Source organism: Phalacrocorax carbo, chromosome 1, assembly GCF_963921805.1.
Source record: "Phalacrocorax carbo chromosome 1, bPhaCar2.1, whole genome shotgun sequence".
NCBI classification, from domain to species: domain Eukaryota; kingdom Metazoa; phylum Chordata; class Aves; order Suliformes; family Phalacrocoracidae; genus Phalacrocorax; species Phalacrocorax carbo.
Genome location: NC_087513.1, coordinates 198,973,505 through 199,095,400, shown reverse-complemented (window position 1 = coordinate 199,095,400; position 121,896 = coordinate 198,973,505). Strand labels below are relative to the sequence as shown.

Below are 121,896 nucleotides of genomic sequence, written 5' to 3'. Positions count from 1 at the left end.
GAGGATCTGAAACTCCATTACTGGCCAGTATTAACTGGAGTGGGGGAGGGCTTTCGAAAATGGAAAGCTAATGAATTAATCCATGCAAATTCAGAAGCACTGTACGCATGCACACATACCCAGATGTGTTTAGTTTAGCCCTGCCATTCCTTCTTGCTTTCTCTATAACTCTGCTAATGTTAAAGAATAAATTTTGCTCTCATCCAGTGTCTCGCTCCTCTTTCTCTTACTCCCAACCGTAATATCTGTTACGCAAAAAGATGTCTCTGTACCTCCATATTGTTAACTGTGTCCCATTAGCTGAAAACACCCTCATTTGTCTAGACGAAGAGCAAAAGGGTAGGAATTCTTGACTGAATATTACTAAAATTTTCAAAAGTTAACAGTTAATTTAAAAAAATTAACAGATGATGACATGCAGTATGAATGATGCCACCCAAAGAGGAGGAAAAATGCTACAGTCCTTCCTCACGCAAGATTTGCAGTGGCATCACTAGGACTTTTGCTTCAGCAATAGCTTGTAGAGATTACACCTAAAAAAATTACACAGAATATAAATTGAATTTATGGCATAACAAATAATATTTAATATATAGCATTGAATGCATACACATCAATACCAGTGCTGTAACAACAAATCAGAACTCGTAGAATTAGCAGCAGTTTTTTGCAAGTACAAAAATACACATTTTTTTCAGAACATATATAATAGCAAAATTTATCAGGATATATTATACAAACTCAAAGCATTTAGATAATGCATTACTTTTAATATATTATATGATGTTTTAGATGCTGCATAATAATATTACATGTGTTCTGCTTGCAATAATACATAATGCCATTTACAGCAATGTTAAGAAACTATTCACAACTTAAACATGAACAGAACAGCCAACAAAGCACAATAAATGAAACACAGAGTTGCGAGGTGTTAGTTACAAGCTTCAGCATTTCTCTTTATATCTTTTTGAGCTTATTTTTTTTTCTTTCTTTTGCAGTGTGAAAGAAATAACTACACCTATTGAACATACCTTATAAACACACAGAAAACAATACACTTATTCCTTGGAGGACAATGAAAGTAATACCTATCAGTTTCAGAACAGTAGTATAATACCACAGTTATGGAATCTATGCTGACTTTGCACATACATCAAAACCACAAAGGACTGGGACTCACATCCACAAGGCTCAACACACGAGTGGTGAAGTGGAGAGGCCCAGCAGGCACCCTGCTGCCCCGGCAGGCTCAGAGAACAGGGCGCTTCTCTTAGTTAACTGCTGAGACCCTTCAGATTTCTGTTTGCTTGCTTTTTAGCAGTTTTTATTATTCTTACAATGTTCTTGCAAAGCTTTATGTGGGAACATTACTCAGACCGTTTCCTAAAAAAAGAAAACCTGTGAATCTCGGGACTGCTCAATTAAATTTGAACAGCCTCAATATTAAACTTAAAATGAACACACATTAACACCAAAGGCATTTTCTTTACGGTGTTTATTTTAAGCATTAAGATTCCTCCGCAAAAAAGCGTTGGTCAGTCTCTTCAAACCTTGGAATGCTGTAATGCTCTTCTAGACCTCCTCTTTGATCTTGGATCATGAAGTCTGTCTCTTCCTGTGACTTTCAGAGGTAATGGCTGAATGTCAGGCTTAACCAAATAGCCGTCGACTTCATCAGTAGGTTTCAGGGGCGCTGGCCTGCTGTTGGGCTCCACCATGCCCTCCTCAGCCAAAGCATCGGTAGGTTGTGAAGATGGTGGCACCCTGGCAGGTGTAACCAAATAGTCATCAGCCGCTTCAGCGGCAGTGTCTTCATGTTTCTTTAGTGACTGAAAAGTGCTATCAAAAGGGGAGGAGGTTTCAGTTGGGGTAAACACAGATTGGTCTGAAAACTGAGAGAAAGCACTGTCCAGAGAGCTCATCGATGACACAGATGGAGACGTCCCGGGAGAAGACAGGCTAGAAGAGCTAAATCCTGAGCAAATATTTAATCCCTCTGGTGTTGGAGGCAGCAAGCAATGGGACAAGTCTTTCTTTTCCACATTTTGGTTTGTGTTGTCACTTTTACCAACATTAATCCCTATAATCAAACTCTGATTGATAAGCTTTTGCCCCTCCATCTGCAATGACCGAAGCTGATGGAGATAGTCTTCATCTTCGTGAGACAGGACAACATCACAGCTGGCTTTGCGTGTTGCCTTCTCGTGACCATCGCCAGCGTGGGTGAAGCTGGGGGCGAGGAGGCCAATTGCCGGCTCTGAAGAGCGCCTGTGTCTTCTCAAGGTTTTGAGAGTGCCTGAGGTAGTGGCTGAAGAGAAGCCCAGTGCATTGGAGCAGAGAGACTCGTTCTCCGAGTTTTCTTGCGATGAAAATTTATGGTGTACATCAACAGAAATTGTCAATTGTTTTGTTTTGGTTTTACTCTGGATTTCATCCACCTCCGTCTGCTCCGAATCACCATCGCTGAGAGTGAAGACAGACTCTCTGCTCCTATTATCCTGATCTCGGTTCTTAATCCAGTCACTGGAAGAGGAGTCAGCTTCATCGTTTGCCTCATTTTCCAGGCTGTCGTAGGAAGAGTCATTCAGATGGAGAGAAGCAACATCTGCAAGGACAAACCAAGTGTTAACACATCAGTGACTGAAACAGCCTGCTGACAAGCAGCTGCATTATTTTTTTTTGCAAGTACCCTTTACTTTCAGGAGCATTCGCCCTTTAAAGATTCTTCAAGCAGAAACGCTAATAATTTCAGGAAAAAATTACTGTCTAATTTTGAAATGGCAAAATGAAATGAGTGCTAAGTTGCAGTTCAGTCAAGAAATATAGGATAATGGCACAAATAAGGGTTAGGTTTTTTGTGTTGGTTTTTTTTTAGTGGGGAAATTTAGTGGTAGGTAATCTAGCCATAAACAATAATTTACATACAGTATATTAAAACAGTAATTTATTGAATTTTTATTTTTGCTATTGAATATTGAAAGCAACATTTAACATTTCCTTCCTTCTTAGGCAAGTGAAGAAAAGAGGGCATACTTTGTACTTTTATGGTCTTCCCGAAAATACAGTATTTCTAAGAGCAACACTATGAAGAAAGTTCTAGTCTCAGTTTGAACAGTCACCTCATTTCCACTGAGCAGTGCACACCTGGGCCCCATTCCTTATATACAATAATTGGAATTACATGAAATCTCTTTTGCTCTGGGCTACACTAGGCTGACTTATCTCACATTTGCATCAGAGTTCATGCATGGCCAGTAACTGTGCCTCAGTGTGTGCCTGAAAACTTGTTCAGCTGCTGTAACCTATCGCGGGTTGGAGCTCTCAGTCCCAGAGCATCCCAGCACAGCAGATCCCATGTGCTTCCACTCTTGGGGAGGGGGCAGGCCACATTTCACTGGATTTCACCAAATTTCACTGGAGGTAGAGAGTGAGGAGTTTGGGACAGCCACACTAAGTCAGTCTGCACGGTGGAGCAAGTGCCATTACTACTTTTAGTATAGGCCACCTGTGCCAAATTTTATTTTACAGAAATGCTGCTTCAGAAATATTTTAAGGGAGACCCAAAACTCCAATCAAAATTGATACCATCACAGAGCTGGAGAGAAAAAAAGAACATTTATGATATTCTGAAATGCTCTACCAACTAGTCTGTTAGACATTTTCAGTCACCAGTTCCATCATTTTTCTGTGCTCGCAGCACAATCTGGATGTCCCACTGAAACTCTGGAGATACCTCTCTTTTGAGAATGAAGAATAGATGCTTTCAACCCTAATATAATGGTGTGACAGCCGTATTATAACCTTTTTTGATCACTAACTTCCTGATATTATGGGAAAACATAGGCTGGGGCAAAATTCTAGACTTGAGATGAAACCTTCTCCAGATTTTTTTCTTTCCTTTTGTTTGTTTCCCCTCCCCACTTTTTTAACATAGTGGCTCAGATGACTGAAATAGGAGCAAGGGATTCTTCAGGAGAGCATTTTGTGATACAGTCCAGGTCTATGATAAGTTAAATCAGTGATTATCACCAATAATTTCAGCAAAGGAAATAGAACAGCAGTACCAGGGAACACCACATGAAGGGGGAACAGCGTTCTTCCATGCAATATACTGATCTTTTGTCTGGCTGAGTTTAGCTGTCTAACAGGGTCAAAACATCATCTGTATTACCTGAGCCATTCTCTCTCTTGCATGTCATCAGTATTTCTCCAAAGAGGGTGGTAATTTCCTCTCCAAAAATCCTGCAACAATTCTCAGTGAGGAACTGTACCAGACTAGAAATCTGCAACAAAACAATAGGAGAGAGATATCTTGTCAGATCTTCCATTATTCCACTCAGGGCGAGCTCACCATACAGATGAGGAACAGCAGCAAACTGCAGATCTGTGATGTGCCCCCTGACAGACAGGAACTTCTCTCCTGACCTCCTGGGCCTGAGGAAAAAAAACAGGCCCAGCTAACATGTCCCAGTATACATTCTTTTATATATCCTTTCCATTACTACTCTGTCCTGTTCCAGAGTCACCACAATCAGAGATCTTTTTGATGAGAGAAGCACTTTGCTAATACACTGGGTATTGCTTTATGATCTCCCTCCCCTTCTTCCAGGCAGATTATGAGAATGTACTATGAACATTTCTAGAACCCTGATAAGAGGACAAATCCTGATCTGAAGAGGTACTGACTGTTTTCACATTTGTAACCAACAGTCTGGTTGAGCAGGATGAAGGTTGGTTTCATTTTTTACTACATTGCAGTGTCTCTTACCTTTTTTGTAAATTCATTTTCTATATCAGGAGTGGAGGAAACAGGAGGCCAGAGCAGGCTAGGTGCAATGCAGATAGCCAGATTAAATGCATTCATCTGGTTCTCTTCAGATCGCATTTCTATACCATGTAATACTCCAAAGATGTAACGTAAGAGAACAACATTAGCTCTGGGGAGCTGCTCTATTAACCTGAAAACATATACAAATGTAATTCTTCAAATTATTGACTGGACAAAATGAAACCATTTTTTTTTCCATAGATACACACAAGTCAAGATCATGAAAATACAGAAACAGGGTAATTAACAGGGTAAATGTCCACTAATTAAACCAGGGAATGTGTCAAAGAGGTGTTCTTGCTCAGCTGCTTTCCCTCACTGACACATCTCTGAACAGTTTTCTGGGAGGACAGAAAACACCCTAACACAGAATGAAAATTACACACTGTCAAACTAATGAACCAAGTACAATGTACGACATGAAAGTGTATTTCACCTAAATTGCCTGATAATTCAGTACTCAATCAAACAGTTCAGTTGTCTCTCCTTGCCATCTAGTTGCCATAAGTATATATGTATGTAAGTAAGCGTGAGGTCAGCTAGTGTACAAAGCTTTGTTCCCCATGGCATAATCTTTGCCCACTTTCTGTTTTATATCTTCTGTAAGGCTGGAGGCTTCCCTTATCACTAAGCGCCAGTATTTCCATCACAATTCCATTCTGACTTCAAAATGGTCACTAAAATTTGTGATGAATGAGGGGGAATATATGAGGAACTGATTTCAGCTACCCTTTCACCCAGGACCCCAAAGTTGCCTGCAGATGATTTTGGGTTTGGTATCAAAGAAAAATCCAGGTCTTGGACAGTGTATTTATAAATACTATACTTTTTTTTTTAATGAAAGGATATTTCATTTATTTACTGGTATCCGCAAAAGGCAGAAAAGCAGGACACAAGAAAATCAGAAAACTGTCCCATACAGGCAATTGCTTAAGTATATATGTTAGCTTGAATGCTCTGTCATATACAAAGATATTTTTAGCATCTATTTAAAAAAAATGTAATTGTAAATTGAATATTTGGGATTCTTCATTCTGGGATATAAATTTATAGGAAAAGAATGCAGAGAATATAAGTAACTCTACCTTTGGATGCTTTTTATCTTCTCTTCATTATTTCCTTGATCCATCACAGAGACCCACTTATCACAGAGCTGGGATGACAAAATGCTGCCTGGGATGTTGCGAAGAAAATCCTTATCAAAAGAAAAGAACAAAACACATGAATATCTGTTCTGGAGCATGGGAGGGAGTAGGAATAAGATATGCAGATACAAGAGGATGTATCAGTGGGACAGCACTAGCTGACAAACATCTTGTTCCACACAGCAACCAAAACCAGCAGAAAATAATCTGAGATAAAGAAGTACTTTGGATTATGCTTAAAGTGATTATTTTCCTACCCTTTCCTCACCCTTTCCTGCCAAAATAGAGGTATTTGGATGCTTCATCTGCTATTACTGCACTAAAAAATCTGCAGTGGGACCAGTTATTTTGATGCTGCATAATGTCTCTCTTTATATCACTTAACTTCACCTGTAGTCCTCATTTCTTCTCCTTAGCTGACAAGCTCCAACACCACCAGACCATAAGCACTCCAAGGCACCCCTGCCTTCCTTCTCCTAATCAATCCCTTTTGGTAATGGAGTACTTATGCTAGTCATGGATAGTCTTGCTGTTCCTGTTTCCTAATACCACTGATGGGCAAACTGTTGCAGCCTGGGAGGAAGTCCAAATCCTAGATCTCTGAACAAGCTAGGGTAAGGGAAGCCATGATGCACACGAATAACACATTTGCTCTTATGTGGTAACTCTTCACTGTTATAAATGCTAAGCAGTTGCCCCTCAGTGAAACTGTTACCATGGGATGAGTATTGCACACCAGCGCTTTGCATGGTGCAGCTATCCTGCCCTAAATGCATGTCCTAAATCCACCAGTAGAAAAGTAATTGTGTAAGTCTCACCCATGAAAACCCCTCACGTGATTGCAAGAGGAAAGGCTTTCTGCAATAAAATTATTCCACTGAATCTGTGCTTGCTTGAGAATGGAGATTACTATTTCTTTTAAGCAAAAACTACATGTAAGCAGATGCACTGTAGTAAAATGTGAAAAGAAATATGCTGATCCTCCTTATAGCTGAAATTTTACTGAAGGCTTGGGATGCTTTTTGCCCAAGGAACATTGTTTTTAATGTACAAGTCTGTAAGAAAAGATAATGCATGGGAAAATTAATCAAAATATTTTGGGCAACACTATACACTCACTAGAGTCCGTCCTACAGGGTTTTACTGACAAGTAGGGAAACAGGCCTGCAAACCTGCCTTTCTAGTAATTAATTGACTTTAAGCAGAGATAAAGAGAGTGACAGGACAAGGTTGTAGCTGAGACCTCAGGAAAGCTGGCAGCAAAACAAGCTGGCTAGTCCTCTTCCCCATCCTAATTCAGTGTTCGCCTCCTTTGGAAATCCTCGCAATGTTAATGTGCCAGCCCATTCTTCTTAATTCAGCCCACCAAGTCCTCTTTCAGCCTGTCCCTGGGGAAAAGTCCTACTTGTTTGTGCCCGGTATCTGCACTACTCTCAACCAAAAAGGGGGAAAGGAACATTCTTCACATACCTTAAACAAAGATGCTGTCACAAATATGGATTCACAGGCTAGGTCCACTTCAGCACCTGAATCAAGTTTCTCCTTGAGCTCTTTGCAGGTTTTTGCACTTCCAGAGCGTCTGAAAATACCCTCAGTGGAAGGGCCCTCTTGGTAAAGGAGTGAAAGCATGTCCTAAACAAAATTAAAAGGCAGAGAGGCTTTCTCAGAAATATATTTTATTGCCTAGTGCCATTAAAATGTAGTTTTGCCACTTTTGCCACAGACGAAAACCTCTGAGTCCTACAAAAGCTCACAAACACAAGTCAAGGCTCACCCTCCAAGCCACATCAAACACAAACTGCATAGCAAAGCTGCGGTCTGGGGTACTGACGTCGAAAAACACCCTCTCAGAAATACTGTGCTGCCACTGCTGAGCACTAACCTCCTGCATAATCTTCCAGGATCTCTGCAAGTTTTAGCCAAGTCATTTAAATATATAAACACCGTGGTATTAGAAAAGGAGAGAGGTCTACCTAATCCAAAGCTCTGCATCTGACAGTGGCCTCAGCCAGACACCACTTTGCAGGAAGATATGAGTGTGTTCAATATTATCACTGACCAGAGCCTGATGTCTGACAAAAATGAGATTTTATCTAAGGTTCAAAGTGCTTTGTTTGTTAATATCTACCTGCACTTCTACAGCAGATCAGTCAGATTTTTAGCCCCTTTGCTTCGTGTGAGTGGTATCATACTCTGCAAGCAGCTCAGGGCTGTTAGTGGGACCACCTCTGGGGCAAGGTGCTCCCACCTGGAAGGTCACCCAGAGGGGACTAAAGCTAGGCTTACGGCTCCTCTGAAGCCAATGAGGCAGCAAAGGAGTAAAGACGTAGGCAGCTCACTAAATGAGTTATTTAAAAGGAAAGGGAAAACGAACAGATTCCTGCCTAGCTTTTAGAATAACAGGAGGGCCTGATTTCTTCTGCTAAATAAGAGAAGAAAAAGAACAGAAAAGGAAACCTGAAATCAGAGACCTCTCCTGAGGTAATATGTACATGATATTTTCCAGCTGCTTAATTCTCTGCAGTCTCCTGTGGGTCATCTCTCAGACATGCTGGTCACCTCTCCCCAGGCCTGCTCCAAGCGATGTGGAATTTGTCATGTTTGTCTCTTCTGAGGGGCAAACGCGTGCAGACAGTCTCTAGGATTATGTGCATGCACACAGTGGTCTGAGGACCGAGTTGTCACAAGAAAGGGCAAGAAAATGGACACTGGGGGAGAGTCTGTCATCATTAAACCAAGTTACTGTAACAGTAATGGCTACGCAGTGGCTTTTGGTGACTTTCCTAGTCTGGGCTGTAAGATAGGTCTTCCTGACACACAGCAATGCAAATAAGTCTATTGGAAACCATTATTTTTACTTTTTTTCTTTAACATTTCTTTCTCACTCTTGCAGAAGTCGAAAGCCAAGCATTCATGTACATGCAGACACTTTGGAGGAGCACCTTTCGTGGCAGCAGGACTCGTGTCAGCATTTCTATTTTCTTTGTAGGGATTTAGAGCTCTGCTGTCAAAACAGGCTGAGTCCCACAGTGCAGGATCTTAGTGCATAAAGAAATGCTTTGAAAATATATTTTGAGTAAAATACCCACAAGATAAAACTGGAAAGCCCCTCTTAGAGTAGTAAACCCTGAACAAAATTACATGAACAGAGCTAATGGTGTAAGAAAATTCAGTGTGGCAATGACTAAAAGAGAGCCCGTCAGCTGTGAAAGCAAGCTTGAAGCTCTGAAGCAGAGATATCAGACATGCTTGCAGCATTCATCCCTGATATTTTCCTTCTCTTGCAGGTAAATCCCACATAGTCCCTCAGATACAGAATTCCATTCTCCAGCGATGCTGCATGAAATCAAGAACAAGTTATATTTTGTGGCATAAACACAGTGTTTAAGATTCAAAGCATAAAGTCTACCAAGCTGTGATTCTATGCTTAGTAACTTTGGGATTTTTTAAGATAAAAATTTACTAATATTTATGTTTTGGAGAAATTTCTGAAATGCAGCATTGGCTCAGACAGAGAGAATGAGAGACCAGGTTCTTACAGAGTCCATCTCTGGAGGGTTTATTTAAATAACCTAAATTATAAAAATGCACATTTCCCCCTCAAAAGCAAATAACAAACCCACACTAATAAGACCTGAAAAGTCCTGGTATGATTCACTATTCAGTCAGTGATAAAGCAGCACATCAAGCACAAATTTAGGAGACATATCATCTCTTCCTGTAAACTGGTGTAACCCCACTGATTTCAGTGAGGTTCTGGCAAGTTGTTCCAGCCGAAAGTCGGGCTGTTAAGATCAGGGGCCCAATCCTGCGGGGCTCACTCGCACTCTGTAAACATTTCAATGCTGTATCAACAACAGGGCAGACTTTAGTCCTGACCAAAAATGCCACACATCTGCCTTAATTATGCCTAGGAACAGGCTCTAGTACATGTTCCTGGACTGGTTTTGAGAGTACCCACAGCACTAGTACTCCTTCAAGACAGGATGAAAAGATGCTCCTGCAGCCTCCACCTTCCCTCCTATTTTTGCAGTGGTGCTGTCAGATCAAAAATGAGGACCCAGAGTGCTTGCCTGCCCTGAGATGCCTTCAAGAAAGGCTCTGAAACTGTCTCCTTAAGGGCAGGTTGCATTTGTATGCACGTGTGGGTTCTCTATATGGGACAGTAGATGCCACATTTACGGAGTTGGGGATTTTACAGAGGTATTGGGAGTGGTTTAAAAAGTATGTGTGAATGTGGCATTTATTTACGCTGCGTAAGTGAAGGATTAGGGAACCAGCCTTATAGTGTGGGCTATAAAGAATAATTAGCCCAGAGCAGCAGACTGATCACATACATTTCTCAAGCTGTTTGTTATTAACCAGGCCTGACCACAGCATATGTTAAAACCCAAACTTCTTGCTGAGAACCACAAAGGAGGTTTCTTTCTGGTTTCTCTGCTTGGGTAATTTCAGTGTCCCATTTACAAAGTGTCTCCATGTTCTCATTCACTACACAAAGAAATTCCACCACTGTAAGAGCCAGCCCTGAGCCTAGGACTCACCAAGAGGGGTTTGGGCAGGTTGTCATCCTCACAGATGGCTGTTAGCAAGAGGCCAAAGAGCTTCCCAGGAGCAGCAGATGTTGAGGAGAGAGGTGCATTGTCCAAGTGAGTGCCTGGGCCACGCCAAAAAGCCCAATTTATGATAGATCTTTTCCTTTTAAATGACTTTTGGCTTAGGTCTGGGAAAAGAGAAAGGTGTTTATTAGAAGGAATGCATTTCTATTCTAATTCCAGTATTTGTTTTGTGGTGGTTGCTATGGTTTCAAAGGAAAAAATGTAATGAACTCAACCAACTCCTTGGCATCCGGCTCAGCCTAATCCACCATGCACATACCTGTGCGTGTGTGTATGGAGAATGTGCTGCCTTACCCATGCTCTTAAGAGGATCACCAGGATCTGCACTGCACTGCTAGACCACAGCGTCATCAATTACCGCTAAGTGTGGGATGGCAAACCTCAGCCCACTGACTTCACATGGAGCTGGACTGTACTATGTAACTAATTTCCCATCCACAGGTGCAAAACCACAGACCTTCTTTGGATAAAAATAATACATAAACACCACTGCCCTCACCTTCACTTGCTGTCCTGAGGCATCCTAGTTTCCCTGGCAATGTGGGTGAGCACCTGCTCTCCCCACAAGTAACATCAGAGAATCAACTAATCAGGTGAGACATTTTCAGACCAGGAAAAGTCACTGCCTTTGCTCTCTTCTCCACAAAGCAAGCGTATCATTAGTGCCCTCGCTCCAAGCATTTGCTGACCATGGCCCAGGGACAGTGCCTGCCCTTTAATCAATGCCTTCCAGATGGCATTTCAGCACGCTGCCAACACACTGATGGGCTCTGCTTGTCTTCATCCATTTTAATGTATTTCATGAGGTATCTAAAGAGCATCGTTAATTGAAGCTCTTATCTGCAGTGCATAGAGAAGTAAATACTGGTAATTGGGATGCAAAAAGAGGTTTTTTCATATGACCTTTCTCAACATCAGCCAGTGTAAATGCTTCTTAACAGCTCGGGCTACTGTTAAGGGTGGGTTGAGACTGTTTATGATGAAAGTACTAACAAGAAAAAACTTATTCTGATATATTTTTCCTTTTCTAGATGCTTTCAAAGCCAGTCAGCTTTGATTTAGTAGCTTACCTATCCTGTGCACCTTTCTGTTAGCTGGCTCTTCCACCTGGTCAAACATTTTACTCTCTGCTGTTGTGGAGGGCAAAGCGTAGAAGCAAGGGCTTGCAGAAGTTAAGGACTGTGGTATAATACCAGATTTTTTTTTCTCTCCTATACTTTACTACACTTGTTTTTTAGCCCAAATAGTGATTTTCATTATACGTCATTCCATTCTAGATCATGCTCCCTTTGGGAATGGGTGGAAGTCTTTTCATTAGAGGCTTACAGGATGAAAAGTTAGTGTTTAACTCAAAATGTGAACATATGAATGTGAAAGCCTGATGAAAAATTCTTTTAATGAAAAATAATAACAAGGATATACACTTTAAGCAGTCCAAAGCTTCATGAAATATAAGCTTGGCAGTATCTAAGGCTTTATTTGACACATCATGTTTTGGGGGAACATAACTAACCTATAAATTTCAAAATTGCAATTTTTCTTTCACATGAGCTGGATATTAGCATGTGAATATGATTTGCTTCACTTGGAGTTCTATTCACACAATGGCAAATACATATTGGAGTTTTTTCTGGCAACCTTGTAGATCTCAGTGGAAGTAAAAATTAAGAAGAAACACTATTTTGGAGAACAAGGAATAGCAGAAGTGGAAGAAATGGGTCTTGAAATTAGGAACTTTTCTTAGTCTGTCACTGTTTGTTCCACTCTTAAAAGCCATGGCCCAAGCTGACAATGAGAGCAAGGTGTAATTGTGATCGACTGCAGCTCTCTCCTGGGACAGGAAGGAGATCTCAATCACTGTTCAACATACCAGGGCAGAAAACAACTAGTAATGCACGGCAACGAAATGCTATGCCACTTACAAAACTATCATTCACTGAACAACAGAAAAACTCATCCTTTTCATATCCCCTTTTCTAAGGGGGCTGAAAAGTTGCCTGGCGAAGAGGAGACTGAGGGCAGACCTCATTGCCGTCTACAGCTTCCTCACAAGGGGAGGAGGAGGGGCAGGTGCTGATCTCTTCTCTCTGGTGACCGATGACAGGACCCGAGGGAATGGCAGGAAGGTGTGCCAGGGGAGGTTTAGGTTGGATATTAGGAAAAGGTTCTTCACCCAGAGGGTGGTGGAGCTCTGGAACAGGCTCCCCAGGGAGGCAGGCACGGCACCGAGCCTGACGCTGTTCAAGAAGCAGTTGGACAACGCCCTCAGAGACATGGTGTGAATTTTGGGGTTGTCCTGTGCAGGGACAGGAGTTGGACTCGATGATCCTGGTGGGTCCCTTCCAACTCAGGACATTCTATGATTCTATGTTTCTAAGTCTTAAGGTAAAGAGCAGATGAGAAGGGGAGGATGTACATTTTCTTTTATTGAACCTGTGCAAAGTCACATCACTAGAACCCCAGACTCCTGTCAGCCAAGACAGATGCCAATTATTGCTCTGCAGAAGTACTTCCATACAAAAACATCAGGGCCTTGCTCTGGCCAGAACTGGAAAAAACCCAATACTCCTTTGGTTGCAGATCTTGCTCTGAGATCATAGTAGCCATCTATTCTGCTTGTATTTTACATGCAGGGAATTTCTATTCATAGGTAGTGTCCCAGCCCTGCAAGTGACATTTCCTCTTCTTGCAAACTAATCAGAAACTTCTAAATAAAACCTCAGATCTATTTAACAATGTAGCATCCTTTCTGGTCCACCCCCTAACTATCAAACTGTTTTCAAAGACCTCCTTTCTATATTGAGACCAACTTGTTGAAATTTTGCTTTCTCTTTAACAGACAATTAAATAATAGTTTGGATTACAGACTAGCCACTGACAGCAGTCGGTTCTTTCAAGTTAAACTTTACACAAAGCGGTATTTACAATAGGTTTTAGACATGTGTTCATGAGCATTACTTAATGGTTATGTTTAACTGGTAGATGACCATTCCTGTTACATGCTGAAAGGCTGCAGGAGAGGCAGAAACACTACAGTTCTTCTACACAGTAAATTCTTCTATACTTCTTTAAGCATCCTGTCAGGAGAGCTGATGCAACTACACCACCACAGTTGGTGTCGACACAGCTACTTATTTGACATGAGAGCCAGCTGTCAGTCATGTCTGCCTGTCAACACCTACAACCCTGCCTTACCACAGTGCATGCTGGTACAACTGGGCAGCTACCCCTTGCTGCCTCCAGAAGGGACAGCATGTCCAGCACAGCAGTATCGGTTCAGGGAAGTTGAGGGAGGGACAATAGCACAGCATGTGTAGCAGTGAAGTGTGGGGTTACAGACTCTGCTCCCTGTAAATTTGCCCTGAATGTTGTGGTGTACCTAGTGGTTACCTGACAACACCACAGATTTTGGTTTGCTGATCTGAAGATGAGCCCAAAAACAGTTCATAGCTTTGGCTTGCACACAGGTACCCTTCACCATTTTCCAAAACTGATGCAGGTGAGAAGGAGTTAGGAAGAGCACAACGGACAGCACTGTATGCAAGATAATCTGCTTTGCAAGCAGCCAGACCTATAAATCACTTCAAAAGGTTTTGTCTGATGAAAGTAGGAAAGGTGAATGGACTAAAAGCCTCTTTCTCCCACGTAGAACAGTCCCTGTGCATGACTTGCAGGCTGCCCCAGGCTTCAGCTGTCCCAAAGCCAGCCTTGCCTCCCCTCCTGCGGCTTGCACAGCACCGCTGACAACACATCTGCATTAGAACTTTACAGGCCTGATTTGCATTTCTATTTTCTCTTGCCAGTCAACGTCAGCTGCCAAGTGGGGCCTGTAAACCTAATTACACCCCTTTGCTAGATTGCCTCATTCTTAAAATATGCCATGAAGTAATATATGATAAAAATTGCTCGGGAAGGGGGGATGAAGGAGTGTGGAAAGGAAATTAGTTTATATAAAATGCAATCAATTTCCGGAATAATTTGTAATAGACAATGGTATAGCCTCACTAGATTTAATTTCTAAAAACATTAGAAATGTATTCTATTCCTATATTATGGGAGATCTTAGCTATTGGGGAGTGCACAGGATAACAGTTTGCATGTTATTTTTATTATTATACAGTCATTAATGGTGAAGTAGGGCAGAGTTTCTATTTGAACTGGGTATGCCAGTGTGCTAAGCGTAATAAAAACATGCCATGGGGTGCATCCTTGCCCTACAGAGTTTTCAGTCTGATGCCCCAATCCTGTAAAGATCTCCTCATTTTTTTACTCACGAGCAGTCATTGCATTATTGACAACAGAGTACAAAACAGAAAGCAGGTGCTCATATTTCTCCAGCATCAAGGCCAAAGGCAGAAGAAAATATTGCTGTCTTCATTTTATGCAAAGAGAACTGAAATAAAGATGTTTTATTTGCTGACTTCATCTAGGTACTCAAGCATCTGCCTAGGCTTTGCCTCGTGAAGGTCCCAGTGAGGCAGGTGTGTAGTCCTAAGTACCTTGTTAAGATAAAGGATGCTGACAAATGCTGCATGGGAATTCTGTGCTGAAGTCAAGCCTTGACTCCTGAACCATAAAACTACCCTGCCTTGTTACAGAGCATGGCAAGGGCTGCAGAGAGAAGCTCAGCTAATAGACTTACAAAAAATTGCAGGGGAGAGATCTTGCCTTTCTTTCACTGGTTTTAGAACAACCATTTGACAGGCAGCTTGTCAAAACATAACTTACAAAGATGACACACATACAGCAGCAGACTCAAACCAGGGAGAGCTACACTGCAAAATTCCCTGGGCAGCTGGAAGGTACATCTGTGTGCTCCTCTTCCCTTTCTACCACCCCATCTCGGCAGGTTTCCTTTCTGTAGCAGAGCCAGGCAGGTAGCCAGGCTGTGGGTGAACGATGCTGGGGCAAGCGGGGCGACGTACCGTTCAGCTGCTGGCACACAGCCAGGCGGCTTGGCTTCAGCACGAACTGGCACTGCAGCTCCTGGGGCAGCTGCTCTGTCAAGAAGGACCCCTGAAGCTGCCTGGGGCAGGCACAGTGCTTTGATCCATGGGGCATAGCGTCACGAATGTGGCTCATTTTAATTCCAAAGGGATATTCATGTCCTGTTCAAAGAGAAATCATAATAATCTGTGTTGGATTGACTGGAGGCTTGCAAAATCCCATCTGCCTTGGAGGAAAAGCAAATTTTGCGTGCTGGCCTGCAGCACTTTCTCTCTAAGTAATCTCAAAATTGATGCTTTTCTGCATATTTCCACTGGCATAAATCATACGTTGGCAGATACAGAGTTACTGTGTTCAGTGTAGTTAAATGGACCTATTACAGCTGTATAACACAAAAGCCATCAGAAAAAATACAAGTGACTATTTCTGAATTCAGCATTTATTCTTTCTACTGCTTTACTTGTGACACTGAAAGTTTAGGTACTGGTTGCTCATATGGTTCTGGCAAGAAATGAGATTTTGGGAGCAGTCATCTATCAAATTTTTGCTGAGCATTCAAAACCAAAAAATCCAGCGTGAAAGTGATTTTCCCTCCCTTTCCATGCAACAGCCATCAACTCAGTCAAACGAGACACAATTACAGTTCCTGTCTGAGGCTGAAACAGGAAGGAAACGTTAATCACAGGGCTAATGCAAATGAGCTATGCTCAGCACTAATCAGCATCTTTGGGGACTACACAGGCAATTTGTTTCAGAAGGAGCTTTCAAAAATGCCACCAGGATATGTTTTGGACTTGTCTAAGGACCTGGCAATATATTAAATATGGGCACAATGTTAAGCTGTTTTATCTAACTTGCACTTAGACTTGAACACTGATAGTAGAGGAGACATTGTTTGAAATTACAGGTAGTGTGAAGCTGAAGCACAGTCAAACTCACTTCTGATGTCTACCTATGATAAAAGCTGGCCTTATCTAATAAACCTTTGCATAAATATCAAGAACAGCATCAGTTTTATATCATATGGCTGTGATTTTATCTGAAGAAGCTATAGAAAGACAAAGTCTGGTATGTTTCAAAGACAAAACAGTTTGCACTGTTTATGAGGTGCACAAGTTAGACATTGTATAAATATTAATGTTGTCTGAATCCAGCCAAGCATTTGTAGCTAAGGCTGTTTTAAGAAGGAATGCTAAGATTTACTGGGTTTAGATTTGTAGGAGGAAAACAGAAAATCGACAAATTTTTCTTATTCTAATCATCTGTGAACTCATATAGCACAAGTAATGCTGGGCTTCTACAGGGAAATGTTCTTAATAACAGGAAGGGATTTGCTCTCAGTGAATCATGGGCCAAAATCAAATCACTCCATCCAATCATTTCTGAGTTTTGGGTTGATTCCTGGGGAGGAAATGTTTCAAAAAGCATTTTAGAAAGTGAATAAGCAATAATTTGCTCCTAATCAGAGCGGAGCTGTCAGCCAGTAAAAGAAATGCAGGATTGGAAAGGACCTCTTGAATCAGTTAACTTGAATTGTGGAAGAACAGAACATTTCTCAAAACTCTGCTGAGTTTTACTGAGGAGGGGAGTAAACAATGTTATGGAAGTGTAGGAAGAAATATGGTAAAGCTGGACTGGCTCCAGGAGAGGAGGTGAGTGAGTGGAGGGGCTGACCCTGTAGAAAGACTGAGGCTCATGCCGCAAAACTGGGGCAGAAATAAATGAACTCTTCAACCTCTTAGTGACACAAGCAGACAATTGCTCTTCAAAACAAAGGATCAGCATCTGACTAGCTCCCCAAATAACCAAACTTGCGTGACAGGGAAGCAAGAGAAAAAAATGGGAAAAACAAACAAAACAAAAGAGGAAACTGCATTTCAGTTTTCTCTGTATTTCTTGCTTCCTTCAGCACTAAAAACTGAGTGAATGTTGAAACACAAAACCATCTTGAGAACTTACCAATAAGAGGGTAAGGAGCATCTTCTCTTCCTGAAATCACCCACAGCTTGTAGTCTTTTTCAGAGCCCTTTAAAAGCAAAATTAAGAATAAGTTTGACTGCCATTAAGAACAGGTTCACATTAGGTTTTTCACAATACAAGGATAACCTGCACCTTGCCAGTGGGGTCAAAGGAACCCCCTTTACTTCTGCAGTGCCCAGATTTGTGACCTTCTGAATTGTGGCTGTCATAGAATCAATCATAGAATCATAGAATCATTTAGGTTAGAAAAGACCCTTTAGATCATCGAGTCCAACTTCTAATGTAGCACTGCCATGTCTACCACTAAACCATGTCCCTAATCACCACATCTACAGGTCTTTTGAATACCTCCAGGGATGGTGACTCACACAGTCCCCTGGACAGTCTCTTCCAATGCCCAAAAACCCTTTCAGTGAAGAAATTTTTCCTAACATCCAATCTAAACCTCTCCTGGTGCAACCTGAGGCCATTTCCTCTTATCCTAATGCGTGTTACTTGGGAGAAGGGATCAACACCCACCTCACTACAACCTCCTTTCAGGTAATTGTAGAGTGATAAGGTCTCCCCTCATCCTTTTCTCCTCCAGACTAAACAACCCCAGTTCCCTCAGCCGCTCCTCATAAGACTTGTGCTCCAGACCCTTCACCAGCTTTGCTGCCCTTGTCTGGACATGCTGCAGCACCTCAATGTCCCTCTTGTAGTGAGGGACCCAAAAATGAGCACAGTATTGGAGGTGTGGCTGAGTACAGAGGGACAATCACTTCCCTGCTCCTGCTGACCACACTACCCCTGATACAAGTCAGGATGCTGTTGGCCTTCTTGGCCACCTGGGCACACTGCTGGCTCGTACTCAGCTGGCTGTTGACCAACACCCCCAGGTCCTTTTCTGCCAGGCAGCTCTCCAGCCACTCTTCCCCAAGCCTGTAGCGTTGCATGGGGTTGTTTTGACCCAAGTGCAGGACCTGACACTTAACCTACCTGACACTTAACCTTGTTGAACCGCATACAGTTGGCCTTGGTCTATTGATCCAGCCTGTTCAGATCCCTCTGTAGAGCCTTCCTACTCTGAAGCAGATCAACACTCTTGTGCAACTTGGTGTGTTCTGCAAGCTTCCAGAGGGTGCACTTGATCCTTTTGTCCAGATCATTGATAAAGATATTAAACAGAACTGACTCCAATACTGAGCCACAGGGAACACCACTGGTGACCAGCCATCAACTGGATTTAATTCCATTCACCACACCTCTTTGGGGCTGGTCATCCAGACAGTTTTTCACTCAGCAAAGAGTACACCCATCCAAGCCATGAGCAGCCAGGAGAATGCTGTGGGAAATGGTGTCAAAGGCTTTGCTAAAATCCAGGTAGACAACATCCACAGCCTTTCCATCATCCACTAGGCAGGTCACTTTGTCATAGAAGGAGATCAGGTTAGTCAAGCAGGACCTGCCTTTCATAAACCCATGGTGACTGGGCCTGATCACCTGGTTGTCCTGTATGTGCCATGTGATGGCACTCGAGCTGCTCCATAACCTTCCCTGGCAGTGAGGTCAGGCTGACAGGCCTGTAGTTCTGCAGATCCTCCTTCCAGCCCTTCTTGTAGATGGGCATCACATTTGCTAACCTCCAGTCAACTGGGACCTGCCTGGTTAGCCAGGACTGCCAATAAAAGATGGGAAGTGGCTTGGTGAGCACTTCCACCAGCTCCCTCAGTACCCTTGGGTGGATCCCATCCAGCCCCACAGACTTGTGTGCGTCTAAGTGGTGTAACAGGTCGCTAACCATTTCCCCTTGGATTATGGGGGCTTCATTCTGCTCCCTGTCCCTGTTTTCCAGCTCAGGGGGCGGCGTACCCTTAGAACAACTGGTCTTATTATTAAAGACTGAGGCAAAGAAGGCATTAAGGACCTCAGCCTTTTCCTCATCCTTTGTCACTATGTTTCCCCCCACATCCAATAAAAGATGGTGATGCCATGTGCAATGTGATTTATGTGACCAGGGTTCAGCTCTGAGCAGTGAGAGGGGTTGGAGCCCATCATTTCTGAAGGAAAAGGGGGAGATTTGCCTCAGTTCTTTCACTGCTCCTGGAAGCACAGGGATGGAGGTCACAGCCTGCTGGGACTCAGGATTGCTTTTGAAGCCAGACCAAGACATTGGCCATGCCAGACCACTCTGCCACGTGGCTGAGTCAGTCCATGGCCTGTGTGCCTCCCCACTCTCAAGAGGCTGGAAATGAGGCAGCCCCCAGCACAGAGGGGAACTCTGGCCCTGGGTGCTGCTCCTGGCCCCTAGTGCCTCTGTGTCCCACTTCTTGCCGCTGGTGCTGAGCAGTACCCAGCCCCAAGCAAAGACAGGTCTGATCCCTCAGAGGGATTACAGATAAGCAGCATGAAGCGGAGGTCCACTGCAGACAGTGGGCAGTTAGTGTGAGCTAAGGTGACCCTTCAGCTCCGTCCTGAGTACCAGAGTAATCGCTTCCTCCAGGATGTGCTCTGGCATGCAGGCACCCCAGCCTCACACCTGAGACCTCTGCTCACCATCTCCTCAGCTCTTCTATGGAGCTCAGGCTCACCAGCCGACAGCATCCTGTGCCGGCCACTGGACAGCAGGGCAGGAGCACCTTCACCCGAGACCTGAGCCCACACTGATGATGCCAAGGTGAGGATGGCACCCAAGGGGCTGCTGGTGCTCAACACTGCTTCAAAATCTGCTCACAGGGCTGCTTCAAAATCTCCTCAGCCCTTTTGTGCAGCCCTTTTGTGTGGAAGGGCTTGGGAGCACTGGAGGGTGCTTTAAGACTGCTGAGCTCTCTTTTAAAATTTATGGTGGAGAGGATAAATTTACATCAAAGGAGACAATTTCCAGAGGACTGGAGAACGTGAACATCTTTGGGAAAGCTGTGTAAAACTACTGATTTGAAAGCAAATTCTTAATATTGCCTTTAGCATAAATACACAAGTCAATGTTGCAGTTTAACTGAAGAAGAGTACATTATTTCAGATATGACGGTGAGACAATAGAGATAAAAAGAATGACATTTAATATAAACCACTCTCAGTACAAAAGGTAATTGCAAGTGCATGTATACACTGTATGAAAAGTGTTCTATTATCCTTTAAATCCCTTTCAGTGACACTGCTAAATCAGGATAATTAAAGTCTAAAAGTTTTCTGTCTACAAAAGGTGACAAATACTTCATGATAGTATTTATTTAGCTCTAAAATTAAATCCTACCTCATTTTAAACAGATTTGCCTACTATCCTGCATTGTCTGGACCTCCATCCAGTGTTCCCAAAGCTCTTGAGACTACTTGCTGCACGCACCTGGTGTAATGCTGATACACCCAATAAAGCCTTCGCAGTTCACTCTCTGACTGACAGAGCTTTCTGGCCCATGTTAGCACTGCTGTTAAGTTAGCTAGCAGGGGGCAGAAGGAAAATAAATAGGCTTTGGAGACATCTCTGATGCCTCAGGGCAAGCAGCCAGGAGCAAATAAATACAGCTGAGGAGCTCAAGAAAGGGTATTTACTTTTCTTTTTAAATATATATATGAAAGGGTCCATTGCTGTGAAGGGGAAGCAGGGGAAAGGGAAGATATAGTAAGCACAGTTTCAGGAGGCAGACTGCTGATCTCTCTATTGCAAATGTTGTCCTTTATGGGCTTTATGAGGCCATTTGTCAGTATAAATGTGACTGTCCCTAAAAAATCAGCAAGTGTACTTACGGAGCTGGGAAACCTAAGGCCCTTCTTTCTGCCCCGCTTGGTAATGTGGAACAGATGATCAATGCCATTTTGCACGAACTAGTTGTCATTTTACCAGACAAACCACGAAGGGAAAAACCCTGATATGTTAAACCAGAATGAACTCAGCCAAAGTAATAGCCTCATTAATCACACAACATGTGAAATGTAGTTTTTATAATTGCCGTTGAAAAGTCATAGTGCTCTTTCAAGTGGTTCTCTCCGGACATAAATAAAAAACCTTGAGACAGCGCATAAGGAAAAGCTTCCTTGCAGTCAGAACAATCCTATGAGGGGGTTGGGTTTTTGACTGATATACAGGCTACAGCTTAATTTATTTAGCTTGTTTGATTTTATTGCTAATCTTATTATATGCCTCTAATGAAAAAGGCTTTTTGCGAAGAAGATGCAGTGAAAAAATGTGGTATGTTATCTGGGAAAATAATTCTGCAGGCAAGATTTTATATCTTTCAGATGGCTTTCATTCTTTTTCCGCTCAAAATAAAGATATAAAGAGGAGGAAAATGGTTGATTGTGATACATATAAAAGAACACAAGGCTGAAACCTAACTAGCTCCACCTCCTGCTCAGCTCAGACAAACTATTCGCTTCCAATACTACCATTTTCCTGGTTTTTTCTGTACACAAAATGAAGAAGTGCAATTTACACCCATAAAATGGATAAAAATTAAACACATCACAGTAAAGACATGCAGTCTCTTGATTTTTGGTGCAGACTGGAGTAGACAATGGGACGGATTTTAACTCACATCCTATCTTCTTCACCTTGCAGTCCCTCTATCAATTCCAGAGCTACCTTAATTGGATAGACCGCTGGATCCTGAGCTCAGGCCAGAGCCACAGCCCTGGTGTAAATGAGATGTCTGAGCCACAACAAGACAGATAGACAGAAATTGCTGTACCTAGGAAATACCAAGCTAATGGAATAGGGCCCTGAATGCATTAAAAGCTTGTTTAAATTAGGGATAATGAAATCTAGGGAAGGAAAATTCTGAGGTTACTCCAACTTTTGCCGGGGGTGTTCAGAAGCTGTGGAGAAGCACAAGAGTGGCATTTGGTCATATTTGACTCTTTACTCTCAGGGCTGTGGTAGAGAAAGACTTGTCAGATTCCATGCAATGAGATCAATGCATACATCAAGACTAAGACTTTTTAAAAAATCTTGTTACACACGCAGCAGACTGACAGGCCAGTTAAAAAGCTGTCATCCAGGGGCTTCTATGACCATCGGTTTTGGTTGGAACCACATTGTGAAACAATGACAGTAGCAGAATAAGGGAGTGAGAATTCTTCTCCATGGCACTAATTCATTACTACACCTGATTACTGATTCATTAGAGCAAAGGGAGCCCGTTGAGGCAGCACTTGATCTACTAGGAATCACTGCATCTACTTGGTGCACTATCCTGCATTATCCTAAGCCCTGTAAAAGGCTTTCTGCAAAACAGTTTCAGGCCATTGCTTAAATTGGGTGCATTCAGATTCTGTGCAATCGCTCAGTTACATTCATATCTCACATGACACTAAAAGTCCATGGATATTTAGAATGTCTGATTTGGACACTTGAGAGCAGTGCTTGTACTTGTAATCTGGGGACAGCTGATCATGCATGTTTGCACATTTTGAAACCAACTAACAAGCAGGTCAGTGGGTTCCCTGTTCACACTGAAGTGTGTAAAAGATGCTGTATGAAACTCTCACTTCTTGTGGCAAGATATCTCCTCTTAGGCATCCGCAAAACAGATTTAGAAGAAGCTTCAAACATGACAGATCCCTTACAGGGATGAGAGACTTATTCAAAACTTTTAAGGCACTTGATGATCTCTGGAGGACTATATATTAGCTAGGCACTTTTGCTTCATTTCAACAACAATGAATTGGCATGATAAAGGATTTAATTAATGTTCATATCCTAAAAATTGGAAAAATTGCAAGAGAGGATTTTATTATTAAAATTACTACAAAAAGACTCATTAAAACTGGTGCAAGGACTTACGTTAATTCCCAGCTGCTGCAGGGCCATGAGAATTACATCATTTGCTGTATCAACATTGGTTACACTTAGGGTTTTTGACTGTGAACAGAAAAAGGAGAAGGGGAAAGTGGCATTAAAAATTTGGATTTGCAAAGAGTATCTGAAGTGCAATAGCTCTGCATTGTTGAAAAATGGAGAGTATCCTGTTAAAATTTTACTTAATAAATAAGTTATACTACATTAATAGAGAGCCAGCTGCCTGAGACTGAGGTTTGGTTCTTCTGCTTTGTCACATACTTTCTGTATTTGCTCCCCACTTCCTCAACAGCTCCGTTAGATGAAAGAGTACCATGATTACTGGGGACAAGACCTCCATATTAAAATATGCAAAAAGACACATCCACTAACTGCACTTTAGACACTGCATGGGAAACTTAATGGTGTGATTAATTTAAAAGCATACAAGTTTCCTTTGAAAAAGAAGTTTTTCAGTGAAATAAGAGGCTCTTGTATCAATTGTTAATAATTTATGTCCTTTTCTATTGAAGGTCTCCCTGGTAAGAAAACACTGCACACAGGCTGTTCATCTCTATATCCTTTGCCTCTTTCTATATAGACTTCTCACAGCTAGATTTGGCTTAATACCAGAAACACTTCCTGTTGGTAATCTTTCATCCAGTTAAAATGCTACCTCGCTGGCATCCTCCAGAATCTGCAGATTGGCAGTATGGAAAAGCATGGATCTGCAGAAACACCACTTTCTAAACAGCTATGGCAACCAGCATGAAGTGCTGAGCTTTGTGTTGGAGGAAGTGTCACTTTCCACAAGGCAGTCTTTCCAGAGTGAGATATCAGCACCTGCTGCCTGGCAGCAGTATTACTCCCATACAGCTGGGCAATGCTCTGTACCTCCATACCATAGGTTGCTCTTATGCAGGACAGTGCATTTCAAACACACCAGGATTAACAACTCCATCCTCAACCCCGCTGGGATGGGGCAGCAATGCTGCCATCACCTTGCAGAGGCAAAAACAAGCGGGGAGAGTGTGTCCAGACTGGTTTTTGCTTGTATCATCACACCAACACTGGCCTCACTTCCAAGCTGACAGGCAGCTCCTACACACCAAGCACAAGTTACAAAGCCCTCTTTAGAGGCATGCTAGTTTGGCTCTGCTAACAAGACTACACAGCTTTTGGATTGCAGCTGGTTCATGGCCAGCCTAAAGCCCTGGCAGGACAAATGCATGCCCACTGCAACAAACTGCCTAGGCATACCCAATGGTCCAAAGAAGGAAAGGTGGCACAGCTGGTATGTAAATGTTCCCTGCCAGTCCCAAGACAGTTTGCTATACCCTGCTCCCCTGTTAGCATGTCAATTTTATACTGGCCATAGGATGTTCAGGTGAAACAAACCCTGACATTTTGCATTTAGAAAATATCTGAGCTGTGCATTTGTATAAGTCTCTCACGGTTGCAAGCTGCCATGGCAATCAAAGGAAAGTAGTGAGAATACTGTATATCTTGCTTCAGGACATGTCTGAATGCTCATACCATAAAAAATTTAACATTCGCCTGAAGCAATGGCATCTGGCTCTCAGGAGTAGGTCAGACATTTGCATAAGTTTTGCTCCTGGCTAGAATATAATAAAATGGTTTGTGTCTTGTGTTCAGCCTTCCCTACCCTCCAAAAATGAAATAATTCTTGGGCATATCCAGCTGCTGTAGCACAGGGACCACAGTGCCATAAGAACTATTTGCATCACAAAATTTCCATCTGCTCCTCCACTGTTTTATTACTGATAATAGCTAAACTACAGCGTGTCATTTCTAGGACTGCCAGGATCAGGAAACCATATTTGGTTCATGAGCTAATTATAGCTAAGGAGAAAAGACGTTTTAAAAAAAACCCAAACAAACCCTGGTACAAGAATGCAACACCTAAGTGCATGTATAATTTGTAGACATTTACACCTGAGCACACCTTAATCAGCAGTCCTGCATTTGAACTATTTTAATTATTGTCATTGCTTATTAACATTTGTCTTAACAACCTGGTGTCATGGTTTTAGCTGGGATCGAGTTAATTTTCTTCACTCTAGCTGGCATAGTGGTGTGCTTTGAACTTCGCATGAAAACAATGTTGAGGTAACACACCAATGTTTTGGCTGTTGCTGGGTAGTGCTTGTACTAGTCAAGGACTTTTCTAGCTTCCCATGCTCTGCTGGGTGCACAAGAAGCCAGGAGGGGACTCCTTTATGCTTACATCTACGCAAATACAGAATTCTAAGTGGAGATTCACTGTTTGGCAGAGACTCCAATGAAGTCTAACTTCTGTAAAAATTTCTTGTGTCCTTGCAAATGCTCTTTAGGCTTCTGAGCATGAAATGCAGATCTTAAAAGCACAGTTAGAAAGAAAGGACAAATGTGTAAGAACCAGAGGAAGAATGGATGGATTGTCACTGAATGTTAGGGTGTCCCTAGGGAACGGGCCACATACATACAAGAATTTAGTTTAAATTGGTTAAAAATTATTTAGTAAAAAAAGGTGCAAATCACCCTGTGGTTGACCTTTCTTTACTAATTTACCTTGTGCCTATGAATTTACCAACATCAGCTGATGAAAAACATGCTTAAGGCAACTTCAGGGTGTTCATATGCACAGCTTTACTGACTTATGATCATTATAAACAATAAAACACATTGCAACTTTGCAGAATTGAATGAAGGCAGCTGTGGGTTTAGATCAGTTTTACAAGTTAAAAAAGGGTACATTGTACTGGCATTTCTGAAGATGCTTATGCATAAGTTCCACTAGAGATGTTTTCCTGGGACTTCACACTGTATAATCTTTAGTTTGTGTGCCAGAACCAGAATTTCTTACCAAGCAGACTGTCTTCAAAAAGGAACTAATGTATTAAACACAAGAAAAAAACATTTTAAGGCTCCATATGCTGAGTCTTTTAAAGGGGCTGAATCCTTAAAGGAGGTAGCAACCCAAAGGAACCCTCTTAATATCAAAAGGATTTACAGGTGACTAGCACTCATAGGTGATGTGGATTTAGACCCCTGTTTATCTCAAGAGCACTTACATATGCACAAGTTCCCACGTCCTTCGCAATTATCTTCAGAGGAATGCTTTTAGGATAGTCTTTTTCCTTCTCTTCTCTTATTCGACTGACAAAACAAGTACAAAACAAATAAATTTTAAAAATTATAAACATAAATAGCAAGATGGAGATTTAAATGGCAATCAAGCGATAACTGGGTAAGAAGCAGATTGTTTGCAGATGTACTGCAGTAGAGAGACCTCTGAGGACAAGAAAGCATCCAGCAGTATCTGGAAGGGATGCTGACTGTCGCCCCCAGTAATGCCCTGTTGTGTTAAAGTTCATTGTAGAAATCAGTGTAAGCAGCAGAGCAACTGGATTTAAAAAATCAACCTAAAACTACCCATCATTGTGATGCCCCAGTCTGCAGTACAGGCTCCTGGTGGAATCAGTTACATCCCATTGTATGGAACAGTTCAAAGGACTGAACAGGAGAAGAGTGAATTAGAAATCATCCCCAGCAAGGATGATTTAAACAACCCCAGGAAGTCTGAAGAATCAGATAAAGACACAGAACTCAACCAGCAGAACTAGGTGACCAGAAAACAAAATCACCACTAGCAGTTTTCTGTCCAAACACTGACGAAAATAAGACAGCTCTATTTACACAAACCCTCCCACCATACCATCCGGTTTGGGGTCCATTTCGTAAGACCAAAATACAGCCAGCCATGAGCAGCAGATAGGTTAGAGCAGAGGTTACTGAGCTGGACTTGCTTAGAAGCCATCACCATGGAAAAAGCCCCAGGCTCAGCTAGAGCAATTGTGGCAGAGGCTCTTATAACTGCATAGGGAAGGGATCATGTGTGATAGGAATCGCTCCAGTTTTGTGCTGAGCCGTGTACAGGCACAGGGAAGCATTCCTCTCCTTGTGTAGTGATCATTGCATGAACGGCACATACCATCTTCTACAGGGAGAAGACGTGTTTTTTTCCCTTAATATGTCTTTGAAAGAGCTTATCTATCATGACGGCATAGGTACCACAGCTTGGGAATCACTGGTCTAGATGACTGGGACTCTTTCCAGTGTCTTTAAAGACCATATAATAAAGTACCTTTGCAAAAAAGACAGCCATGTTTCCTTTTGTTCTGCAGACCTGCAAGAATTATAGAAAAACAGGGACAAATCAGCCATCATTCTAATACTAAAATAGCCCTTGTACAGACCACAGTGGAATGGACTGCTTCTTGGTTGCAATTTCCATAAATACCTAAAAAACCTAAAAGGTTTTTCCAGATTTGAATGAAAAATCTGTTTCCCTGCAAAATCAACTGAGAAGCCTGCTACAGAGATCAAAAGCCTCCGTTACCAGTTTTTACCACAGAAGTTAAAGCTTTATCAGTGAATTCAGTAGGAAATGGGTTGAGTTCTTAAACTCATCTCCAAATAGAAGAGAGTTCTTTAAAATAAGAACTTCATTCAGAAGTTTAAAGGTATTTCCTCAGGTATATAGACTTCTTTCCACTTCACTATTCTAATTTTCTTATTTATTATTTGGTTTACCACCACATTACAAAGGACACGTAAGCCACAATCAAAAAGGTCCCATTGTATTTAATAGGGTTTATCTTTGGACATTTTAAGGCTTATCTCATTTATCTTCATCTCATTTATCCACTTTCAATGATACAGACTGTCGGGTTAAACATAGCTAATAATAGGATAGTGCAAGGAATCTAACCTAATTTTACTTTAACTTTATTGATTTAAGTCCTGCCCCAGATGGAGTAACTGTTATTCCCACTGCTGCTTCTGCAAATTAAGTTCTTCAGATTTTCAGAGCAGGCATTTAGGGAACTACAAACCTACTGATTGATGCACTTCATAAACATTAAAAATGTGATTCTGCTTTGGCTGTTTCAGTTCTGTCAGATATGCACCTGACTTATGCATGGCATTTTAGATTTTTCTGTGTACCTCCAGACATAAAATAATTTCACTTCTATAAAATCTCTGACTCTCGATTGAAGCTATTGCTTTCCTATGCAACTACTTTCTGATAGCTGTAAAGGCTCACACACTGTCTCGAGATCGAAGCACATGTTTATTGGCAAGAGTTCAATTGAAAATCAATAGAAGATTTCAGCTTTGTTTCAGGACTATTAAGTGAAGAAAAACATAAACAGCACAACCAGCTCAATAAAGAGCATTTTGTGCACAGCATTCTCTTTGGATACGTACAATGTGACATACAAATTAAGCTGCATGCGTCAGCTTTTGCTCTCTGTTGGTAAAGAGGAAAATGCATTTTCCAAGACCCAGACAAATTACTGTGGCTAGGCAGCTGGGATTTCAGGGGGATGGTGCCCTCCCTCATCCAAAGTGATGACCGAGCCCTCCTGCTGAGACTAAAATTAGCCTAATCACTGAAATTACCTCTACAGCCCTTATGTGTCCTACAGTCAATGCTGCAAAGACAGACCAAAAATCTTTCTGCCTATTAAGATTCAGAGATGCTACTTTAAGAGGAATTTTGACAATTTCTCTGGCACAATTAAATTAAAAAGAGAAATAGGACAAGGTCACTATTTCACCATACGTTTCCTGCTACTTCAAATATAAGTTCTTCTGTTTAAGGGTGTCCTATGAGGGTCTCTGATCCTTTCATTAGCTTGGCTGTTTACTATTTGTAGTTCATCTTATTAATTAGCCAAGGTGTTTGTCAAATTATACCCCCAAAAAAGAGAATTTCCACTGAGCAATTTTACAGCACAGAGTTCTTTGCCAGATCATGTAGTTTCTCAAATTTTTAAGTCATAAGTGACTATCGCTGCCACATTTGCAAAGAGACAGAAGATGAGGGATGGAGGGTGACTTGCTCACAGCAGTAGAAGGAATTGGTTTAAGGACCAGTAAGTTCCTGCTTCCCACCTTCACTGGCGCTGAAATGAGTCCGTGATACTCTTGTTACCTGTCAGCCTAAAAACATTTAAGTAACTTGGTAAATAAAACATATCTCAGTTCTTACCTGAAATTTGCCACACAGTTTGTGGTGGGCCAGCCCAAAACAAAGGACCTCTCTGGGTCTGTGCTGCTTTCACAGACTTCTTCTGTACAAAATGCTGTCCACATCTCACAGAGACGTGCTTGGCACTTTAGTTTGAAATGAGAGTGCGACCTGCCAGCAGAAATTCACAGTTTTGTTACACACATGAAAACATAGCAAGGCAGGTTAAACAACTCACAGTTTCTTCTTCCTTCAGGCACACATGAAGCTTACATTGGAGCTGATGGAAGAAGCGCTTCTGCTTTAGTTAAAGAAAAAAAAAGTTTTATTTGGGTTACATATAAAAATATATCAATTTCTGATCTAAATGGGATCAACAGATATCCTATATGTGGGATAAGTAGGTTGTTTGTGGCATCCCTGGACAGCCCCCTTCTTGGGGGGAAAACTTTTACCCATGTCTAGAGGCCCCCTTCAAATCTTGCCATAAGGCAAAGATTGCCACTTGCATTTGACTCTCCTTCCAATGACTTTAATGCCATTGGGAAGTTTACAGTATAGTTGGATTGCTTAGCCCCAGGGTCAACAACCATGGTGAGTTTAAGTAGTGACAACTAGGCAATCCTGAAGAAAGAATAAGCAGAAAACTGCCATTTGTGTTAACTACAGCACAGGTCACATACAGCTTCCATTAACTAGCTGCATGCAGCCACTTGGAAAATGAGCCAGGACTTCATGCATTCTCAAAATATCTAGTCATCTATACAAGGAAGATACATTAAATTCCCCCTTTTTTTTTTTTTTTAACTTGGCCCTTCCTGTATTTTATCCTACTGAACTTTAGAGTACAGTAAAGGTAAAATTTACTGAATTTTGCTTTTTTATTTCAACTCCTTTCTTCCACTTTATTTCTTATAAGTCTCCTTTCTTTGTAGGATTTGTGGGCATCAGTGCTATGTGAGAAACAAATAAAATCTCACAAAGTCAGTCCAGCTTTGTAGCAATGCAACAGCCACTCACTTTAAGACAGGTTTGCACTAGAGGCCTTGCAGCCTGAATTACCTAAGCTACGGTTCTCCTGGGCCAGCAGGGAAAGGCTGGACAAAAAGTGTCCCCTCCCTGAAAATGTTTTGCCCTTCTAATTCAAAGACTGCAAGCAAAAGCATGTCAGCTCAACACTGTGTTGCAAATGTGGGTGGAGACAGTGCCAGGCACCACGGTGATTAGTGCTCTATAAATAAATATGCCAGGTAAGCAGTTTCTTAGAGCTTTGATAGACATGGACTACCTTCTCTGAGATTAGTCTCATTTACAGGTATTTGATTTAGGACCAAATGAACTAATACAGTCTGAAACATGAAAGCACTTGAACCTTGTGGCTTTGAAGAGAACATAGATAAACTTGCAGTACCCTGCCTGGTCTGAGGTTTCCAGCTGGCACTATGCTAACAGGGGTAGAACAAGTCTAATAACCCAGCAGCCTTTACAGTGGTGGGCAAGAAAGGACCATCAGTGCATATCATACCTGGCAAAAAGGTGCACTTCAGTTAGATCGCCACAAAATACTGTAAAACACCATCTCAAGTTCATGTATTTTTTAAACTATACCATGGAGTTTCCTGGTCAGCTGTACATTTCACCTCTCTTTATTACATTTTGTTTATTAAGAGAAACTTAAAGTACAGGAGAACACTTCAACACACTTGTCAACAAACTAGTTTGTGATGTAACAAGTAAGATCTGTCAAGAATACAGAAAAGACTGTAACCGACCACAGAATGAACTGTGAAAATGTACAAAAATATACAGCCGTGAATTCTAATGTAGATGTTAATAAATGGATGCCTGGTCTGGCTCCACCAAATCAATCTGTTGTCCCTCCCTTTCTCCTCAATTTCTTTTTCCCATTACCTAGTACAGTGAACTCTCTACATGCTGGTTCACTTTTTTAGCATTTACAGTTCATAAAGACAGACCCCTACAGTGCCAGTAGCAGGTGTCAGCAGGGTGCTGGCAGAAGGACAAAGATGTTCTCCAGTCACACTTGATGTATATTCTTACCCTGTTTGCCATGCCTAGTCACAGCTCTCAGCTATTATCAGTATTCAAGTGGCCTGGTTTCCAGAGGCGCTGAAACAGTAGCCTCCATTAACATCTAAAGAGCCTGAAGTATAATTTTATCTCCATCTGCCATGTCCTTTATGCAATCCATGGGTTCTCAGCGTTTGTGAAATGTGGGTCTTCTATTTAAGTGCCAAAGCACTACCTCTAAAAATTAATATATCATTGCTGACTAAGGAAGCAGCATGCCTGAACATCTGAAAAACGGAAAGAGTAACAACCTAACAAAGTTTTTATTTTTTTTTAAGTAGGTAAGTCCCCTTGCAAGTGTTACACTTGCAGCCAGATAAATACAGGCAGATCCCAGAGTCCACTGAAATCAACAGAAAAATCATGAACATAAATGGCGTAGGTATTGACACACCACAAATTGTGCCACCTCTGCAGAGTAAATTCAGTTCCTTTTGCTTTCTGTAAGTGGCAATTGGATACTTTGCGGCTGTTAACAGATGGAAGATTAACTTCTCACTAGATTTACTAATCCTCTTAATAGGACCCTCTGACAACAGCATTAATGGATCTACTGTGAGATTGCTAATGCAATTCCATGTATGTGTTCAACCATCAATTTCTATGTCCAGCCACATTGGGAAAATAACCTTAAAATGCATGTGTATATAGGCATGAATGTAATACAAAGGAGAAAGAGGAAGCCATGTCTCTGTGCCTCCCACGCAAAAACTTACATAAGAAACCTTGATTATTGAACTGACAGATCCTTGAAATATTTACTCTGCCAAAATAAAACACACGCTTTCTGTAAGAGATTTAATCAATATACAGAAAACAGTATAACATTTTACATACTTAACAGTGGTTTAGTGAGAAAAACCCTTTCAATCAATTCCTGACTTATTCCTCGCATGAGGGCAGTAAAAGGTGGGGCAGCAGAGAGAGAAGCACAGCATGTGAGTATTATTTTTTATAAGCTGGGCTAATGCATGATCTGAAAAGACAACAGTCTACATTTCAAAAATTATTACAAAGTATCAGAAAATGAACCTACAGGCACCTTGTCCAAAGTCATACTCAGACCAGTTGTAGAGAGGTCTCTTACCCCCCACCAAGTTTCCATGGAAGCAATACCAATTCACTGCCGTTAAGCAGCAGCTCAGTGCTGTATAGGATTTTACTCAGCAAGCTCAGAGGACACAAGATACATGTTGCTCTCTTTAGGAAAAACTTGTACTCATTTGCCGATCATATGAAGTCCAATTATACATGAGCTCCCTTCGTACAGCGACGGGCTATCTGCAGCTGAGCTGACACCAGTACAGTGCCCAGCTGTACCTAAAATATCTTAGGTGTTCATATGCCCCAGGCTGAAAACCCACTTGACACAAAAGAGTATTAAAAAATTTTAGCACCTTCACAAGGAATAATTCTGAAATTAAGTCAGATTCAACTGTATAATTAATTCTGTCCTGGTGACCTGCTGTCTTGGCTCCGCATCACTAGTCACAATAGTCACAGCTGCATAGTAATACACACCACTCAGGTTTCCCTCTAGGAATCAACAACGGTATTTTAGTGTGAGATATCTTTAAAAATGCTGATTTTAAGTAGGATTCATTAGTGACAGCTCTGATGCTTTAATTGCTGACAGGGCAGCTGTAGAGAAAACATCCCAATTAGTTCTTTAAAATATATGAAGCAGTATCACTCAAAATACTATTTTTACCATTTCTAGCAAAGACTTGATCCCCCTCCCCCTTTTTCACATGCAGAAGCACCTTTTGTTCTGTTCCACCTTCTTCAAACATTGCAGACTCTTCACCATACTAAATCAAATGCTGTAAGAGCCACTGCTACTCCCTGGGGACCAGATTTTGGAGTGGTTGCAGGGAGTAGTGCTTTACTATGCAAATAGTCCCACTGGGACCTAGCCAAACTTGCAGTAATGTGCAGCTCAGCCCAGGTGTAACATTGCTTCTGCTCAGCATGCTGACCAGGGAGGGAAGGATTCATCTCACCTGACTTTAGCCTTCTACAATTTACAAGCTTAGACCTAAATTCGTGAGACTATGCCCATTGAATAGCCAGTGGACAGAGCGAGAGACCCTTAAGAGCATGAGTCCCCTCAGCCACAGTCAGCACCCTTTCAGGATCAGATGAGTTTGCTGCAGGAAGGTGCTGGTTTTCCCTTGGTGACTATAAAAGGAGCCTAGAAGCCTAGGTAAGTTGCAACTATTTAACGTTTGAAAGCTTAAATTACATGACACAAACATACATAAATACAGCGCCAATGCTATTACTGGTACTGTTGGTAGAATAGCAAGATTTCCCCTAAATATCTTTATGTTTACCACCCACCCGTAGTGGAACATGTTTTGGGTAAAATATCCTCTGTGTTGTCACACTACATCAAGTGAAGGAGTTTCACTGGGGGGGTTACATTTACTACGTGTGATTCAAACAGACACAGCTCAGATTTCTACAGAAAACACAGATTTGTTCTGGCTTTTCCCAGCAGCCTCTGAAACAATTGCTTAAGCGAAAAGACACATTGCAAAAGCCCAGCATTCACACTGAGATTACCCACCCTGTGAAACTACAAACACAGTGCCTAACAGAGAATTTATCTGTATCACAATTTTTTATTATTATTTTTTCATAACTGATAACAACAAGTGAAAGCACCCTCTAAAATTGCCTTAAACCACAAATGCTGCATGAAGCTGGCATGCTAGACACAGCATGTAAATCTGTTTTAATTGTGAACGGTAGAGTGAATAATCAGAGCTCAGCAGCAAGCCTGATTACACATGAACACTACCCAGACTGCTCAGCATTGCTTCCTTTCTCCTTCCCCTTCCCCACACTCCTCCTGGCTCAGCAAAACTAACAGAGATGGACACTGTGATGCCACCTGCAATCTCTATTTTTATACAGATGCTCATCACTGGTGTGTCTCAATGCAGCCTCCAGGTAAGCATTAAGACCTGTAGCCCCTCTGCAACCCAGCCACTGGCATTACGCACACCCCATAGGACTGAAGATAACCTGTCTAAAACACAACAGTCAGTTGAAGGCAGCGCAACGGACACAGTTGAGCACCAATGAGTCTTTTCTATGATGCTGTGCTCCCAAAGCAGGAAAGATGATACAATACAAGCAATATATTCAAGAACATCTGATACTTCTTTAAAGTGTTGCGTCCTGGAATTACTCTATGGCTATGGGTTTTTCAAAGGTGCTTGAAGAGGTCAGGCACCTAACTTCCAGTGACCATATAAAAAGCTTCCTTATGATTTAGGGAAGATTTGCTACTAAAAAAAGCATTATGGAAATCTATGTTGCGCTCTGCTGAGAAGAAGGGCTGCTCTGTACGAACAGTGCCTGAGGTGCCATACTCACTTGGACTTGGCAACAACCAGAAGGTCTGTGAAGAGGAAAAGGTGGCGCTCTTGGGTTTGCAGACCCGTCTTCAGCTGCACATGGCCATCCAGGATGAATGTTCGGTTGTGGCACATGAAAGACTGCACAAGGGGACATGCCTCCGGGCTGATGGGGGAGAAGCAGCCTTCCCTGTAAAAGGAAATAAAGGGAATAAAGGTAAGTGAATGAACTGATTGCCTGTGAGAGAGAACCAGGCAGCAAATTCCTGCTCCTGCTGCCAAAAAGCGATTTATTTTTCCACATTTCAGTGAAAGGTGAGAGGGACAATGAAGATAATCCAGCAATCTGATTCTGAGACAAAATCTATTAGGGATTGGCCTTACTGAATCTTTTATAGCCCAAGCACATGGATAGCATTTAGCAAAATTTAAATACAGCCATCTCCATTTTGTCTATTTCTATTCATCTCCCTTTGTATTAAAGTCCTAGAGAAAATACCGCACCTTCTGTAGCCTCTCCATAAATAGATTGGAGACATATGCATGACAAAGGGATAACAGCACACCCACCTTGGTCAGGAGGAGACTCATACTTGGGCTCAAGAGCAATTTACAGAAATTATTCAGAACCAAGGGCAAACATAAGGTACAACTGAACCTGGCTATAGACAGACCATGTACGAGATGCAACATGAGAAGAAGCAGCTCAGCCTCTCCCCAGCACATGACCCACATGGAAGTAAGCTCCCATCGCAGGGTTTATTTATGTGACTGGAGCATGGCTCTGCTGGTCTGTGGCTGTGGTGTGTAGAGGCTGCTGGATAATCCCAACCCGGGTCTATGGTGGGCAGATCAGGCTACCTCCTGGAAGACATCTTTCTAAGGAGGTATCAGGTAGGTTGCAGTCAAAGATTACTGATGGTGGAGACATGATTCCCTCAACCCCTCCTGATCTAACTGTTCTGCATGACAAAGTAGTTGAATAGTTACTGAAGCAGAAATAAGAGTTTCTCTAGCACGATGGTCAGCTCACTCACCCAGAGAGGACACCCCTAGTTTCTGAGCCTTGCCCTAACAAATGTCTAGTTATACATTGCTGAACTGAATGAATGTGAGGGTCTGAGGGGAGGACACTCCTCCTCTAGGGCTCTCTAAAAGCTGGTTGCAGGTCAGGGTCTCCCTTGGAAAGCCACAGATATGGCTTTAAATTTTCCCAGGCAGGTGAGAGAACTGAACCTGGGTCTCCTACACCCTGGTGTACCTTAAAAAATTAATTTCTGGATTAAAACCAGGACCTATCAGCATCTTCGCTCATGATTTTTAAATGCAACTTTTCAATTACTTACTTTGCCTATTGGAGCCTCCAAATGAACCACTTGCCTTTTTCCCTTGGTTGGATGAATGAGTTCAATTTTTATATTTTTATTCAAAAGCATTTACTTATTTTTTCTTCTTAAATAAAAGCTAAAACTTGGAAGGATCATCTTGGCAAGGAAAGGCTGAAGTGAGCAGCTTTGTGATGATGCTTTATTCCTGGTCCCACTGGAATTGATGACAAACACCTAATGACTTTTCTGGGAGAAGAAATGGACCTTATATAGTGAAAGTCCCAGAACAAATGGGAGAGATATGATAGAAAACAAGCATGAGTATAGACAACCTTCAAGAAAGGTCATAAACCTTCTTGTACCTCTCAGAGTCTGGATGAATCCCAACCCTCCTCTCCTTGATGCCTTCGGCTGGATTACTCAGGAAATTATTTAGGAAATCCTGACAGCTGGGAGGGAAAGGATAAGCTCTGAGATTGGCCTACATTAGCAGGACACACTTTCACTGATCTGTAAGGAGCTGGTGAGGATCTCTACCTGCTGAGGAGAGCCCTGTTTGGCTTTGGTTTTCCCTTTCTGGCTAGAAGCCTGAGTTTTTGAAAGAATTCCTCAACTTAATTTGTCTTAAACTGTGTATTAATCTTGTCTTTCACTACCTACATCTTCAGGGAAGAGAGAAAGAAGAGGAATAACTGTCAGAATGAATAACGCAAACCTGAAGTTATCTGATCATTCCTCAGCAGAAGAGGCGGCCAGGAGTGTGGAGGTTAAAGCAGAGAGAGGAGTTTTGCTCCAGCATAACAGTGACACATGCTGTGTGGCCAGCAACAGGAGTCAGGGGAACACAAGTATCTCTCCTACCCTGCCACTTCTGCGGGACTGTGAATTCATAAATTCACCGGTTCATCAGTGCCTGATAGGTTACTGGGACTCAATTTCATAAACTCCCTAGCAGCACTTGGCACAGAAACTTAAGCAGAAATCAGGAATGTTGACTGGTCCACCTGTGTGAAAGCCATGCATGGCCTTTACCTCAAAGGTTAAGCCAGAGAAATACTCACTTATATTTGAACCCAGTAACAACAATAGTTAGAAAAAAACCTTTCATGTTACACTAAAGTAACCAAATCAGCAGAAACATTCAGAAAATCATACTGAAGTGCCTGCCCCTACTGTCTTTCCTGTAGGTTCAGGCTCCCGTGTCTCCTTATAGGCAACTCTATTTGATTATTCCCATTTGTACATTTTCTACATTCCGACTTGTAAGCCTGGGAAACTCCCAAGTTAAATTAAGCAAAATCTTTGTCATGCAGGTGAGCAAAGGAAGGTGCAATAGGTTTATTAATGCTAGCAGGGGTCAAGTAAATTGAACTTGGTTTTAGAACAGGAAAATACAATAACATAAACCAGTAATTTTAATGAAAGCTGCCTTTTGACCCAATGCCTTTCAAGCTTCTCTATCATCCGAACTCTCACAAGCACTCTCACGTGCTTTAATAGAGTTTACCTGATAAGCCTTATTAAAAAAAAAAAAAAAAAGTGAAAATATTTTCTTCCTTTGAAACAAAGTGGAAAAAAATCAAAGCCATTAATTCAACCAGAACCTTCTAAAGCCCCAGGACAAAGGAACATGGAAGAAATTCACCAGCCAGCAGTGACAAAAAATGTCTTTGGAAAGCACGCTTTTGATCTTCTCAATTAATGTTCCATTGTTACAAGACATGAATGAAACCCAAGTTTTGTTACATTGAAGAAAATGCAGATCAGCTATACCCTCAAGCATAGGGTTTATACAAAAGAGGTATTTTTGGAGTTCAGTTTTTAATGGCTCACTGATTTTTCTGGTCATTAAATGAGTCTAATTTTGAAAAAGTGCTAAGCACTCAAATACTGACTCTTTGAAAATTCCTTTTAATAGAATTATGCAAAAATCAGTACTTACATCAATGTGATTCCTGATGTAATTTAAAAAGTAAAACTGATATAGGGCCTTCTTAGTGTTCCCTTAAAGGTCATTCTATTACTAACACATGTAAAAACCACAAAAAGTAACATCTTTCCCGTTTGGCAGAAAAAAAGCCATCATCTGAATTTGTTAAGAAGGAACTGTGAACTGATTTCCACCAGATGGGGATATCCTGCAGAGTCAGCAATCAGCCATGTTGCACTGAGTAGAAGCAAGGCTGATACTGATGTTTAGATGGCATTGTCGTTGTAACTCTTAAGTGGGCATCTCTTCCCAAAAGTACCATTTTGGGGGTCTGAAAATTCCATGCGTGGTTTTAACCAAGGAGTAAATTCTGTAATTCGAGGATAACAACACAGATATTCTTGAGTTATTCAGGAAAAGACTAAAATCACAGTACTGGCTGAAATTATTATAAAGATAATTGAAGATTTTTCTCCTGTTGTTTCCAGAGCCTAAATTTTTAAGATACAATGATTTAAAAGAACTCTTCAATTTTGTAGGTGTAATATATGAAGTTGAAATCCAAAGTAGCCAGCCAAACACTGAAAAATACATCCCTGTTGCATTCAGTGTGAAAGCAAACACATCACTGCTCACTTCATCAATCCCGTATTTACCAGAAACCACAAAAGCACAAGAAATACTTCTTCTTCCCCCTGCAGAACTTCCTTGGGGCTTCTCAGTAAAACTGATACCTGAATGGCATGACCCCCAAAATGTTTATTCCTGGTATAATGAAGATGTCAGCTTTATTCTGTATTTGTAGTGAAAATGATGAAAGAAATTATACTTTCCAAAGGAGAGTTTAACAGCCCATGTTAAGTGGTTACTAAATCCATTATTCAAACGACATTCATGCAATGGGAAATTTTCCCTTGATTTCAGTCAGTGATGACTTCAGCCTATCTATGATTTAGATTAAGCTACAAGATGCCTCAGGGGAACCATCTGTTCCAAGGTACCTAAGCTGGAATGAGCTAGGTATCTCAGCTATACGACCTCCCTCCCACAGACTGCTCATGCTCCACCCTAAATCCCACTCTGTTCTTTTGGTTATAATTCTCTGCCAGAACTTCTCTCCACTGATGATATCCCTGCAGCCGCAGAGTTCATTTCCTCTAATAGTGTAGCACCAAGTCGCTCTCCGCACGACTGATACCTATCGGAATAAAATATCACTTTGCTCTTTAACCTCTGAGGGTGAGAAATGCATCTTTTAATGAGCAGAGTAGTAAAATGGCAGCTATTCAATAGGCTGAAATCTGAGTCAGCCCAGCCACGTAAGACGCTGCATGCGGTCTGTCCAATTCTTGCACATACATAATACCTTTCCAAATTCCTCTCACAGTGAACAACTTAGCCTACATTCATTTCACACAGAGGTACCATAAGCAGAAATACTGCATCCTTGTGCCAGTGCTGAAGCCCAGGTAAGGACCAGAAGCTCTTCTCAGTTTTGTGCCTATACATGTAGAGCTTGCAGCTTACAGCACAAACCTAACCTGGTTTTGGCTACAGGTAGAAAGCCCACCAAGCAGAGCACCTGCCAACATTCCTTGTGGTGTTCAGACAGGACAGACTTCTTTTGTGTGTCTCAAAAGCCAGTTTTGGGTGGCTCTAAGGAACCAGAAATTTATCTTTTAGGAAAAATAAAGCCAGTGAGTTTTCAACCTCAGTGTCTCTCAGTAAACCATTTACTTTATCATCACTGAGTCACAGCACTGAGCTAGAGCAATCCACTGAAAGAAGCAGAAGCTATTCACACCCTTTCAAGGCTAGTGAAAACAGCAGCTATCTGCACAGTAAGAAACGTCTACAGCCCAGCCCACATTACGGATTTTTGCCAAAATGGATATATAAGTCAGAGATCACATGTGATTTGTGACCAGCAGAGATACCCCAAAAAAGCAAACCTGATATACAAGTCAAGTTCCTTCATTTTCTTCATAGAGCTTATACTGGAAATCAGGTAACAATATTTGCACTTTTCTCTGTGCCTCCTGCTCAGACCCTTAAGCTCCTAAAAATTCCTGTGAGAAGGAACTTCAATAGTAGCTTAATAGATGCTTGCTTCCTATTTTTGTTAATGAGGCAGGCCCTAACTGAGCTTGGAAGCTGAGATGGTTTACTGCTGGAAAACCTTTAGCACATAAGGCATATTACCCATATTGTGTGGCTAGATGGTATTTTGCATTCAAGGTAATTAACTTAATAAGGTATTGAGAACAATTCTTTAACCAACCAAAAGAAAAGAGCTCCAATTTGGTGTGCAAGCCCTATCTCCCTTGAGATAAGTTGAAAAAAAAACCCCAAACTTGTACCACAGCAGTGAGTGCTGATCTGCATCACAGGGTGCCTGCAGTGCACTCAAGTGCAATATTAACACTTCAGGACTTCAACACATCTAATTTAATCATAAATGATAGTTTGGACATGACTTGTACTGTATCCTGGCCAATCCGACAATCCCATGATAATGGATCATCACATTCTGTGTGAGAAAAGAGAAAAGTGAAAAGCTAAGGGAAAGACAAACAATTTTTGACACTGAAACCAAAAATCCATGCTTGGAACTGAATGCAAGACAATGGAGATGGTCCTGCTTATGGTCCTGATGAATTTAGCCTCTATCATACTGCCAGTTCCTTAAAGCACATGGTCTGAAAAGAGCTGCTTGGCCCAGCCTGCCCCGTCCACACTACCTGTTTGGCACGGCCATGCAAAGACCTGCTGGCTCCAGGGGCGAGCACTTGCAGCTCGTCTCACCATGAGCAAGGCTCCACACAGATATGGATCACCCACAAGGATCCATCTGCAGCTCAGAGCTCTATTTAGACAGGCAGATTATATATATATATATATAAAAGAAACCCTTTCAATTTTTAAAGGTGGTAACCATTCACTCCTCTCACTCCCTTCCAGCCATGACCAGTGCCCTCAGGGAGTCACCCACATGCTCAGGATCTTTCGTGCATCTTCCCACTTTGATTCCTCATGATTTGGAATATGCTTTTCATCTAAATTTATGCAGCACTTTATTCTAATAAATAATAATTATACCTGGGGGGTGAAAGTAAGCACAAAAAATACCAGCCTGGAGAGCAGGAGTGTTTTCCAGGAAGGGAGTAGGTAAGATATGCAACAACACAAAGTTAGTATGCTGTTGTAATTTTACACTGAGTATTTATAGAAGGGACTTGGAGAGACAAGCATAAAACTTCTTAATCACATGGGCTGCCAACCCATTTCTGAAAATCTGCTGTCAGCTTGATCCCTGCTATGCTAAGGGAGCTTCTCTCTGAGAATGGTGGGCATGTTTGCCTCCTGTTATCTATGGTAAATCTTATACAGTTGAAGCAGCACTTTGTGAAAACAGTGCAGCATTCCAGAAATTGCAAGTCTATTTTCTGCAGCACTCTGTTAAAGTCTCCTAGGCCATCACCATCGCATACAGTAGCTTTTGTACAACGAAACAAGTGAGATGTGCTCAGTTTTTCAAAGAGTATTTATTATTTTCTACATATTAAAATGCCTGCTCCTACTTGATAAGCATGCTTTACTGGTTGCAACTTCTTTTCCACAAATAATGTATTTGAACAAATCCGAGGCAGACACCTCTCACCCCTGCATTTTCCCTCATGGATTGTGCCTGTGGATCTCACAGAAAGCCCTCTGCCACAGGCACGCATTGGCCCCAGTTCACAGCCTCTAGCACAGGACTATCCTCACTCTACCTGTGCAAGCGGCTGGACCTCAGCAAGCTGCAGTGAAAACACTGCACCCAAGATAAAGCAGTGAGTGCCAACAGGGTCACAGAGCCTTTGGATCAAAATACACTGCAAACCCCTCTCCAGCACAGGCAGGGCAAGCACAAGCCCGGACAATGGAAGGAAGGTGAATATTAATAGAGATTGGGAGCAAGTTTTGCTCTGATAAATAGATAAACTTACATTTTAGGGCAGAAATCAGGGCTACCACTTACACTTAAGAAATCAGGTACCACTCCTCTGCTTCTAAAACTCAGTGTACACATTTTAATTCAAAATATGAGAAAATAGTCCAACTTACATTAGTCTAGGATTCTAAAAGTTGTTTTGTAAGTATCTGAAATAATCTTTGCAAGATGTCAAAATCTTATTAAAAGTAATAAAAATTATTATGATGAAAAACATGGTTTACACTAAATGTTCAGGGTGTTGAGGTACATAACTATTATTTTTCTGTGGTCTTCCAAAAATCAGTAAATTATTAAGACTTGCAGTAAAATATCACATAGCTGTAGGGAAAAATGCTTCATTAAAAGAAAAAATCCTCACACATTTCAGGATGGAAGCTTGGCAGCTTAACTGAAAACAAGCTGCACTTAAGTAATTTCTACATAGCCAAAAGGACAATATTCTCTGCAGAGCAAATATGTACTACAGTGTGGTGGCTGGAGACAGGAAACACGCTTGTGGTTTGGTTTACTTCCAAGGTTTTTTGTTCTATTTTAACAAACAGCTGCAAGGTGTTTACTCTGAAAATTTAGCACAAGGGCAAAATTCTCTATTGGTATAAGTTAGCACCACACGTTTCAGCCATATTTTGCCTATTTCCACCAGAAAAAAAATTTAGTGCAAGTTATTTAAATCCTATTGAAAAGCTCTTGCAGTGTGGGTGTCCTCCAGTCCTGCTATACAGCTCTGCTAGCAATCAACAAGTCCAAGGGGTTTTGGTCCAAGTCTCCCTAAGCAGGAGAGAAGTTTTGGGGAGGACATATTCACATGTAGAAGTCTATAAAACCTTTTTTGGCCTTTGGAAGAATCAATCCTCTGTTCCCCACTGCAGTTCCCACTCATTTTTACTGAGTGACATAGCACCACCACCTTGAGTTACTCTCCCATTCCAGTTGCACTATGGAAGTGGCTTTCCAGGCATTGTCTACCCAAAGATTTCATTGTTCAGATAAAAAAAAAAAAAAGTCAGGAAAAAAATAACCTTTGGGGGGGGGAAAAAAGAGGGGAAAAAAAATAGGATGAACAGAGGGCAAAGAAAAGGCAGGAACTTACCACCCCCACACTGCAGTTCTGACCATGGTTGTCTGGGCTTTTTGGAGCTTCTCACGGCCCATGAGAAGTCTAGAGGCACAGGCCACCTTTGCCACTTCCACCATGGCTCCTTCCTACCCATTCCAAAGAGGTGTACAGGGGAGCACTCTGGGATCTCAGTTTCACCCATGTCCCTCTATGAGGATCCAGTATTATTTTAGTAGCCTGAAGGTATAAGGCTTCTGTCCTACCTTAATTTTTTGGGGAAGCAACAATCATAACTGGGACATTTAAAAGCCTAGCTCAACTCTGTTGATTTTGAATTACCTTATGGATTAAACTAACCTTTCTTTCAAAAGGGTGTTTCAAATATCTTCTTGCAAACTGTATTACAAGAGTTCAGCACAGGTCATACAATATCCAGAAATTCTGGGCTACCAAAAATAGCCAGGACATGCTGCAGACCTCTGCAGAAACAGGTCATTTCAAGTTGAGGTACACATGAGGTGAAAAGACTGTTGTGGGCATCTTTAGAAAACACTTCTGGACCATCATAAATGGCTGTCCATGAGCCTGTGTTTATCTGTCTACCCTATTGTCTGCAGCTTCATGTTACACAGCTGTAGATGGACAAGAATAAGGCACTTGTGACCATGTACTTTTAACAGGGAAACAGCATTTTCTGGATGACTGCCTAGGTTTATTGCCTGTCAGCCACCTCAGTCAATTATCAGGTAATACCAGGGGGCCTCCTCACAGTCTCTCAAAGCCTCATTGCTCAACAGTCATTCCCCTTTAGCCTTTGATTTTCCCATTCTTCAAGAACTAATTCAGCTAGGCTCTTCCCCTCCTCGGCTCATGCCACCTGGGTAGAGTCTGCAGTTTAGGCAACGAGTTTTAAGAAAAACACATGCATTCAAAACAGTGCAAGACTTCAAATATGTGGTCAGGTAAAGCAAACCTGGAATCCATCAGCTGCTGCTCCTCAATTGCCCTTTTTCAGGAGGAAACTTGCTGATTATAAACAAAGTAATCACATACAAAGTGACCTATAAATAGCTGCAACTACTGCCTTTAAAAGATAAGCCCCTTCACCACACTTTATCCTCCCACACGCTGCAGCTCTCATTGAAGCCACTGCTGCTTGGCCTTGCCTGTATCCCCACAACTGTGGGACACTGTGGGGTGAACTCCACAAAGCTCCACCGCAGATGTGAAGGGAGGATCTGCCCAGCCCTTGTATTGACTTAAATGTTTAAGGACTGCTTCCCTGCGAGGGATGACCAATACAGGTGCTGCATGGAAGGTGGGATTGTCATTTCACTGCACCTGTCCCAGCTGTAACAGGAACAAATCTGCCTTTGGTTTGCCTCAAGGGCTTTAAACCATATTTTGACACTAGTGCTACAGCACAAGAATTATCCTATTACAGTGAAGAGATTACTTGATATGCCTGCTGCTGCCAGCTATTGCAAGTGTAATGACCCAGATTCCTTATGAACAGCCAGCAGACAAATTATTTGCAGCCACATGCACTGGTTTGCTCTCCTATAACTAACTGCCTCCATATTCAATGAGGGTTTTTGCATAGCTACTCAGGCAGGTTAGTCAGAGGTTTCTGTTCCACCAGTGATATGAGCTGGAGAAAAAAAGCTGTTAGAGAATTCCCCACATCCCTGCACCTGATGATAATTACTTGACCTAAGGGAGAAATCTGCAAAGAGCCATAGCCTGGAGAAGGGTGAAGCACAAGACCCTTTCCCATGATGGCTTTTTCCCATGTTTATTTGAGCCTTTGATACAGCAGCAGAGCTTGCCTGTGTCTGATTCGTGACCTCCTTGCAGAAATGAATGTCGCACTTGGCGCACCACCCACCAGGAACACGTCCTGCTCTTGGAGAGCAAAACTGAGGGGAATGAATGTGAGGTTGCTTAGTCGGAGGAACTTAGCAACTGAATGTGTTTCCAGGGGAGCTCTGATAAAATGAGATGCCTTGCAAAACATTGGATATGGTTTTACTACCAGAACAAAATGCAGAGGGAAGAGAGGGAAGAAAGGTGGATGCAAACACCTCAGCTCTGCTTATTCATTCAGATGAAGGTCTTCACCATTCTCTTCTGCATTTTCTGAATAATCCTGCCATGAAGACCAAGGATGCACCTAGATGTACTGGATACCTACTCCCACCGAATGCAGTCTGTGTTCAGTGCACAGGCTCCCTGTAGAGTACACAAGGATCCAGACCAAAACATTCATCTTAGTACTTTTTCAGGTAGGGGACAGGACAAGCTGAAAAATGGATGTGTCAGTGGGTGATATGCACAAATAATCCTGGGAACAGGCACAGGCCTTTCCCCTCCCAGGTAAGTGCTTTTACCATTCATCTACAGAGCCAAGCTTGCTCCTGTGAACATAAGATTTTTGGTCCCAGAAACATTGCATATCCTTCTGCACAGTGGCCCAGCTTCAACTGTGGGAAGGAGAAGGAAAGTCTCCACTCCAACTACCCTCTGCTTTAGTAGTTACATGACTCTTCTGGGAAGAAGAAGATGAATTGCCTAAGGAGGTAGAGAGCTGAACCTGGGCAATCCATCACAAGCACATCAACTTCAAGGCCAGCAGTTTCACAAAGAGCAGTGGTGGTCTCTGGGGAACTGCCTACGGAGCAGGCTAGAAGCACCTAGCATAGCTTACCCCAGGCTTGCTAGCTGGCACAAACCTTGGTTGCAACATAGACCATGGTCTCTCCCTGCCAAAATACCCACTTCAGCCCTGATATTGCATGTTCAGAAACAGCTACCCTAAACAATTATTAAAAAACACTCCAGAAAAGTGGACTCAGCCAGAGGTTTGAAAGACAACATTTGCAACTGCTTTTGTGAGGGCCTTGTTCTTGCCCAGGCAGGTTAAATGGGGTCTGTGGACTACTGGATGGAGCTTCTCAGGAGCCTCAACATGAAGCAATGTTTAGTTCTTTGACACAGACCTGTTCATGCTGCCAACAGTCATGCCATACTGGGACATGCAAAAGCACGACTCCAGGTGTTTGGGTAGCTCTTTGGTCAGTAGGAGAGTGCCTAAAGAACAGAGGCACGTGGGAGGTCAGGAAGCCACTGAGATGATGTTTTTAAAGTCACGATTTTAGATTCAGGTACCTAAATTATTCCCATGTCTTGCCCTTGAGGCTTGTTAACCTTTATTGGATATAGCCCCTGGTACTCAAACACTTAAGATATGGGCACAGAAGAAATCTAAAGACAGACTGTTAATCCCGTGATGTGATTAAAAACTCCTCACCAGCAGTTTTGTGCATGGTGAGGAAGGAATTGGAACAGGAGAAGAGATGCCATATCAGTCAGGAGAAGCATTCAATGCGTATTTAATGCTAGCCCTTGTCAGAGATGAGAGCACCAGAGGCTGCACATCAACCTGCACATCATTAGAGGATTTCTGCTTGTTTACACAAGATAAACGATCACAAAGCAGTCTGAGTGAGTTGGTCTGTGATCTCCTCAGGTATGCCGCTGCCCAAACTGCTTGACCAGACTGTCATTTGGCAGAGATTTTATTGTCTAAAATCAGGGATACACAATGGCTGGACAACAGCTGCATTTTGCCAGACCTCAAGGCCTAATCCAAAAAGCCCCCAAAATGGGCTGCAGCCAAAAGCACATGTGGACAGTGAGACATCTGGGCAAGCAGAGCCCTATGCTCATCCCAATGAGCAGTGCCCCTTGCTGTCTTGTCTTAAAGCTATCACAACTCTATCCAAAGGGGAATTGGCTTAAACCACCAGTGTTAAACTATTAGTCATTTATTGTAAAATTAATCCCTCATTTAAACTCCAATCCTTCCAAAACCCTGCTTCCAAGCCTTCCTTTTTCTTACCTCTAGTCCTTTTCTTTTAATGAAAAAGGCAGCATATCTCTGAGCCACAGCTCATTTCTATCTCCAGATGTACAAACATCGCTATAAGCCAGTTTGTACATCATAAATGAAGAACTGATGGGTTTTATCAAAAACAAACATATGCACACATACACACACATGCTTACACTCAAAACAAAACAAAACAGAAAAAAACACAGTGGGGGGACAGGAATGCCAATCTCTGAGTTAAAAGGCCATTTGAGGCCTCAGAAGGTTCACTTTGTTCCTTGTTAACAGTTAGTAAAATTTTATTCCCAGCTATTACTATATAAAATAGTTCAAGCACATGGTTTAAGGAAACAATACTCCAGTGTCATAATTAGCTTAAATCAAGCATGAATCAGAAATACTGTAAAAATGACAACTTGTACAATATCATCACAAGTTATTTTGATTATGTGCAATTCCACTAAAAAGGAAGAGCAATTTGATACAAAATAGTGATGTTTTTAAAAACAAAATAACTATTTTTCTACAATTTCAGGTATTCTTACCTTACAAAGGGAAACATGACATACTGAGTGGAGAAATCTGGGAAAGTTCTCATACAGAGGTTTCTGCACATTCAGATTAAGCAAAAAAATGTTAAAACATAAAAACTTTTAATGAAATGGAAAATCTCAGAAAAAATCCTGATAAGAATGTTTGAGGCTGAATTAAATCTAAATATTAAACACAGAAGCAAAGAACTTTTCATTTGCTTTGTTGACTGAGTCTTTAGGAACAGGATTTTTCCTCCATCTTGATGACTAGAAACTTGATTTCTAATGGAACTGATTTTTATAACCACCTGGCTCCTGGAGCTGAAGCTTTATGGAAAAAGCTATGAAATATCACTAGTCAAGATAAAATGAGCAGTGTCTGTACTTAATCCCTTTCATCGGAAAACTCTGTTTTGTGGGATTTTGCCCTTTTTCTTCCTTTCTTTCATGAAATGGCTCTTCTGTATTCTTGAGTGTATTGGAGTGTCTCAGACAAAGGACTATAAGATGAGGAGTGCAGGATACAGGGCTGGCCCTGGGGTGCTGCCACTTTGATTTTCACCTGGGGGAGCCATTCTGGCAATAGTGACAGCCCTCATGCTTCCCAAAAAACCACAAGCCTTGTAGCTTCAGAAAGACTACCTTGCAAGAGCTGCCCTTCACGACATGCCTCTTCCTAAGGCTGAATGAAGGAGTTTAGGAGCCTTCATCCCTGTGACCATGCCATCTGGATGGCCAAGGGGACGGGGTGGGGTCTTTAGAGATGTTTCATTTGTGCCTGTGCATGCCTAGCATTAGCTACCTGCCCCGCCACCACCAAGTCGGCCTCTCACAAGCCATGGGGCGGCGGGTGAGGGCCACAACGGGGAGCAACCTCCAGGCAGGGCCTTGGCTTGCCAGACAGCCATTTCTTCCTCAAACACTGTAAATCTTCCCCTACTGCCTACAGCACCTGTTTCAAAGTGACTTGTTACCCTGTTACACCTCACCTCACCTCCATTTTGCAGCCCTCATGAGACACCCCTGCCAGCCACCACCACCAAACTGTGACACCTGCATTTGAAATTAATCATAGAATCACAGAATGTCCTGAGTTGGAAGGGACCCACAAGGATCATCGAGTCCAACTCCTGTCCCTGCACAGAACAACCCCAAAATTCACACCATGTCTCTGAGGGCGTTGTCCAAGCGCTTCTTGAACAGTGTCAGGCTTGGTGCCATGACTACCTCCCTGGGGAGCCTGTTCCAGTGCTCCACCACCCTCTGGGTGAAGAACCTTTTCCTAATATCCAACCTAAACCTCCCCTGGCACACCTTCCTGCCATTCCCTCGGGTCCTATCATTGGTCACCAGAGAGAAGAGATCAGCACCTGCCCCTCCTCCTCCCCTTGTGAGGAAGCTGTAGACCGCGATGAGGTCTGCCCTCAGTCTCCTCTTCTCCAGGCTGAACAAACCAAGTGACTTTAGCCATGCCTTGTACAGTTACTCCTCTAAACTTTTCACCAACTTTGTGGCCCTTCTCTGGACACTCTCTAGTAGCTTTGTATCCTTAATGTACTGTGGGACCCAAAACTGCACACAGCACTCGAGGTGAGGCTGCACCAGCGCAGAGCAGAGTGGGACAATCCCCTCCCTTGACTGGCTGCAATGCAGTGCTTGATGCACCCCAGGGCACAGCTGGCCCTCTTGGCCGCCAGGGCACTCTGTTGGCTCATGTTCACTTGCCATGGACCAGAACCCCCAGGTCCGTCTCTGCAGAGCTGCTCTCCAGCCTCTTGTTCCCCAGTCTGTATGTACATCCAGGGTTGCCGTGCCCCAGGTGTAAAATCTGACACTTGCCCTTGTTAAACCTCATACGGTTGGTGATTGCCCAGCTCTCCAGCATGTATAGATCCCTCTGCAGGGCACCTCTGCCCTTGGAGTGTCAGCAGCTCCTCCCAATTTTGTGTCATCAGCAAACTTAATTAGTGTTCTTTCAAGTCTTGCATCCAAGTAATTAACAAAGAGATTAAAGAGTAATGGCCCCAAGATAGATCCCTGCTTAACCCCACTGGTGTCCAGCCGCCAGCCTGATGTAACCCCATTTACTCTAACCCTTTGAGCCTGACTCATCAGCCAATTGCTCATGCATTGCATTATGTGTTTATCCAGCTGTATGCTGGACATTTTGTCCAGCAGGAACAGGATGGAAGGAGGCTGGGACAGTATCTGGCCACACTACCTCCTGTCCTGGTTTTGAGCCCATCTCTCCCATCACCGCTGGTGGTGTGTGACGCCTTTGGAGGCAAAACCCCACACTGATCATACATATGACACCCATAGATACACACAGAAATGTGCATACATACAGTATGGCAGCCTTTGTCTCACAAAGCCCCTTAGGTTTAGCTGCCAAGTGCCATTTGTCTCACACCACACCAAGGCTGTGCCCTCCAGCAGAGTGGCCCCAAGGTCATGCCCTGCATGCTGCCAGCAGCAGCACTATTGATGGCCCGGTCACGGTGGCCACGGCCAAAGGTCCTGTTCCTCCACTTGACAGGTTTTGCTGCAGTGACGGATGGGGAGAGGCACCTCGGCGTTAGGGTGGCCTCAGCTGGGTGAGTGCTGTCCCCACTTCACACCCCAACAAGTGCTGTCATGGTGCCCAGGGGGCTGTGTAAGAGCAACACCCGCCTCTGCCACGACGTCTGAGGGGACAGCGGCTGCTTAGCGCGTACCTGCCTGCAAAGGCCTCGTCCTGCAACAGCCAGTAAATAAAATGGCTGTGGGGAGTGACAGGGAGGCAGGCGCTCCTGCTCGATGCTCCCATACTGTACCGAGGTGCTGAGCCTCACCAACCAAATGTGCCTCATGGAGACTACTTTGCTAGGCGATATTATTTGCTATCATGGAAATGAGTGAAGAATAAGCAAAATGATTACAACCAGAATACCTACTTAACAAGTTAGTTACTTGCAATGAACTTTTATTCCCTTCCTCCCTGCAATCAGATTTGACTGAAACACCAAATACTCAACTCCCCAGTGAAAAAGAGAGAGTTAAGGCCTTCTGGCAATTTACATTTATTAAAAGTCTCTATTTTTGTCTTCATCTAGTCACATAGCTTGGATCATCCACATATCTTCTGACTAAAACCCTGAAAACACAATGTCCAAGACACTGGGAACACTCTGTATTTGACTAGCGCCAAGTGGAATGTATTACTAGATTACACATATGATCTCTGTTATCTGGGATATTTAGCATTTGGCATGGGACCCCTGGAAGATAACATGCCAGAATCACTTACTGTGTGTTGGGAGAAGGAAGAGCAGCCTCCCCATGAATGGCACAATACTGCTTCCAGGTACAGAAGGGGAAAAAACACCTTGGAAACCTGTGAAATCCTCAGTTTTTACCTTTAACGTCTTCGACCATAAAATCCAGATGATAAAATCAGGTGGGGGTGAGTTTTTAGAGCCTTCCTTCTCAGGTTCTTTAAAGATTTGTTCATAAAACCTTTTAAAAATTTTGCTTAATTTTTTAAAAAACAACCCCTGCTTCTAGCTTACACCAAAATAACATCATAAACGTACTTCACACTGTAATAAAGAGTAGTTTCATTACCAATATTTTAACACCTTTAGTGTGTAGAGACAAATATCTATAAATGGACATGCAGACTCAGAAATTGTGAAATTATATTAATAAGTTTCAGCATGTAAAAATATCACTTGCAAAAATCTGGTGAGGCATGCATTAGGAAAGGGGAAGCTGCCAGCAACTGCAAAACAGGGTTTGGCTGTGCCTGTGAAGTATCCTAGATGCAAGCAGAAGTCCGCCAACGCAGAGCAGAAACTTCGTAGCTTGGGCTTCATCACATACGAAAATTGTTTTGAGGGACAGCAGAACAAAGGCTGAAAATTTGGCTTGAAACAAGTCTCTATTATTCTATATCAATTATTTTGAAATTACAAGACTTCATGCTTAAACCCAGGCCTCAGACGTTTCTGTTTCACGCCCGTGATTTGTGTTGCACTGAAGTATGTCATTAAGTTGTGCAGTTTTCATTAAAGGACACCAAGAAAAAGTGAGAGGAAAATTACAACTGCAGAACAGGTCCAGGGCCAAATATAACTAAGCTGAATCCGTTGCTGATTTCATACACATTAATAGAGTTAACAATCAAACTTATTTTTCCTGCATCTGAGTATCAGCCAAGAAAAATATCTAAAGCTTACTTTTCCAATGTATTTCTAGAATAACGTTGCTCAAAGTACTTCCAAGGAGGACATCTGATGATGTGAAACAGCCCTTACATGCCTATTCATTACTATTTTGCAAGGAAAGAGGAACTGTATAGAAAAAAGTACGAAAAGCAAAAACAGGAGGCAATGAATAATCTGCATATTTTCGTCTCTTGGAAGTAAGGGCCTAAATTCCACTATAATATCTGTACTGTTTACTATGTTCCTCTGCTGCCTGCAGTTACAGTCGAGTGAGGCAGGGATTACAGCATGGTTGCACATCTGTGCGCCACTGTGCCATACAGCCATCCCAGAAGTCTTCTGTAGGCCAAATATCTTGTAAACTTTTTAATATGACTGGCATGGCAAGGGAAGATTTGTAAGAAAGGCTTAACTTTCACTAAACCAAATGATATAGCTGGAGAAAAAGACAAGCTTTTAAGCACACAAGACTTCTAGATTTGCCTCTCTTTCAGGACTGAAGAAGAGAACAAAAGCATAAACAAGTATCTGCTTTTCCAGCTAGATTGTCTTGCCTCACATCCTTGTACCATCACAGCTACAACAGCACTACCATTAAAAAAACCTTAATCCTCTGAATGCTCAATAGCCATCTCCAGATGTCACAATGGTTTCTTTGAATAAATACCATTAATAAACTTTTAAATGCCCAGAGTAACTCTGTCCAAAGTGGGTGCCACCATGTATTATGAAAGTGCCCTATATATAAACCAAGGACACCTGATATATAAAGTGGTATAAAATACAAACTGACTTGTGCTTCTAAGTATTTCCTGCCCTTTTAAACTTTGCACTTGTTCATTAATTTCAACAAATATTGAGGTGAGCCAGCTGCTGAGGTGAGAGGATTCATATAAATCCCTCACAGATGTTTGCTAACTTCAGATAGGAGCTTTATTATCTACAAGTCATTAATCAACCATTAACAAGTGTTACAGAGTCCCAGTATTAAGGTTCACTGCCAGAAGAGAATAATGGATTTTGCAGGCTGGCTGTGTCTACAAGAAAGGGAACTAAGAGCTGAAAGAGGTCTGAGATAAAACATTTGGAGGAGATTAGAAAACATGAGAAGTCATTTTGTTGCTCTTCAGCTTGCCTTAAGAGAAAGCACTTCACAAGAGTTAAGCATTTACACAACAGAGTGGAAAGTTCAAACTCATCCATCAGTTTGGTGATGAAGAGGAATGTGTTTTGCACAGCCAAACAAGGAAGTCAGGCACAGGTGAGAATTACTGGTCCTGTGAACAATAATAAACACCATCCAAAGTGTTACCCTCTAACTGATAGACTTTGAAACTATGAAATCACCTGCTCTGGCTCCAGGGTCCTCGGACTTCACCCAATACCTCTCACCACAGCCACAGACTTCAGTCCAAAACAACATGAGCAGCTAAATTGTTGCATGCCACAGGCAGAGGACAGACATGAGGCAGCATCCATTAGCTGTGAAAACAGCAGGGTCCGTCAGCTAGGTAAAGCTTTGCCCTTACTGCAGAGCAAGGCAACATTTTCCCTTCTTCCGTCCTCTCCACCACAAAGTTTCTGTCAACTGGCCTTAGAAAAAAATCCTTCCACACACCAGATCTGGAGAATATTCTGATCCAGACTATACAGGCAACACATATTTACACATAGGAAAGAGCAAAATTCTTAGGTGAAAATATTATCCCACTCAGTGTCTCTTCATCTATGTCCAATTTCTGATACTTATGGAGCAGGCAATAAAACAAACAAAAAAATAAAAGTGGAATTGAAGAAAAAGGTTCATGTCTGAATACCAGCAGCCAAATGACAGAAGATTGAAATATAAGCATTAAATATAGTTCATTTTCCTACTGTGGAGGAGAAAGTCTTAAGACGGCTTGAAGGGAAGACATTATGGAACTGCAGGAAACCCTGAAGTCCAAGGGCAGAGAGATCCCATCTCTTGTGCCCTGTACTCTGCAGTTATTGCTACTCCCCATAGTAATCATCTGTCTCCAATTTCACAACCTCAGTTATGAATGTGTCATCTATGCCCAGAAGATGGTATCACAATTATGAACATAGCTACAAATACAATGAAGAAATAATAGTAAATGAAGAATAAATATGGCAGTACAGACAATCTAAACAATTTCAGTATTCTCGTGAAGGGGTTACAAAATACCCATTCATCTTATTTTAAAGACCTGGAAACAAAGCCAGACAGAACCAGAACACATGTTGCTGGCTCTCAGTCCTAGGCTCAGGCCACTAGACTACACAAAAAGGTGCAAACGCCTTTAGGAATTCATTTCTAAGTTTCCTCTTTTATGTCATAGCCAGCAAAAAGACCTGCAAGTAGTTTCAACTCATTTTCCTTTCCTATTTTGCAACTTTGATGTTTTCACAGAATACTTTCACAGGTTTCTGAAATACCGTGGAATTCTCCACAATGACAAATATGAAACCAGGTATTAGTTAGATCAAACACAAAAAACTTTCCAAAGCTCACACACTGATTACTTAACACACCACAGAGTACGAAAAAATATTCCTTACAAAGCCATACTTTAATTTCCCTCAATAACGTTTTCTTCATAAAGACCTCTACACAGCTGGAAGCATTAACAGCCTACCAGATGGTTCTCTTCTCAATAAACACTTATGTTTTGTAAGTTTAAAGTCTAATGAACTATAGTGCAAGAAGACAAAAGTTATGTATGTAGGATGGGTCAAATGGCAGGTCAGGGCTGGGGCTGGACAGTGGACTACCTCCATAGAAACTCCCATTTCTATGCTATGGTAGCTTTATGTTGGCGTAGGGAGGGAAGAGGAATGGCTGATCCTGGCAGAAAATGAAGACAAAAAATGCTGAATGCTCCACACCTGCATTCACCCACATACACAGAACAGGAGAAGGCTGTGACCACCAGATCCCGGCATCCTAAACCAGCAGGTGCTTCCAGAGCTTGGGAGAGCCTGTACCATGCAGCAGCCCAGGACAGAAACTTAGCTCAAATTCTATTGTACAATCCTGCAATAACCACTCCTGAGTTATGCCTGGCACTGCATAAGTGTACAAGGCAGAAAGCAGGAAACATCAATCTTCTTATAAACTTATAAACTTATAAATATCCAAAGGGTGGGTGTCAGGAGGGTGGGACTGGACTCTTTTCAGTGGTGCCCAAGGACAGGACAAGGGGCAATGGGCACAAGTTGGAACACAGGAAGTTCCACCTCAATATGAGAAAAAACTTCTTTCCTGTGAGGGTGCCAGAGCAGTGGAACAGACTGCCCAGGGAGGCTGTGGAGTCTCCTTCCCTGGAGACATTCAAACCCCACCTGGATGCGGCCCTGTGCCCCCTGCTCTAGGTGTCGCTGCTCAAGCAGGGGGTTGGACAAGATGATCTCCAGAGGTCCCTGCCAACCCTTACTTTTCTGTGATTCTGCGATTCTTCTGCCCATGACATCTCCCCAGCAGGCAATCATAGTCAACCACAAATTAATTAGAACTGAGCAGCCCAAATGTTTCATGCCCTGTTCCAAACTGGGGAGCTGCTCTGTGTGGCAGCAGTGGTGAAATGCCCTCTAGGAGATCAGCTGGTGCCTGGGCTGGGTCTGCCACGTCTCTCAGTGGGCTTTATAGCTGTGCAGCTACTGAGCAGACTGAATTGTGGTTGACAACCTGGTGTGGACAATCGCTCAAAACTATTTTGAGTTTTGGGCTGATAAACTGCAAAACAGTATAGCCGGCAAAACTCCCTGACTCACCTTGAGACCGACCGAGATCTGTTAAGTGCTTTGACGAAGATCAAAGATGGTGCAGACTGGCGTCTTTGGGCCAAACTCTTCATTTTCTGGTTTGAAAGAGAAACAAAATGAAATCATAAGTGAAATTCAGAACAGTAACTGCATGCATACAGAGTTGTTGCAGCCAGACTCCAATTTTGGACCATGGGAAAAAGGCTGAGTTATTGTCATCAGCAACCCCAGAGGGGGAGAATGGTTGTAAAATATTACCACATATTGAGAAAAACAGGAGCATGACCAGAAAGGAAATGATAAAGAAAAGCTGACAATGAGTGTCTATACACAGATACCTGAGGTACACTGCACAAATGAAGTAAACACCTAGAGCTGGTCCTCAACCACTTTTTGTCCCTTAATAATCTATCGTACTTTACATTTATCAAATATCCAGTTGGTGGTTCAAATTTCAAATGCTTGGTACATTTCTGTGTCGGGTCTGATGTTTACCATAAATTATGGTTTGGATTCTGCCCTCTTAATCTTACATGCTACATAGGGCTACTTTTTTTCTCCAAATCTTTAGAGATGAGGACATTTTCCTTCCCTACTAATCTAGCTGGAGCATTACATCTTGTCTCTCAGTAGTCAGTAATGACATTTTTTTCATGCCTGATCATGTACGGGACAAAATAGGAAAGTGAGAGGCAGGGCAGTTCTTAGCACAGAACTAGGAAGGGAATGAGCAAAAGGAGACACAGACAGAGAATGCAACAGGAAAAAAAAAAAAGACAAAGCATAGAGAAGAGATGAAAATGTCAGCAGCTATCAAGGGAGCATGGGTTCCCATTGAGTGAGGTTGAATACTACAATAAAAATACTGAGCAAATAAACAACACCGTTTCCCCAGAGGTAGAAATTTTCAAAAGCACCCACAGGAGACAAAAACATACATTTCCCTGAACACAAATGTATTCACCACTGTATCCTCTCCCTCCTGCAGCCAGAAGCAGGGCTAAGGAGTCCTGGCCCTCACTTTGGAGCTGCTCTCTAGAACTGGTTGTGCAACCTGCTGCTAAAGTGCATGACCTCTCCTCTCACTGACCCTCCACCAGAAGGGCAGTTGTTACCTTATTTAGCTCAAATATTTTTCAGAATAAGCTGGTAAACAAAAGGACGGGGGCTGAACTCCTGAGACCCCAACAGGAGAGTTTCCAGTGCTGGAGTGGTCCCTTACACCAGCCTGGTAACTGCTGAGAGCTGATCAAAGAGGTGAACATTTGACAGTCATGAAGTCTCTGTTCTCAGCTAATCGCAAAGCCAGACTTTCTTCCTCTATACTAAAAATAACCACTGACTACCAGGAACAGGTATGTTAGGGAACAACTGATTTTTCTGCCAATGTGTGTGCTGGATGTGGCACACATTTCGTTTGGGCAGGTGCTCAGCATACTCCCCTCGGAGAAATGAAACTCTGCAGTACTACGTGCTTTACTTGCTTTTGAGTTTCTTTTAGTCATTGCGGTGCATTTGTTATTGTGTTATTTTATTTTGTTCTCCCTTTATTTATGTAGAGCACACTTGTTTGTTTTGTCACTCAGTTACAGCTATTCTGCAGCAATTGTTATAAATTCAACCATGTAATTTCAATTCACCTTTAAAAATTATCCCCTCCTCCCTGTTCCTTTTATCAAAAAATAATTTTCTCACGACTGATAAATTAAGCCTGCTGTCATGGTTTTAGCTGGGAACATTTAGCTGTCTTTGATTGGATTATAACTGGATAATAACTTAATAGACTACTAACAAAACAGATGCCAATTTTTGATAGTTTTGAGAAAAAAAAGAAATACTTTGCTAAATTTTTCTAGTGAATTAAATCAGTTTGTCTTACTGCTAGCAAATCTGAAAAGCTGTTAGCCATTTAAAAATTAGCATATCTGCAAATCTGAAGGCAACAACGCAGTATAACCTATAGAAGACAAGCCACAAATTTTATGCAATCAACAGATTTTAAGGTTGATATAAAGCATCAACTCCCAATTGGAAATTTACTGCAAGTCTCGTTATTGGGCAGGTGGCTTTCAGAGGGTGGTTAAAATTAGAGCACCTCATCTCTTGCAAATGCAGCAGAGGTTTGGTTATGTTTTCAAAGTGATCTTAATTCATTTGACTTCTCAGGTCTGAAAAGGTAGCCACTGAAAAAATGCAGTATTTTTAAATCTATGACAATTATGGCAATTTTTTTCAAGCTTGGGTTAGCAATGCTGAAAAGTGCCTGTGGCAGTGAGATTCTAGTCTTGACTTAAATATCTGAGGACCAAGGTAAAGATCAGAATTACAGCAAGTTTCATAAGAGCTCAGATAACTAGCAGAGAGTCACAGAATAATTCAGGTTGGAGGGGATCCCAGGAGGTCTGTGGTCCAGGAGTGCAGGACCCATTCGAGCAGGCTGCTCCAGGCCACCTCCAGTCCAGGTCTGTGTTATCTCTGAGAATGAGATTCCACAGCCTCTCTGGGCAACCTCCTAATACAACTATTAAGCAAAGCTTAACAAAAAAGAGCTTCAAAACATAAAAAGATTACTGATGAGATTTGGAAAAGGGAAAATTTCACAGCGGGAGTGAAGTGAGTCAGGTCAGCTGTATGCAAATAAAAACATTACACAGAGACATTGACTACAGACAGAAAGGCTTTTTTGGTTTTTATTCTGTTGGGAAGAGAAAATAAGTGACCATCATGACAACTTGAATAGATTTACTTTGAGAAGCAGGAGCACAAATTCATTTTTGGCTAAGGTGGACCCAGATGCCTGCTCTTCTCAGTTTCATAGTGCAAAGATGTCACCCTGGCAATGCAGAGAACAGTTGATGCATCCTGGACAGCTGTAGTGAAAGCAGATGTTTGGGAGCAAAAGGAGATGCAATGACCAATTATCTAAGCATGGGACACAGAGAAGCATTTCTCAACATGTGTCCCACATCATAACCTCCCATTCTTTCATGTAAATATTAGAAAAGTCAACACAGAGAGAAATCTTCATACTTCCTGGCTGAGTCACACCCATGTGAAATGTATCATAAAATCAGTATCCATAATGAATGTTTACAGTGTGCCAGATGCAAAGATTATAATCTTGTATCAGTCAGGACAAACTAGAGTTATTTTTGCCTTCTTCACGTTCAAAAGGTTGAGTTCCCACTCCCCCCCAATTCAGGTTTAACTTCATACCTTCTGCATTTCTGGTGGCGGTTGTCTCGACTGCTTTTTAACAGAAATGAGAAGTTTTGCTTTTTCAATTATTGGACTGGTGGTATGTGTTAGTATTTGGCTAGTTTCTCATCTGGTATAAATAGACATAGGGCTATAGATTTCAAAAGAATTAATTTATAGCAGATAATGATCAGACATACACCCTGAGACACTATTTTGTAAACTGTGATGGTTGGTGGTTTATGAGCAGATCAGCCCACCATGCTGAGGAAGGTAACCTTGCAAGCCATCACCAGAAATATACTGTCTCTCCTCAGGAATCAGAACCCCTATGGATTACAGGATTACAGTAAAACTTTCACAAGTATCTCACAAGTTATTGGCTGGAGGAAAAATCTCTTCCTGACTGCCAGTATTCAATTAATTTTGCCTCTCAGTTGAAGTGGATATGGTATTATATAGAATTTATGTAAACTAATGTATTGCCAAGTTATGATATTAATTCCCATTCTGTGAAAAAGGTAACATACAGCAGCATCTGCATGATGTCCTCAAATAAAATTGGAGCTGAAGATAAAGCACTTTCTTGTACTTTGCGTATATCACTTAGCTATATCAAGCTTAGAAAGAGAATGGCAGAGCATGAATATTAAATAAAGAATGCAGGAAAAAATTCATGGTACTTACTCTTTATTTTGTGATGACAAATAACTTAAGTAACACAACTTAAGTAATACAATGTTTAGAATATTTTACAAGTATCTAGAGAATTGAAAATCTGTGCAATAAGTGGATACCCTGCTGCAGCTACTGCAAAGGTGTAGGAGGTCAGAGCAGGCGGGCTAATGCAGAGGCTGTGTGCTCTGAGCACACTGCCCGCGTTGCCCGGTTATGGTGCCTCACCAATACCATGGTCAGACACATGCAGGAGGATTCCTCTCACCCACCCTCAGACTTGCACACCTGAGCTATTCACTCTGTTCTCCTTTTGTAGGCAACAGAGAAAAGGACACATGTAGTACACAGTCCATCTTGTCCTGGCAGTGCTGTTTTCTTCCACTGACTGAAAGAAAACTAAGGACCAAGAAAATTATCAGCTCAATCCTCTCCTTTCTATCTAAGCAAAGGACAGGGAACATATAAATTTGTGAGGTCAGTAACATCAGGAACAACTGATGTCTCAGAGAGTGGTTGAGCTTAGGATGAGAAAATGGTTACCTGATGTCTGTTTAAGAGATTCCTATACAAAATAGTTGAAAAATGTATTCTTTTCCTGACTGACAGGTGAACACGGCAGAAATGCCTCTTCAGCAATGTGCAGACACCCTTGTAAAAGCCTCCCCAGACATGAAAGGATTTCAGGCTCCTGATTTACAGGCTGCTCCAGAAGTGGGTCAAGGCTGGGACAAGTGCCTGGGTCATTTAACTGGGTGACAAGGACAACACTCAGATGTGCCAGTACCTTGAGCTGAGGATTGCACTCCAGTGGCTAAGCTCTCCCTCTCACTCTTTTATTTTTCTAACAAAAGGAAGTCTGATTTTAACAAAGCCTTCTCTTCAAAAGTATCTAAGTTAATAACCATGAGGGATTTAACCCATGCAAACTCTGTTCTTGTCTGAGCAACAAAACTATCTGTGGCATACACTTCTGGTTTGAACCAAAGACATGAACCAAAGCACAGAACACAAACCTTTACCAGAAACTGTAAGGCAAAGTTCACGTAACAGCCTGACAATCAAAAAATCAAAACAATCCTCAGCGCCTAGCAGTGAATTTTCCAGGACAACTGGGCATCCCTCTTTCCCCTGTATCACTGGGCTACTTAGGAGAGGCAATAAATCAGTTTTCACTAAGTGCCATAATCCAGACTTACAGCATATGGTTGTCTAAAAATTCCAGCAATAACAAGAATCTCTGATACTTTTGTAAAGCAAGCAATGGCCCTATACTGCTATAACATTCCTGAGCCCTTAGAAGCAGGGTGAGAAGATGACTGCATTTGAACTGCTGGCTCAGGCAGCAGAGATGTCTAGGTCCCACGGAGAGCCCATTTACCATAAAGGCAGAGCAGGTGACAAAACTATGTGCTTTTGTTTATGCTGGCAGAATACTTTTACTTACAAGGACCTTCCTAAAAAGAAAGCCATTTTTGGATGGACAACTGAGGAGAAAACAATTTCAGGGGCACAAGAGGAAAGAGCTATCAATACAGTGGAAGTAAAAGCACATCATAATGGAACTGCAGCTGCTAGAGAGCACAGCAAAGACAGAGACTAAAGGCTATCTCAGGCTAGAAAGAAAAATGGATGAAAGAAACTAGGAGCAAAAGATGTTCTACCAACTACCTCTCAAAGGATATGAATCTTTGGAAGCACTGATACAGATGTGTTCAAAAGATCTCACACATGTACGTCAAAAGCTGGAGGTGTGGAAGGTCACTAAAAATATGGAGGACAGGAGCACTGACCCTATGGGTCCTGCTGTCAGCTGCATTGGGCCCACAGTGCTCAGACCAGCAACCCTCATTGTGGTGGTTTTGATGAAACCTGAAGTTTCCTTTCAAGCCTGACACAAAGCTGGAAGGTTAACACATGGACATGACTTTGCCCTGGTTTCTGTACAGCAAGGCTTTCTCAGGAGCAGTTTACAGATGACAGAGGGAGGTCGTTCCCCCCACTCCACATGGATACTTCAAGCAGCATTAAGTAAACAGGCAATAATTTGATATATGCAGTGTTGGGGTTTTAGATTCCACATGACCTGCCAAGTCCCTCTCTTTCCTATGGCTATGAGGAGGGACAAAATAAACCAAAACCTAAGACTAGGAAACTCAAGAACTAGAACACATTGTTTCATGCATAATTTTCAAATTCTCTTATGGACAGACAGAAGAAGGACTGCTAATGCTAGTTTGTAATTAAAGCAGCATCAGGAGGCACATCACTACAGTAAGCTATTGTAAACCAGCACAGCCTGTCAAGGTGATTTCAACCTAAGGACCAACTATGTGGATGACTTCATAAAAATAGGGGCTTTTTCAGTCCCCTTCAGGATAAAATTGGTACGGGATATGTCTGCAGGATGACAGAAATTATCCGTCACTTCCCTAAACAGTGCCAGAAGTGTTCCTGGACAGCTGAGATTCCCAGCACTACCAGGTGTGATTTTGGAAGCAACAACCAGACCCTCAGCCAGGATCATAGTAAACAGGACAGAGACTTGCAGGAGCCCCTGCTTAAGGGGCTCCATGTTAAAAACCATATATATAAGGGCATGAGATCAAGGTATCATGAAATATAATGGCAAATACATACTTGACTCATCTTTGCAAAGTAAGAAAAGTAAAGGGATGAAGACAATGTATGACTACCTTTATTCTCCCAATGCCATTAATTTGCTTGTATTTTATCCATTTAGTGCACTGTTGGGGAACACTATAACCCTCCTTTCCCTGCCAGTAAGCTGTTGCTGTATTTGTAATCAGAACCACAAAGAAAACCATGTTAATGGTGATGGGATACCATATTTCAAATCTCAAACTATAAATACTCTTTTGCTTGGTGTGCAAAATGGTTAATTTTTTGCACACATTGTATGAGTAAATATTAAAAATTGCTGAGCCTCCAAAGCATTATAAGTAGTTACTTGAAACCTTCAAGGAGGCAGCAAAAAATCCTAAGAGTGACTCCTTGTGTTACCAAATATTGTCTTGTGTAAAATATTCAGGGTTGGTTGGAATCTAGCCCCTCTAAGAGAGAAGTGAAACACCAGGAACTTATAAATATGGTTAAATGACCACAGCTGCTACTGCTGACACAGTTACATTGGCATAAAAGACGTCTCTGCTGCATAGTTTGTTTTGATAAATTTGTAGAAATAAGCTCTATCAGTATAATCACTCTTACTCATGTTACTTCATCCACTTCAGAGTTGCATCAATTTACTGGGGTTGGTTACTAAACAGTCAGTACAAAACTTCTCTTTAGGTCAACCACACATAGTCCAGTGACTCCAGTACAACTAGTAAGGAGGGAATCTGGTCCAGAATTTTCCCAAAGCATTAACTATAGCACTGCACTTCAATGTCACCTTTTAGCAGGGTGTCTTGAATGCCTGGTAAGCATTTAACAGAGAGAACCTCCCAGTGTCTGTGAGGTAGGTTAGCAGTTCGAATCACTTTGCATGTCAAGAAAAGGAAAGGAAATGTTTCCAGGAAAATAGTTTAAACCATCACACAAAATACATTAAAAAAAGTCCTAGACAATTTCCATCTCTTTTCCTATGATGTGATGACACATGTGATCCTTCAGCCAAGCGGAAGATGAAGTAGGAGTTCAGACAACCACAGAACAATGTAGCAAATCTCAGCTAAATAAATTTAATTTGAGAAAGGTGTAGTCAAGATAATAAAAAGGGAGACAGGTTCAGCGGTCACTTAGCATCCTATATGTGGAGGTATTTGTGCCAGGAAGTAAAATAGTTGGTGTTAAATACATATTTGCAACAAAATTGTTCAACTTGACATTCTGTGTCACCAGTATCAGAAGTGATTTCTTGCCAAGACAATCTTCCATTTAACTGTATGTAACCAATACAAACAGTGTAATCTCCCTGGTAGTAAGACTTCTGTATTGTAGAAAAAATAAAATGCTTTGGCACTGAGTGGAACACAAAACAGAGGTGTATATAGAGTCCATAGGACCCAAGTAGTAAAACAAATATTCACACTGTCCCTGAGATCCAGCTTCAAGCAAAATTAGGACTAGCCCACTGCTGCACAAGCGTAAAAGTAGGAATCTTCCTCCCCAGACAGACAAGAAGAGATGGCGTGCTAGTAGTCTCAGGGGAGCACCACGACCGTGGACGAGCAGCTGAGCGGTTGGCTGGATGTTGGTGTCTGCCTGTGTTGGCTGTGCGCGGTGTGCAAAGCTGCCATATGCTGCATGGCCCAGCCAGGGTCTCAAGCTGCTTCTCCACAGGAGGATTTCCATCTCTATCCCCGCCGCGTGTGCCTCTACACTGAGGAATTCCAAAAGGGCTGCCAAGATCCGTAAAAAGTAATATCCCCGCTCCCTTGTCAGCACTGGCAAAAACAAGGTCTGCGTTTCTTCGACTGAGGGCTCTTTGGAGCAGGAATAGGAAACACAAGTACTACAATTAATATTTGTCCTCAGAATGCTGAATCATGAAGCAGAACTTGTAAGAAAAAAATGTTAATCTTCACAGTTCTTGAGCATCCCTTCTCCTTTAAGACAGGTTGGAAGGTACATAATACTTTGTCTTCAGCAAAAATGAAAGAAATTATAGAAGAAAAATCAAAGCTGAACATTTAGCTGTCTCATATTACATTGCAATGCTCAGAGAGAGTATCTACTCCATCCCTTTGTCCAGCTAGGCAGCAGAGGGTATGCCACCGCTTTGTGCAGGTGTATCACGCTCCCTCTTCAGAAACCAATCAGGTATTAACTTCAGCGAAGTGTGATAGAAATCTTGGCCAAATGCTCTCCAGGCAATCATTTCGCTATTGGCAGCAGCTGCCATGAGAAGAGGTCCCCAGGGCTGCGGTCAGGCAGAGCACTATGTGCCTTGGTGGGACATGGCACACAGGGACACATCCCGTGGAGAGGCACAGTATCACTTCCCAGCCCGAAGAGACATTCCAGCAGAAGGAGAGGGACCAGGACTCCTCTCCACACCGCTGTGCCACCACCAGCAAAGCCTCAGCCACTGCTCAGCAGCACAAATGGACACAAGCTCAGCCTCTACTACCAGGCATCCTGAATTCATGTCACCGGGTAGACAGATTTAGTAAAGGACACTAACCTGGGCAGTCATTCCAATCCTGCCAGCGTATTTAGCAGTCAGTAGTATTGTACACCTCTAATAACAAGGCAGTGCATTGATTTAAATGCCCTTGTGAGGCAAAATTGGTAAGGCAGGAAGGTACCAGCTCTACTTTGAGTAGAAAAACACTACAGCACTTGCTAAGGCAAGGAGAAAAAAAGAGTTCCTGTCTTACACGGTGGGAAGAATGTGTTTATTACAGCTCGCTTGTTACAGCAAAGTATAAGGCAGAAACAAGTACTTGGCTGTACGCAGAAACGAGCATTTCGCACTTGATCATGTCAGATGCTGAAAAGCAATTCGAGACATCAAACAGATTTTACAACCAGTTTTGAAGATGGGATGACGCTCCTTTGCTATCAATTGTGATATACTTACAGAGCGCAAGGCACTGCTTTGGGAAGCTGCTCTTACATTTCTCTTGTACAAAGCATGTGCGAGAGCAGCCAGCAAACCCCCTCAGCTCTAGCAAACCCTTCCCTCGCTCCCCCCAGATACACATGCAGCATATCCTTCCTTGCTCCCCTGGATAATCATTCTGCAAACCTCCCCCAGCTCCCTCTGATACCCACCCAGCCAAACCTCCAGACATCCATCCAGCAAAGCCTCCCCTTTAGTCTCCCCAGCACATCCATGCAGCATCCCCCCCACAGCTCACCGGGAAACCCACGCAGAAAAGCCCCTTGGCTCCACCGCACGCCACCCAGCAAACCCTTCCCTAGCTCCCCGGGACACCTATGCAGCAGCGCTCCTCGCCTACCCCGGACGTCCCGGTTGCAGCCTCCCTTTGCTCCCGGGACATCCGTGCAGCAACCCCCCGGAGGTCCCCGGGCTTATCCGCCCGGCAGAGTCCCCTGAGCCCCGCCGCGCACCGCCGCACCCCACTCTCCAGGGCGCCCTTCACGCGGAGACCCCGGGCCCCAGCTGTCCCGACGGCTCCCCGGGGCGCCGGTCCCGATGGCGGCGTGCCGCCCAGCCCGCTGCCCTGGCTGCGGCGGAGCAGGGCCCGGGGCGGCGGGGCCACGGGGTGTCCCGTGGGGACGCGCTGGCCGGCGGTGGCCCGCGGGGGACTGCGGGGCCGGGGCGGGGGCCATGGGGCGCTTTCCCGTGGGCGGCCTCACCTTCTTGCTGTCGGCGGCGGCGAAGACCCTGGTCTCGCCGCTCACCGAGGACGAGCGGCTCGGGCCGAGGTGCTCCTGTTGCGGGGACATCACGTCCATGCAGCCCCGCGCCGCCGCCCTCCCGCCGCGGGGACACCCGCACCGCCGCCCGCACCATGGACAGGGCGCGCCGCGCCGCGCCACGCCCCCCGCGGACACGCCTCCGCCCGCGGGACACGCCCCGGCGGGACACGCCCCTCACAAGGCCACGCCCCCTGGTTCGCGCCCCGCTCCGTGGGGACGGGTGTGGAGGCAGCCGGGGGAGGCAGGCGACGCGCATGCGCCGTCGCCAGGAGCCGGGGGGAGTGAGGGGAGTGAGCTCGTGCCGGGGAGGGGGCGCGCGCCCTCCCGTGCGCCTGCGCGCGCTGTGGGGGTTGGGAGGAGCGCGCCCCGGGACCCACCGAGGGGAGGGGGAGTAGTGAGGCGTCGCGGTGCCAGCGCGGAGCTGCTGGGCCACAGGGGCGTTGCATGGTCCCAGGATTGGGGTGGGTGTTGTGTGGTCTCGGGACTGGGGAGCTGTTGCACGGCCCCAGGGTTGTGGTGGGTGTTGCACTGCCCCAGAGTTATCCTCCCTCACCGCCTCCCTGCAGAAGGCAGGTCAGCGCAAGACATGGTCTTTTCCAGAGCCCTCTTGATGGATGGTCCCCATTTGAGGAGCAAGCAGCGGGTTGGGTGCAGGTGTGGGTGTGGGTGCACGTACAGGTACAGATGTGGGGGTCCCTGTCATGAGAGGTAGCCAGCTACTAGGAAGAAAACTAACTCTATCCCAGCCAAAATCAGGACAGGGTATAAATAGGCTATAAATAAATCTTGGCTGGAGGTGGGAAGAAAGCGTAGTGATCATACCGATCGTAAGAAGAGGAGGTTGGGAGGAGCCCTGCCAGCCCAGAGCAAAAGGTGTATCTCTGGCAGTGGTTTGATATGGCTGTCGTGTTTGTACATTATTCTATACCGTCATTAAATACAGTGTTGTTAACAGCAAGGGGCTACTCCTGATCACCCAAGAGATTCTTTCTAATCCTGTCTTTCTACACTCTGTGAGGGATATTTTTATCTCCAGCCTTTCCAGCTGTCACAGGCTCTACAGGCATTTTCTCCTGTGTTGATCACAAAGAAAGCAGAAAAAGAGAGATCCTGCCATCTCATGTGCAGCTTTTCATATCTACTGCTTTTCTTCTGCCAGAAGAAGAGTTTCTACATCCCTGTGATGAACTGGATTGGGAATTGATTCAGCTTTTATAAGGTTACTTTTCATCTGGGGAACCCAGGTTCTCCTCCTGGATGCAGAAATGCACATGCTGTTTTCATGACTTGGTGGCAGCTGCTCTTGCCAGGTATGACTGAAATAGCAGTAAATGATGATATTTGATTCCATACTATGTGGCCACCTTCACAGGTTATTTAGGCCCAGCATGTCCATAGTGCTTCAGTGATCTCTTTGTTGAGATTGATGTAGCCACCTGCCCTCTCCTTGCACCCTCTTTTCTGCAAGTCAGTGGAATCAGATAAGTGTAAGTAAAAGAAAGATTAAATATGAAAGCCTGGGATGCAGTATGAGTGCTTCTGCCTCCTCATGCAGAAGCACTGGCTTTTCCTGGATCCAACTACTAACTTTTCCTGTTTTCCTCTTAAATTTTCATCTATGACCGTTAGGCCACCTGGAGAGAGATCTTGGATAACACCGTGCCTGTGTGTCTGATCTCAGAAGGCCCACCAGGCTGCCCCTGATATCTTTCAGGAAGAGAAATGGATGGTTAGGACAGGGGTTTGTATGCATCATGTATGTTAACATGTCATGAGTTGCACCATTTCCTCTTCATTGAATTTGTACGGTCTTTTAGCTGAAGTGTAAAAACCTTAAACTGATGGATTCTTTGTATCTGCAGTAATTTACAGACAGATGGCTGTACATCACTAAAGCAAACCAGCGTATTAAAAAAACTTTTGAATTTTTAAAGCATGAGCCTCCAAAAGCCACGATGTCAGCTAATTTTTGTGCCTGGGGATCTTGGCACGAGCTATGTGTCAGGCCGGGCAGCAGGCAGCCGTCCCTGAGCTCCATGCAGACCTTGTCCTACTGCTCTCGCAGGTTTTCCCATCCCTCCATTCCCATCCCCTTTGTCATGTCCCTGTTTCCCCTCCTTCCACCATGGTGCTGGTCCTGCGGGTGGTTAGCAGCAGGTGGAAAAAAAGCAGAGCCGTAGGCTTTCCCTGGCACGGCACCCACATCTATAAAATCAGGAGGCAAGTCTCCAATTACTACTGCACAGCACCCAACCCAGTGGGATGCCATCCCCAGGCAGGTCTCCGAGCTTCTGTGAGAGGACTAAGAAAAGATTTATCAGGGTAGAAAGGAAATGGTACAAAATGTCTATTTGAAGTCCAGAATATATTTAGCAATTTGGCAACCTCCTCCCCAGAAACATTTGCAAGTGATGATATTCTTGGTGATATTTTGGAAATGGGGCTGTAAGTATGTGTTTATTTTGCAAAGGAAATGTTACATAAGCTCTCCGAAATGCTCGCACATGCTTAGAGGTGTTCTATTATCTACTACCATGAGCACATTTCCTGCACTCTTCATTGAATACTGGCTCTTTCACCTACTCACCAAGATAAATAGATTAAAATATTGCCATTTGGTAAGCAAGATTGGAGAACATGCTTTCTTCTCTGCACAGTACAAATATGTTTGTGTGCATATGTGAACATACAGCCATGAGGTTTTTGTTAGCTGCAGTACTTCCCTGGTGCTAACTTTCCCATACCTTCCATTAGGGTAGAAAAAGCAGACGGGAAGTTTAGTGCCAGAGACATGAGCTGGCAGGAGTGACGCAGAGGGAGCAGGGCTTTACAAGCCTGGCTTCCCCTTACTGCGGCAAAAACAGCACAGTGGCAAGATGATGGGGGCAGGGAGGGGCCACATGGGGTACAGCAGCATTGCACAGGCAGCCTGGAGCACTCTGCCTGTAAAAAGACCACTGGGGTGGAGCTGGCAGCAAGTGGGTCCTGTGCCTTGCAGGGATTAATCTCAAAGGGTAAAAATAAATAAACATACCCTCTAAGAACTGCCAAAACTGTGAAACAGGAAAAATAAGTTTTTCCAAAGAACTGTTCAGAGCTTAACTAACAGTTTCTGTCAGATCAGGACATTGTTTATTGATTTTAGTTTGAATTTTGAAGGACCCTTGAAAATTGGTGTCGTGATAGAGGCCAGGGACAGGATGTAATCACAGCCCATGCAGCATCCCCAGAGCTGCCTCTGCCCAACTGTTACCCACCTCTGTGTGTAGATTCCCAATGGGAAAACCACTGGATGCAGAAAATCCCGTGTGGGCTGGTGTGGAGCCAGCCATGGGCATGGGGCTGCTGCTGCCCAGACCACCCCAGTCCCTGCCGCCCTGCAGTGCACGCTGTGACATCGGCCAGCCCACAGGCGTCTGCTGGGGGTCTCTTCACTTCCTTTCACAATGCTGACGCTATTTGGGTTTTGACATCAGCTTGGGTATTTCTGACCCGTGTTGGGCTGAACAATGAAAAGCTGTGTAATTGCACCAAACCACCCTTAAACTGCACCAGCTATCATCTCCACCAGCTAAAATCCTGCTTGAGCCCTGCCCTAAAAAAAAGATGTACAAGGCTTAGAAAATAACATGCATGTTCATAGAAAGATTTTCTTTCTGTTGCCTTGGCCACAGTGTTGTGTGAAGAAAAATACTGGGGAGACAGAGGGGGGGATTGGGACAGAAATATATGGGTGTTATAGGAAAATCACGTTTGTGCACAAGACACAGGAGAATTATTCACAAGCAAACCTATCCAGATGGAAATATGACCCCTGTAAATCTGCCACATTAGGGAAACCCACAGTGAACTGTTAGCAAATGCTAGATACACAGGCTGCGGCTACCTCCAGATTTTATGAGCTTTCCAAACACGTTAGCACTAGCAGACATTCCCTTCCAAGAAAATCACGATATCTGAGGAACTATGTGAGACTAGAAATGAGTGAGCTGTACTTAACTTGCACTGAATAAATGTGATTCCATCAAATCTGCTCCAAGAGGATACATTTACCTGAACACTCTTTTTATAAACCTCACAAGTGCTCCATACAATTAAAAGCACACAGTAGATCTGAATTGGAAGCTCCAGAGACAGTTGTATTTCAATGAGATCTGATGCAACAACTTTGTTTTAATATCCCAATACCTGGAATCTCATGTTGTTCATACATTATGAGCAGCTAAAATTAGGGCCATATCCTGGACATTTTGGAGCTACTCAGGTGGAGAAAAGCTGAGTTGAAAGGAAAGGTTGGGGAAGGAGAACAAGATGGATGACTTAACAGCTCCACATCACCCTCACCTTGCAGTTACCTGGCTGGTTCCTAGCGTAAATTAGAGCATCCCTCAGGAATGCTGACTAGAAGGTGTCCTCTTTTTTTGTGGAATTCAGCTGAGGAGCTTTAGCAGCAGGTGTTTATCCTACAGTGTGAATCCTTCATTGCTTATCTTCACAGCATTTGCTGCTGCTCCATGCAAAAAAGGTTGTGGTAAGCTGAGAGCATCTTCCATGCTCTGTGGTCCCAGAGGGTCTGGACAGAAGAAGGGCCAGGTACTAAGCCCTGCCCTTCTGTTTTTGATAGCAGCTTGCTAACATAATCATTAAGTACTGTGTGAGTAATTGCTAAGAGGAATTCACAAACATCCCAGGGATTCAGGCCACAGAAGTTAATGCTTTGTGCAGATAGGTTCATATTAACAGGAAATACCCCATTCTGTCCTTTCCCATGCTCTAAATTTTGCAGGGCCTTTAGTGCCAGATGATCTGCCTCAGAGACTCCTTAAGCGCTGAGAAACACCTCACGTGGGTAGTTCTGCCAAAGCTCGTCAAATAGCCAAAGATCTACCTGCTTTCTCTACGTGCAAAATACAAGGAGGCCCCCTGTGAATGTGGAGTCTGACCATGTGGCATGTTTGCAGCTGTAGGGATGAGGGTGCACATTGAATGAGGACCCCAGGTGACAGCTCTGCTGTAGAAACGGGGCCAGCACAAGTACTGGGAGAGTCTGAGCATTGTGTGCGCCACACGGTATCACTGCTATGGCCAGCTAGAGCTGTCCTCCCATGGCCACAGCTGCAGCCCAGATATGAGAAAAGACTGTCACGACCCAGTCCTACAGAGGAACCTACCAATGATCCTACCAATTCTTAATATCCCTTTCAGCCTTATTACATATGCTGTGTGAAATTCAGTCCAGCGGATCAAAGGGAAGTTTGCCTTTGAAGGGCTGCATGGTTTCTGCATGCAAACGTTGCTCTGATTTAATTAAGCTTGATTTTATAATTGGTGTAGTTAAACCAGTACGATGCTTGTGAGCAAATACAGCAGGTGTAAGCACCTCAGTGTGCATATGGCCTGTTATCAACACTGCCCATTAGCAAGTGGCATTTGGATTTTCCAGCCATTCACATTTTCCCTATTTTTCCTACACCTTACTTCTGATTTTTATGCATTATTTCCTTTGTTCACATTAGTACACTCATAAGGTTGTTTATTTTTAGTTTCTCTGCACTGAAGATTTTCTGACAGTCATTGTCCAGAGTTCAACCTTTCAACTGCAAATTGCGAGGCAAATTTAAACGCCAGTGACTGGATATTCATCCATGAGAGACCTTGCATAGGAGCTAAGTATTAGACATGAAAGGATAGCATTTCATCTAAGATTAGGCTTAATCTCTTCCCCTTGTAGGCAACATTTCTGAACTAAATCTGAGCACTTGCACATGGAGCTGTTTAACTTTGCTCTCAGGTAGGTGGGTAGTGATGGAAATACATAGAACTGAATCCGCAGCATAATCGTGAGTACAAAAGGCAGGTGCTATTAAGAGAAGGAGTTGACTTTAGAAAACGCCTCCTAAGTGTTCAGGTATGTACAGGACACACATCTCTTCAGTACATGCTTGAACTTCCTTGGATCTCATTGTACCCATCGCACTACTTGACTCCTGGAAAACCCACAGTCCACAGCAGTCACAGTGATACTCAGCACTGGGGTTGGTTTCTATTCATCAACATATTCTTGAGAAAAGACATCCTATCACCCAAAATTTGATGGGGGGGTGTTTTTGGATGCTTGTCCCAAAATTACAGTTGAGAAGCATGGTTATCAGCATACAGATCAATAACCTGTACTATTTTTTGTGTTATAGCCAGGTGTTGCTGACAGACTCCCTGGAGCGCCACAAAGCATTGGCCATGTAGACAGCCAAATTCCTCTTTCAGTAGGTTGAGGCACAGAGCAATAAATTAGGGAACATGAGTCAGGTTGGCATATATGTGCCCAGTGAGAATTATACATTCATAAGAGGAATGTTATAGTAACTAGAATGGGAAGTTATTGGGGTTGCATTAAGAATAGAGCATCTTTGTTTTATGGCTGATGGGACTTAGATTTATTGCAAGCAGAAAGTGGACTGTTGACATTGGCTCTTTAGGAAAGATGAAGGAAGCTCCCATGAACAGGGGACCCTTTCGAGTGTAACATGCACTCATCCATAAAAGTTATCACATTATCATCCTTGCTCTGGATTCATTTCAGGCATCACTTTCTCTCTCTCTAATTCACAACCTAGACAGTTTTTACTGCAAGTGTGTTTAAGAACCCAGAGGGCCATATTTTTTGTCAGTTTGTGTTTTTAACACACTGATGGATTGTATTGCACTTCTGAAACCTCCCTGGATTTACTGTTTTCCATTCGCCATAGAGAACTCCCTTTTCCTAACAACCTGTGGGACTGTCCAGCTGTGAATGATAGACATTAAAAAAATGATGGGCAAGATTTTTAGTTGTCCTTTCATAACACGCTGCAGAATTTTTCACTGCAAGAGTGGGATGCTTTCAAAACTGACTCAGATGAATAAAAAATGAGCTAGACATCCTCCTGCTGACTGGGCCTCTGAGAGGAAACAGCTCTATTTTTCTTGTACACAGTGTTGAATTACTCAGTATAACCTGATGTACATATCTTCAGCTTCTGTAAACCAAGGTGGAAGCCCAGGCTTTACTGCACTCCATCGAGCGAGGATTTGGCTCTGCTGCCTGTCTCAGCCTCTAATCACACTGCTAGCATTTTATAGCTTAAATGGTCCATGATATGAGGGCTGAAATTCCTGGATCTTCTGGATGATGTGGACAATAAGGACTGTTGACCTCAAATGGAGTTTGGCTTTGCTGCAAGGCAAGAGAATTTAATTGCCAGAAAGGGGCGGCCAGTGGGACCAGGGCAGGGGAGTGCCTGTAGTCCCTGCCAGGCTCCCACCACCGCCCCTGCACCTCTCAGGTGCTACTTCCAGCATCCTAATATTTTAATGGAAAAAGCAATGGTTTCAGAGTGTATCCAAGCTGTTCCTGACTCCAACACAGTAATTGTAAGAAGCAGATTTAGGAAGGACCTCAGAAGATCACCTAGCCTCATCATCGAGTAGTTTTACCTAGGTCTTTCCTAAAGGCTTCCTGGATAACTTAATATTATTATAATTATATCATAATGCTAATTATAGTCACTAGATAAATTTCCACTGAAACTGCCTCCTCTTCAGTTAAGCCTATGACAACTTGTCCTAAGCCCAGGGGATATAGAGTTTATTCTTTCCTCCTGAGTGCTACCTTCTACATATTTGGACACTACGTCCCCACAATCATCTTCTCTAGACTAAACAATACCAAATCCTTCAGCTTTTCCTTGCAGCTGATGATTCCTGGTCCTCCGATCAATTTGTTTTCTGAATTCTTTCCATTTGGTACATTTCCTTACTAAATCATCATTTCCAAAGGGGGATATGTTTTGTTTGTAAGGATGCCATGCACATGTTTCTCTTCCTTTCACACCCCACCTCCAAAACAAAAGTTGCTCTGCTTTTTTATTAACTGAGGAAAGGTGTAGCCGTGGGGAGGGGTATGGGGAGGTTGGCAGTCCATCCTTAATATTTTACAAAAACATTTATTATTCCCCATGATGCAGAAAGCCATTTAGCAACGAAAAGTGTATTAGTTTCACATTTCATAAGTGTCATTACAACTGTTGAAGCCAGAAAATATACGTAAAGCTATTAGAGTATTTGGATAGTGTAAGTTTAGATAAGATTCCAGCAGATATTCCTATCACGCTTATTTCTCAATATGAAAGCTGTGACCCAGCATTTCTCCTGAATCAGCAGGACGTGGGCCCTGGTTATCAAGCAAAGCTAAATGGTTATTGCTTTTAAATTAACAGAAAGGTGATTGCTACTGAAGTACATACATATGGATGGAAACCTAAGCTGTAGGATAATTGTGGGCTTGAAATATTTTAGGAATCAAGCTTGAGGAAAAAAAGGGTTTGTTACTGTAATAACTCCCAGACCCTTCAAAACAAAAACTGTTTTGTAAACTTTGTTAAAAATTAAACTTTTATAGATTGCAAAGTAGGGAAAAAATAATCTGAAAAAAAGTGGTTAACCTATTTTGGAAAAAAAATTCCTTCAGGATGCTGGGAGAATGAAAAAGTTCATTGCCATGAGTGCTCAGGAATTTGGGCAGAGGAACAGCAGGAGAGGAGCTGAATGGGAGGGAAGGAGATGCGGGGGCAGAGGAGACACAGAGCTGGCAGCCCGGTGCTGCCAAGTCAAGAAACACTACGTACAGCAAGAGGGGACGAGGAGGCAGCAGGGGCATCGCGGGAACAGCATGAGTGTCTGCTCATCCAGCATAGGCTTGGCTGGGCTGCTGACATGGAGACTGTTGTGGGTGCACAGCGGGTCGGTGACCTGGATGGGGAGGATGGGATACCTCCAGACCATTTTGCCTGGCCTCCCTGGTGAGCAGGGAGAATGTCAGTTTGGCAAAGGGACAACTGGATCTTCCCTCAACCTAAAAATGGCGACATAAATATTGTGTACGCATTAATTATAACTCTTGCAAGGGTAGAGTGTGGAAAAAAGCTAATTAATATGAGGCATGTTTAAATGACTTCACTGAAAGTCATGCTTTTTTCTTAAAGGAGCATGTTGGGTTTTTTTCCCAGATACTTTTAAATATTGCACTTAGACAATCTAGTTGTCACGAGGGCTTTCTCTCTGGAGGACCCTCAGGCATGAGGTCAGATAGCTGGTCACCATAAAGTATACCGTCAGCAATATAGCATTACCACACATTACAATACTTTGCACACAACTTGAATACAAGAATGCCTTACAATTATTTTAATGTAATTGGGATATAACCTAATGGCAGGCCTGAGGAGAAACAAAACAATCACTATTAGATGCCCTGGGACAACACACAAGCCTGCCAGCTTCACGTCTTATGTATTTGCAGTTGTCAAAACATCGTTGGCTGTTGGCTGTGTAGTTGGCCACAAAAATAAAGAAACAGGCTAAAATTAGTGTCAGAAAGATTGTTGTGCATTTAGGAACAAGAAACCTGAAATAGCGATCACAGGACTATCATGTTGATTCTGCTGTTGTTCAAGATTCACAGCTTAATTCTGCACTAAAGAGGTTTGCTGTTGGCTCAGAGACTTACAGGTCAGGGGAAACTGTTGATCCTGAGAGGTCTGTCAAGAAAAATGAGTGAATTATAGGTTTTGACCAAGTCATGTGCTTACCAGGCCAATTTCGGTAACCAAGGCAGCAAAAAATCCATTTCAATGAACTGAAATTAAAATGCATATAAATGTACAGTCTAGGTTTTGCAGGATTTTTAATGCTTTGCAGTATGACATAATGGCACATATTTTTATGTCCTCAGAACATTTCTGCTAGTTTCAAAAGGTTGAACTGACACTGATGTCACATTATCCACTTATTCTACAATATATTTTAGCCTTCTGCTTTATTTAATGCTTTGCAGTGTTATTTGGATGCCATAATTTTACAGTTACCTCACTGAATGGATGAGGAAAAGTAAAAAGCTGCCAGAAGAAGGTTATTTCTCACATGAAGTTGTCAGCAACCCAGGCCTTTCCTAGCTTACCTTTCCTTCTTCTTCACCTGAACGCAAACTCATTAAAAATGGTCCAGAAAACCTCTACCTCTGCATTCACACTGAAGATGCTCATAAATCATATTTCTTTAAGAGAGGTTTATAATCTGATGTTAATGAAGACTCTAGGGTAACACCATGTTTGAGAAGGAACCGGCGCCAGAAGCACAGTTGATGTATGGTCACATACCTCCAGTGTTAACAGTGGAAACCCTCTGAATTACATCAGTGCAAGAGCTTTCCCGTTCTCTTTAGTTCAAAAGTTTCTATTGGCAGGATAATAAAAATCCCCCATCGCATCTCGTGAATAGTTTACACTGCAAATTCCAGAGCCCTGGCTGCTTGACCGCACAGGTCCCAAAACACTGCAGCCGTGCGGCTTCCCATCTGTTGCCAGGCCCTTTAGACCACTCCAGCAACATGAAAGGCTCCTTACATCACATGAAAGATGCCTTTCATTTAAGACCCCTTTTCAGTGCTGGGTGAGTGGGTGGAGGCTGAGTGCAAAGCTGTGCACTGCTGTCCTACAGCCTTGCAGGCCTTTGCAGGGAAATTTGGTGGGTGCTTTGCTAGGTGATGTGGTGGTTTGCAGGGCACGGGAGCTTCTCCTGATGCCTTGTAAGTCTTGATTTGAAGGATTAATGTCAGCTCTTTAAGTTGTAACATAAAGCCCATCTCTTAAACCCCAGTTCCTCACACCATCCAGCAGATCAAGGTCACCTGCAGACTCATTAATCTGCTGAATAACCAAGATATGCCGGAATATTGCAGCCCCTGCCTGTCCCTCCCCACTTGCAAACCCCCTGACGACAGAGAGCTGCCGGTGGTGCCTCACCCCACCAGCTACCCCTGGCCACCCCATGATACCAGCATGCTCCATCCCCACCTCCCCTTCTGTCCATCCCCTCTAATTTAGGGTGGCCACCCTGCATTTCAGATCAGTGGCTGCTCACTATAGAGCAAACAGCGCTTAGCAAGGGGGACAAGTATTTCCAGCTATGTCTTTATATGCTGCCGAACCCAACCCAAAACAGTATTTCTTTAAGCTCCGTGTCTTAGAGACTGTGGGAACTAAGGTGAGCTTGACTTGCCAGCCTGTGACTTTAGTTGCTTTATTGCTTAATCGGCATATGTGGATTGATGTGTAATTGGCATATGCGTGTTAGCTAATGAATTATGTGCATGGCAATGGGGATAGCAATGATTTACTCTTCCAGAGAGTTGCACCAAAAACCTAGCAATCAGAGCAGGCTGATTACTGAAAGTTCCTTCTTTTACTCAGAGTTTTGAATACTATAAAGTATACCGGTAAAATAAATGCCATGTTACAGAATAATAGTATCCTGCTGCTAAATTAATACCTAAATGATATCATGGAAGGGTTTCCATTATACAACTGATTTTCTTTCTGGTCTATATATTGATTGAAGTGGAGCAGGTATCATTTTGTCTACCAGTTGTTGCTGTTGTGAAGTGGGAATGATCCCACCCAGAAGCCTTCTTGGCTCAAATGCCACTCAGCTCCCTGCATAAGGCATTACAAATTTACAGGCCCCAGACTGTAGCATTATATCAGCCACGGTGCGTATTTCTATATTGACCTGTAAAATTGCAATGTTCATTTCTGAGTGGTACCAAAGAGTTACTGGAGTAAAAGCTCATATTCTGACAATACTTTAGAAAATTTCACAGGACGGTGATAAATATAAATATAAAATGAAGTGCAGCTCAGCAGAATAATTTTGACTGATATAAAGTCATTGGGTCTTAGCTGCCCTGCATGAGGGATGACAGGGTTGGTGATATAAAAAGAGCTGTGAGAACTTTGCTTTTGCTTGATTTCAAAGTCAAAGTTTTCTTTCTGCATAATCACTTCTTCCTCTTTGCTTTCTACAGTTACCTTCACCAAGGAATATTTTCCCAGGCCTAAAAAAATGTATTTTCCCTTGTTTCATCCCAATTTATTATTTGTTCATCTTTCTGAATGTCTGCTATTATTAGTCATTTGTTCTCAGTGGTGCTCACATCCTGGCAGTGCCTGGGGGACTTTGAGGATAGCTGGCAGCAGAAAGCAGGCTGTAGGCTAGACACTTCTTTCTGGGCATATATTGCCCCGATCTGCAGGTTGGCTACCCCTGGTCTTGGCTGTTAGACCCAGTTTTTCTGTAAGAATGAATCAAAGGCCAATCTCTCTGGTCCCTCGTGAGAGTTCTCTACTACATGTTTTGTTATGCTTCATAGCACTTTGTTTGTAGCTCTCCAGCCAGTTTTCAATCCATGTGACAATGTTCATTTCCAGGCCAATTTTGATTATTATTCTTTGGTGTGAGATACCCTATCATTTGCTCTACTAAAATCCCAGAATATTTCCTTTACTTCATTGCCTTTGTCTAGTAATGGTAAAACTGCATCATAAAATGTAATCACGACTGTCTGGCAAGGTCTTTTATTTAGAAACAGATGTGGCTTATTGCACATAATTCCGCTGCCCTCTTGGTGTTTCATGATTATATTTTCAATCTTGAAATTATATTAATGTGGAGGGAAAGGGGAGACACACACATTTGTTTCATACCTGACCAATCATTTTTTATGCATTTACACATGTCCTATAATGCAGAGCACATATGAAAGGGAGCTATGTTATTTTTCCATGTGGTTTAGGCTGTTTGTTTATTTTATCATTAATTCTCAGTGAGAAGGTCATCCTTTCCCCCAGATGTTTATTACTTTTGCAAACCAAAAAAGATTTCTCTCATATCTTGCATCACAGATCTAATACTTGTAAAATGCACGAGCGATGCCAACGCAGTAATGGTTTCAAGAGCTTTCTATACACAGAGCTGTGGTTTACCACCATGCCACGACTTACCACAGTTTAGCAGAGAGCCATAGCTTTTAATCAGTAAACCAAGTCCTGTCCAATTTGAAAACACAGTGCTTGGAAGGGGGAAAGATTTGGGAAAGATTTTCTGCACTGGTTTCTTTCAGCTTTTCTATTTACTTCCATTTTTAAAAATTGTTATCACAGATTCCCAGCAAGGAGAGAAAGTGTAACAATCAGGAAACATTGGGTTGTTGACAAACTGGAAAAGACTAGTCCAAATTTGTCAATTATATTTTCAACCTTAACCTTTATTCCCCTCTGGTCGTTTTTAAGGTGTATATACATTTCTGAAAATGCAAAGTGCATAAGCATGGAGGTTTCTGAGGCTTAAATATATTATCTCCACTCAAGAATTTTCCCTCTGCAGAGTTTTTGATCACTTTGAGAGTACTCAGCTACTTCTGCATGGTTTACTACTGACTGCAAGGGAGCAGGCTTGGAGATAAACTCATATACACATAACAGAGAACTGACAGGGGCAACTAAATACCTTATAGTTTCATATGTCTATGAGCCGGGGGAAGGGTGTATATATGTATATATGTTTTCTTCTTGGAAATTTTACAAACGTGTTTGAGGAGATGAAAGATGTATATTCAGTGTATAACATAAAAATGAACTGGTTGTTTGGAATGGAGTGGCTCATATTTCTGATATGTCTGAAGTTGACTTTCTTCAAATAGAGTCTCTATTTTTGCCTTGATAACATGAAAATGCTGGTGGGACTTTCTAGAGAGATTTATTTTCCTAGCTGAAAGCTGAGTAGACATCTCTGAGCAGCTGGTGGTAAGGACAGCAGATAGGTTGAATTAAATCACCATAATGAACAGTGTCTGATTTAGAGAAAGAAATTTTTTTAATGACATGAAATTCCACTTGTGACTTCTTCCTCAGCAGAAACAAACTGTAACTACTTTATGTTGAGCAAGATATAAATCTTTTTATCTGGTACTATAATAGCCAGGATGTCAAATATAATATTACTTGATTTAGAGTTTGTGGCATCCACTTGACAAGGAGAGGCGAAAGCCACTGCTGTACGGCACTGCAGCAATAATCACACCAAACATCGGGACAGAAACAGTTTATTTCTTTTCCTCCTTGTGGGTTTTTTACTACATACAAGTCTGTGCTAAAACAATACTTTACGTAGTCATCCTGTGGGCAAGGACAGCAGCTGTCTGAAATTCAGTGCTTTTGTGAGTTTGGCCCAGGAATGTTTTCAACCAAGCTTGCAGCTCTTGCAGAGACACAGAATTTCACACGAGTCACCATCCCACGTGCCCGGATGGGCAGACTTTGGGCTTCACTGAGGCATGAAGTGAGTCACCTGTGAGAGGATTGTGACTTTTCAATACCTGAGGCATGAGGAATTCGGATCCTGTCTCTAAATTATGTTATGCTGGGAAAACTGCTGAGTCAGGTACTAAATTATATCAAAACTGTTTTCTGTTCTGAAATCAGAACACTAAGATAAATGAGTTCAGCTCACAGACATACAGTCAGAAGCAGCAGAATGGGGAACAGTGGTACCCAGCTGAAAATGAAGGGGCGATGTCCAGGGGATGGGAAGTAATTGGGGAGAATCAGGCTCAAGTCTGAGGGAGATCTGACTCACTAAGCCCATTATTTAAAAAAAAAAAAAAAAAGCAGCCCGAGCAGGTTAAATTGCTTTGAATTCTGAAGATCACTTTAGTTAAGAAACTTGATAAAATACCGTTTAATCCATAAAATTCACCTATGTAGGTAGAAGTTGCAAAAATCTGTGCAGCTTCTGATGGCTTGCCTTGCCTAATCTTCAGAAAGAGCCCAAACATCAAGTATTCTGGTAAAGTATGGCACAAGCATTGCGGCAGACAGGAGTCTTGATTTTTTGCACCCTTCCCAGCAACACTGCGGTCACCATCCCCAGAGTCCTGCAGAACAGCCCAGGCAAGGGATGCTGTGGGTCAGCACCTTCCCATCTCAGTGATGGCTGTTGGGGGAAATGATCTCAACAGGGAACAAACAAAACCTATTTATATAAAAATGATTTCTATAAGCTTGCTCTTACTAGTCAAGACTCTCTCAAATAAAAAAGTAAATTCAAACCCTTTCCACAGCTTTCTGCTGCTTAAATTTACTTTGAAAAGGTGATTCTATCTAGCTTCTTGCATTAACCCCAAGAATTTTGGCAGTGGGGCCTAATATTTGGGGGTGGTGGTGGTACCTTTCCTATATGTTGAATGAAAGGCCATGGGATGAATATGCAAATACAGAAAAGAAAATAGACAATATTTGTGTGCAAGACTAGAGAAATACATATTTTCCAGTTGTTTATGGTTGCTGTTATCTATGGGCAGGCTAACTGCAAATGGCATCTCTGCATGAGCTCGTCCATAGTGAGCTTCCCACTTCCCACCATGAGAAAAGACGGACCCCTTCCCTTGTCCTTTCTAGGTGCGACTGCCTCTTAGCATGGTGTGTTCATGTATTTCTCATCTTGCCTCTCCATCTGTCAAAACTCAGTATCACACTATACCAGCTCAGACTTTCTGGATCATTATAGTGGCAGATCAACAATTTTTTACCTTGATCGCCATAAAACAGCAACAACATGCTGCTTTTCCCCGTGACATAATGGGAAACTCTAAGATAAATCAAAGGCACAAAATCTCTTCTGCATGTCCTGGAGCGTTTGCTTGTATGCATTTCTGGCTCTACATCTTCCTCAGCCCCTCGTGTGCACAGACACCCACCCCGACAGTTTCATTACTTTCCTGCCCACTGTCAGCTCCGGTCTCCTCAGGCAGTTTTGAGCCAAGGACTCTGGCCGCCCATGAGGGCAGCACAGCCCTGTGAATGAGCTCCCAACCCACTCTCCCTGAAAGTCCTTTCATGTTCATCCTGCCTGACCGTGCCACAGGCAGCTGCAACAGGAGCCAAACAGGTGGTCTCCACTTCCAGCTGGGAAGAGAGTGTGCATCAAGCCCTCCTGCAACTCATAGAGACCGAAATATCTGTAGTCATAAAATCCAAACAGTGTGATCTTCATAAACCCACAAAACTTTCTCTTTGCAGATTTGAATCCAGCACACAAGTTGGTGCAAGCAGGAGAGCAGCTTGGCTGGGAAACAGCTACTACAGTCCCTGGGTAAGGATGGGCATCTTAAAAACTAAACCTCCGAAGCTGTGCTTTGCAAGCTGGACTTGTGGGCTGGAGGGATGTTGTTATTTACTGCATCAATCATGGCCAGAGAGGATCCGTGGCAGTAATGACAGTGACCTCTGCTTTGAAACTGCGTAATTGCCATGTGCTCACAGCACACATGGTGTTGTTGTACTGCAGTTGTAGCAACTCCAGTGAAGCAGCAAGTCCGCATCGCTTTCCAAGAAATCATTTCAGTCCTGCTGCCCAGAACTTGGCTTTGCACAGCCCATCCATGCAGCTGGTTTGCATGAAGACCCTGTCAGCTGGGGGTGTGTTGAAATCCCTTGAATGCCTGTCCCTGAGCTCAGAGGAGATCTGGGAGGAGACCTCTGCCTCTTGCTGCATCTTTGCTGGTCATGGCAGTAGCAGAGGACCAGCCACTGGTTCCTGGCTCTGCTGCATGCCAGGCCACAGCTGGCACGTGATTTCATGTCTCGGCCTCTGAATTCAAGGTTTATCTGGAGATATTTCTGATTTAAGCAGAGGAGTTGGAAGCTATAAACTACCGAGAGTGAAGACACTCGCAAAAGGAGGCCAGATGAGGCAAACTGGTCCTTTTCCTTATCTTCACTAACATGAATCCCCGTGTTGGCACGTCAAGCAGAGATGAACATTTCCTCTTTAAGTAAGAAATCATATGCTGATCTGGCTAACAAATTACCAGAGTCATTCCATGAAATGCCTCAGACTCTAGATCTGATATCTGTTCCTTTTTCTCACCCTAAATCCTGATTTATTGACAACGATGGTTAATCATTCCTACCTTTCACACCATGTGCCATGACATGAGCCACACCTCAGGAGCATAACAAGGTTGTTCCTCACCAATTCCATTCCATTGGGCCTCTCTTAGTAACTACCTCTGGGAAAGGTTAGTCAAGCACTGGTACTTTTATGTCCCTGCAAACATACCCCATATTTCTTGATGAAGCCATCTGCTGACTCGAAAGGCCATCACTTATTGCACGCAGCTACTTCTCCATGCAAAGGGCCCAGTTCCTCTGTTGTGCAATCCGTCCATCTGACCTTCCAATGGCACAAAAAGAGACATTTGCTATTTCCTCAGCACGCAGGAGGCAATCAGCTCTTTTATGGTGCAATGACTTTACAGCAGTAAGGTACAGTCCTCTCCTATTCTTAGAATGAAACAGCAATGTGTAACTCCACTCTGAAAATATTAAAAATTGTCACTGCACTGTCTGCACATGTACTCCCAACAGCCTTTAAAGATGCCTACAGTTATAAAAAAGGTGGGAATTATGGCTTCACTCTGGAATTGTGCTGCTGGGCATCAGTTAATTATAATAAATCAGAGCAGCTACCTGCATGCCAGATTACACATGAGTGTGTAAAGTTAGGCACCTGGTTTGAAACTGTTCGTCACAGTTACTTCCAGCTAGAGTCATCTACTCTGCCGTTTCCTTACAGCTCAAGTTATAGATACTTTGCCCCTTAAAGTGGCTGCCAATGCTGCCTTTCCAGTTTGTCCTGCCAGGCTTGTCTGGCTCCCAGTGATGGAGGGCCTGGAGGTGAAGGGCCACCGATGCAGCGTCACCAGGGCTCACACGCTCCATCCTGTGGGCTTCATGTCCTCAGTCAGATCCAGCACTACAGGGCATGAGATTCAGTGCCCCCGCTCTGCGGTCCAGCCAGCCTGCGTAGTGTCTCCCAGGCAGCCCTTTCATGCTTTCTTCCCCAGTACTTTTCCACTTGCTCGTTGATGTATCTAACCTTATTTTTGAGGTCTGCTAAATATACAGCCAGCCATAGGCTTCAGCAAGCAAACCGCAGAACCCAAACAAAAGAAAACTCATTCCTCATTTCCCTGATTAGACCAAAACAACATCTATAACACTTCCCCAATTTAAACACGTGAGATTTTCCTGCCAGCCCCTGCACAAAACTTCAAACTATCCTCTCTGGCAAACAACCGCGATGTAGCACTGCACATTAGACAGGGTGCTGGACCATCTTGTCTAGACTCTGCTCTTCCTAGAAAGGTTGAACTAGATGATCTCTGAGGTCCCTTCCAACCTGTGATTCTGTTATGTCTCTGCACTGTGTGCCCCCGCTACGTCTCTTGGGCTCCCAGGCCTCCCTTGGTTAACCAAGAGTTTGCTGCTAAAATCTTCTTTAACTGCTGGATGTGTTTTTTAGTGCTGTGCTCTGGATTCACTGCTGATGTGAGGGCAGAGCTATTTCTGGTGTAGCATCTTTTTGATGCTCTCCACATGAACGGCACCCACTGCCCTGGTGCACCACAGGCCCTGGGCACCATCCACTGGAGAGCCCTTGTCATTTGGGCTCAAAATAATAAACCCACTGTATCCTTTTATTACCTTTGAAGAGTAAATTTTCTTGCTTTTAGGTAGCATTTTTGTTTTAATGTGATATTCTGCAAACAGATTTGCTACACACAAAAAGAAAAGCCTTGGACCAGCAACCGCAGCCAACAGATTATGAAAGTGAAGTGGCTCTAAATGATCTCTGTGCACGAATTCACTTTTAAAAACAGCTCTTAGACATCTGTGGAAATCCACTTCTTTCATGCAATTTCCTTTTTTCTGCAGCCCTCAGGATAAGACAGAGCAACAAACCATAAGCTGTTTCTATTCCAGGGTAGCCTGTAAGAAATAACTGTGAGGTCCAGCAAAACAACAACAGCCTTTGGAAAGAGAGAGCAGACTTGTTCCCTGTCAGCAGCGCCTCTCTCCTGTTCCCTTTGCCCTTTCTGTAGACACTCTGCCCCACAGAAGCTGCCGGCTTCTCTTCCTTTCCATGCAAAACCTCTTTCTTCCTTCTTTCTTCACCCTCACACATTTATTGTTCCCCTCCCTGTTTTCCTGCATCCTGAGGTGCTTTTGCACGGGGGTACCTGACCAGCCTGCCCTGTTTTACTCTCCCATCCTCCCATCAGGATGCTGCTAATGGCTGAGCATTGCTGGCTGTCCTGGAAAGCTGCTCCTTTCTTATCCATCCCCCTCATCACCAGAGCGGGTGTTGCACTCTGCCGCTTGCCTTGGAAAGCACTTGCATCCCACCCAGATGCTGAGGGTCCCTCAGCCATATTCCACCATATGGCACCACGTCCCTCCACTTTATCGCATGGAAAATATCAAGATAATCAGACCTGCCTCTCTGTGATTCATGTAACCATCTGTCTGGGCTTCCCACTATTCGAGTGCTGTAATACCCAGCCTGCTAGCCAGAATATAAGCGGGCTTTTACTGTCCAAATTTTTTAATCTAAACAAACATGAAAGGCCAAATTCTGCTCTGGGCTACATTTGCAGAAATCCCATTTGTGACATTAAATGAAGCTGTTTGAATCAGTCTGATCGTGGAGTTTGGCCCAGGGTTTTCCAACTGATTTATGGTGTCCATCTGGCTGCTGTTAATCAAGGAGAGCCTGGCTCGAGCGCAGTTTTTAAACAATGCCGGTATATGCAAAACTTAGTTACAGCCTCAGCCGTGTTTGGTACCAGGGCTGATAACACAGCTCTGTCCCTCTTGCATCACTTTTACACAGCTCTTGAGCTTTCAGACACTGCCTGTTTGGTCAAGCGGGACTCTGCCTTAAGTAAACCCTCTGAAATGGGGATGATAAACTTTTAATGAAAGTTTGGCTATGGACAATTTAACGGCTACCGGCACCGCTTCTGTAAATCGCTCTTGACCATGGGCTAATGCATGTGTTTTCAGCTACAGGGAAAAATTTGGGAGGTAAACCAGTTGGCTCCCACTTCTACTTTAATACCTGAGATACTGGCTGCAGTTAGTAGGATCCTGGGCAGACCTGGTCTCCAGAAATGTACACTGAAGCACCAGTGCTCCTGAAATCCCTTTCCCCGAAGGCAACATCCATGCAGTCTCAGTCCGCTGCCCTAGGAACCAGTGCTGTTATAGGAGTCCAGCTCCCACTCTGTAGCTCTGCTGGCATGATGTGTGTCAGGTCATCTTCCTCAGGGAGCCCAGCTCTCCCTGGGGTCCACCTCCTGGCCCCATCTGGGAGCAGCTGAGAGAGACCAGCCCAAGCGGGGAGTGCTGGTGGAAGACATGGACAGGGATGGAGGTGGCAAAATCCTTTGAGTACCTAAAGGTCTGTTGTAAAGAAATGGGGCACCTTCTCGATGTATATGACAAGCAGTGATGGGCATACATACCTGAATCAGAGAAAGGCAATAAGACCCTTTCCAGTCACTTCAGGAGGCTGTGAAATCAAGATTTTAAATCCTCCAGTATGCAGCCCTTAAAAAATCGTGTTGTGTGGCCTGTTTTTCCTACCAGGCTCTGTCTGCTTCACACAGCTGGCCCAACAGCAGCCAGTCAGTCCAGTTCCTGGTGGAAATGTGTTAATACTGAAAAAGGGAGTTTTTGAAACTGAAATATGTGTATTTTCTTTATTTTGAAAACAAATTACTCCTACAATGCCTTACAGTCTTTGTGGGATGCCCAACACTTGCAATATTTTAAGACCACAGTTCCTGAAACCGAGTGAATGCGAGCGAATCTCAGCTTGCTTTTAAGAATTAAAAAAGCTTCTTTTCCTCACCTTTTCAGAAAAAAATATCCTGAGATTGAAACAATGGAGCCTGCAGGGTAGAGGTCCCAAAATGAGCCAAAAGGCAAATAAAAGTGATGTGAATCTGTTCATTTTAAAATCTCAAGATTTCTGAATGTCAGGAATTGGTGACACAAAATTTGCATACAGACAATTAAATGAGCCTTCTCATCAGTCAGCATGATAGAAAGTCTTTTGGATGCTACCCACAGGATTTGTTATTTTTATAACTCTTGCCTGTTTTAAGTTATTTTTTAATTATTCTCTCATTACAGTTTGATGTTACTTAGCATATAGCCGAAAAAAGAAAATGTGTTAAATCTAAAAACCAGGAAGAAGCAGAAAATAAAAAGCCCTAAGTTTCCAAAAGCAACTCTGGCTCAGCCACGTTAGGCCTCCTAATCATTTAATGCAGAAGTCAATCTGAAAGTGGTATCAGGAAAGGTAATAACAAGGCAAGATGGCACTGAAGGGAACGTACATTTTCACCTTTTTGCCTATGCTTTTTCTCAAGCCAAGAAGGTCTCAGAACTCCTCAAAGAGGCCTACAGCCCAGGTATGTTCAAAGTGACAGATGATAACCAATTTTTCAAAGATTCTTACAAAGCACAGGAGTTGGAGCTGTGTTGGATCATTCTGTAGTGTCTTCCCAAAATGTTCTGCACTTGAGCGCTGCCAGGCCTGGTCATGCAAATGGCAAAGACAAGTCCTTGGGCATTGTTGGAAGGAAGAATTATTTATTGGATGAATTGAAACAAAGGGCTTAAGTATCTTTTTCAAACAGCAGGGAAGCCCAGGGAGATGTGAGAGCAAAGGGGAAAACCTCAGTTCTTCTGTGGCTCCCTGTGCGTGAGCAGGACCCCAGGATCCCACAGAAACAGACTGACTCCTCTGCTCATCAACTTCTGCTTTCTGGGTCAAATCAGCCTCTGATGTAAACTGATGCCCAGTTTCTTAGGACAGAGAGAAGCATGCTGGAAGGCATCTCAGCTCTGCATTTGCATCCTCCCAGACTAGACCGTCCTCCCCCTTCATTATTTTCCCAGAACCATTCTCAGGGAGACTGACAGCAAAAAAAAGGGTCCAGTAATAAAGGTAACACACCAAAAATTTTCCCTGTTAATGACATTGCCTTTTCTCTGCCCTTAAGCCATTTTTTAATCCCTTTCAGCATTTTTCTGCCCATTCTATGGCATGCTTTCTGACCTCACAAATCAATCAGTCATGCAGTGTGGGATTAAATGCACCCCTGACAGCTGGATGAACCATGCCTACAGTTTCCCCCTCATCCACTAATCCAGTAAGCAAATTTATCAGGTATGACCTACATCACTCATTGGAGAGCTATGGTAATTCATACAAGAGCCTCTTACGAGGCTGGAAGACACAAGCATTCAGCTCAAAGGCTTTATTAACAGCAGCCAAATTCTGCAGTCATCATCCATGACCCAGTCCTGCTCTCCAGCATGAAGTGAGAGTAAAATTAAAGTCAATGGGGTGACACGCGAGTGGTTCTGGCACGGATGGGAAAAGATTTGGCTCTGTCATTTATGATGCGAGATTATATTTTCTTTTAATGGTCTCACACTTGGAGAGCCTCCTGTCTTCCTCATCAGAAAAAGCCTCACACAGCACTGCTGATGGGGCAGGTGCTGCGTCCAGACCTGAGCCAGCTTCAGCCATCTGATCGAACCAGAAGGCATGAAAGGAGGCTGTAAGACATCCCGACTGTCCCTGATGGATGTTTCTCTGACCTTGTCTTAAAAACTCTTTAATTATCCTTATAATTAGAAAGTTTTAAAATTAAATGTCTCTGGCTGCAAATCTAGCTGATTACCCCTTCTGTGCCAGACTGGTCCCCAGGGAGGTAATGTAACGATGGATAAGAGGAGCTCTGGGTTCTCACTGATATTTTATAAGGGTTTCGGGTCAAAATCCAGGCCGACGTAAGGATTTCATTACTTCCTTACTAGTGAAACCGATATTTACACAGTCGCATTTTTTGGAGGATGAGAAGAGGCAGGAAAAAGAATGAGCATCTCAGAGAGTGAAGGTGAGCACTGCTGCTCCACTCGTTTCTCTCCCATGGGCTCAGGCAAGGAGTTTGCTTCTCTAACCTGCCCTGGGCATGTCCCTTGTTTATTCTGTGCTCGTCACTACTCAGTGTGGTGTCACTGTCGAGAAAGAAAAAACAGTGAGTTTCATACAGCAAAAGTCAACGTTTTATCCTTTTTCCCCTCCAAAACAGATGAGCAAAGTGCTGGCTTTCACACAACATTTCCATTTTTGATGGACACAAGTTCTTGGAGAATAAATTCATTTCCCTGATTTTTCTGACCATCTCTGCTTTCATTCCTGTCCCTCACAAACCAAGGAGTGGGCTCAGGCTTCTTACTGCAAGATGCCTCTCTAACTTCAAAGGATTTTGAAGCTCTCTTCTCCACTTTCTCCCAGGATTTTTGACATCCTTTAACATGTAAACACCAAAACTTCCATCCATGTGCAAAGGTACTTATTGGTCTCTAACCCGAGAAATGTTTGACCAGAAATTGGTAGCTTCACAAAGCTCTATTAATGGAAATATTAAATAACCTGTCAGATGGAGCAGCTTTCAAACTCCTACAAGACAGTCACGTGATGTAATATCTCCTTGGAAACACTGCAGTGTGGGGTTTGGCTGTATGTCTCAGTGATACTACAGATTGTATAGTGTGGGACTACTATAGCTGCTGTCCACTGCAACCATGCATCCAATCTTTAAAGGCTTTCTGTACCCTGCCTGCTAAAGCTGCCTACACAGTGACCGATTTTCAAAGCTACAAGCTGAGATCTGTGTTTCCTTTATTATACACTCAAGTAGCAAAGGCACAAAAAGCACTTAGCCCCAAATTCTGGATGTTTTCAGTAGGGTTTCAGAATATCCTGATGTACTTCACTAGATACCTATAGGAAAAGCTGCACACCAGAAGTTGAGAATTTCTTTTGATAAATTGTGACCTACATTTGATATTTGACTTGAATAAGCTGACTTTATAGTACCAAGATACTTATAGGGAAATTTGTGTTTAGACACTAAAGAGAAACTTTGGTTTCTCGTTGGTCTGGCTTGAATAATCCAATTTTATGATATTTCCTTTGTAAGTTTGGGTAAAACCACAGATGCATCTGTACACAGCAAAATGAAATAATCTAAGCGGAATACGTCAAGCCAGACTGCAGAAAAAGATGATATTTAGAGTGGATGAAGCAACACACAATATGAGACGCTGGTAACTTGGAACATTATGTACCGGATTATATTAAAAAAAAAAAAAAAAAAGAGACAAAACAAGTTCTTTTTTTTCGCCTCCTTCTGAGAAATCACTTTTAGGCAAACCCCAGGAATTAAAATCTGATCTGACATTCCCTCTTCTCACTCTCTCCCCTGTGCAGCAAGCAAAGGTTTCTTAGCAAGCTTCCCCAGCCCAGGCTGCTACTCTGTACAGGTCCAGCTCAGAAATTGGTGAAGCAGGTGTAACTCCACATGGATAATAAAGCTGTAGCAAATTGGCTACTGGGTGTGCTCCTGAGACAGGGCTTTTTGGAAGCAGTAGAAAGCTCTCCTTTGGCCTTGGTGGTGGGGAAGCCACACTTCCTGGGATGCAGCCCTCTCCAGTGGGAGATCAGCCAGGCTGGGCTGTCACTCAAGCGATGCTGGATGTGAAACCCAATCTGAGGCTCTTGGAGCAGGTTGTTCTCTGTACAGCAAAACTACATCTGAGGATCTCCGGCAGGGCCTGCAGAGGGATGGGATGCACTGGTTCATCATCACCCCGCAACCTGAAACTGCAACATGCTCTGCAGCCTGCCAGCCAAGGTCCTGCTTCTGCACAGACATATACATGATTAACCCTATGCATGATGAGTAATTCCCTTGGCTTTGGATGCATGGGACTAATTTGGTTGTGATTCCTTGTAGGAATGAGTCTAATGTTTCATTATTATTAATGTAAACATATGGTCAGCATCAACATAAAGCTGTTCCAGCCACAACCACTGAACTACAGCCACTCTGCCCCGACTCCTTGCTAGTGTATTTCAGTACAGGTTAAAAAGGAAGAGAAATCACTATGCATGGAAGCAGCTAAAAGTGGAAAGCATGTGAAAGGTTGCCATGTATTGAATTTTCCTGTTTATTGGCCCTGGGGATGCTTGAGTGTGTGTGATAGTAGCACAGGTGACAGCAAGGACATGACAATCTGTGTGGCAGTTATCTTTCTGGTGTATGCAACACAGAGAGGTTATTTATTTCTATGCATTATTAATGTGATTTTTTTTACCTAAAGTACCAGAGGAAGGCACTGAAGAGTGATCGCTTTTGTCCCTGCAGGGTGGAACACAGCTCAGTAAAAAGGGAAGATATAAGACCTTGGTGCTAATCATGTCCTAACTAAATCCTGTATTTAGGGATGAATTTCATCCAACCAGTGCAGCAGTGCAAACTTCCCCAACCGTAGCATCCTCCAGAGCCACTCAACCCTGACCTGGAGAGTACCACCTCTGGGGCTGAGAAACTGAATGGTATTCTGGTTTTCAACCCCCTTTAACTGTAGTGAAATATTTCCAATAAAAATAGGGGCTGTTCAATGTATGGCTCCAGTGTTTTCCAAATGACAGCAGCACTGGGACTTTGCAGTTTAGAAAATCCCATGTTCACCCTTATGTGATGTGTGAGATCATGGAAAGACACAGCAATTCGCCTTCTGCCTGCCAAACACCCAATTGCCATTTAAAAAATTTACAGCATCCCTTGGTGTATATATATTAGCACTGTTTAACTACTTGCAGATATTTTTCAGAGAAGTAAATTAGAAGTACAAATATCAAGAGATAAACAGGGCAGCCCTTGCAGCAGGAAGAAGCCACAAAAGCAAGGAAAGAGAGTCTTGGGAAACCATTCTCCTTCTCAAATGGGCAAAGAACTGGCCTGTTAGGTAAACACGTGCTCATTTATTATCTACTGCTACCACTGCTTACAGTAGCGTGTGTGTTTTTAGGGACAGTAACAGGAGAGAGCATTTCCCTGGCTAGTCTGCATGCATTAGGTAAGTCCTTAAAGTGTGTCTTGCTGTTGTTAACAGGGTCAAACAAGTGCAGCAGCAACCATCCCCATGGCCGCCCACCTCCCCTGTCCCAGGAGGACTCGTCTGATGAGCATCACAGCACAAGTCGGAGATGGCGAGGATCTGTGTGGTGGCTTCGCAGGTCCTTGTGCAGGAGGTGATGCTGGGGCAATGGAGGAGCTGTGAACACAGCTCTGGAGGTTGGCAGCTTGAGGCCAGCATTGCTAGCGGTTGTGACGAGAAAGCAGAACAGAGAAGTACCAGTGTGGTTAGCTGGATCAGCTGGCCAGACATACTGGCCAGACATACATACGGCCCTGCACCATGGACTGGGAAAAGTGCCCACATGCTAATGAGTACAGAGACACGGCAATTAGCTTGTAAGCGCTTTGGATTAGGACCATCTGCACCGTATTTATATAATACCTGCTGCAACGGGGCCTAAGCCTGCCTTGCTGAAATGCTCCTGCAGGACAAACACCCAGAGCAAGGAGCTCACATTTTTCCTGTTATCACTGTATGACTTTTTGGAGGAAGTGGGAGAAACAATTATTTTTCAAAAGAACATCTTGTTATAACAACTCTGAGAATTTGTGCTCAGAGCAGCTCAGTCCTGAACTCAGTAACACCTTCCAGCCACGGAGCACAGTGAAGACATACGCAGTTTTTTGGACAGGAAGGCAGAAGATGAACTGGAGACAATTCTGCAGAAGTTTCAAGTACATTTCCAGGAAAAGACAAATGATTCATCGCACTTCTAATAGCAGTTATAGGCATAACTGCGAAAGCAGTAGCATAGCACAAGTGATAGGATTAATTAAGAGGGACCAGGACGACATCAATTCTGAAAATCAGAGAAAGGAGAAGATTTTTGGTGCAGTATCCTCAGGGAACAGGCTGAAACTTTCCAGCATGCAATCACCAAATCAGAATTTATGGCTTGAAACATGCATGAAAGAACAACCAGGAAACAGGTCCTGGAAACCATCAGGTTCTAGTCCAGCACCACGGCAGCAGATCATGCCCTCTGCTCTCATAATTAAACTTTTTATTCATTGTGCCTTATAGTGTAGCCATTCATGGTAGGAAAGATTACAGAGATTTAAAAAAATATATTTGTGGGATAAAATTTGCTTTTGTATTTGTAAGACAGCTCATGCTTTGTGGGGAGGGGACATGTGCAACTGGTTTTGCATCTGTCAGGAAAAAAAGGTTATCCGCTATTTGCCAAATTTGTTTGAGCATTCAACCTACCAATAATGAAATAGCAATCATTTTCAGGCAGAACAATAAGACAAGGGTCTGACACGGCATGTGATGTATCTGGGGATATACATTATAAGGTTAAGTAGGTTACATGAGTGTGCTGCACAGTCAGCAGTGCAACCTGGCATCATACTGTCCTGTGCAGTGACTGCATAGGATTTTCTTCTCACAAATCCAGCTGTTCTTCAGAAATCCAACATAAATTAAGAAAATAATGCATGACTATGCTTTAGGATCATTATAGGCAGAAGTACTTGTTATTACTGCTCTTGCTGGCTAAGTCCATGGTTCCAATGAAATCTTAAATAAAGCTCCTACAGACTTTGGGGAAGCCAATGGTTAATGCCTTTTCCCACTGAATTTGCAGAAGTCTCATTTCGGAGCACTGACCAGAAGCTGAGAGAAGGAGGGGCCGATGATTTAGTTCATACTTGAGGACTTCCCTGCAGTCAGATCCCTACCCCATGAGACATTTTTTTTCAGTGTCTTGTGCAAATGATACAGAGATTGTGTTCCCATCTCTGAAACAAAGCTAACACTTCCTCACCAAACAGGAAAGTATGTGGAGGATGGCATGGAGGTCAGGACCCATGATGGAGGCAGGATAGAGAACTTGAGGTCCAGGCTGAGTCCAGAAGAGCTCTCAAAGAGAATGGGCAAAACTCCACATCCATTGAAACCACCACAAGCGGAGGGGCTGGTAAGCAGCGCAGTGAGGGGCCTTTCCTGCAGGTTCATCTGAGCTGAAATGAAACTTCCAGAGGGAGGGCACAGTGACTTAGTGGGAGGAAATCTGCTAGGTTGTCTCCTGTCCCCTTCCAGAGTATAATTACTTATGTAGTACACAGTTTGTTGGTGTGCCTGGTTTAGTCTTCGGTGTCTCCAAGGACACATCTAATGCCTGTAGCAGAGACATATGTAATTTTAAACACTGAAATGATAACAAATATTCTCAAAAGTATCAATCCCTCCAGTCAATAAGCACTGCAATAGTTCAATTCAACCTTGAGCACACATCCTTAGCAGAGCATCCAGAGTCCAGACAGAAAATCACATTTACAGGTTCAAAAACTTGAATGGATTAAAAAATATGAGTAAAAAGGAACTGTGACCAAAGCCAGCACCCTGCAGAAATTACAGTGGATTGAGCTGATGGTGTGCACATATCAGGTGCTCCCCAGGAGGCCTTTCAGAAAGCTGGGAAGGTCCTGCTTATTATTCTCTGTGGGGGAGCTGCTCCCTAGCCATCAACCTAAACAAAAGACAAGGTGACACTGCTACCCAGGAAAGCAAGATCTTTGTGCTGTGGGCTTGAGACCATTTGGAAACAGCCAGCATGTTTTTTTTGTGGCATGCAGGAGTGCAAATGTTAAATCCTGCTGTCCCATAGATTGACCCTGGTCAGAAACCACAATGTGAGGCTCCCCCTTGCATAGCAGCACAAGCGGTCTGCATGCACAGCTTGTGACTCACTCCGAGCACCTTGCCTGTGACAGGGAAGCCATGCCACATCTGGCCAAGGTTTCTCTGCAGGATAGATCCACGTCCTGGAACATGGAGTTTCCCAGGCAGCTGGATACAGGGGGTCAGGCAGATTTTGGTTACCCAAGCAACTCACATGTTGTGATTCCTAAACAACTGAGATGTTGGAAGGCAGGGGACACTTGAGGGAAATAGTTATGCAAAATAAAAAAAGTCTTCCAGTCATGTAGACACACTGTGTGGTAAGATCTGTTTATTGAACTACTTCCAACTCCTCATCATTTTCTGGATGGCCAAGGGATTACCAACAATCAGACCAGATATTCTATTCTCCTGCTTTCCTTTATTAAATTAATAAATACTTGAAAATTAGATAAAACACTTGCAAAAGAAGAACCTGCCCAGAAAGAGTGCAAGCGAGTGGCTAGCGGTGCCCCTTGGGTGTGCTGACTGCCATCACCCATTCACAGCTTACAATTTTTTCATTAACTGAAGGAGCTGGGAAAGGCCAACTGAGATTGTAAAATAGGATGATAAAGATTACTGAAGGTCAAGGCATCAGATCTTGATGCAACACCAATCAGCATTGCTCCAGGGACATCAGTGCAGCAGCTCAGTTCACTGGAGACCAGTGATAGCTGCTTGCAGATTAACTTCATAATCACATTTTGAATTTTCATTTATGTTCTGCTGGAAACCATTTTGATTTGAGAAGTGCTATGTTCCGATCTCACACACCAAGCTGATTTCCAGCCTCCTGTACTGAACCATTTCCACTGCAGATAAGCACCCGTAACCCCAATAACCTTCATTTAGCTTCACGGCCTCTGACCTGAATCAATTCCCCAGTCATTTAATTTGAGGCTTATAATGAATTATGTACTAGCTCATGTTAATCAAGCATTTGTTAACTGCCGAAGTGCCCACCTCATGAAAGACTGTGTTTCTACAGTGCAAGGTGTCCTCACAAGGAGAGGCATAACATGGAGCTGGTCAGGCAGAGCCATAGTTTTGTATCAGCTGGTGTCATGTATTTCAGCTCTGGCAAAATTAATCAGAATACTCTTTTTCCTCTCTACCTGCTCTGAACTGTGTTTGCAAAGGTCAACTGGCATTCACAGGATACAGCATTAACAGAAATCTGCCAATTACTTGAGATGATACCCTATCAAAATATTTTCAAGGCAGGTTTTTTGCAAGTACAGGTACAATGTGAGTCACATCTGAAGTTAGCCCCAAAGTAGAAATCAATGTGATAAGCAGGATAAATCAGATCACTTGGCCTGACTCACATCTCATATTCATCAACTTTGCAGTGATCTGAAAGTCAGGCTACTCACATGTACTCCAGTAATTCTGAGGGAAATGCAGACCAAGAGAGCTAAGCAGCCTTCATAAAATCATAGAATCACAGGATGTCCTGAGCTGGACAGGACCCATAAGGATCATCAAGTCCAACTCCTGTCCCTTGTGCAGAGGCACAAGGAATACAAGTCGCAGGACATAAGAAAATGTAAAAAATGCCATGTGACATAAGAATGTCATATGAATGTCATAAATATCATAGGACATAAGAAAAATGATCCTACTTAGTTGACCTCTGTCCGTGGATGGGTAAAGCAACCATTGGCCTGAGCACAGAACACTCAGCTATGAATATTCAACTGATTTGCAGTGTGCCAGCCAACAAGCTAAGCAAAGAGATTGCAAGCCACTTTGGATAAAAATGGATCATAATGCTTACCTTCCACAGCAGTCCCAAATACCCGGCAGCCAAAACTAGCATAATAAGAACAAGATAACAAAACCACATCTACATTGGCATGACTGTAGCTGTGCAGCCCGAAGTAGCCCGAAGGCAGCCTCTGGACACATACTTTGAAGAGACAAAATCAGGCAAGAAAGAGACACTGGTGTCTCTTCCAATGGCCCCATCCTGGCCTTGCAGGCCCCCATCTTTCCCATGCTACCCAATGTGCTTGGCAGCCAGGCATGGAGGGGTGCCACTTACTCAAAAACAGTCAACAAAGGGCTATGTGTTCACTGAGTAGGTAACTGATTTTGGCTAGTGCTCAGGAACTTTTTGCTCCAACATGTCCCTGCCCATTGACCAAGTATACCAGTGTCCCTCAAAATATTTTGTGTCCAAAGTCTGTTTGACAGTTTCATGCCTGTTGAGGGTTTTGGAGGTATCCTGGTTTGCTGAGGAAATGGTGAATTTGCATATCAGCAAATGTATAAATTACATACTTTGATGCTTTGGTAGTCCTAATTTAAAGACTGTGGATTGATTTGTTAAAATAATCCTAGAAACCAACAATCTAACTTGTCCCCATAGGACCTCAGGCCCAAGACCTGTCTTTCATAGATAATTAGGAATATTCCAGCAGTCACAGAGCATGTTTTGAGGTCTCTTCTGCAACCCTGAAGAGTTACACAATGAACCTTGATGTGGGTGTTGAGAAGCTATTGAAGAAACAGAAGCTGTAGAAACTGAGACACCCTCTGGCAGGGTGCAATGTTCCACTACAAACAATTGATTAATTCTTATCAAAACAGGGCTAAATAATGATGCTTTGAACTAATTTCTGGAGCTGAGAATTGTGGCTCAATAACAGGTACACCTATTGATAAGGCTTTTCTGACAAAAAATGTGACGATTTTGGGGTATTATTGTATTATATCAAGGATGCTTGTTGTGCTTTCAGCTTCAGACAAATGATGACAATTTGAAGAGAACTGCTTCATGGCTACCAAAATTACAGAGAATTGAATCTGAAAGTTTTAAAACACCCAAAGCAGCCAGCTCCAAAAAGCTTATGCCATTCCCCAAGTGTCTTCATCCAGCTCTGGATCTAAGCAACATACTGATTTTGGAATAGCACAACCCAATTGGGATTTGAAAATTAGCATAAAAAGTTAAATTCCTTTTGATTAATTTTTCTTGGTGATGAATTGGTCTTTAACAAAGGATATTAACTTATAATTTACTGCAGCATTAACCAAATGACAGGATGTCAAAATTGCAGTTCTTCCCTGAGTAGTCCATTCTGAATTAAAACATTCACCCCTCAGTACATCTGGTCTCCAATGCTTAATCACAATCACAGAATCACAGGTTGGAAGGGACCTCAGGGATCATCTAGTCCAACCTTTCTAGGAAGAGCAGAGTCTAAACAAGATGGCCCAGCACCCTGTCCAGACGACTCTTGAAGGTGTCCAACGTGGCCGAGTCAACCACTTCCCTGGGGAGATTATTCCAATGGTTGACTGTCCTCAGTGTGAAAAATTTCCCTCTGGTGTCCAATCGGAATCTCCCCAAGAGCAATTTGTGTCCATTCCCCCTTGTCCTCTCCATGTGACTCCATGTAAAAAGGGAGTCTCCATCTTCTTTGTAACTACGCCTTAAGTACTGGTACACGACGATGAGATCCCCTGTGAGCCTCCCTTTTCTCAAGACTGAACAAACCCAGGTCTCCCAGCCTATCCTCATATGGCAGGCTTCCCAGTCCTTGGATCATCTTGGCGGCCCTTCTCTGGACCCCTTCCAGCCTGTCCAAATCCTTTTTGTATAGAGGGGATCAGAACTGGACACAGTACTCCAGGTGTGGCCTGACAAGCGCTGAGTAGAGTGGGATAATGACTTCTTTCTCTCTGCTGGCGATGTCCTTTTTGATGTAACCCAGCATCCTGTTGACCTTCTTGGCTGCAGCAGCACACTGTTCGCTCATGTTGAGCTTTCTGTCCACCAGGACCCCCAGGTCCCTTTCCACAGAGCTGCTCTCCAGCCAGGTGGATCCCAGTCTATGCTGCACTCCTGGATTATGTTTTCCCAGGTGCATGATCTTACACTTCTCCTTGTTGAACTTCATAATGTTCTTGCTGGCCCACCCCTCCAGCCTACCCAGATCTCCCTGCAGAGCAGCTCTCCCTTCTGGAGTGTCTACTTCCCCACTCAACTTGGTGTCATCAGCAAACTTCATCAGGCTACACTTGATGCCGGTATCCAGATCACTTATAAAGATGTTGAATAACATTGGGCCCAATATCGATCCCTGGGGGACTCCACTAGTGACAGGTTGCCAGTTAGAGAAAGAGCTATTTACCACCACCCCTTGGGTGCGGCCTGTCAGCCAGTTCCCCACCCACTGCACAGACCACTTGTCTAGGCCATAACACATCAATTTCTCCAGGAGGAGACTGGGGGGGACTGTATCAAAGGCCTTGGAGAAGTCCAGGTAAACAACATCCACTGCCCGCCCCATGTCAACCAGGCAAGTCCATGTGAAGGTCCATGTTGAAGCTAAATCAAGAGAAGAAGCAAGGACTACCATATTTGTAATTAATTTAGCATCTCTGAGGAATATCAGCACTCTGGAGTTTTAAGGTCTGCAACTGTTTTGGAAATAGAGCTTTTTCTAGGCAACATACCACCACTAAGAGAGCTCTTTCATACCAGAAGTTCCTCATCATTCATTTCACTGATGAGATGTTTTGGGATGAATCACACATTGCTGGAGTTCATTTTGAGGGTTGTCTTGTACCCATCCCAATGTGAAACATCCAATTCTAACATGAAAAATGTGACACTGTCTGGTGCACTGAGATGTGGAGGTGACAAGCAGCCACATCACTTGCTGAAGAAACCTTGTAAGTCAGGTAGTCGGCATCATCACTTCTGAGAAGCCTTTACACCTGGAAAACACCTGTTGAAGCTGCCAAACCCCTGGTACTCCATTTTCCTCACTAGAGTCATCAGCAGTATACAACTAGACCGGTATCTTATACTTTTAAAACCCTTTTTATTAAAAGAAAACAGGCAAAACCAGCTAATAAACATTCTGTAATTTAGAAGAATTGTGCCTGTTAGCATATTAATCTCCAGGAACTGAAGAGGCAAGTTCCTGGAGCTGGCTAACAGGCACGACTTGATCCCCAAGATCAAGGCCTGATTAGGATCCCTTACCTCAAACTAACATGCATTTAAATCGTTCTATCTGACAACAAAAAGGCAAGTCCCGCGTACTTCAGGCAGGAATGTCCAGAGAAGGGCTCACCCTGTGCTTGTGTCATCCTCTGAAAGAGAACTTTGTGTGAAAAACAGACCAGAAAAGCTGTAGATGCCCCATCCCTGAAAGCATTCAAGGTCAGGTTGGACGGGCCTCTGAGCAACCTGACGCAGTTGAAGACATCCCTGCTTACTGCAGGGGGGTTGGACCAGATGACCTCTAAAAGTCCCTTCCAACCCAAACCCTCCTGTGATTCTATGATTGAAAACAAACCTGGAAGGAGATCTGAACAATTTAAGTCTTTGATAGAGGTAGGTGGGTCCCTTGGAGCAGATATAATTCAATGTCAGATGTGCTTCTAGAGACTTGTGTGTATTTTTCAATTAAGAACCTAGTAGCAGCTTAAAATATAAGGAGGTTCTGAGTGAAATTTGCAGTCTTTTCCCACTGGTATTAATTGGTCAGGCAGTCTGCAGACCAATGTGCAATGGAATAATATGGGGAAAAAAAAGCACATTTTCCATACTATGTATGTGTGATGTCACCACGGCCAAACAGAAATATTACAAGTATTGCAGTAAATTTTGCCACAGACAGAGGTGGACTTTATTTCTACTAGCACCCACTATGCTGTGTTACCAAGCTCTGGATATGCTTAGAAAAACCTGTCAGCTGTTAATAGCCCAACAGTCCTTCCTCATCCACTCCTCCTCATTCCTCTCTCCTGCAGCAAGCACCAGGCTGGGATAGGGACAGGGGACCAGGCTGTCCCTCTTGCCATCAGGGTGCACTGACTCAGCCATAGCAAGAAGCCACAGCCTCACCCTGCACCCAGATATTCACAGAGACACTCTGTTTCAGAAGTCACTGGAAATAAACAGCCTCACTGAACAGAGACCATGTGCATGTGTATGTGTGTGTGAGAGGTGTTTGTACTCAGGACAACGAAATACCAGCTTCCCCAGTGACAGTGTGCAGGCACCAGCATTCAGCTCTATGCTCATTTAACACCATCGGTGATGTTTCCCGAGTGCCATGCAAGCTTTGCTGGCCTTGTTGCAAGCAGGAATATTTTCCAGGCCATCATCCCTGTCTCTCACCCCACCCATGGGCTGGCTGAGGGCCGCGTTAGCCAGGTCCTGGCTTGAGCTGCCAACAGCCTCATCAGCACTGTGATACCCATGGATATCACCCATGCTCACGTGGGTGTTTCCCTTCCCAAGCTATGTGCCATGGTATGGATGTTGCAGGTGGCTTCACCCAAAGCTGCCCCGATAGGAATGGCACTTCTGGGGCAGCTCCTCTCACCAAATGTCCTCCTTCCCCCTAGGCAGACACAGACTGAGATGTGCTTAATGTTTGGTTACAGCAATTTAACACCGGTGCAGCCAGTGTTAAGTGGCCAGCTGCAGCTCACCAGCTTCGGTACCCAAGCAAGCTGGCAATAATTTGGGAAGCCCCCATAAATCAATCGCTCACAGCCTACCTGAACTGAAAAGCCTCTGAGTGCCCACAGGCAGGAAAAAGGAGAAAGCCTTGGTCTAAACTGTGGTTAAGCAAATTTATACATGTGGCCTAAGAAATAAATGATGGGAAGTGCTGGCTAGAGGGAGCAATAAAACAGTAGGGTAAACAGAACCATTGTGGCACAGCATATGTCATGTTGTTTCTTGCATTTCTCCTGTTGCTTCTAATTGTCTGTAATCATAATAGGCCGTGCTCTTCCCACTGGAATTAATCAACATTTGCACTGGATAACTGACTGCGAGTGGAGCTCAGGATAAGCAGGTGCTCTAAAATATGTCCTTATTAACCTCTGCAATCCTCTCTGTGCCGTTAAGGGTGATACCAATTTACTATATATTATTCCATTCCATAGAGTATTTTTCTTTAAATAAAATTTCACTTTCAGTTTCTGTCTGTTCTACCAGCAGATAGGGGAAAAGATGACACTAACTCTGTCCTTCACTCTGCGGGGAAAAGGATAAAAGCCAGAGGTCTGTGGGAACAGCAAAAAGCCATATTTATAAAAGATTCACCTCCATTCTCTTGATTTGTACTAAATGTATTTATTAGAAATAAAATTGAGTACTCACAAGGGCACTGTCAATTTAAAAATTACTGTGTCTCTGCCTGGAAATTACTTACTGTCCCTTGCTACAAATAAAACCATAGCTCAGTATAAATGAAAACAAGGCAGAAGAGTCTGTTATTCTTTGCCTTTTTCTCCTAGTTTTTGCATTCACACAGCCCTCTATCTCATGGCAGCCATCTATTACCTCTTTGTATTTACAATCACTCCCCCTCTTCAGAAGTTTGCTGTACAGTTGCAGCAGAGGGAAAAACATTTTCTTCAAAAAAAATGGTATCAGGAGGTGGAAAGAAGACAGAGACCCTTCCCACACTTTTAAGCCAACTAAATGTAAACGGAGAGGTAAAATGTAAATTAAAAGAGCTTAATTTTTGCCTTGCTATGATTTCTAGTAGTGAATTCATTGCTTGCTTTTCTGTCATTTGTTGCTGTGTAGCTTAATCACCATATTTTTATTAATTATGAATGAGTGTGCAGTCTCAGAAAGGGAGAGGGAGAGGCAGCTATTGCAGTGGGGCAGAAGTCTCCCGGGGCAAGAGCTGGCTGGGCGCCCTGGGGGTGCGAGCTGCCCCACGCCCCGCTCCCAGCCCCAGCTGTCCAAACACCGTGGGTCTGCTGCCCTGCCACAGGCTGGCTCTAAATATCATAAATGTTATGAATAACAGGTTCTTGTTCCCAGCCTTCTGGTGTTTGACCCTTTGCAGGTCATGTTTTCCAGATAACCGTTACAGTTGGAAATTTACTTTTTATAAGAAGTGAGACAAAATCCACCCTTTCTCCTGGCTGCGGCAGGAGGTGGCAAATGTGCAGCACATCCCAGCCCGGGCCCAGCAGCAGTCCCCTCTGGGCCACCACGACCACCCTTTGTGCTTCCAGTGTTTCTGACCAAGGCATCTTCTGCTGTGTGCTACGTGCCTTTCTGGTGTTACACGCCTGGGGAATTTGGTTTGTGGGCAATGCCAGGAGGATTGTCTCTACCTTGGTTTCCCCTGCAGCACCAAAATACAGCTGCATACTCTATTTATTTAACTCTCAGATAAGCATGTCTCTCAAACCCACATAAAGGTTCTATCCAAGCACAGCCTGGCTTTACACAGGGGTCTCCTGCCCACCCCTGCAGAATCAGGTACCATCACTCCTTGTTCTCTAGCCACACACAGAGCAGAAGTGTCTGCAAAATCCCTGCAAGGTCATTCAACATGAAATCACACTTTTTTTCTGGCATTAAATTTTAGCTCGAAACACAGTTCTGCCTAGTCCGCTCACCATCCAACATCTAAGCTTTTGGAAACGTACCATCTACTTGGCATGAGGATGTCAGGCTGCAGAGGCTACGCAGCTCCGTTCATTGGAAAGCTCCCTCAAAGCTTTCCTGCCTTTCCCTTTGGAGCCAAAACCAGCATGGGAATGCCATGTCTGCGACAGCTCTGCCAGGTCTCTGCAGTGAGTCCTCCAGCTGCAGCACCCTGCCCCTCTCACCATCTTCCAGTGGGTGCACACACGTTGTCTGTACCTCTCTTTGGTGACTAGGAGTGCTGGGGGCAGTCGTTCCCTTCCACAGCTTGCAGCAGCAGATCATAGAGATCTTGCAGGAGTAAGGAAAACCCTAATTCATCCTGTCTCTCCTGAGCGCTTTGCTATTTCTATTGGTCTTCTCTGAGTTTGGGGAACAGTCCTTCACAAGTAAAGCATAAAAATCAGGAAACAGTTATTACTACAGCATATTGCTTCCAACATACAGGTTATTACAAAAATGCTGAAAGAGCCCCCTACACCACCCATAGGAGCAGTTTTTAAGTGCCTTATTACAAGTATTCTTTCCATATCTTCCATAAGCTTAGCATCAATTTACGCTATGAGTTGTCTGAATTCATATCCTTTCTACATTCAAACAGAAAGGGCAAATATTTGGTGAATCCATAATAAATTAAGGATGGATGGGTACTAAGAGCAGAATAGTCTATTCTTAGAATTATGCAAATGTGATTTAAATAGAATTTTTCACAGAGGTTGTGCAGAGAGATAATGGGAGAATCACAATTCTAATGTACCCAGCTATTTTGGACTCTGGATGAGTTCTTCCTCTGAAAATTAAAATCTTTCCAATGCCACCAAAAAGAAAGAAAAAATGGTGAACTTTATTTTAATCAAATTCTAAGTTTATTCAGGTTAGTTTTCAAATATCTAGAAGTTGCTTTGGTGGGGGAGGGGTTGCATGGGGGGCTGATTCCAGGAAACCAAACCACAACTTCCAACTTGTGCATGAGTTTCCCTGGCCCTTGGCAAGGCAAACATGAAGCCCCATCCTTCTCCAGCAGGTACCCCCGGTGTTGCTCTTTGGGACAAGCTGAGAAGCCCCTCCATGCTCTGAAGGATGCTCTAGGGAAGTGGTAGCAAATGGGTGCTTTCACACACTTCCGCACATACTGGCAGGTTGATGATGCGATGCTGAACCAAAACAAACTCCTCCAGGATTTCAAGCCGAATGATTTTGCTCTTTATATCACTTCTGCTCCTGCCACTGGTTTCTTGGCCGTTGTCCCCTCCTGTGGCCCTTGTGCTGGACACAGACCCTTACCCCAGCACTCTGATGCAAAAAGGCCCTCTCTTACAGCTTCCCAAGCAAACCTGCAAGCACTATAGAGTCAGCTACTCACGGGTTATTCAAAGTGGACTGTATGTACACTCCTCGTATTGCTTAAAAACCTTTTACGATGCAGTAGACGCCGGGGAGCATTGTTGGCCAGCAATCCACCGCTCATTCCTTTTGCCCCACCATCCTGAATATTTATGAGGTGGCATGTGATTTGATGGTATCTGGTTCCACATGTAATGCTGATGTCATGTGTTTTAGATTTAAAATGCCAGTTTCATTTTGTAGTGCATAATAACTTGTTTCTTTGGCAGTCCATAAAGTATTGCACTGAATCTTGGCATGCCTGTCTGCAACAACGTAGAAGGGGAAGCAAGAAGACTTAGTGTACCCTAGGGGTTGTACCAAGAGTGGTGCAGTTTACGTTCTCTGTCTAGAACATAGGCCGACATCAAGATATGTCTGTGCACGCCCAGAGCATCTTCTACTCCAAGTATTTTCCCAGCAGCAATGAATGAAGTCTTGCAATATCTGGGCAATGAGCATTTGATGCTAAGACCCACTCCCCAGTGTTTGATGTAAAGATGGGGAAAATGAGGCAAAGCGTCCTGCTAAGTTACAAAACCCAAGTGGAAGAAGGAAGTGAACCCATCTTCCCCATCTCCCCCATCTCCCAGAGCTTCACAAGAACCATCCTTCCTCTCCCAGATATGGGCACCATCAGCATGTGGCCCTGTCTCCTCTAAACACTGTTTTGATTAGAGTTGGCCCAAGCCTTCAAGCCTATATTCAATTTTTTTTCTGAAATTAGAGTCCTGGATGTAATCTATCTATCTATCAAACCTCCTAACTAGTTTCAAGCCAGTTCCCAGCACAAAACAAGAGGGGTACATTTGGGAAACAGATGCTCAAAGAAATAGAAAAACTGGATAAAGAAACAGAAAACCGAACATTTTTCTGGCCGAAAATGCTGATGAACAGAACTTAGACCTCTAAGTGAATAATAACAGGAACCAGCAAGGCATGCAATCTCCACTGCAGTAAATTAAAGTATTGCCATCAGATACACACATGTATGAAATTTCATCACAGAATCACAGAATCTCAGGTTGGAAGGGACCTCAGGGATCATCTAGTCCAACCTTTCTAGGAAGAGCAGAGTCTAAACAAGATGGCCCAGCACCCTGTCCAGACGACTCTTGAAGGTGTCCAACGTGGCCAAGTCAACCACTTCCCTGGGGAGATTATTCCAATGGTTGACTGTCCTCACTGTGAAAAATTTCCCTCTGGTGTCCAATCATGTGCATTTACATTGGAAACAGAGTCCTTCCAGTAACTTCTGCCACTTGCAGAGGTATCTGTGCCATGCCAGAGCTTCCCAAACATTTTGGCCTGGATGCTGCTCCCCAGGTGATGGAGCTACCATAGTCCCACAGGTATTTCTCCATCTTGTCACCTGGAGTGTATGAGCTCAGGGCAGTATTTCTGGAAGAACTGTAACCTTGTAGTGCTGCAAGCAAATTCATTTAAAAGGGATCACTTTCTGGCCAGGCCAGTGTAAAAAGCACCCTGCTAGTGCACTGCTAGCAGGATACATGCTGGACCTACAGCAGGTGGATCTATACTCTCTCCTGTCTTTGCTACCTGTTCTGCCCAGATAAAATAATCTATCCTTGTGAAAGCACCACCGTGTCTGCACAGGCTGTATATGAATTGTCATTACTATCTCAGCTCCATTAGTCTGGGGTAAGACTCTTGTATGGCTGTGCTGGCAGAGACTAGCACAGGTGTCTACATTGCATAGCAGAGTAACTGCAGTACACTACACTGCTGTGTTCTGTTATTACATTTACCTGAATACAGCTGTATCAAAATGAAAGGTCATGCTGATCTCCTAATAGCTTGTCCTAGCATCCATGTCTGAATCGGTGTGAAAAACTGTTTGGATAAAGTCTAAGAAACAGCTGAGAGAGAAAAAATAAACACCCTGAAAACTGTGAAGAAGAAAAGAAGAGGAATTTTTAGAGAAATTACTTGCACAACCTGGTTACTGAAATAAACTCATCTATTACTCCGAGTGCAAGCCCCCACAGATCTGGGTGCTTGGTGACGTGACTCATGGAGACACTCAGTTGTCATTGCTGCCTGCAGACAGGAGCCAGCTCCCCCGGAGACAGGATGTCTGTGCCCTTCCCATCCTTCTGGGAAGGCACCAGGCAGCTGGCACATCCTGGAGCCCACGCAGGGCTGCTCCCCACCCAGGAGTGTGTGGGTGCATGGCAGGGTTTGCCCCAGACCCATGCACACTCTGGAGCCACTTCTACAGCATGGGCTGATGAACCCAGTGGGATTCTGCTTGGGCTGCACTGAGTGCTCCATTAAACCCTGAATTTACCGCCTGGTTAGGTTAGCCTCTGCCAGGTTGTGGAGAGCTGCCTGCTGCTCTGCAAGTGGAGGCAGAGGATGAAATCACAGTGTACCAGACCTAGCCACTGAATAGAATATTGCTGTATATTGTGACTTTAATTTCCCATTCCTCTCTATGCCCTGGTTTGCTCTGTGGCCTGAAGCGGCTTTCCCCACTAAGGCAAATGAAGGTCCTTCTTTAGACAGATGGACATAGTTGGAGAAAACAAGCCTTGAGGAAACCAGAGCTTTCTTTAGGACTGGCACAGCAAAAGGAGCAGACGCAGGTCCAGAATGACTGTTTTGGATTTCGTTTGACTGTATTAATCTGTTGGACAGTCAGAAAAAATTATCCAGGAGAGCAGAGGATGTCACCAAGAGAAGAGATGGGAAGACCCCAGCACCCTTTCAGCTCTGAGAGAGGGGTGGGCTGTCCACATTCTGTCAGCTCTGTCTGTTGGTCTAATAAAAGATATTATCTCTTCCTATAGATCCTACCCTGTACTCTGAGGCTCTCCTGGTGACATCACACAATTATTTTCTAATACCAGGGTGATAGGCACAGCACACATGCCTTGGCAAATTGGCTAGATAAGGTTATATAAAGTATGACAGAGTTTTTATATTATTACTGACCTCGCCAAAAGCTCAGTAAGAACTGAACAGCTTGTTCTCATGACATGCCTAACCTCTTCTCTGGACTGAAGCGCTCTGAATAAATTTCAGCAGGCAGCAACCACTTAGATGCACTTCAGGCTCCCCACTCTGCCTGTCTTCCTCAGAAGAGATCCAGGGGATGCATTTCTGACATAGTGACTTCAGAATGCTTCAGAAAGCATTTGTCAAAACAAGAAGTGAAAGATCTCCAGCACCCAACGATGGAGATGTCAGGCCCACTACAGGGTGGTCAGGATACACCATTAACTCACAATATCCCCCACCCACACACTTTATTTCTATTAATGAGCTGTAAGCAAACTATGTTTTGCAAATATGATTACTGTCAAAAAAACCTGAAAAATTAGTGTAGAAATTTCAACATATAGCCTACTTTGGTTTCCCACCGATGGGAGGAATCAGCTTATGGCAGTACTATGCATTAGTCTTTCTTGAGCTCCTAATACGTTTTGTAGAATTTCAGTTGTCTATTACTTTAAAATAAACATCTCCAGCAGTTATTCCTTGGGAGGCAAGCCTCGAGTCATTGAAATGCATGTGACCTGCCTATAGACATCTGCAAAAAGCTTAGAGAGTCTGGAAAAATAGCTGCAACTGGTAGAACTTCAGAGCTAAAAGTGAAGAGAGTATCACTCCAAAAGGGTGGAAAAGAAATATGGTATCACTGTTGGCAGGGAGAATCAAAGGGCAATAAATAATTTGGATTTTTTTTTTCTGTTAACGGCAATTTAAGGGAAGAGTTAAACTGAAGACACTACAGCCTCTTATGTCTCACATTGTCCTCCCAGTTCTGTAATTCTTAATAAAATCGAACACACACATTTACATCAGTAGACATACTCCTTAACCACAGCTTCAATGGCCTCAGTGGAGAAGAAAGATGCATTAGTGACCCTAAAAATGTTGTTTTCTGGACCACATGTTGTATTTTATAGAGATATATTTTCTGGGCATCTGTGGTCTCTGCTCCCAGCTAGTCTGTCCCACTGCCCTAGGAGAGCAACCACTGCTCCGAATATATTCTTCTGACCTTTTTAATTAAAAATTTCCAGCAATGGACAAGCCAGTGCCTCCCCAAGAAGCCTCTCCACTGCTCACTGCCTGTGCCATTAGAAACTGACCCTGCATGTCTAGCCCAAACTGCCCCTGATGCCTTTCAAGGCATCAGGACTTTTGTCCTGTTCTCTGTGGACGTGGATGCCCTTTCAACCTGAGAAGCTTCCTCCATGCAAAGCAATCATGACATTTCTTGGCACTTTTCTGTCTGAGAGCAGACAGAAGTGCAAGTTTTGGTAAGGTGTCAGCAATATGCTGTTTCTCTCCACGCCAGACCCTGGAAAACCGGCCAGCCAGCGCTGCCGATTATCCCCAGTGGTGTTACTGCTCTGCCTCACCCATCACAGCTCCTTCACCAAGTCCCTCCAACAGAGGAGTGTGATGAAAAAGGTCACCCCACTCACCTTCTCCATCAGTTGCATCAAACAATGGGCTACAAAACGCATCTCCTGTGTGACCCTGGGAAACAGCAGCCACCAGGAGCAAGGGGTGCAGAGAGTAACTTGAAGTTGCATGGTTGTACTCATGCAACTTCAAAGAAGAACATGAGGGAAGAATGTTCAAATAAATATGTTAACTATTAAGATCTAAAAATTAGGTGAACCCCAACTCAGCTCAAGAAACTGGTAGATTAGGTTAAATTCTGATAGTTCTCCATGCGTCCCAGCAAAGCCCATCAGTAAAACAGGCCTCCCCAGTTGGACAAAAGCCACAGCTCCTTTCCTCTAAATCTGGCTGCAGAGACTGCATACAGCATTAGGCCATGGCAAGCCGCTGGTGATCACGGTTTTATCAACATCTGGGAATAGTTTGTACACAGAAGATTCATCACCCCTTTGCCATGACAGCATATCATAAAATTTGAAGTTAAAAGGAATGTAATCTCACATTTCATCAAAGAGAAGAAATTTGTTGTGTGTTGGTCTTTCCCTTTTTTTAAGACAAAAAGAAAGATTATCCCCAACCACAAATGGGAAAGTGTGCTGCTCTATTTATGGCTCAGTTCCTTTGTGTGGCTGTGCTTAAAACTTTTGCAGTGATTGTTGTCTTGGAACCCTTCGTTCTCAGCTTACTGTAAATATTAACTCTTCAGGGCTTGCAGTACCCTTATCTAAGCTAAACACAGCAAGGGAGAGATCTGTCTCATCTATTGTGAACTGTCAAAAAGTTTTCTTCCTCCTTAGTAAAAGTAACTTTAATTAATTAAGTAATGTTAAAGTAATAAATTTAAAGATAAATTTCCAAACTATCTAGTTCTGGAGGGATTGAGGCACCTCTCAAGAGCAACTCTGCTCTGCCTCAGGCAGGTGGGATCCATGGGACCCTGCAGCACCCACACCAACCACAGCAGAGCAGGAGGCACGAGATGTGCATTTTGGGTGGCTAACGTTAGATGAGACACCTTCATCAGAGACTGAGCATCTGGAGGAGCTCCTGTTGCTTAGTCCTATTTTACATAACTGTTTCCTGCAAAGCTGCTTGAATACATCACTGCCTCCCTGTCTCCCGCTGCCCTCCACTGCTGTCACAGCTGAGCATCTTTCATATGAAATTAAGCATGAAAGGTGGATGGACCTCATGGGGTCCTTGACATACCTTCAGGATCTGCTCTCTGTCTGGGATCCCTCATTTGGCCATAGTAATTTGCTTTGTCATTATTTTAGACAGTGAATTTTCTGACAGGGCACTGGAAGAATTGCACCTGGGGGTAGATGAGTGGTGTTTGTATGGTAAGGAAGGTGTTGCAGCTTATCCTAAAGGCAGAAGAGTTTTTAATTCACTTAATCTCCTTCTACAGTGTGTACCACAGCCAGATCCCTTGGAATAGAACTGCTGTTTCCTGCTCCAACAGGGGCAGCTGGAGTGCTGTGCTCAGGACATCACTCCCACCTAAGGAACTTCGTTTCTCATGCTAAGTGAGAATAATATTGTAACTAAACATCTCTCCATGAAAACATAGTTCAGTTGTGAGTGCAGCAGTATCCTCTCTGCTCTGGTGGGCCGGGGTTCCTCCCTAGGACCTTTGCTTTTGCATAGGAGCAAGGATGGAGAAGGCAGCCAGGGCTGGAGGTGAGGGCGTGTGTGAGGACCACACCAGCCCTGCCGGGGAGGGTGTGCAGACAGTGCTGACAAAGCATCGTCACATAAAACTGAGTTACCAGCACAGGATTTATGGCTAGACTGAATTTAGTGCTACCTGTATTACTGGAATAAAGCCCATGAAAGAGAATTGTCTTGAGTCAGTGGCCGTAAATCAACTGATCCCCAAATCTCCAGGATGTCAGGGGATGAGAAACGCGTGTACTTATAAGCACTCTTAGACTCACACAGTGGCCTCCTCGGAAAGCAGGTCTGCATTTCATTTGATTTGTCCAATTAAAATAAGTACAGTACAAACTATACATACTCCACTGTTTCCATTTTTGCTTTGTTAAAGATGCAGTCTTTCCACTCTCCTGCTCACCCACTCTCTATTTTCTCTTTTCCTATTAATAATATTTGGTTAAAAAATGCTACTAGCATTTCAGTTGCATGCTAATAGCAAGTAACATTTAGCTCCCCAAAGTGTCTCACAAATTAAAATGAAATATATGACATTGCTCAGATGTAGCCACACTGGGAAAGAAAGCTGTCAAAGGCTGAAAAGGAGAATGCTCCATCATGAATTAGATCAGAAAACTTAGATTTTCATAACTTGGGTGCCAAGAATTAGATCCTTAAATTCACACTAATTTCATAATTCATACTAACAGCACTTAAATCTGTTTTTCTGGGATGCTGAGTAACAGGCAGCTCCAAAGGAGCTCTTCTGGGTCACATATTCAGATGTTTAAACATGAAATTGGAAGTTTGCCTTTTAGGTTCCCTTTTTTGCTGTGCCAGAAGTGGGTCACTGCTAGCTACCAGCTGCATGGGTGGTTGATTCCCAACCAGCAGTGGGGCTGGGACCCCACACCACTACTTCTGCCAGTGGAAGCTTGTACGCACCATGTGCAACGTACGTCACCTCCCCAGTGCCCTCTGATTTTGGCCTTGCATCAACCCCCCGCACACCTAAAAATTAAAATCCCCTTCCCATTCCTTGCAGCAGTGTCCCTGTCTAGGGAGTGGGCTGAGGGGGGTTCTGCAGAGCCAGGTCACTGCCCCCAGCCCAATGAGCTCAAGGCCAGGCTGTTTCCGTCATCCCTTTTATAGACTGGTGCCACTGCTACCCTACATCTCCCTTCTGGGATGTGCCTACAGCTTCCGTCATGGGGTTAAAAATACTTCTCTGCCTCTCGTTATTCACCTGCAGGTCAAGGCAAGGCTTTGATCTAAAGGGAAAGGCATTCCCAGGGATATGGTTACATGAAACACATGCTAAAAGGAGTCCTTGGCATCAGGCTTCATCTTTGCTTGGTAAGTTTTAGTTACATGCATATGACAAGGGCACTGCAAGAATAAAGTAAGCCTGTAGTAGGACCCTGTTTGATTTAATAAACCTAAAAATCATAACCAAAATGGTGCCATTCCTTGGCATTCTGTGCTTCCTTTCTTGGCTGTTTTCTGGTGAGAACATATCTACCTTGATGTTTGTTTTCACTTGAAGTGGTTTATGGGTCATCCAGTACACAGAAAATGTGTGGTCTGGAACAATTTCTCAGCTCCTAGAGCCCTGTGCACTCCTGTTTATGTTATAGCATGGGAGACGAGCTCTTTTGCTGTTTGGCGTTTTGGCAACCACCTGTCCCCATGGAGTCCAGAGAAAGGATGCTGCTGGATCCCCAAGCCTTCCTTCATTCAACACAGGGGATGTGTTTGTGGACAACTGTGGGTGACTTCATCACCTCCACCCTGTTTCTGTGTCGTTTTATATCAGACAGACATATAATAGGCCATCTTTCAGTAATTACTGTAGCAGAGAGCTTTATAGCTCATCATCTTCACAAAACAAGGAAAGGGAATATTTTTTAAATTGCTTATGAAAAGTTTATGTGGTTATTAGAGCTAGAGCTTTGTTTCTTTGAGGTGAGTTACTCAGGGGTTTATGCAGTTGCTTAGCTCAGTTCTGCATGAGGGTTTTGCTGAAGGTGTTTGGTTTAAAGCCCTCTCTTTGTCATGGCAGCTGTGGGTGAGCCAAAGCTCTTGTAAGAGCTTGGGTTTGTTTGGTTTTTTTTGGCATGCAGATTTTTCTGCCATTGCAGCGCCTTAGGTTTTATATTTTCTTGAGCACTATTGGAACAGGGAAGGGAGTTGAGGGGTTATAATCAGTTTCCATAGAAAAAGTTACATCAACTGATACTGCTGGTCATCACCAGCAGCAAGCTGTGATTCATCTCAGCCCAAGAGAAGTGGGTCAGCTGCACTGACTTCAGCAGCTAGCACCAATTACACCTGGAGCAGACCAAAGGGAAGAAATAAAGGCATATTAACTCTGATTCTTGTTCCACCAACACGGCTATAAATCAGAGGTCTCTCCATTAAAGTCAGCAGTGTCACACAGGTGTGAGAAGTGACTCACTGCAGCCAGCCACGCTTACCTCGCTGTAATCCCAGCAGCTATTTTTCACATGGGTGTCATCACTTTGCCCATTAAACCTTGCTGGGTGAACAGAGAGCAGTTTTTCTCTGAGAAGGGTGCTAACGAAACGCAACTCTACCAGCTTTCCCTGTGCATCCCAGTTGAGCAAGGCATCATATGGTGGCTGCTCAGGGGCTTCCCTGCTCTCCCGGGGCTGCTTTCTGCAGGCAGATCAGCTGCATGGGGCAGTGGTGAAGGAGCAGAGAAATAAGGTACAGGAGGCACCAAACAGGCTGTCAGAAGCCAGGAGCCCACCCTGAGCCAGAGCTGCTCCCTACCCGCAAGGTGCTGTCAGGAATTAAATAAAGCAGCCCTGACACATGTGTTAGTAGGAGAAAACTTTAATACCAAGACCAGTAGTGAGGTCCCACCTGTCCATCACTTGTCACACACTGAGGGGTTGAGGGCCACCAGTGTTGTTCCTCTGCTCCTCATCACCTGTGGTTGTATGGCCCTTCCTGCCCCCCTTAGGGATGCATCTTCCCCTGCCTCTCCTGCTTGAGCTGATGAGTGAATGCTCAAGAGTAATGTTCTGGTTGCAGCAAGGTAACTCTGAAACCCCTCCACCACACAGCTGGTTGGCAGAGGCAAAGTAGGGCTCTGCAAATAACATGTTCAGAGAGACAAACATCTTGCTGACCATGGCAGCCGCTCTCTCAGGGAAGTCGAGGCTATGGCTTGAAGTGAAGGGCTCCCACTGCTCATGAGGAGCCACGGCCACAGGATGTCTGAGCGAGGGGAGCACCCCATCCCACTGACCCTCCTCAGAGCTACCATACCTCTCCATGCCGGAGCAGGGCACTCAGAGGAGAGGTGGGCTTTTGGTCTTCTATTCCTGGCACTGGTCAAATATAGTCCACAATAAGTGCGAACACGTTGTCTCAGGTTGCCCCTGAATGCCCCAAACTTTACTTTTTGCAGACAGCTGCCTTTGGGCAGAGCTCAAATCTCTCAGGCTGCAGGGGGTCTCTAAATATAGACTTTGCATATTTTGGAGGAATGTGGTGAGCCCTGGGATCAAGGAGGCATGGCATCTTTCCCTCTCGTTACAGAAGTCCTAACTAGAAAAATATTTTTCCATGTGACACCCTCTAGTGAATTCAGTTTAACTTTATGCTTAATTACAGGGTGATGTGGGGGCATACTTTTTTGAAAATTTACTGTTTGCCAGAACTGTGTTTTTAAAATAACCTACCATGGACAAGACTGGACAGATTGAAAGGAAAAAAAATCAGGGTCTCTCCTTGCCCCTATTCTTGACTTCCCAAGGGGCAGGACTGGGGGAGAATGAGTTTGTAATGTGCTACAGAAGTCAAGAGGTTTTGGTCTGTATCAGGCATACAATAGTATGGTGAAGACGCAGCCAGCAGCCCCTTCTCCAGGACCTGCGTGCCTCCTGCCCGTGGGCCCCAGCAGTGGCCGTGTGGACATAGGAATCAGAACTGGTACCTTTTTTTCCCAAGCCAGAAAAACCTCACTGATAACATGGAAATGCCAAATCAAAAGGTTGTGTGGATCTTCCAAGGCTGATGCATGCCTCAGAGAGGGTATCTTCAGAGTCAGGAGATACAAACATCCTTTTATTTCACTGCAGTTTCCCCATGGGGAAATAATATATGTACTGTGGCTGATGTCAACAAAAAATATTTCAGGTAACTCCATGGGGCTGCATTTAAGGATGACATTTCTCAACATGAATAAAAGCATGAGAACATGCTCTTAAGTTAACATGCCATGCAAAATGAGCTGGAAGTCATCAAGACTGTGAAAGAGCCTTTCAGCCTGGAGATGGGAGCCCTGACCAATAAAGAATCATAGAATGACCTGAGTTGGAAGTGACCTGCAAAGATCATCAAGTCCAACTCCTGTCCCTGCACAGGACAACCCAAAATTCACACCATGCCTCTGAGGGCGTTGTCCAAGTGCTTCTTGAACAGTGTCAGGCTCGGTGCCGTGGCTGCCTCCCTGGGGAGCCTGTTCCCAGTGCTCCACCACCCTCTGGGTGAAGAACCTTTTCCTAATATCCAACGTAAACCTCCCCTGTCACACCTTCCTGCCATTCCCTTGGGTCCTGTCATCGGTCACCAGAGAGAAGAGATCAGTGCCTGCCCCTCCTCCTGCCCTTGTGAGGAAGCTGTAGACCGCGATGAGGTCTGCCCTCAGTCTCCTCTTCTCCAGCCTGAACAAACCAAGTGACTTTAGCCATGCCTTGTACAGTTACTCCTCTAAACTTTTCACCAACTTTGTGGCCCTTCTCTGGACACTCTCTAGTAGCTTTATATCCTTAATGTACTGTGGGACCCAAAACTGCACACAGCACTCGAGGTGAGGCTGCACCAGCGCAGAGCAGAGTGGGACAATCCCCTCCCTCGACTGGCTGCAATGCAGTGCTTGATGCACCCCAGGGCACAGCTGGCCCTCTTGGCGCCAGGGCACTCTGTTGGCTCATGTTCACTTGCCATCGACCAGAACCCCCAGGTCCATCTCTGCAGAGCTGCTCTCCAGCCTCTTGTTCCCCAATCTGTATGTACATCCAGGGTTGCTGTGCCCCAGGTGTAAAATCTGACCTTGTTAAACTTCATACGGTTGGTGATTGCCCAGCTCTCCAGCCTGTCCAGATCCCTCTGCAGGGCATCTCTGCCCTTGGAGTGTCAGCAGCTCCTCCCAGTTTTGTGTTGTCATCAGACTTAATTAGTGTTCCTTCAAGTCCTGCATCCAAGTCATTTACAAAGAGATTAAAGAATATCCAAAGTCTGCCTCCATCATAAGCTGTGTTCTTATCTGCTCCAGCTCATGAAGCAACATCTGAGGGCCCATTACAAACTGAAGGACATTGAACAACTCCTAGGAGTTACCCTAATGCTTGGGAAGGCTGCAGCGTCCCTCTGCAACCCTGGAAGGGAGGAGAGCACACAGCAGGGAATGGCAGTTGCTTCTGCACAGAGGACAGCCAGACCCAAATACATTTTTTTTAAAGGCACTTTCTACATTCTTTTTTTGTTAGCAGCCTGCTATCAGGCCACCTGCTGAGGATATCTGAAATGCACAGTTGCAGTCTTTAGGTACATGCTGTCATTTACAAGACACGTTGTCCTTCTCTGTAGAGAACATCACGTTAACTCCTTTGCAATTTGGAGCCTTTGTGTCCGTGTTATACCGGTATGTGGCACCACAAGACATAAACCACAGCTACTGGAGAGCCTGTGCAGATTCCTTACAATATGCGTAATGGAAACAGGTGAAGTTTGAACAGTACACGTAAGTACTTGTCTAGTCCCCATTAGGGTTTTGTAGTTCTTTATTTAAAGAATAAATTTCTGACACTTAAAAGAAGTTAAACAATTGTGTTTGAGAACTTTAACATAAAACAGCCTCGACACTGTTCTTTCTCTTGAGAAAATTTTTCAAATCACATTAAAATATCTCTGTTGAGAATATGGAAATGTTTGGATTAAACAGTATATTTGCTTTCTAAAAATGGATGCAAAGTATAAGATAGGATCCTGTCGTGGTTTAGCCCCAGTCAGCAACCAAGCACCACGCAGCCGCTCGCTCACTCCCCCATGGTGGGATGGGGAGAGAATTGGAAGAGTAAAAGTGAGGTAACTCATGATTTGAGATAAAGGCAGTTTAACAGGTAAAGCAAAAGCTGCGCGCGGAAGCAAAGCAAAAGAAGGAATTCATTCACTCCTTCCCATCGGCAGGCAGGTGTTCAGCCATCTCCAGGAAAGCAGGGCTTCATCATTCGTAACGGTTACTTGGGAAGACAAACGCCATCACTCCAAATGTCCCCCTGCTTCCTCCTTCTTCCCCCAGCTTTATATACTGAGCATGACGTCATATGGTATGGAATATCCCTTTGGTCACTTGGGGTCAGCTGTCCTGGCTGTGCCCCCTCCCAGCTTCTTGTGCACCTGGCAGAGCACGGGGAGCTGAAAAAGTCCTTGACCAGTGTAAGCGCTACTTAGCAACAACTAAAACATCTCCACGTTATCACCACTGTTTCCACTACAAATCCAAAACTTAGCCTCATACTAGCTACTATGAAGAAATTTAAGTCTATCCCAGCTGAAACCAGGACAGATCCAAATATACAAACATGCAGAAAATGCACAAAAGCAGTTAAGCAACAACTGCTTGGAAAGAAGTTAGTACTGGAGGCATCAGGAAAGAACACTCCCCAAAAAACTGAGCTTCAGCCATTTTAGCTAATGTGGCACTACTAGTACAGAATAATACCTGTTAACAAAAACAAATGAAGTCAAGATTACTTTAAAGTCATATTGTGTGATGGTCTGTGCTTAAAGTGGTATCCCAGAAGAAAAGGATTGAAATTACTATAAATTTCCTTGGATCCATTACATATCCCTAAAAAAAAAAAGCTGCAGTTATTTCTTACTGGGTGATTCATAGGACTAACAATGTTGGACAGAAATTATTTTGTCTATATGATTTTCTCTGGGATTTCTGTGTTCCTTACAGTGTGGTTAGAGAGTGCAAGGAGGAAGGAGGTATTCCATCATTTTGTGCAAGGGGTGTGTGGTGTTAGCAAACCTGTCTTACTTCACGTGTTTATTTCCCCCTTTCAAAAACTATCACAGCCTCATTCTTCTGGCCATATGCTGGAACCTCCCTTAGTGTCCAAGATTTATTAAAAGGTAACATCTGCTCTCCCAGTGCCAGTGCACCTCAGATAATCTTTTGGATATAAGCTATACCGATCAGTGATGGTTAATTGGTTGGCAGTTACTGTTTAAGATCCCTTTCAGTTACTGCTGGATGGAAAGTAACTCCTTATCACTACATAATGCTAAAGTACATAATGCAGAAGTGTTTATTAAGCATGTGCGTCCTCTCTGTGTTGTTATTGATCCGTATTTCAGTTGTCTCGTACCACACTGAGGTCCTCCCCAAAGCGTTTTGAAGTTAAAGATCATAGGATGACAGGACTGCTCAGGTAGGAAAGAACCTCAGGAGGGCATCCTCCTTGTCCTTACTGGCCACCAATTCTTCACTGGTTCTCTTTGCTTCACTTGTCATTCACCCTGCTGGTTGTATCTTCACTGCTATAACCTCCCTCTTATCCATTTACTGTTTCTCCAGTGGTGAGAGCCAGTTGGCTGCCTGGCTGGGGCCTGTAGTTTGCAGTGAATGAACAAACCCTCCTGGAGAAGGTGCCTAAGTGTCTCCCCCCATCAGCAGTGAGATTCAAGGTTTCCCAAGGGAAGCTTTGTTATTTGCCTACAGTAAGGTGTCTAAATTAGGTAGGTCAACTTCTGTCCTTCCTTGTTTATTCTCTCTTTCTCTTCCTTTCTATATCACATTGCCTTTTTAACCTACCCCTATAGGTGTCTGTGTCTGTGGGATATGGTTTTAGGACACATAGTAACGTGGTCTTAACTTCCAAACGTTGCTCACATTTGTTTGGGTCAAATTTCCTTACAGTCAATTTTTCTGATAAATATTTTCAGCTTTGGGAAATGAGCCCTTCTTGAAAGTTGATTGTCCCTCCTGCTTTGGACAGGGTGCAATAAGAAACGGAGACTGTGTTCAGCTGTTACTCAAAGAAAATGATGCATTGGGTTAACTGATGACCTGCTCAAGCCCTGTGGGCTGGATTCCAGCACCACTGCACTCTCCTAAAGGTCCCAAGAAATTCTCATCTTCAGGAGGTGGATCTACAGATGCCCCTGGACATCAGAGAGTTAATGCACTCCGTCATCCAGACACTTAATTATTTCCATACAAACAAGTCAGGCTGCACACATTTGGTTTTGGTGATTTGTCAATTTAATTTTGGAGGTGAGGGCAGGAGGCAGGGAGGTGACAGCTGAGAGAGCATGCTGGCGGCAAGCCCCAGTAGTGCAGAAAGGTGGCTGCAGCAGCAGAGAAGGAGGTTCACTCCCCAGCTCTCCATCACGCTCTGGGTACACATCCCCAGCTCGCAATGACAGACTTCACAGTTGTGTTCACACCCCCGCGCTGATGTTGAGCAGACTTGACATCAGTACAAAATGTCCCTGCAAGACTGAATTTTTCAAATTGTACCAGAGCTATATCGGTGTTTTTGAACTCTGTTTTCAAAGCCAGGATCACCAAGTTGCTCTCCAAATGCAAGGGCAAGTCAGGCAGCCTGGTTGTGTCAGACATGTGTGAAGTCACTGAACTGGGTGCATGTATCCTTCCTGCGTACATTTGTTACCCTAACCAATTTTTAATTGTGAGAAAAACAGAGGTGAAGCCAAACACAGAGCAGAAATGGTCCTTCCTTTCGTGTTATTTTATTTTTAACCATTAGTGACAATGGACACCTTGTAAAACTCTATAGAAGCCTGTGTCACCCCATTCAGGTAGGGAAAGAAAAGTAAAAAAAAGAAAAAGAGTAAAGAACATGTTTTTCAAGAAATGGAATTTGCCTTAAAAACAAAGTAGGACTGACAACTAACCAGGAATCTCCATGTAACACAGTCTCAGCATTATACACTGCTTTCTGTTGGCAACATTTGCTAAGTGAATCACAAGAAACCCCTAACAATTTCTGCATTGCTGGAGATGGAGACAGACAACACTACCAGTAAAATCATTAGCACTCCAGCTGATGAACGATAGGAATCATTTGCTATAGTATCTTCCTAGTAAAATCTTGAAACTTTTTTTCCCCTTTGCTGGAAGAAGTTTCACCTTCATCCACCACTGCCTGCTCCAAGCAAGGTCAACTTCAAAGTTACATCAGGTTTCCCAGATGAGTTTTGAACCCCCTCAAGGTTGGAGATGCCTCTTTGGACCTCTGTTCTCCTCTTCATCCTTGCTCAGAAGAATTTCTCCTTATCCAGAATTAGGACTACCTATGTTGCAACTTGTCTCTATAGCCTCTTGACTTACTCTGTGCACCTTCAAGAAAAGTCCAGTTCCATCTTCTCTAAAACCCCCATTAGGTAGCTAATGATGCAGTTAGGCCTCCCTCAGGCTTGTCTTCTGATGGCTGAGCAAGCCCAGCTCCCTCAGCATCTCCTCATAGCCATAAGCTCCAGTCCCCCACCAGCTTACTAGCCTTGTCTAGATTCACTCACACATGTCCATGGCTGTCTTGTACTGGGGAGCCCAGAACTGGACACAGCACTCCAGATGTGCCTCACCAGTGCTGAGTAGAGGGAAAGGATCAGCCCCATTGACCTGCTGACAATGCTCTGCCTGATGCATCCCAGGGTGCCATCGGACTTCTTTGCTGCAAGGGCATGTTGCAGCATGCATCACGAACAGATGGCTCATGTTCAGCTTTCCAGCCAGTGGACCTTCAGCCTGCACTTTAATAGAATGTTATTCCTTCCCAGCTACAGGACTTTGCATTTGTCTTTACTGCACTTTATGAGGGCTCTGCCAGTCTGTGTCTCCAGGCTGTTGAGAACTCCCTGAAGTCTCTGACAACACCCTCTTGACCACAGAGACCTCACTGCAGAAAGCAATCAATTTGGTCAGGCACCATTTGCTCTTGGTAAGCCCAGCGGGGCTGGATCCTCATCACCTTCTTCTCCTTCACATGCTGGATGCAGCTTGCAGGAGGATTTGCTTCATAATCTTCCCAGGAGCTGCAGTGAGGCTGACCAGCCTGCAGTCCCCTGCAGCCTCCTCCTTGCCCTTTGTGAAGATGGGAGTGACATTTGCCTTTTTCCAGTCTGTTTCTGGCTCTGTCCATCTCATGAAGCCCACAGCAACTGCAACTGTGCTCTCTTTTTTCTGATTAAGCATCCAGCTCTGCTGAAAATAATAATGTCCTTATGCTTCTAGAGGGCATCAGGACATATGTTACAATACATTCAACCACAGAGCACAGGATCAGGGTGGCAGATGTGGTGGGATTTTGGTTCAGCTTCATTTTGCTTTGTCCCTGCTTGTAGTAGGGAAGAATCACTTATTGTGGATTTAGTTGCTATCTTTCTGGGAAGGAGTGTCCAATGTTACTCTTAAGCAGCAGGTAGACTATGCTCAAACTCTGAGTCCACCTCCAGCAATCTCAGTAATCACAGTTTTCACATTGATGTAGCTGTCACTTCAGGCACTAACTTCCTTTCCCATTTTAGTATAGTTTTAAGCCTCAAGAGAACTGCACCTGCATGTGTAAATATGAAGCATATTTTGTTTCAATATTAAAAAAAACCAATTCATCCCTTTGGGTGTTAAAGCAGACCTAGATGCTGGCAGAAACTGCCTTGAAGTGTTACACTGGGATTGCCTCCACTGCACCAGCCACAAATGCTGTGACTTGTCAGCGGGAGACGTTACTATTACTTAGAAGTGCCAGCTGTAATTAAAACATATATGTGCAAGTATCTCCCATGGCCAGAGTCTCCCTGCGGAGGATGAACCTCTGTGCCTGTGATGGGTATCTCACCCCATCACCTTTCACCCACAGCATCCTCAGAGGCATCAGAGAGCATGACCCCCTCCAGACTGGCCCCTGGTCACTGACCATGGGGCATGGGGATGGCCTCCAGAAAATAAGTCTTTGTTCAGAGAAAAGTCCTCACTTCATAACCACATTACCATATGGAACAGCCAAGGGGTCTGCAAAATTACCCTCCCCATGTGCTGAGGGAGGGGTAGCGAGGAGAGAAGGATGATAACTTTACTTACATATGATTATGCGAGTAAAAGCACAGGGTTAAACACACCTCACCTGGACACAGATGTGTGAGTATGTGCACACCCAGATACAGCTGGTGGATAGGTAAAATGACTGATAAAGTTAATTACCATATACAATGCCAAATCAAGAAACAAAGGCAGCATTTTCAAAAATGAAGGGGCAGCTTTTCTCTCGCTAAAGTGGAATTTAATTCAGGTTGAACTACTGAATCCAACAGAGTTGCTCTAGTATAAAACTGCATAAAGAGAAAACCAGCATTGCTACCAGGATGATACACCCTGGAGAGCCATCAGAGAGAAGGGAGTTAATTTTTGAGCTCAAAGTGCAAGGGGAAACAAGATCTTGCCTTCAGGGCAGATAGTGCTGTTGAATCTGGCTGTGAAGACATACAGTGGGGTTTGTTAGAAGGAACGATTCCTAGATTCTCCATGCATTTGCTTGCTGGGAAGATGTTATACCACCATGGATGCTGGACAGCTTATGGGAGAGATAGAATTCCCTGCTCCAAGACCTTTCTGAGCAAATGAAAGCTATGAAACACCTTAATCTTCTTGCATCTTGTGATGCCTTTTAAGGGCTATTCAAAGCCCACAATCAGGGAGATGATTTTTATCTGAGGAGCTGGCATGATTAGCTGGCTGCAGTGACATGAGCTTT

General features: G+C 43.5%; 1 protein-coding gene across 1 annotated transcript; it reads right to left on the bottom strand.

Annotated features, from left to right (window-relative positions):
• Positions 1-558: 558 nt before the first annotated feature.
• ARHGAP20 (Rho GTPase activating protein 20) lies at positions 559-65,802 on the bottom strand. The gene is made up of 15 exons (XM_064441226.1): positions 65,648-65,802; positions 55,493-55,578; positions 34,793-34,963; positions 29,336-29,485; positions 27,422-27,463; positions 26,349-26,433; positions 23,281-23,358; positions 17,502-17,568; positions 15,521-15,703; positions 10,521-10,699; positions 7,447-7,608; positions 5,917-6,026; positions 4,772-4,961; positions 4,175-4,286; positions 559-2,608 (listed from the first exon to the last, which is right to left on the bottom strand). The coding sequence occupies exons 1-15, from the start codon at positions 65,744-65,746 to the stop codon at positions 1,548-1,550; spliced, it is 2,775 nt and encodes a 924-aa protein (XP_064297296.1). The 5' UTR covers positions 65,747-65,802; the 3' UTR covers positions 559-1,547.
• Positions 65,803-121,896: the final 56,094 nt, after the last annotated feature.

Coding starts and splice junctions, on each gene's coding strand:
- ARHGAP20 (XM_064441226.1), bottom strand. CDS start 65,746: ATGGACGTGATGTCCCCGCAACAGGAGCACCTCGGCCCGAGCCGCTCG. Junction 34,964..55,492: donor AGATCTCGGTCGGTCTCAAG/GTGAGTCAGGGA, acceptor TTCCTTTTACAG/GGAAGGCTGCTTCTCCCCCA. Junction 27,464..29,335: donor AACTGTGTGGCAAATTTCAG/GTAAGAACTGAG, acceptor TAATTCTTGCAG/GTCTGCAGAACAAAAGGAAA.